The sequence below is a fragment of the Tauraco erythrolophus genome, chromosome 4, assembly GCF_009769465.1.
Source record: "Tauraco erythrolophus isolate bTauEry1 chromosome 4, bTauEry1.pri, whole genome shotgun sequence".
Taxonomy (NCBI): domain Eukaryota; kingdom Metazoa; phylum Chordata; class Aves; order Musophagiformes; family Musophagidae; genus Tauraco; species Tauraco erythrolophus.
In genome coordinates, this window is record NC_141468.1 from 88,031,316 (window position 1) to 88,155,758 (window position 124,443).

Here is a 124,443-nt window from a genome sequence, read left to right on the forward strand (position 1 = left end):
AGCTCGGGCATCCTTTGCTTGGCCGGGGCGGGGGATCCCGGTGGAAACAGTGTGCTTGAAAACTGTTTTTTTTTTTCCCTGGAGAGAGAGGGAAAGGTGAGGGCATGCTTAGGGCACAGAGTGTAAGCTCTGCGGCTTGCCCGTGTGTGCCCATCGGGGTAAGTCGCACCGTTGGGTACCTCGGCCTGCTGCTGGAATATCTGGGGATGCATCGATAAAAATAGGTGCCCCCTCTGCATACGGAGAGCATTAGTGCAAGTGTAGAGGGATTAGCAGGCCAGGTTCTGGGCTCGCTGGGCGACTGTGCCAACCTCCTGGGCTATACGCTACTTTCGGCCAAATCATTTACAGCTTCCAATGATTTTGTAAAACCAGACCAGGACCTCGTCCATGCATCCTCGTTGTGCATCCTCTGGCATAAAAATCTAAAGGAAAAACGTTAAGCGCGTTCAACCTTCCACTGCAAGCGATGGATACCGGCTCCCCGGGCCGCCCCGCGCATCCCTGCGCGCTCCCCGCGCTGCCGGGCGGCGACTTCCCGCGGCGTTTTCCCGGCCCTGGAGCTTTCCCTTCTCCCTCCTCCCGCTTTCCCGGCGGGCCCCGGGCTGCCGCAGCGGCCCCTCCTGCTTTTTCCTGCCGCAGTCGCGGCCCCGCGCTCGGCGGATCCGGTGCTGCGCAGCCGGGCGCCCTCTTGTTGCGCGCCTTCTGCTTTTGGCATCTTCAGCCGTCGGTAACAAACTGGCCGCCGAAGGCAGAACGAAAAGCAGCTCGGAAGGCTGGTGCTGAGCGTTTTCCAGAGGTGCTTTTTCCAGCTGCGCGGCCATCTCAAGGCGCGGGGCTGTGCAGTGCAGATCGCTCGGTTTGGAAGGGATCCCTGGAAAAGCTGCAGAGGGTGGGAAATGGATCTGTGAGTGCGTGTGTTGCGTTTGTCCTGGCTGCGTGCAACCTGGAGTCGGTCTGTGCCGTCTGTGCAGAGCGCGCAGTGGCTCCAGCAGCCTTAGGGTGGCTCTGCCAACGCCAAAGGGAAGCAGTAGCAGAAGAGCCCAAATAAAGAACATGTAGTAACTTCAGCACGTGGCTGTAAACTGCAAAATCTACAGGTTTCCCCTGAAAAAGCATGTTTTTCAAGCCCGAGCAAACACACACTTCAGTGCATTTTCAAACTGACTAAGTAGGGGAAAGATGGAAAGAAACTTGTGATTTCTGAGTACAATTTGGTCTAGAAGCTTCTAGCCGCTGTCAATTTGCAGTTTAACCCGGGTGAGTTATTTGGTTGCAGATGAAATCTGTAGGAGGTACAGAGCGGGTTCTGTGCATAGACTCTAGACTGAGGAACAGAGAGAGAAGCATCTAAGCTGGTTCTGGTCATAGAATCGTAGAATCACAGAATCATAGAATGTTTTGGGTTGGAAGGGACCTCAAGGATCATCCAGTTCCAACCCCCCTGCCATGGGCAGGGACACCCTCCACTACACCAGGTTGCCTAAAGCCTCATCCAACCTGGCCTGGAACACTTCCAGGGATGGGGCAGCCACAGCTTCTCTGGGCAACCTGTTCCAGTGCCTCACCACCCTCAGAGTGAAGAATTTCTTCCTTAAATCTAATCTAAATCTCCCCTCTTTCAGTTTAAATCCATTGCCCCGTGTCCTGTCACTACATGTGTATACACAGATGTCTGAAAGTAGAGAGAGGAAACAAGATCTGAGCAAGGCACCTAATGTTTGCAGTCACCCAAACGGCGCAGAACAGAGGTGCAAAATTCGTGCTCTCAGGGAGCTTGCCTTAGATAGCAGTCCAGATGTGGAGGTGACACACAACGCACACCCAGTCATAGAATCCTAGAACGGTTTGGGTTGGAAGGGACATCAGAGATCATCCAGTTCCAACCCCCCTGCCATGGGCAGGGACACCCTCCACTACACCAGGTTGCCCAAAGCCTCATCCAGCCTGGCCTTGAACACTTCCAGGGATGGGACAGCTACAGCTTCTCTGGGTGACCTGTTCCAGTGCCTCACCACCCTCAGAGGGAAGAATTTCTTCCTTAGATCTAATCTAAATCTCCCCTCTTTCATTTTAAATCCATTGCCCCTTGTCCTATCACTAGAGGTCTTGTTAGAGGACGTGCAGCAAAAACGTGGGCGATGCTTTTTCATCTGTCCCCTGAGTAATGAGTCTGCATGGTGCTGAATTTACGCTCTCCAGTCAGCACTAACATACAAGTTCTCTGCACTCCCAGTTCATCAGATCTGATCTCTCTTTTCACCTGGATTTACACTTAGATTCAATTACACATTGGTTTAAAATAAGTTTTTGCTGGTCATCTGCCACGTGTTTGGTAATAACATTTCTGTTTGGGACTAGCACTTTTCCAGCTCTATGTTGTACACTTCATAATCCAGCCTTTAAAAATTGCAGCATGTAGAAATGGTGCCAAACCAGCTAGAGCTGCCAAGCATGCTAGAACCAAGTTTAGGAAAGTGATAAACAGTAAAAAGGAAAGGAGATCATGAAGTTCAACAAGGCCAAGTGCAGGGTCCTGCACGTGAGTAGGGGCAATCCCAAGCACAAATACAGACTGGGCGGAGAATGCGCAAGGATCTATTGGAGCGGGTCCAGAGGAGGGCTGTGAAGATGATCCGAGGGCTGGAGCACCTCTGCTCTGGAGGCAGGCTGAGAGAGTTGGGGCTGTTCAGCCTGGAGAAGAGAAGGCTCCGGGGAGACCTTCCAGCAGCCTTCCAGTACATAAAGGGAGCCTACAAAAAAGCGGGAGGGTGACTTTTTGCAAGGGCGTGTAGTGATAGGACAAGGGGCAATGGCTTTAAACTGAAAGAGGGGAGATTTAGATGAGATACAGGGAAGAAATTCTTGCCTCTGAGGATGGTGAGGCACTGGCACAGGTTGCCCAGAGAAGCTGTGGCTGCCCCATCCCTGGAAGTGTTCAAGGCCAGGTTGGATGGGGCTTTGAGCAACCTGGTGTAGCGAAGGGTGTCCCTGCCCGTGGAGGGGTTGGAACTGGATGATCTTTGAGGTCCCTTCCAACCCAAACCCTTCTAAGGTTCTATGATTCTGTGGTCTTTTAGTGGAGATTACTTATGGATATGCATCCAGCTGGTAAAAGTTTGTAATTATGGATATGTCTCCAGCTGGTATGAGTTTGTAATTATGTAATTAATTAAGGTTTATGCCCTTCCTATAAAAGGCGGGCCATTTCCTCTTGCCTGTGGAAGGTGTAACAACCTGTGTTAGATCTGCAGTCTGTTTTGGTGAGGAACATCTGGTGACCCTCATGTCATTGAAGAATAAAGAGGCCCTGGTAGAATAAGGAGACTGTGACTCCCTTGCCTGAGCCAGAAGAGCTGGAGCCAGAGCAAGAATTTCTTTGACAAAGAAGGTAAAGCTGTTACTCTGATAGAAAGAGGGAAGTGAGAATTTATGGAGTCACAATGAAATAAATCTTAGAAACTATTTATCTGGGTCTCTGCTCACCATTAACTTCTAAAAACTTGTAAGCAAAAAGTGGGAATTATGGATATGTATCCAGCTGGTATGAATTTGTAGTTATGTAATTAATTAAGGTTTAGGTCCCTCCTACAAAAGGCAGGTCATTTCTTCCTGGCTGTGGAAGATGCAACAACCTAATGTGGAGCTGCAGTCTATGTTGGTGAGCAACAATTACTGGTCTAGCATATCTCTGATTTTTTCAGCCATTCCTGTTTTTGGCATAGTGGTGCAAACTATTATGTAAGTAATTTAAACCCAGTGCTGCAGGCTGTTCCTTAGGAACTTTTCCAGGACTACTTAGGTATTGTTTAAGGGTCTCCCTTGGGATGCAAGTAGATGGAAGTTGGAAGTGGGTAACTTGTGGATGGTTTTATGGAAAAGAGGATAGAGATGGTAGAAAAAAAGGCAGTGAGCTTTTTAGGTGATGTCAATGCAAAAATGCTTTTGTTATGCTGTGTGTGGGTGGAAGGCAGGTCAGAAGAGTCTCCTCTGTCTTTTAAGCTTCTTTTATGGCATTTTCATAGTACTACAGCACTAGGAAGGAGCCTTCATGTCATGTCAGTCCTATTTTCAGAAGATACACAGTAGAGGCAATTTTGAAACTAAAGACAGTACCTGAGCAAGGTGGGGAGAACACAAAGAAAAAATGGCAGAACTTAATGGGTATACTTAAGAGAGGTAAAAATGAAGATTTTGGCAATAGAGTGAAGGACGAGTGAAATGATTGCCCAAAATAACAGAGTAGCCTGGACAGCAGAATGTCCTGAAAAACAGCTAACTCCAGCAAGGGTCTGGAGCAGCCTCCCAGGACATAAAGCCTGTCTAAAGCTGGTCTGCAATGTGCTGGATTTATGAATAAGTTTATATCAAGACTTGCTAGAGGTAATAAGATTTGGACATGAAAAGGCTCATTATCTGCAGTTATTGGAGATTTCAGAGCTGCTCTTCTCTTTGTTCACCAGTAGATGTCAACACTTTTCTAAATAGGCCGTAGGACTTGAGTTTAGGCAAGTTCTTTTTTTTAAATTATTTTCTAGAAAGGTTGTGATTCCTTCTCCTGTGCTTCTGCACATTACTTTCTATCGTTTAGTAATTTCATTTATTTGATATGTACTGTCCTTTTTAGATCACAGATGTAGATTTTTAGAAAGACTAAACAGCACTTTTTTTATAGAGATGTTTCTCCTGATTTGGTGTATCTCTGTGCTGATCACAGCTCATCAGCCTGCTTTCAGTTCATAGGAATTTAATAAGATTCATTTTAATCAAGATGTTAATTGCCTTTCTGAAAAAAACTTTGAAATACCTGGACAGCTGTTTTCATTTTATTTTTTCCTTGCCTTACCTTCAAAAGCAATTTAGATTGCTAGACAGGTAGATGTTTAAATATTCAGGTTTTCTATATTTATTTGCTTCCAGTGAGTATACCCTGATGTGTGCATGTTAACACCACCAGAAAGGATGGGCAATTCCTGTTTTTTTTCCTTAAAACACATCTGTGTTTTACTAGGCTTGAAAATTGTAGTGGTTTGTAATTAACTGCCCTGAAGTGCCATATGAAAATAACACCAATAACAGTAATTGCAGATGGTAATTGCCTGATAGATTCTGCTGCACTTTTACTAAAAATGATGTTTTTTTCAGTTTCTGTTGATTTTCAAGCTGTTTTCTAATAACCCTTAACATTGTAATTGTAAAAAAAAAACATGTAAATACAGTAACTTCTGTTGGTAATTGCTCTTTTGGCCTAAGATGGCTTTGAAAATCTGATTCTGTCAATCTCTGTGGATTATATTTTTTTCCCACCTGACTTTTATTGACAACCACCTTTGGAAGGTGTATGCTATTGGAGCTTTTTGTGATGTTGCTCTTGGTGGATCTAGCTTTTATTTGTAATTTTAGAATTGTCATTAATTTTACAACTTAATCTCCTTCTTCTCTAGCTCTATTTCCCATTAATATATTTAGCTTTGATCTTTAGCTTTGTTTCTTTGACTTTTGTTAAGTAACATTAAAAAGGGTTTTTTAAATGTATTTTTTCCAACTTTCATCTTTCCCATGCAACCTTTCTTGCTTGCCTGCCTCCTGTTTCTCCATCCTACTTCTCCAGCTATGTCAGGGGAAGTTCAGGTTGGACATTTAGGAAAAGGCTCTTCACTGAGAGGGTGGTCAGTAGTCACTGGAAGAGCCTCCGCAGGGTGGTGGTCACAGCACTAAGCCTACTGGAGTTCAAAGAGCATTTGGATGACTCTTAGTCACACGGTTTAGTTTTAGGTAGTCCTGCGAGGACCAGGGAGTTGGACTTGATGGTCCTTGCAGGTCCCTTCCTACTTGAGCTATTTTGTGTTTCTGTGATCTCTACAAGGTGCCCCCTTTTGCCATAGTTTTGAGCAATTCTTTGAAGAAGGCTGTTGCCCAAGTTAATAACTGTTGTGTTCTGTCTTGCTACATCCATTACACCTGAATTTATTGCTGCGTCTCACCACCCTCCTTGCACATTGCTTGATCTTTGAATTTCATGGGTGCCCGCTTTATCCTGCGCCACTGGTGGCTTCATGGTGCTTGTGCTTTCTCAAGTGTTGAAAAGGGTGGGGAAGTAAGCAGAACATAGCTGAGATGTTCAGTCCTGAGAGTCATCTCCATCTTCAGGTTAACACAAATTCAAGTCCATTCTTCAGTGCTAGTTGCTGTTTCCTCCTAATTGACATGACAGACATACAGCTCAGTCTTCTGCAGCTTCCTGCAGTTCTTGTTGGACATCGGTGTTCTCTGTCCCTGCTATATATCCTTCCTTCTCTCTCTAGAAAGAGGAGTTTGCGTGTAGTTGTCTGCTCTGAGTACACTTCTTTCCTTCTCTTCAAACTGAAGTGGTTAATGGAAGGGTAAAGAAGTTGTCATCAAATAAAAATTGGGAATTCTGTTATATGGTGACAATTGCATTCAGTTAAGAGACAGTTAAAATCCTTCCCAGCACAGCCAGGGAGCACCCATCCTTTTATGGGACCAGAGTCTAGGATGTTAGCTTTCAAATATTGTGATAAGTAAAAAAAGTGGGGTCTTAAGGATTGTTTTTTACTGAATTTACTTCAAGCCTAGTCCTCAGGCAGAGTGCAGGTTGCTGAAAGCAGCCACCTGATTCTCCTCTCCCCTGCTCCATGGCTGATGTACCAGTACAGGTAGGTTAGTATCAAATCCACAGAAGCCACTAGGAAAAAGCTTTTGTGTTTTCCCAAGCTGTGTTACTGCTTTGTTGCATGATTCCTGGCAAACGACCTGCCACAGACCAGAGCGTGGTGGTTGTTCATATTCTCAGGAACAGAGTTAGGACTCAAACTGGAGTCAAGCACCAAGCAACTTGGTTAGAGAGACAGAAAGGAAAACGCTGAGAGAGAAAAAGAAAGGAAGGAAGAGTTGGAGGAGAGCCACCACCATGGAGTTGCAGTGGACTTGTCCAGCGGGGGGAAGAGTTCTGTCTACAGCCATGAGGTTCTGATGATGTTGTAGGTGAACACAATATCTTGAGATGTTCCTTCTCCTCCCTCTTCTTCCCCCCTTGATGTTGGTTGCTCCTTTTCTTTTATTGGGGTTATTTATTGTGTGTTCATTCTTCTTCGGAGAAACATTTGTCATATTCCAAGAACACCTTTGCTTAACCCCACGCACCACCCGGCATGGTGTGCTTGCCCAGGACGGTTGCTTGGGGGTCTCTGGGGGTCTTTGGTGGTCTCCAAGCCCCTCTGTTTTTTAGACCCCAGGTCTAGGTGCATGCGTGGGGGTTAGGTTTCTTAGAACCTGTTCCACTCCCAAGTTGATAAGAAGACAGGGAATCTTTAGCTTAGTTGGTGGTTCTTTGTCCTGGCAATGTTCAGACAGGCATCCACAGTTGGTGTTTTTTGTGTTGAGACAGGCATTCAACGTGGTCCCTTACACCACCTAAACCACTCGATCTTATATTTGCCTTTAAATGTAGGGCTTGTTCAGACCCAGGGAAACAAAGCTGGGATTCAGACTAAGCCAGCAAACAAGCACTAAATGACTGGGCAATGCAGTTTTTATCCTGTGTTAATCAGCAGCTTCAACTTAGAAATCGTGTGTCAAACAGCAGTGGAGGCTCAAGAGAGTTTGGGTGAAAAGCAGGAGCCTCCAGGCATGTCCAGACAACAAGCAATGGGAATGATGCTGTTCTTGATCAGGTTGCTGTTTCTGAGCACCACAGGGCTTGTGAAAAAAATCTATATCAAGGATGCTGCTTCTCTGGGATTTCTCGATTTTCCTGTTTGCATGCCAAGGATTTCCCTTCAGGGTGTCCAAATACAAAATGCATCTTAAGACTAGAGAAGGTGGCTGCTGTGTTGGCATGGGGCGCTGCCAGGGAAAGGGCCAGGCCCGCCCTGGAGCAGCTCTTTCCCTTGCCATAGGCGTTGTGTTCCAGGTCAGCGCTGTAAATCCGGAATGACAGGAACTGGGTGGGACTGGGTCGTACTTTCTGCCTCAGAACCTTCCTGTTGGCACTGTCACAGCAGCCCGAGCTCAGCAGAAGATTATTTTGCCAAACTTTCAAGCTGGGGGAGCCTGAGTAGACCACGTCTAAGCGCCGGAGCTCCGAGGGCTTGGCAGTTGAGGTCAGTACCGCTCTCCTTGCTTCATAGGTGGGAAAGTAGGTGAGATGAAGCTACAGAAAAGGGAAATTATTTCCTTGAGATCACGCAGCAGTTTGGATCAGGGAACTAGGAGGTGAATCTTGTGTGCCCAGACCTGATCCCCCAGGTGCTCTGACTTAAACACTCAGTTATTTTAGAGAAGCTGGTTGTCTTCATTATTTCTGCTGGCTCCCCTCCCTCTTGCAGCACCTCCTGATACTAAGCCAGGGCTTAGAGTGCCTAAACAGAAGTAGGAAAGTACAACTTTGGAATATCATCTTACAGCAACTGTGTGTAGTTCTGTACGTATCCAGTTCAGAAGGCAATTGTGACCTGCATGTTTGAATGATGCCATGTGTTGTGTTGATAAGGTCTTTCCATTTTCTGGCTATTTCCACGTAAACCATCTCTACCAGGTGAGTTCTGAGCAGCTTTCCTGGAGCCTCTGGCACTCTCCCTCTCCAAATAAATTGTTAATGGGAAAGTGGCTACTTTTATTTCCCTGTTCTCCTCCATTATCATAGAATCGTTAGGGCTGAAAGGGACCTTCAAAGGTCATCTAGTCCAACCCCCTTGATGTTGAATTTGTTGAAACAGTCATTTCCTTTTCCTCCATCATCTCAATGTATTTGTCATATCTGTTAAATGGTAAATAGGGTGATAACAAAGCCACACAAGCAAACAAAAATCCCAAATCACTGAAAAAGTTGTGTCCACAAAGCTACTTCTAGTAAATGTTTCCTGTTTGTCTGAAGATCCTACTAGACAAGTCAGAAATGACCCCACAGAGCTGTTGTGCTTTTATTGCTGAGCTATGGTGAATGTTGGTCATCTTTCCACCAGATAAGAGCAATCTGAAGATGAAACCCTCTGCCACCTATGAGCTGCTGGTGGACGGCGTTGGGCCATGGGACTTCACTGGTGGTTTTGTGCCTTGTGAGCTGCTGCTTGTTGGAGAGGATGCCTACCCTGTGCTTGTGAGCCCTAAGAAGCAGGTCCTGATCGCCGTTTCACACTATGGGAAGGGCCGGATGGTGGTTGTTTCCCATGAGGGAATCTTGAAGGGCTCCAAGTTTTCTCAGTTCCTCAGAAACGCTGTGGAGTGGCTCAAGCCTTCCCCCGAGGCCCTGGTTGGGGTCCATCCTCACTTGAATTCCCTCTCCCAGCTGCTGCTTGGGGCTGGCACCAAAGTACAGACTGGGGCAGAGCTCAGCCCCTCCCTGGGGGTCTACTGTATGGACGCCTACGACAGCACACGGGCACGAGAGCTGGTTTGCTTTGTCAAAGGTGGTGGAGGGCTGCTCGTTGGTGGCCAGGCCTGGCACTGGGCTAGTCGACATGGCAAGGAGAAGGTGCTGTTTGAATTCCCTGGGAACCAGGTGACCAGTGTGGCTGGCGTGTACTTCACAGGAAACGCCGTGGAGAAAGGTGTCTTCAAAGTTGCCAAGAAAATTTCCAAGATCCCCTTACTTGTCCCGTGAGTATCTGAACTGCTCTCCGTTTAAACAACTGATGGGGTTATGTAGGGGAAATATTTCCAGAAGATTCTGGAGGTGAGAGACAAGGATGACAGCAAATGCTGATCCTTTGATAGCCAGGATGGGATGCAATTGTTGTCTTCTCATTTAAGGAGGACCTTCCTGCTGTTTGCAGTTGGAAAGAAATGGTGTCTTTGCTTCCAGGACAGCCGGGCCAGGCTCAGGGAGCTGGTTGAAGGGGAAGGAAGTGAGAGGAGCCATCTTTTAGAGGAATCTGTGTGAGCAGGTGTGCCTGGGTGCAATACAGCAGCACGGGGACAGGGACAGGAGGAGTAACTCCTCTCCGCAGTTGTGTGCATGTTCAGGGCAACTTTCCCACAGTTCAAAACCAAGTTGGAGGTGGAGTACCAGCCCTGGGGCAGGCTCTGGATGGCAGCTGCTAAACCTGCTTAGCCTGTTACTTGCAGAAATTCGCCTTCTGCAGGTGAAACCCAGGGGCTGGCACAGAGCTGATGGGGCAAGCTGGGTGCCACCTCCCTCTCAGCTTCTGACACAGGCTGTGGACTGGAAATCGCCATGTTCCTGGTTCATTTGGGATTCCAGCCTGGCTCCTTGGGTTCAGGAGCAGCAGGTGTAAAACTCGGGTGTTGTGACTTGTATTGCACAGCAGACCAGGCAGCAAAGTCCTGGGCATTGCTCTGCCATCTTCCTCCACATCTCCTTGCCAGTGGGTGTGCCAGGCTGCACCTCGCACCACTTTCTGCTGAGTTACACAAGGCACAGCAGGTTCTCCAAGGAGCATGAGTGCTCCTGCACCTCCTTTGTGTGGCAGCTTCATTTCGCTGCAGTGGGAGCTGCAACAATTACAGTGAAATTCCCTGCAAGTCTTTGCTTCACAGCCTTTTCCTTGTGGATATATAACATGATTTCTATTATTTTCAAACAAATAATTGGATTTGATACTCTCGGGATGCTCAATTTGTTTCCTAATAAAGGCAGCAGAAAGCTCTGCTGTTGAGTTCAGTGAAGGGCTTAGGACATAGCTGGCAAACAAAGTTACTTAATTAAAATTTGCTAATTGATTCTTGTTCCCCCCTGCAGTGCATGGGCATGTTCCCACTGGTGAATGGAAGAGGGAGGGAGGTGGAGAATTCAGCAGAGAAAAATGACTTGGCAATTAACAATCCTCTAATTGTTACCTAAGGATGAGTTACACCTTGTTTAGGGTGCTTTTGGTTGGATCCAGAGCCACAGAGAAATTTGGGTACCTAATTTCCATGCGACACAGCTTTCTGCATCTGGGCTTTGCTTAACTTGCGGAGAACCCAGCTGGACTCCAAGGCTGTGCCACACACTTGGGCACGTAGTCTGTGTGCCCAAGGGTCTCTGTGAAGTAATAACCAAAGGAGAGCTGCAGATGTAATTCCTGTCCTGTGGGTACGCAGAAGGGCAGCAACATTTATTGTTCCTGAGTTGGCTGCAATGGCTACGTACCAAAAGATTCTTTCCAGGTGTTTGGAGAAAACTCTGCTTGGCAGAAGTAGGAGTAAGTGTAGACGAAGCAAATGAGTGATTCAACAGGTCCTTCTCCACAGTGGCATGTTGAAGTTGTGTGGAAATAGAGATAAGAGGGCCCTGTAATAATGGTATGGTTTCTATATTGTGGAGAGCAACTAGTGTCATGTGAGGACTGTGTGTTAGGGCCCTGATTCAGCTTCTAGTCACTTGCTGGTTGTCTGGCTGTGTCTGCCTGTCCATCCAGCTTGTCTGGCCTGGCTGTTCCTTCTTCAGCTCTCACCAGTGGCAGAGGCTGGGAGAAGACAAATCTTTTGGGCTTGCCTCATTGATGAGGCACTAGAACAGGTTGCCCAGAGAAGTTGGGGATGCCCCATCCCTGGAATTGTTCAAGACCAGGTTGGATGAGGCTCTGGGCAACCTGGTGGTTGGATGGATACCACTCCTCCAGAGTGGAGGATTTCTCTGCCCATGGCAGGGGGGCTGGAACTAGATCACCTTTAAGGTCCCTTCCAACCCAAACCATTCTATGAAAGTTTCTGTTACAGGAGATGTGTTAATTCCCACATAGTTTGTGGTTAAACCTGAGGTTTAAAAAATATGACAGGTCTGATTCTTGAGTTTATGCAATGCATTTAGATTTTTCAAGCTGCTCTTCAAAGTCAGAGGTCTAGAAACTTTCTTTGGACCTTTTCTTGCTCTTCTGTTTTTCAGATGAGTTCTGAGATTCTTAATGGTTTTCTTGGCTGCAAAAGATGAGGCTTTAAAAGGAGAAAAATAAGGTGTTGATGGATTTGTTTTCTTTTAAATGCAAGAACTGGCAACACGATTTACTAGGATGAGGGAGGAAGAAGAGGCAGAGATGGACAAGGTGGTCTCTTGTGGGAGGGATGCCAGGATGAACGCTAACCTGGGGCTCTCTTGGTTTCTGCAGACACCATGCCGACCTTGGCCTTGATGCCGAGCTCCTCCTGCGCGGCGTGCCAGAGCTGGATTTGGCAACGGGGGGCACACCCTCCTCCCTGCTGGTGCACGGCACACTCTCCTTCCCTCTCTGCCTGGACGGCTCGCACCGCTGTCTCTTGGCTGCTGCGCGCTACGGCCGGGGCCGCGTGGTGGTGGCCACCCACGAGAGCCAGCTGTTCTCCCCGCAGCTGGCCACCTTCCTGCTCAATGCTGTGCACTGGCTGGACGCTGGCAAGAAGGGGCTGGTGGCTGTGGATGCCAGCCTGAAGAAGCTGTGCAGCCTCCTCCCTCGGGAAGAGGTGACATGGCAGGTGTCGCAGCTGACGGACGCCGTCAGCGTGTACTGCTGCTCCTCCTACAGCGACAGGGAGGCCGAGAGGCTCCACACTTTCGTGGCGGAGGGCGGCGGGCTGCTGGTGGGAGGCCAGGCGTGGTACTGGGCTTCCCAGAACCGCGGCAAAGCCGCCGTGGCACAATATCCCGGCAACAAAATCCTCAACCGCTTCGGGCTGAGCATCCTGGGGCAGAGCGTCCGGGCGGCCAAGCACCCGGCCGTGGGGCGCGGGGAGCACTACCACTTCCGCAGGGCGCTCGCGCTTTTCAGCCGGCACGTGGAGGAGCGCCAGGAGCCCACGGCGCCCCTGAAGGACTGGCTCCGGCGGCTGGCACAGGACTGCGCCGCCTTCCTGCACATCCCAGCCCACGACCGCCCTGCCTACGCCTCGCTCCACCGCCTCCTCACCAAAGTTCTCCGGAGGAACGGGGTCCCGTGCGTCAGCGGGCACTGCCCTGTCAAGAGTGACTCCAAGGAGGCTGTTCTGCTCTGCCTGGCGACGGAGCTGGCCCTCACCATGACGGATGGCGCGGTCCTGGTGCAGAAACCTGCTGCTGAGGTCTGCACCCTGCCCGTCACCGTGGAAATCGATGGCACCAACCCAGGTGAGGAGTCTGTTTCCTGTTGCTGGGATGAGTGGGGCACCTGCCCTTGGCATGCTGGTGTCTGTATTTGGACAGATGTGTGACAGATGTGCGGTTTGACTGGGGGCTTGTGCTGAGGCTGACCTCCAGGTGGTGGCAAACAGCCCCCTTTTGTGGCCAGCCCTGATCCCAGCTCTCTGAAATACCCAAGTGCAAGTCCTGCTGTGTGTAGCCGGGCTTTTGGGGAGCAAACCCACCCAAGAGGGGCACCTCAGGGCGCTCGCACAGCACGATGGCTTTGGCAGGAAAGCCTCCCTGAGAAACTCCAGCTTATCCCCGTAGTTGTGCCGATGGAGCGGCTGTGAGGTGTCCTGTCAAGAAGTAGGAGTTAGGAACAGAAGGTTTATTTTCATATCTAGATAATTTCAGACAGAGTTATAGCACAGTTTCACGAGTTGTTGTGTCCATGCACTTGATGGAGCGGAAGTCTGGGTTTGGAGGTGAAAACAAGAGGCTAGAAGCATCATGGGAACTCCTTGGGCTGACACCATCACTGAAGATCAAGTATTTGGTAGTTAGACCCTGAATGATTTCTCCAAGATTAGGCCTTGTAACTATACAACCTCGCAGAGATTCCTGCTCACAACTGATAAGTTTAAACTCGAGGTTGAATTCCACTAGTGAGGTGTTATACCCTGGACAGATTAATCTTTTTTTGAAGATTGGATGTGGTTGACAGGAGTTGTTTGCTAACTTTTCTGATGAGATGAAGGAAACTGTCCTGGAGTGGCAGTGTCCAATAGTAGTAGTAGAGGATATACACAGAGAAAACTTATGGAATAACTGGTTTTAATGCTAATAAGTCAGGACAAAAGGGGGAAAATTGTTAGGGTTGGCTGAACTGGATACAGAAACAGTCTTTTGTTCAACCAGAAATATTCAGAATTTGTCATTTCACATCAACAAAAAAATGCCAGCCCTGAACACCTTTTCAAAACTGCCTTTGATGCGGGTTCAGCAAAACTGAAATGAGTTGGTAAAGTGTTGCTATATGATCTAATTTGCATTTTTCCTTGTATTAGGTATTGCTTGACAAAACTGGTCCTGCTTTCTTGGAGGACAAAATATGCTCGAGTAAACTTTGTCAGAACTAGGGAGTGGATTTTTGCTTGATCAGTGCAGTAAAAGATGGATCAGTTTTGCACTACGTATTGCAAGTGTGCACTACGTGTTGCACTCCTCCTACTCCTAGGTAGAGGAGACTTGCATTTCCATGGGAAGACTGTCCAGGAACATGCAGAATTGTAGTGGTACGGTGGGGTACCCATCTTGCAGTTACACCTAGCGTGGGACAGTCCTTTTTGGCTTTCTCATGACTTCAGTCAGAAATGGGAATTCATGTGGGCCCCAGCTTGTTCTGGACCAGTCTGTAAGGAAAAATGTCATGTCACTTTTAAGTCTTTTATTTAAGAAATGTTTATGGGCATTACAACTTCAGCCATGTTTGATACCACCACAGTATGCACCTCTTACGAGGGCTTTAGGGTAAGAGGATCTGAGTGGAGGAGGTGCTGGGGTTTTAGTTTCTTGGGTTTTTTCCTTTCTTATTTTTAAAAGATACTAGTAAGATACATTTAAGCTTGGAATTTCCAGAAATTCAAATTTGGGTGGGCTTGCCTGCTAATGGTGTCATGATCTTGTTCACGCTGCTACCCTATTGCTTTAAAACTATATTCGTGACAGGTTGGGTAAAACGTGAGACAATTCTGTGACTGTAGAGCAAAGGAAAATAAAAGGATGGAATATTCTTGTATTGCAGCTTGAAATCTCCAGAATTCATAAGGTCAGGTGAAAGAAGTGCTTGACTGTTAAGGACTTTTCTCTGCCCTTTTAGGTAAGGCAGCCTGGAGGAGTACAGGACTCTACCTCCCTGAAGGGCACACAGCAGTTATAACATTTCCTTGCCTGGTGGTCGGTGCTGGTCTGAAGGTAAGCTGTCTATAGTCTGGCTTCTGTTTATACCGGTGTATTTGCCAGCTGAGCACTCAAAAATAGCTTGCAGGCAGCTTTTCTCCTTGGTTCTGCTGCCTTTTCAGTCTGTTCCTACTGCTGCCGCCCTGTGGCACTTCAACTTCATAATTTTTCACCTTGTTTTCCACTCTTTTCTGTTGCATTCCTCTTTTTGCAGTGTGCTGGCAGGATAATTGAGTATGGCTGGTGCCTGAAGGCAGCTCCATTTGGTTTGTTATTGTGCAAAGAGAACTGATCAAGATGATTCTCAGGCCAAATTCTTGGGCATTTCCGTGCCCCAAACTTAGTTCTGTCTCTCCAGATCTCTCATGAAATGGTATTCACAGTGCTGTCACTATTGCTTGTGTAGATGTGCCCAGATCAGATATCAACTAGTTACGTGGGATCCTGTTGTCTGCCAAGTACAAAGCAGATAAGTCCTTACCTGCTGGGATACTTTTTGCAGTGAGCTCTCTGCAGCTGAAATGGAAATGTCACTCCATTTTCTGTCTGATCCTGCAGCCACATGCTGTCTGTTTTACTGTATGAGGACCAAGGAAGAGACGTAATAAAAGAAGCCAGCAGTGAATCACATGTCTCCAACTCATATATTACAGGATGTGACTTTGATGCTGGTGAAGGAGTGATCGATGCAAGTTCAGTGCAGTGGAAGAAGTCACTGCAGTACTGCGAACTGCTGGAGAGGGATGTGGTTGACCCACTAATAACAGGAGCATAGCTGTAAGACTGTCTGAGACAGGGACAGCACTCAACTTCACCAGCTTTTTTCACTGTTTTTGCTGCTTCTGGTCACCACAGTCTGAAAGCTTGAACTAGGCTGGAGTCAGAATGCTGCTTGTGTGTGTGCCCTGGCAGGAGTGCTGCAGCAGATGACTCAGTGTTGTGGTCAGTCTGCCAGGTGACATTTGGAGGTATCTGACCAGCTGTTCCTACCCTTCTCTTTGCCAGGTGCAGATTGGATGTCACACAGATAACCTATCTCATGCTGCAGAGCTGAAACGGGCCCCGGTGGTGATCCGCACCTGCGATATTGCCTGCCAGAAACAGTCTGTTTCCTGCCTCTGGGGTGGCCTCATCTACATTGTAGTACCAGCGAAGAGCGTCCTGGGGAAAGTGCCCATCACAGTTGAAGGGGCAGTCAGAGCTCCTTTCTTCAAGCTTGGTAGGTTTGCTTACCTTGGTGCCTTTCTCCTTAGTGCCGCTCACAGATACTGCTTTTTCTGTGACTGAAGGGAAGGATGATCTTGTGTTTCAGGATGTCTTAGAAATGCTCAGGTTTAGGAATACCCAGATTTAGTTCCCTTGCTTTCTTGTGCCCTAGGATTCTGAGTAAGTCAGTTAGTCACTCTGTGCCTGCTACATGGTGGAAGGTAGGTGAGGGAGCTGTCACAAAATGGGCAGGATTTTTCCAAACTGATATTTCTTGGAGGCTGGAATTGTCATTTCTAATGGAAACGGTCGTGTTGGGGAGAGACTGATTGAATTCTGCCACAACAACACTTGCCTTATGCTCTGCCTGCCTTACTGTGCCCCATACAGCCATCTCCACTCCCTACAGTAAACCTCTCTGTGGCATTTCCCCTGTTTTCCATCAGTTTCTCTTTTCTTCCTGTATGCAATTTCTTCTTGCTCTCCTGTTGAACTCAATAAAACCAGGGTTGTTATATGAAACAGCAAATCTCTGCTGGAGGAGAAGAAATGAGATCATCAAGGGACGCTGGAGAAACCTGGTGTTCCTCCTTCTCAGATGGAAAAGAGAGATCCGTTCTTGGTATGTTACTACTCTGATACATGCCAGTCCTCTTCTGTCTGTCTCCCATCCGTAAAATAACCTGAGGAGACTTCCCAAGCACAGGATGGGGATTAACTAGTTAACAGCCACCACCCCCAGTCGCACAGCTACCACATATTGTTTTCTAAGATAATTTCCTGACTGTGGGCTCTTTCTCCAGCTTGACATCTAGGAGCACCCTCAAAAGTCAGAGCTGTGCTTAACTGATGTTCTGTTGTCAATGTAGGGGAGACCTGTGAAAGCCAGTGGAAGGCCTGTATCCGGCACTACCCTGCTCCCTGGGCAGAACTCGCCGTTGAGAATCTCATCCTGACGGTGCCATCTGACAGCATCCGCCACATGGAGAGCCCGCAGCCGCTGCTGACCCTGTGGAATGAGATCATGGTGGCCATAAGCAAATTGGCGGCTATACCAACGAAATTCCCAAGGCCAGAGAGGATTGTAACTGATGTCCAGATCTCCTGTGGTAGGTACATTGCCACATGGCCTTCTCAAGGGGCTGAGACAAGTGCCCTCTAGCCAGCAACATCTGTTCCTTCAAGGTTATTTTGCTGAAACCAGACTGGGAACGGATGCAAGGTGTCAAATGAGTGCGACCCTGGCATAATTGTGAGCTAATCCATCAGGATGGAAGCATGGAAACCATATTGACTCTTTCAGATGCCTCTCTGCGCTCGAAACTGGTGGTGTCTGGCTTAGCTGTTCTGCTGCCTGGGTGTGTTAAGCAGCAGAGCTGCTGACTTGGTGGCTTTCGCTCATGTCAAGTTACTCATTCTCCTGAATGCTCCTGCAGCCAGGTCAGCTGGGAGACAGCAACTTGTGTTCTGTTTTGCCCCTGCCTCAGCCACAGGACTGTTCTCATGCCTTCAGTGACAGTCATTAAGCCTTTGTGTGCTCCTGCTGGAGACAGGCTGCGCAAAGGTTCCTGTGGGCAGAGCTTAACCTGAAAAGAGATGTTCCTGAGGTGATGGCAATGGAGAAGCAGAGCCAATATCACTGTCAAAGCCCATGATTTTGTAGTTTTGTAGCTGATGCTCCTCTGCCCCAGCTTTTCAAGTTGTGAACTGAGTGCATTTGATCTAGAGTCAAATTAGATGGTAAACGTGGAACTTGGCAATACAAGTTTTGTTCTGTTGTTTTTCCAACTAGGCTGGTTAAATTCATAATCCCACAATGAGACAAGGGCTTGGCTTGATCCCTGATGTCCTAACCCTTTGCTAAGCCACAAGAAAAGAATTTGTTGCACATCTTGGAAGTGTTAAGTTCTGCTGTACTGAGCAAATGACAGTTAGAAAGATCATAGTCTACAGACATGAAATTCCCTTTTGTTTTGGGTGTACTAAATGTTTTCACTCACATTTCTGGGCCTGAACTTTTTGGGTGCCAGTGGCTGCTGAATGCATGCATCCCTCTTATTATTAACCAAAGAGGGAGCTGAAGATCTTAACCAGTTCCTGCAGGAGGTGGGTTGCCATTTGTGTTCTCCAGCTTGCGTAGTCTACAAGCTTAGTGTTCAGTCAAAGCCAGCAGTGTAGCTCTCTGGATCCCCTCCTACAATAGATGTTTGAGTTGAGGGAAGTGTGCCTCTTGTATGAAGCGTTGGGAATCAAGCCAAAGGACAAATCAGGGATGAAGACACCAAGGAGACATGAATAAAATCCCTTGCAGTGCAAGATTCTTGCCTGGTGTGATGCTGCCAAGTTGTTGGTAATGTAGCTGTCCTGTGAGGTTAAGTGCAGCCCTTAAATGTGACAAACTGACTTCCATGTGTGCCATCTACGCTGCTGACTGCTGGGCAGACCTGCCGTGTCCACACTCTGTGTAGGAAGACTCAACCTCTGCCAGGATGCTGAATGACATGGTTGGGTGGTTGGGTTGGTGTCAACTGTGCTGAGTTTGTAAGAGTTCATGTGTGTTCAGGGCAATGGTCAGGCTTTTTCCCTCATCCTAAATTGTCAACTTCATGTATGCTTGTATATAAAAAGGGAAAGTGAGTGAAACTGTGCTTAACTGACAGCTCAGTACTACTTTTATGTTGCTTATTTGACTATTTGTTAGGGTCCAACTTGGACTGCTTCCTTATCTCACAAAGGGAAAAAACTGTCATTCATGGTCATACAGGGTGCTTTGTGAGATGGAGGAAAGGCACTAGAGAAATGAAAAAAAACCACAAAAAACAATTTTTTACATCTAAGACCCTGGGATGAGTACTTATGACATGTGTTGGTACCTGTCTTTCCTGCAGGCTGGATGCATGCTGGCTACCCCATCATGGGCCACCTAGATTCAGTGAAGGAGATGTTAGATGTGAAGCACATGCGAACGACTGGTCTCTGGGGTCCTGTCCATGAGCTGGGACATAATCAACAGCAGCAAGCGTGGGAGTTTCCCCCTCACACCACAGAGGCCACCTGCAACCTCTGGTCTGTCTATGTTCATGAGGAGGTGCTGGGGATTCCCAGGCATCAGGCCCATCAGGCACTTCGGCCACAGTGTCGGCAGGAAAGGATAAGAGCATACCTGAAGAAAGGTGCTCAACTAAAGGACTGGCAGGTGTGGACTGCTCTGGAAACATACCTGCAGGTAACGGGGGAAAAGTGGGTATATTCTTAGTGCAGTCAGTGAAGCCTGTGTCAGGAGGATTTCATAGATTTCTAGGTTGGAAAAGACCTGCTGGCTGTAGCTGTTGTGCCTTGTGTTTGCTTACAGTCTGGGTTCCTCTTGTGTCCAGAAGGCACCTGAGAGGTGTATGGACAGTGTGTCTAATGCTGATGTCTCCTGAAAGCCTTCCTTTGCCAGCCTTGGGCTTAGCTGCTCATGGAGAGCTTAGCACAATATACTGATCTCTTTCCCAAGGAGACAAACAAGAACGGCTGCTGGTTACACAGCTTGGGAAAAAGAGGATGAAATTTGGGCACAGCTCTTTAAGCTGCTGCAGGTTTCCTGTGGGACATCGGGCAAGTTGGCAAAAAACCCTTTGGCATTGTTAAGTGTCTAGAAGAGCCAGGCTTCTGGTGGTATTGTGGGGAGTTCCATGGCTGGGCTGCTCTTTGCACAAGAGAGCAAAGAGCAGGGTGCTGGTGTCAGCCAGTGCACTGCCTGGAACCAGTGTACTCTGGCAAGTGGTGAGGGGACGGGCTCGGCTTATCCTGCTGCACGTGTAGCTGGATCCCTCACTGCGGTGGAGACTCTAAATCATGAACCCTCTCCCAGATTAAAGTGCATGGGGAAGCATGCAAGAGAGATGTTTCCCTTGCCCCTTTCCCTTAATCTCTGTAGCATTTGTAGTCTAATGGAGAGAGAGCACTCAACGGGATTTGAACTGGGGGCTTCAAGGCAAATATTTGTTATGATGGCTTAAGCTACTGAGTGAGTATCCCTCTGCCCCCTTGTCTGGGAGCTCTCACATCTTAAACAACAAAATACTTATAGAAGGAGTATTGATGCTGATTTTCCCATGTCCCATAGGAGTGCCTGAATCATCAAGCTGAAGAGTCCACCTCTGTTTTCTCTAGTTGGTGCAATGACTATCAAAATAGCTTGGTGTGGTTTAGCCCCAGCTGGCAGCTGAGCTACCAGGCAGGCATTGACTCCCTCCCCATTGGTGGGATGGGGAGGAGAATCAAAAGAAAAACTAAAACTTGTGGGTTGGGGTAAGGACAGTTGAACAGAACAGCACGAAAAGAGGGAAGGGACAATACCAACAATAATACTAAGAAAAGAACACCACAAAGTGAGTGATGCATGGTGCATTGTGGAATGCAATTTAACATCTATCTATGTAGTGTCAGAAGGTGAGATGTAGGTTGTGGCTTGGTGAGGAGCTATGGACATTGAGTAGATGTTCTGCATCCTGTCATGCTGTTGTACCATGTCAGCTCTTCATCTTAACCTCATCTTGAGCGATGACGTAGGTTTCCCCTACCTCTTTACTTTAAACTCTTGCAACATCAGTTGTTCTATCTGAATCCCTTTTGTTCTTATTCCTAGCCAAAGTGTGACCTGCTTGAAGTCTCTCCTTCCTGTTTTCTGATCATGCCTTCATCTCCTGTGCTCCTTCCTTCCAGGTGCTGTTAGTGTCCTCTTTGATGCTTTTTCACTGCACAAGAAGCTTTCTTCTGCCCAAATCAGCAGCTTGTATAGTTGGTTGCTGACATTTCTGGCTGCTCCTGATGGATCTTTAACCTCTTTGTTTTGGCAGGCCAGTGTAATGGGAAGGTGTATTTTTCTGTGCTCTAGTGCTGTAAGTTATGCTCTGAAGCCTGAAAATTGGATGCCTTCATCTAAATTTACATTCTTTCTAAAAGACACTGAAGAAACCTGTGGAATTTTCTACTGCTTGTAACTCAGGAATAATGCCAGTGCAAGTTCATTGTTTTTACACTGTATTCTTCTCCATCAGTTACAGGAAGGGTTTGGTTGGGACCCCTTCACCCACCTCTTCTCTGACTACCAGAAAATGTCCACCATCCCAAAAGACAACTCTTCCAAGATGAACTTGTGGGCACGGAAGTTTTCTCAGCAGGTCAATAAGAACCTGGCTCCTTTTTTTACAGCCTGGGGTTGGCCTATCAAGAAAGAGCTGTCTGTGGAACTGTCCTCTTTACCCAGCTGGGAACAGGACCCAATGAGATCCTATAGACTGTGAAGGAAAAATATCTAAACCTTGATTCACAGACCAGCTATGGCCCATCTTCTTGTGTGCTGCACAGTAGCTCACTGGACACTTAGCTTTACACTAAATTCTTTAGCTTCTTGCTGTCAATGGAGGCCAACGCCAACAAAAATTCAGCAGAAACTCGTGTGTGGCTCAGCTACCATCTAAGCCATCTTCCAAAGGGTTAAATAACATGAGCTTTGCTGTAGGTTCTTCACCTCAGGAGGAATGTGATTCTGAGTAGATTTAGTTTCTGCAGAACCTTGTTCTGAAATGGAAATTTTTGGGGTGGAACCATCCCTGGAGCAGTCTCAAGGATAATAACAACAGAATAGGGGTCTGTAAAGCAAATAGTAGCCTCCACAATGTTGTTATCTTCAGTTATAATCTCAGTAACATGAGATTTTCACTGTAGTTTTGATTACCCTAAAATCTCTAATTTTCAATTGCTCTAAGTACGTTGAACTTCTATGCCTACTATCATGGAAGTGACCTTATAATGCTTATATACAGCTTAAATAATACATAGCTGACACTGAAATGCTGTAGCTTTCTTCTCACATTGTATGACTGTGTGACATCCAGCTTTATGTAAGTCAATTATATGTTGTAGCTGTCACTCTTACCGTAGCCTGACAGCAAGACACATGCCATGCAAGGTTGGAGGGTGGAAACAAAGAAGAGGTGACTTTATTGTACTCAGCAATGGTTTAATTCACGGGCTCATCAAAGATTAAACAGATAGGGACTGACATGACAGCACAAGGGAGCAGAGAGGAGGAAGGCAGCAGTTTGCCAGGCCAGAGGGACCAGCCTTTTCCAAGGAGCAACAGAAGATAATCTTTCTCCCACCTCATTCATAATTGCTTGGCTAGCACGCTGCAGGGCTGGCCAGTGTGTTCATGCTTAGCCTGATAGCATCCCAGTGCCAGCCTCTTCCTTGTGTATCACCAACAAATAAAACACTTGTTGTGGACTGGCAGGTTGTGTGTGTGTGGTCCTACTTTCATGTTGCTATGGCCAGTAAAAAATGCCTAAATAGAAGGGACCCAATTATTTGTTACAGTGACTTTTCATTTTTGTTCCTGTCTCAGATATGGTTCTGATTGCCCTGTGATTCATTGGCCTAATATTTTGCTCTGTCTTGCAAATTCTTTCCATTCTTATGCACTACTAGTCTGAGTTGTTCTTCCAATAAAATAAAGGCTGAGGCTAACTGTAGCTTAGGGTTTCAGTACTGGTTTGGTCCTGGTTTGGAGATTCAGAAGAAAATGTAGATGGTATAAAGACATAGACCTGACCTACAGAAACAGATTTCACCCCTAGTGAGTTGAGGACTAAAAGTTGAGTTCATGTATGTTTAAAAAATGCTCAAAATATTCTCAGATCTGTTACCTAAGTATGGCAGGATCTGCTCCTTTTTCATGAATGGTAAAACAAAATGAGTCTTGAAGTATTTAAGAGAAAAAAAGACAAAGGTGATGAGTTAGCTTCTGAGCTAGGATGGATTAGTCTACCCATAAAGATTCCTGTGGAGAAGGAAGCTGCAATTTATTTACACCAGCTCTAAGTGCAGCCTGAAATATTTAGGTGTACATAGTGAAGAAATTCAAAATTGGACTAACTCAAATTAATGTCACCTTCAGAATGATGTCTGTTCTCCTCCATAAAATAAAAAAAAGGCAAGGTAGCTTAAATCAGAGAATCCATGCTCCCAGTATGAGGATGTCAGACATTTTTTAAAGTGGCTTGATATTAAAAAGTGACTATCATCAACTCTGTAGTAGCAACAGCAGATGTGGGGTCACCAAAGATGACTGGACTCCTCACCAGGATCTCTGCCTGATTCCATAAAACCCAGTTACATGTGGATGCACTTCCTGTTTCTGAGGCTGTGCTGTGGGGTTTAGCTATGGTGATTGGTCTTTCTCTCCACACTTCCAACTTATTTTTTAAACTGGTTACCTTTTTTCACCTGAATGCTGAACTAGGGGAAACTCCCATCTCTGCCTGGCAGTCAACCACCCACCAGCACACAGCCCCCCAGGCTGAGCTGGCCCTGGAGAACATCATCCTGATGGTACCAGCTGCTGGTACATGGACAGCACAGTCTGCTTTCCATCTGGGACAAGATGATAAATGCAGTGGCCAGACTGGCAGCCACCCCAGCCAGAGAGCATGGTGGCAGATGTCCAGATATCTCCTGGCAAGTATAACAACTAGAACATTTTATCTTTATCCGTGATGATGGATATTTGTAAGGGAAGTACACAAGGCAGTAACATTATCACAAGACCATGCAGGTCCTCAGATCAGTGGATTAATCCCACCAAATTCAAGGAGACTGCTTGTGAGAGTAAGAATCTTCTGTGAATGTCAAAGGCTTGTGCAGAAAAGTGACATGTTCTGCTGCCAGGTCTGAGGCAATCCCAGAGTAAAGCACAGGAGGGAGACAGGGTGGCCAGCAAATGACATGGGTGCTGTGTCATGTTGCTCTTATTGCTGTTGGAGTGAGTTTCTGCTAATTGCAACAGAAAGAAGGGAAACAGAGCTGGCTGGTTGGGGCAGGACAAATGAGATGTTAAAACTTCAGCAGGCATTTACAACTTGTCTGGTAGGTACACTTATAAAAAAGAAAAATACTCTGTAAAAAGATCAGTAAATTTAGTAAAACACTTTGTAAAGAATACAGGTAGAGTAATTCTCAACTTCCATATGTGTATTTTGTACTGTTTCTCTTCTGATCCATAGTTGCAAGAGCCTGTGGATGGGAAGCCTTCACTGAAATCTCTTCTGAATACTAAAATGTATCTGAGCTCTCAGATAACAATGACTCAAAAATGAATCTGTGGGCAGAAACCTTTTCTTGATTGGTAAAGGAGAATTTGACTCCTTTCTTCAAGGCCTGGGGATGGCCAATCAAGGAGAGCCTTTCCCAGCAGCTGGCTGTTTGTTTCCCCAGTTGATCAGATGATCCAATGAAGCAATATATCTCCTAAGCCTGTTTTTGGTGATGTAAATGTGATTGTCTGTGATAAATCTAGTTCTCCACAATAGTTTTAAAGGGTTTCTGAATGGTGTGGAATTAGGATGAATCTGAGAAGCAGCTCTACTTTGTACATGTGATAGAAGAGTTCATTCTTTGGATCCCTCCCAAGACTGCCTTTGTGTGTTAGGGTACCACTGCTTCCTTTCCCAATAAAGTCTTTTTAACCACAGAAGGGGAAACATTTACTGTCTTAATACAAAACAACCACTTCCTTTTTTTTTTTTTCCTCTATTCCCTTATCTCTTAAAGGTTCTCTGTGCCAGACTTACTCTTGTTACAGAAGTGCAAAGTTTGTTAAGATCGTTAGAAGAAGAGTAGGAACAGGGGAAAAAAGTCTTTTTAATGAGGCTGCAAAGATGATCGGAGGGCTGGAGCACCTCTTCTACAGAGACAGGCTGAGAGAGTTGGGGCTGTTCAGCCTGGAGAAGAGAAGGCTCCAGGGTGATCTTATAGCAGCTTTCCAGTACCTAAAGGGGCTACAAGAAAGCTGGAGAGGGTCTTTGGACAAGGGTGTGTAGTGACAGGACAAGGGGCAATGGATTTAAACTGAACGGGGAGATTTAGATTAGATCTAAGGAAGAAATTCTTCACTCTGAGGGTGGTGAGGCACTGGCACAGGTTGCCCAGAGAAGCTGTGGCTGCCCCATCCCTGGAAGTGTTCAAGGCCAGGTTGGATGGGGCTTTGAGCAACTTGGTGTAGTGGAGGGTGTCCCTGCCCATGGCAGGGGGGTTGGAACTGGATGATCTTTAAGGTCCCTTCCAACCCAAACCCTTCTGTGATTCACCATTCCTTTTCCAGGAACCAGACCAATAGATGCAATATTAAGACTGCAGATGGTAAAACTCACCAAACGTGCACAAGCAGTGCATGACAGGGCTGATGTCCAATCTCTTTCCTCTTCTTATGAGAACGCTGCTGCACTAAGTTCATGACAAAGTTCATGCTTTTAAGTGTAAGATCCAGCAGAGCACATCTCCTTGTCAGCTCCTCAGTAACCTGTGTCAGGAAGTCATCACCAAGGCACTCCAGAAACCTCCTGGACTGCTTGTGCCTGCTGTGATGTCCCTCCACCAAATATCATTGTGGTTCAACTCCCTCACAAAGACCAGGGCCTGTGAACATCAGGCTTCCTTCAATTATCTATAGCAGGTGTCATCTACTTGATCTTAATCAGGCACCCACTACCATGTCACTCATGGTGGTCTGTCCCCACATTCTGACCCGTCAGCTCTCAGCTGGCTCACCTCCTCTTGCCAGGCAGAGCTCCGTGCATCCCTGCTGCTGTCCCACATGAAGGTGTTCTTCACTCTCCTTGCCCTCCCACCTTGTCCTTCCCAAAGAGCCTGCAGCTGCTCATTTCAGTGTTTCAATTGCGTGAGCTGTCCCACCACGTCTCTGTGACCCCAATGAGACCGTAGCCTCCTAACTGCACACAGCTCTGTGGTTGCCTCACTGCCCAAAAGTTGCAGGAGAGCCAAAACTACACAGGCTGCCTTGTTGAAGCAACATATACCATGTCCTTCCGCCTACGTCCTGCCGGAACCTCCCCAACCGTGTGCCCGTTTCACAGATGCGGGCAGGCGTCGGAACAGAACGGGGTTGTACTCGTTTGGAACGGGCAGAGCCTTCTTCACGAGCTTACCTTTGGTTCGTTACATGGCACGGGAAAGTTCTTGCAGGAAGCATGGATGCTTTTTCTCACGTGGACACGAGCAGCCAACAGCTCTGTTGTTTGGAAGCACCCCGAGCAGGGAAGGCACGCTCCCATGAGCAGTGTGATAGTGCTCGTCACTCGGGCAGTTTTCATCCACTGCTTTCGTTTGCTTGAGTAACTCTGTGGTGGGTTCTGCAGCTGCGGAGGGAAGGCCAGAAACCTCAGCACTCCAGGAGCAAAACCCGCAGCGCTCTGCACACAGGAAGCCCCTACCTCTGGCTTTTCAGTCTCACCATTTCAGAAATGACTCGTAATGTTTTGGCTCTGGGGTTGCAGCCACGCTACGTGGCCTCCACATCAGCCACTCTTCAGGCAGGAGGAAAGGACACCGTTAATCTGTCCCACAGCTCGCTCAGCCCAACCCGACGCGTTGGGAGGGTGGAGTAAGGTGGGATTCCATCCTGAGATTGATGTGGAAGGATGGAGGAAAGGGCAGTAGAAGTGCAACTCAGTACTAGTTGTGTGTGTAAGAGAGAAACCGTAGCTGTGAGAAATTGTAGAGATGTACATTGATAACAGAGGTGCTGATTAATTTATTGTTAATTTAATTGATTTATTAATTTCTTAGTACTATATACTTGTGCTATGACATCTGCTGCCTGCTGAACCAAGATGGACTTGAAACATAACGCCTGTTTCTCATCTGCTGGAGAAAGGTGCCTGTTTCAGATAAATGTGTATCAAAAAGGAATGCACTAAGGGGAAGGCGTTTGCATTATTCCACATCTGTACAAACTCCAGCTGTGTACAGAGTCAATCCCTGCCAAACCCCTGAGTGCTGCTCTCGGGGTGGGCACCTGTCCTTCAACAGTGGCTGCACAAAGCAGGGACAGGGACCAACTCCTCTGTCTACCTCCTTTTGCTGAATTGTACCACTAAGGTAGAAGAAGGAGTTTGTGCTCATGTAAGCATTTGTGTGTGGGTTTGCAGGGACGTGGGAGCAGGAACTTCCCTTCAGTGATTCTGCAGGCAAACCAAGTATCATCTCCCAAGATCCCTCTTTTGTCAGGGATGTCCTGACAAAATTTTCCCAATTTGAGGCATGGAGACTTTCTAGCAAGTTACATTTTCTTGCAAACCGGGCTTCTGGTGTGAGTTTTGCTCTGCCCCATACCATCTCCCAGCAGCCAGAACTGCAGCTGCCTCTTAAAGCTCCTGCAAAACATTGGTCGCCCTCTGTGTGTTTTATCTGCCTCTTCTTCTTCCTCAAAACTGTGCTTTCCTGACCTGAGTTGGGGGAAATCAAAAAGAGAAGTTCATCACAATGTTTTTGTTTGCTGTCACGTCCTGTCGGACAGCAAAGTTTTCTCCATTGTGAAAATATCCCAGCAACTTTAGAAAATAGGAGGCAAAGACCTTACAACAGCCAAGTGTTTGGTCCCGTGACTAAACCAGAAACCCAGCAAAGACATTGCTTCGGGTGGAAATGATGCAAAATTGTGCTCAGATTTTTGATGAATTTTTTTAAAAAAAAACAACACCCAGAACTGATTTTTCAGGGTGTATTTTTAGTCCCAAACTGGAAACTCCCAGCTCTTCAGGGAGTATGAACATGATTGATGAAAGGGGAGGAGTATATAGACAGAGGTTTGGGGAATTTGGGGGAAGCAGAGCACTTGCACAAGATTTCTGCGTGTCCAATTTGCAGTGATGCTTCTGGTAGGAGTCTTCTACCCTTTTCTCACATTAGAAATCTCTCCTGAGGAGACTCTGGCTTTTATCCTTCCTGTGATACTTGATTGCTTTGTCTCCCCTTCACTGCCCTGCTCAATCCTGCCACGTATCTCAGCAGGGTCTCCAAAATCCATCTCCTTTCTGCTACATCCTGGGCAAACAGCTGTTGGCATTGACTACTACACAGCCCGCCCTGTTGCTTCCCTCACACGGGATTCTCCAAAAGTGTTCACCACCTTTCTCACGTGCTCTGCAGGTGAACACTGGCTTGTTCCTGCTCCCGGCCAGTCCAGCACATCCAGTAATATTCCCACCAGCAGGTGCCAAACACACTGAGAAGTTAACTTCCTTCATGTGGGGAGGTTGAGTTGGAGAGGGGCTGGGTGGAACTTGGCACTCAGAAGACTGCCTCACACCAAGAGCAGAACTAACGTTTATTGATATGGTTTTTTTTAACTTATCAACACAGAATATGCTGAAGGAAGAAGGAAACATTAAAGATAAGCCATGAGTAATTGTTGCGTTCAGGGGTGGGCCAAGCACGCTCCACTGAATGCTCTTCTTTCAAATTCTGCTCCAGTGGTTTGTAGGACTGGTGTCCTTTCATGAAACAGAGAGAGGGCCTTTTCTAGGTCACTGAGATGTTGGCTGGACAAGGAGTTAAGGAAAGCACTGGATGCTCAGGCCATCCAGCTACCAAGGAGGAGAGCGAAAAGAGGCACAGTAGGTCCTTGACACCAGCCTAAGCAATTTCATCCAGGACTGCTCTTCAGCTCGGAAAGAGATGCAGGGGCACAGGTTGGGAACTGAGGTCCTTCAGAGCTGGGATTCTGTCGCAAGTGTGACAGTTTGATGTGGGGGGGGGTGTTCTGGTGGCAGGGGAGGGGATTTGCTCCCTGTGCCGCCAGATCTGAGTCCCATCCCCCTCGGGGGGGGGGGTTGAGCCAAATTGGCGCCTCTGCGAATGGCCCCATTTAAGTTGGGACAAAGGGGCGGGAGGCGCGGTGTTTTGGCGCGGTCTTTTGCTCAGGAGTGAGGAGAGGGGCGGGGGGCGCTGCCCTTGCTCCCGGCTCCCGGCCGGGCGGCCGCTCGGGCCCGGGCCGGCGCCATGTGCTCAAAATGGCGCGGGGGGAGCTGCATGGGGGACTCGGGAAACACCCCGCTCCCGGGGGGCCCGCCGGGCCAGCAGTGTGCCCAGGTGGCCAAAAAGGCCAATGGGATACTGGCGTGTATCAAGAATAGTGTGACCAGCAGGAGCAGGGAAGTGATCCTGCCCCTGTACTCGGCACTGGTGAGGCCGCACCTGGAATATTGTGCCCAGTTTTGGGCCCCTCGCTTTAAGAGAGATATTGAGCTCCTGGAGCGAGTCCAAAGAAGGGCAACTAAACTGGTCAAGGGGCTGGAAAATAAAACTTATGAGGAGCGGCTGAGGGAGTTGGGGCTGTTTAGCCTGGAGAAGAGGAGGCTGAGGGGAGACCTGATTACAGCCTACAAATACTTGAGAAAAGATGGTGGGGAGGTAGGGGAAGGGCTCTTTACATTAGTGATGGGAGATAGAACAAGAGGAAATGGGCATAAGCTTAGTCAGGGGAGATTCAGGTTGGATGTTAGGAAGTATTTCTTCTCTGAAAGGGTTGTCAGCCACTGGAATAGGCTGCCCAGGGAGGTGGTTGAGTCCCCATCCCTGGATGTGTTTAAGAATAGGGTGGATGAGCTACTTGAGGATATGGTTTAATGGGGATTAGGGATGGTTGGACTCGATGATCTCTAAGGTCTTTTCCAACCTAGAAATCTATGAATCTATGAATCTATGAATCTAAGAGAAAACAACCACAGCGACCGGGTCAGTCAGGATGGAGCAGGAGGAGGTGTGCTGGAGCTGAGGTTTCCCTTGCAAATCGGTGTGAAGATGGCGGGCAGCCCCCTGCAGCCAGGGTGTACTTGGCGGAGCAGAGACCCACTCGCAGCCTGTGGAGAAACCCATGTTGGGAAAGAGATGCCTGAGCCCAGGAGAGGTCGTGGAGCGGGGGATGCACGACGAGGTGCTGTTAATAATGGGCATGGAATGCACGACGAGGTCGTGGAGGCATCTGGAGTCCGTGGGACGGCCCACGCCAGAGCGAGTGGCAGCAGCTCCCTAAGGGGCCAAGACTGGTAAAGCCCGAACTGGTGCGATCCATGGGGAAGGATTGCAATCCTGCGGGCAGGACTCAACGCTGGAAAAGTTTGGGGACTTTTTCTTTGTGAGTAGGGGATCCACCGAAGCAAGGGAAAAATGGTGTAAGGACTCCTCCTCCTTTAAGAAAGGAGCGGCAGTTAACAACATGGATGGACTGACCTGCACTCCTCATTCTCTGTCCCCCTGCGCCACCGGAGGGGAGGTAGAGCCAGGAACGAGAGGAAATAGGGGGTGGGGAGGTGTTGTTTTAAGATCTGGCCTTGTTTTCTCTTTCACCTCTCAAGTAACCGGTTTCATTCCCTTGTGTCTCTTGTTAAGTAACTGTTAATAAATTGTTTTGTTTTAAGAAGAAAGCCTGAGTCATGTTTTGCCCGGGACCATGGTTGGTGGGTGCTCCCTCTCGGTTCTTGTCTCGACCCTCAGTCCAAAAAACCACGACAGCAAGCTTCCTCGTCCTATATTGCATTTGTGTGGGTTCAGCCCAGCTTTTCATTAGCTCTTTCATGAGTTACCCTTTCTCAAGGATACTCCTTCAGGACCTTCATCTCAAGTAGAGTTTCCTTCCTCAGACAAATTTGACTGCCAGTTCACAAATTCGATAGCAGCTCGTGAAGCAGCGGACGTTATTCCAGTTGCTGTAAGTGTTGGAGTCTCTGTTCCCCTTGACGTGAATTGCAGCACATTTTTCTGCAAAGAGTAAATTGGGTTCCCCAGGTTTCCAGAACCTGTGAGAGAAAGTTTCTCTATTGGGAATGCACTGGCATGCATGACAGTGAGAGGGATGTCACCCCAGGCAGTTGTGGAAGGACAGGAGCTCTGCAAGGCGAAGACCAGTCATGTTTTTGACTAGAAAACCGGTCAAGTTGTCAGACTTACAGTGCCGTTAGGGACAGAAACCCCTCTCTGACCCAGACCTGCCTTCTACAGTGTGTTGGTCACTTGAACCAAGGGGGGTGCATTACGAGACCTTCCTCGCTCCCCGAGGATACTCACGTGGCCGCCTTCTCGTACGGAGTCTGATCAACCCACTGCCAGTGCCCGTTTTTGGAAGCACTCAAACCGATGTAGTATTTCGTTTCGTAGGCGTTAGCAAACACTCCTTTCGCCCAGTTGAAGAGGAACTCCTGGAAAAAAGCACGATGCCCGTGAGGTGCAGGGAGGGAGGGCAGGAGTCCCTGGGCAGGAGTCCCTGCAGGATGGGGCTGTGGCAGAGGGCAGCCGGTGCCGAAAGGATGCAGGATGGACGTGTCCCCCTCGGCAGGAGCACGGGGAGCTGCGATCCCCCGCGGTGCCCGGCGCTGTGCCTGCGGCTGCCGGCCCCTCTCTCAGCCCCGCACGTACCTGCTCCGCCGTGCTGTTGATCACCACCAGCTGGGAGCCCATCCCGGTGCAGTTCTGCTTGCTCTTCAGCCAGGACATCGAATCATTCGACAGATAATAGCACTTTTCTTGGAAGTGCCTCCAGCCCTTCGGGCAGCACATCCAGTCCTCATCTGCGGGGGGGGAAAAAATCCTGCTTTTGAACAAGATGTGCCACCCTTCATCTCAGTGATCCCAGTGGAGGGTCTCTGGTGTCAGGGGAGGGGTTTGAAATACGCCTTTAACACAGACAGAGGGAAACTCTCTCTTCCATGCTCCACAGTAGAGCCATCACCAGCCGGACAGGCTCCTGTTCCTCTGGGAACACTTCCATCAGACAACCGTTGTCCAAGTGTTTAGCAGACTGGCAGACATGTACAATAAACTGCTCTGACAGCCTTGCTACCACTGCAGGCCTTACACTGGCCGGGTTCTCCTAGAGATCTCTGACCCAAGTCACACAATGGGTTAGAAAACCACGGATATATCCTCCCAAAGCATGAGGCTACGTGCTGTGAGGCTATATAGATGAGCTGTATATAGTGTACTCTGTATATATCTCTGTATAGACTTATGTCAGGCTGAAAAGTTCATCCAATAAAGCCAACAAACAAATGCCCAGCTCTCCAGCTACCCCAAACTGCGTAACAACACCCTCCTACCACTCCTACCTCTGTCCCTCACGCTGACCATGATGCTTGCGTGAACAGGCAGCGAGTCACCACGAGGAGTGGAGCTGGGTTGAAGCAGCCCTTACGAAAGGATGAAGCACTTTCAGCTAGAGCAGTGAACTGCAACTAGCAGCTGAAGGGTTGCGTGAGGGCCAGGGAGAGGGGAAGAGTAGGAAGGGTGGTCAAAGGTAGGTCTGGAACAACCCAACCTCTTCCACTGGCCCCTTCCTTCCGTAAAACAATACAGATATGGCTGGCAATCACGTTCCCAGTCTCAAAGGCTAATTAACAGGGTAAATTTTGGTGAGTAATTTGTCATGAAGCTCTCAGCATCACTCACTTTTGTCTGCAAATACGTTGGGGACGCAGTGCCACTCGGTAGCGTTCTGGAGCAGAGTCTTGTACTGGCCATAGCTTCCATGAAAGAAAACAACTGGGAAGAGAGGAAAGAGAAGGAAAGTGCTACTGTCATCCTTTCCCCCTCATTTATGCACAGCCTGTCCTACGCTCCTTGTTCTGGCCACGAGACCCCACCGGGACCGTTACGTTAACAAGCTCTGAAATCTGTATGGAGGAGATGAGAAACAGCAGACCATTTCTCCACTACCGGTCACTCTTTCCTTTGAACAGGCCTTAATCAGACCTCCCCTCACCTCTGCTGGCTGAGACACTCATTTTCCCAGCTGACACAACCATCTTAAACTTCCTTTGAGGACGGGGTAAGGAAAGGGTCAAAGAAATCACGGGACAAGATTAATAAAGGTGGACTATTAATGTGCATTCCCTCGCAACCTTCCCGGGCGTTGCAGCTTTAGAGCACCACTTTCAGCTTTATAAGAAGGTGTAGAACTGTTGAGTGTCGAGGCCTCACCCAAGGGAGTTAAGAAAAAGCACCGAAGAGTCATCACAGAGCAATAGGATACTCCAGAACAGTACCAGCAAAGGTTGGTTGGTCCAGGTAGCGTGGGTGGGATGTGGCTGGAGCATTTTGATGGATTCACCCCCACCCTGCTAAAATATGGACAGCCTGGTACTAGTATTTCCAAAGAGATCCCACCCACTCCTCGGCTGCAACGTTGTCACAGGAAGCTCTGAGAGAGAGACCAGGTCAGGAGAACCAACATCCAACAGCCAGCATTCAGGGAACCTACTCAGATGTCCTCTGACACTAAAGTGACTTCTCAGCTCTTGGTGAGAGAGGAGAAACTGTCTGGTTTCATCCAGGACTGGCTTTATTCAGGCAGGTGGGAAAGTCAGAGGAGCAGTGGGAAAGCCCTGCCAGGGAATGGACATTCCCTGTGGAAGGAATCCTACTCCCAGACTGAGAAGGCAGAGGTGGGAGAGGGGCAGCAGAACCGGCTGTTTGGGCGAAGGGTGTTTGCCCGCTGGCAGAGAGACCAGAATATTGTTTTTCCATCTGACAAAAGGCACTCAACTGCTCCCTTCATCCCGGGGGAATTAACGAGACCCTGGAACCCACCAAGGCAGACGGTTATGAAGGCACTTTTGATGGCGAGGACAGAAACAAAGAAGACCCAGGGGTTCAGCCAGGAGCAGCTTGTCCCTTCTGCCGAGGCTGAAAAACACAAGGCAAGGGTGGGAATGCCCCAGCCCAGAGTCAGCAGCAGGATAACCCAGGTGGTTCTGCACCCCAACAACCTGCCAGCACCCTTGTTCCAAGGACTGCGGAGCCCCACAGGTGTTGTGACCAGGTCCTGCTGCCCATCGTTAGCAGTGGGTCAGACCCACAGAGCAGGGCAACATGGGGGCTGCCCTGAAGCTGCTCTTTTATTTCACTTTTTATCACAAGCCCTGCCTGTACTTTCCCCAAACTGCACTCCTCCTTTCTCCCCAACACACCTTCCATGTTGCCCTCCGTTACTCCTGCCTTTCACTGAACGCTCCTTCGTACCTCCCTCTTCTTCATCTCTCTTTTGAGCCTCTTTCTCTCAGCTGCCTTTATTTTGGTGCTGTCCCCCAAACCCTTTTATGCAATAGCATATAGTCACTTGAAGGAGTGACTGTCCCATGTTTGCAGAGGCAGACACATGGAAGAGATTGCTTTCCTTCACTTTGAAGCTTTACTTGGTTGTTCTTAGAGACACCAGAGATGGAAGCAGTGACTTGTGCTTAGCTTGAAGCAGATAGTTTTACCTGGGTGATGATAGTAGGATAGCACTCTTCAGTCCCATTATTTACAGAAAAAAAAACACTGAAAGGAATGGCAGACTAGAGTCTGCCCAGACTTTCATTACCCCAGCTCTGGACAAAAAGGTCATTCTCCCAACCCAGGCACTCCCCAGTACCCTCATCTGTTGCTTTGCTCTTGACCTAAGCCCCTTCTCCCAGTAGGAGGCCAGTCCCTGTACCATGCCCATTATCCATCCCAGCCCTCTGTTTTCCCCCACCTCCTTCTCGTTCTCCAGGAGGACAGAAAGGAAGGCTTTGTGGTTACCTGCAGTTCCAGGACTGACTCTCCCTCGGCGATTCATTATTTCTACCACAGTATCACTCTTCTCCACCAAAAGTCAACGTTACCAATATGGCCATAAATATAGCCTTCCTCCCACACAGAAGACTGCACTAGGGCAGCTTCCACACGGGTGAGGAGCCTTTGCAGCCTCTAATCTGGTGTGCAGAAACATCTGCACCCTGGGTGTTCCCCACAGCACATGGAGACGGGGGGAATTTTCATCATTTCTCTGGAAGGACGTCTCACAAGATGCTCGTTGCAACACAGAGACTCACAGAGTCAGATGAAGATTAGCAGCAATCCAGTGCAAACCACCTCCTTTTGCACGTATTCGAGCAGTTTCACAGGACATACTACTGCCTTTAACTCTTTGGTGTTTGTTCTGTAGTGAGTACGCGTGTGCAAATGCCTACACTGTTGGTACTTGCGAGCAAAGAGCAAAACCCACTCACAACTTCCTGCAAAAAGGAATTAGGAAAGTCTGTCTGTGACTCAGTCTGGGCAAGTCCCCGTGTGAAGCCTGAGCCCAGTATCCCAGAACACAACAAAGAACTTGCCAACATTCTTTTTAACTAACTGCTCAGAAAAGAGGATGGAGCTTTGAGTGGGGCGATTGCATGTGACTTGTCATTCCGGAGCTGGAGGTCACAAGGGATCACTAGACAGTGCCAGAGTCCCTGTGCATTACGGATAATGAAGATTTTCTTGGTCTCAACTACAAAAGGCACAGCCCTACGTGGTGCTTCTAACACTGCCCGAGGCGATGATTCAAAACCCTGCAGGTTAAAGTGTCCCTAAGGATAAATAATCTCTGCAGGATCTCGTTGTACTCTGAATGGACTGCGGTAGGTCCGCAGCCTTTGCTCTTCCATGTTCCACCAGCTGGTTTCTTCCTGTGCAGAGGCACACATGGATGCACTGAGGGAGGAATGGAATAGCCAGCGCAATAGCATAAGCACATCAACTGAAGACTCAAAAGAGCAGGGCACAAAGCTGGTTACAAATGAGGAAAAACCTAAATTATGCGTAGAAAATACCATCTAAGGATGTCTTGTCTTGTATTAGAGGCTGCAGGCAGGGTCAAACCCTCCAACATTGGATTCCAGCATTGGAAAGATGGTCCGTACATGTGCTTGCTGGTATTGTTGTAGAAGGTATGAGCTACTAGAAGGCACTAGCTCTTGGATTCACAGTGCAGTGAGAGATTCTCAAGTGACATTTTGAAAAGTTCCCAGCCCTCATGCTGGAGAAGAGAACTGAATGTCACTGACTGTGTCACTTCCACTCACGTATTCCCACCCTGCAGAGTGAGGGCGCAGGCTCCAGCACTCACACCCATTCCAAAAAATCCTCTGTGTTCTCCTCAGGTCACTGCTGGTCTCTCAGTTTTACTCAGGATGAGGTTTGCTCCATCAGCTTCAGAAATGTGAAGACAATGGCTCTTCTTCGTGTGGAAGGTTGTGCCAGCTCTGGTGTACTTCTGCCTTTCCAGTGGATTGCAACACACATTTGTGTTTACGTCAGCGCTTCCTATCTGTTGTTGATCTGTGTGGCTGCTTATGAGTACTTACTCTTCTTCTCCTCTGTGTACCTGCATCAGTTGATGCACACCTTGTACGTACACGCTCGGTCTCACTGCTGGCTGGAGCTGGCGCCGCGGCGCTGCAGCAGCCTTGCCTCTGCTGGGCTCTGGGCTTGAGCAGCTCCTGCCACCACCCATCACCCTTCACAGAGCTGCTCCCATTGACTGGTTCAGGGAGCCGAATCTCCTGATCACCGTGTCCCTAGTACAAATTCTCCCTCTCGTTGGGACACAGAGGGAGAGTCTCCTCCTACTTGTTCAACCACGTGCAGGTCAGACCGCTGACACAAGTTGCTGTTACTCTCCCAGGCATGACTTTCAGCCATGGAAATAAATAGCCATAACACCCCCAGAGCTGGTTTGCTGTGCCCAGTCCCCTCCAGAGCTCTGCACGCGTGTGACGGGGCGGTGTAGCCACCTACTCGCACTGGGTGGACCAATGCACACGCAGTAGTTGTGTAAGGCTCTGTCCTGGCAGAGCAACAGCTTTGGATCCTGCTGATACAGAACACCTGCAGCTTAGAGAGGGAAAGAGAAAAAGACAGAGAGAAAGAGGGAGAGAGATCACACCAAGACTTTTTCATTGGTCCAACATTGTATTTTCCCTTGTATATGAAACCAGTATTTATTCAGCAAAACCAATGCAACTAGAGGACATTCTCTGCGTGCCTCGAGAAAAAGCTGGCCCATCTGTTCAAGAAGACCAAGGAAAGCACAGCTCTGAACATCTGCATTCCATTCTTCTGTGTCGCCTTCCTGGAGAATTCAACCTCTTCTCAGCCAGTGGCTGCCGGACCCACTCAGAAAGAAGAGGCCACAAGAGCCCAGGACCTGCTTTGATGACCCAGAGCCTTTGTGTGTTCCCTGAGCCGGTACGTGCACTGGGGGTGCTGGACACAGGGTAATATTCCGCTCACATCGTCCCAGAGTGAAGATGCAGGATCCAGGGTCCCCCATCCCTCTCAGCACAGCCTGAGCTGTTCCCAGCTCACTGCTCATCCCTCAGTTTTACTTGGGATGGGGGTCGCTCCATCACACAGTCACTGCTGCAGCTTCACAAATTCGATAATGGTTAGTGCATGGGACATCATTCCAGTTGGGAGTTCCTAAAAGCTTATAGATGACAACGCACGGCTCGTCAGTCACATTGCTTGGTTCCCCCCTCCGCCAGAACCTGAGACAGAGACAGACATGTTACTCCCCAGCGCACCTTGTAGAGTACAGCTGGAAAAGGCCCCAGCAGGATGTAGGCTTGGAGGGGAGAGAGGGAAATTCCAGATGTTGATCACAGACAGAAGCAGCACTCCTCCTCCCGCTCCGCTATCCCACTGGCACCAGTCTTCCTAGGAAACCGGCCTTCTTCCTACCGCCAACACAATGGGGACCTGCTCAGTCCTGGTGGGGGGAGCTGCTCCCCACTGCTCACCCCAGGCACTTCACACCCAGCCTGCCTCCAGGGCACATTCCTCCTCCAGAAGGAGAGCAGCAAGGACAGCCCTGGTGGCCTCTCGTGCCTCATCCCTCCCACAGCATCCCAGCACTGGCCCTGCCCGTGCCTATATGTGCATATGTGCACGGTGGGGGCTGTGTGGAGGTCAGGCAAGGCTGCTCATCTCTGAAGGGTTCTTCCTGCTGGCCAGACGCAGCTTCTTCTGTGCCTACAGCATTGGTGGCCATGTCCCGGGCAGATGACAAGAAACCATTAACCAGCATGGATGGGGCTGCGGGAACCCAGTGTCCTACACAGCCCTCTCCTGCTCCATCATTGTCCTGTGCCAGGGAGCCGTCCCCCGTCCCTCTCATGCACCAACAGCTCTTGAGCTACCAGGAGCCACACCAAACGCTCTCCACCCGGAGATACTCACGCTGCCGTCTCGTTTAAGGGAGTCTGGTCCACCCACCGCCACTGGCCCACCTTCTGTGCCACCAGACCAATGTAGTAGTTCTGTCCTTTTGAGGATTTTTGTAGATCCTTAGAGAGGAACTCCTGGAAAAATCACAATGCTCGTGAGGTGCAGGGCTGAGCGGAGGGCAGGAGTCCCTGGGCAGGAGTCCCTGCGGGATGGGGCTGTGGCAGAGGGCAGCCGGTGCCGAAGGGATGCAGGATGGACGTGTCCCCCTCGGCAGGAGCAGGGGGAGCTGCGATCCCCGCGGTGCCCGGCGCTGTGCCTGCGGCTGCCGGCCCCTCTCTCGGCCCCGCACGTACCTGCTCCGCCATGCTGTTGATCACCACCAGCTGGGAACCCATCCCGGTGCAGTTCTGCTTGCTCTCCTGCCAGGACATGGAATCATTCGACACGTAATAGCAGCTTTGCTGAAACCGCCTCCAGCCCTTCGGGCAGCACATCCAGTCCTTCCCTGCGGGGAGAGAGGGCAGATACGGACGGTGACAGCGAGAGGGATGGTGGCTGCCAGGAGCCCCATTCTCCAGGGATGGTCCTTCTGCTGACACAAAGGGCTTGGCAAAACAAAGACAGGACAGACATTCCTTCCAATGGCTCTGGGGCATGACCAGGGAGCTCTGTGTACGCAAATGCACAGCAATCCTGGGAAGGGGATCTCAGCTCTTGACTTGACACAGACACAGTTGGTTTGGTCATGTGGTTTGGCTTCTCCTGCACAGTCTCCTTTAGGCCTTCAGCCCTGGGAACGAGGAGTATTGCTTCTTTCCCTGACCAGAGCTGCACTTCCATTGCTGTTCCGTTGCTGACCTTTCCCGTGCTGCTGTGCGCCATTCCATTTGTTCCATCGGCGTTCGCACCACCTGCCCTCCAGAACCTCCTTCATGTGGCCCTCTGCTCCCCGAGCTGAGCAGCAAACGCTCTTTCTTCCCACCTCTCCCCCCCTGGAGTCTGCTTCTCCAGAGTCTGCTCCCACTGATGCTCGTGGTCAGAGCAGATCCCAGCGTTCCTCGTTCCCATCCCAAAGCCTTCCCGCACCCCTCCGGCACTACTGACCTCTGCCTTGCGGCACCGCCGAGACGCACCGCCACTCCGTGAATTTCTGCTGCAGGGCTGTGGGTTGGTCATCGCTGTGGGAGGCGGGAGTGACTGGAAAGGGAGAGGAACAGCTTTTTCCCCTCTGCTGAATGTAATGAAGTTCTTTTTCTGTGGTATTTGGGTAGAGGGTTGTTCCATGGTCCCAAAGAGGTCGTGTAAGATGGTAATGTACAATCTGGGAACACTGGAAAGGCCTCAGGGTAAACAGTGGAAGATTTGAGGGATGTATGCAGACAGGTACAAGGTCAGGGCAGAAAAGCCTAAGTCCTTAAAGAAAGCCCAAGCAATCCTGAAATTCTAAAGACGGTCATGCTTCAAGTAGGGCATTAGACTGGAGACCTCCAGAGGTCCCTTCCCATCTAACTCCTTCCATCTTTCTAAGAAAGAGAATGTGTACAACAGAACTATCTGGAATAATGCTGTGGTAGTCCTAGCTCCAATACCAGTTGGCCAAAACATCTGCTTTGAATGGCCTGCAAGAGAGAAGTTTGTGTTATGTCACAACTGTACCCTTGAATCCCCAATGTTTAAGTAGTCAGGAAAGATTTTTCTCCTAAACATATCTTTCAAAGACTCAACACTCAGGTTTTCTGAGCACAAACACTGGCACTTGCCTCCTTTTTTCAGGACAAAACGGTTCCTGAGTAAAAGTTCCCTTCTGTTTGGAAGGTTTTCCCCTCTGGGCTCTGATTTCTCTGCTTTTCTCCCAGCGCTTCCCCCAGACCTCTCTCCTGTAACCAAACTGCACATACTCACCAAAAAGAGCAGCAACAAGGGCAATGCACACCAAGAGGAGCAGCAGTGAGATCAGCCACGGGAGCCAAGGCGGGTATTTCTGGGAACGGTGCTCATGCTTCTTGGTCTCAGGAGGCACTAAAAGTGGAGGAATACACCAAACACAGTGGCACAATCAACTATGCTTCAGTCAACCCACATACCAAGGATGTACAACCCAAGGGAGAGCTGCTCAAAAAAAATGCAATTTCAGTTCTGGTGTGGAAGTTACACACCAGGAGAGTAAAGAGAGAGTAGCACTCACTGCAGGACGGGAGTAGAGAAGGTTGGGGAGGGACTGATATCAATGGCAAGCTTTAGAGAGCCCCATTTATGGTTCAGCATGAAACTCCCAAGTCTGCCAGCAGCCACATGTGCCTGTCAGCCAGACCTAGTGAGCAAGACTTCCAGAAACCTGCTGTTTGGGGAAGCCCTCTGACTGCTTCCCAAAGGCTTGGGAGAGGCTGATGCAGCAGCAAAAGCATCATCTTTCGTCATCAGAAGAGAAAACATCCATAGACAGACAAGATCCAGATTTCCCCGGTCAAATCATGTTTATCTAGCCAGACCTTTTGTCTGTAGTGAAGACAAGGACCTAGTCACATGCAGCAAGCGCTGGGCAGCGCAGATGCCTATGTTGCTACCTGGGAAATCCTGGCTGAAAATGCAGGAGCCCTAACTGCGCTGTGGTGTGAAATCTACTCCAGGATAGTCTCTGACATTCCCGCCACAGATTATACACTGTTTGACTAGCTGATGCCTTCTCCTCTCTATCTCCCAATGTCTGCCAATTTTGTTATCTCTAGAGCCCAACTAGAAGATGCTACAGAATGGGAAAAGCCAGGGGAGCTTGGCCATTACCAACACGGAGTCTGCATGGCCACCATAACCACTCAGAAGGACAACAAAGCCACAACACTCCCTCAATCTGTCAGCAATTTTCAATCATAACTCGCCCTGTGAGCATACCGTGAGGCTGTGAGAGACGTTACCACTGTGTGCAATGGTACTACTGGGCACTTCCCTGAATTCCAAGTGTAAGCTACAACCAGTATGTGATCACCTGGATGGGCACGCTCAAAGACAGACCCTGTTCACACACCCAAACCTATGGCATGAGCTCGGCATCAGCAGCTCAAATCAAACACGGCTGGACCAGGCACCTTTGGAATAGGTCGTTGGGAACACAGTGGGGAACTTCCACCAGTCCCACCTCGCTGTGACGGAAATGCTAGCTGTAACCAGAACCAGCTAATCTTGGTATGGCGAAAACAGTGAGATTTCAAGTCAGTTAGGAGAATGGACGTTCTTTATTTCCATGACTCATGCCTCACAGCAGGCAAGGGATAACCTGGAGCTGATGCCTAATCTGTTTGGGATTGCAAAACTGAAGTAAAGTTGTAAATAGGCAAATCATCATCCTCAGCAGCAATAATAATAATTTCTTTATTTACACACACATACTTCCACCTCTCTGGAACCTGCTGTTGCGTCGGGCCCTGTGTCTAAGGGTGGAAGCGATGAGTCGTACACAGAAGATCTGTACGAGTTCCTAGTCGTGGCATAATAACTACAGAACACATACTGATCAGAACATGTCTTAAATTTACACAAAGCCTAGTAAGGGCACCCTTTTACAACACTGATTTTAATAGCAATAAAAATGTGCTTCTTTAGTGTGTTCATTATTTTTCAGGAGTGGTAGACATCGATCACAGAATTGGACCTTCCTCCAGATCTTAGGTAATCCTTCCTCTGTGTATTTTAGGGTGTTTTGTTCAAGCCCATTCTTTCTTTTGACTTTCGAGTCTCTCTTCTCCAAGGACCATTCCTCAATCAACCAAGGACAACAGAGCTGTAAGTTTCTGCAGCCAGTGCCACCTCTCACAAAGCTGCAGAGGGCAATGACTGCACTACTGCAAGGAGGCACGGTGGTTCTCTACTCCTTCCCTCTCCATAAGCAGGAATCTCTCAGCCTCACTCTCTTGGAAGCAAGAGCAGTAGCAGCCAGGGCTTACTGCCCTGGGAGCCCCTTCACCTTGGTGATGGATCAGATTGTAATAAACCATAGTCTCTATCGGTGGTGCTCAGTATTTACCCAAAAATGGCTCTCTCGACCAAGACTAGGTAACATACAGAGAGGCAGCCACTGCCTGCGTCGTACCAGGGCTAAGCACCCATCCTGGACCCTCTACCATTCGCCACTGTCGGTGTTGCCACCAGGGGACTAAGGGAGCACAAACACGTTCCTTAGTGAAGGCTCGCTTGAAACCTACTGTTTGTGTTCCCAGTTTGTTCATGTTGCAAGTCCAACAACCCAAAGATTCCACCTCTCCTCTTGCAGACTTTCCTTGACCCTCTCACTTCAAAACTCCTCCAGTCTCCTGCACACGTAGTGGTAGACAACTCCTTTTCCTCACCGATTCGTCAAGACCAGGTAGGAAGCAGAGCCACAGAAGGAAAAGTCTCCATTCCCTATTTTTCAGCCCCCCTCCCTCCAGGTCCCCTTCCCCTGAGTAACTCACCCCATTCCTTACCTTTGACCACTGCAGCTGGTGGTGCGTTCTTGAACTTCACCTCCGCGTAGGTGATTTCCGATGCCATTTAATCACAGCGTGGTCACTGAGCCTTCTCCTTAGTTTTGCTATGTGAAAGGGGGACCGTTTGTTCTCCTGGTTCCAGAGGTAGACACCAATAAGTCACTGGCCCCTTCCCATCTACTCGTTCACCCTCTGCCTGTCAAAAGAAGGCTGTGCTGAACACTGGAAGCACTGGTGATAACCCGAGAATTCCTGGGAGCTCAGAAACGCTCCGAACAGATCTTGGGTTTCTTAGCACAGGAAATCAGCCCTGGCACTACAGAAACTTCTGAGAGAGGAAAGAAAAATGGGAACCTAACAACTGGAAAGTAAGTTGCACTCCTTCCCCATATCAGATTCTCAGTCGATACGTTTCCTTTCTAAAATCTCTTGGTTTTTTTTCTTTTTTCACCCTTCTTTTTTTACTTTCCCTCCTTCCCTTATCTTCATGCCTTTCTTTGGCTGTTAGCAATCCTGCCGTTGCTCTTAGGTTTGCAGCTACCATGGGCCTTAGCCCAGTTTAACCAGCAGCACAGGCCAATACAAAACTCCTCCTGCCCTCGCTCTTGTCCTTAAGCTGTGTTTGCTACATCAAGTATGGCACGCTATGTCTCACCCTGGGAAGTCAGCTCCAGTTGGCAGCTAGCACTGGAACACATCTCGGACAAGGAACTGTTCCTGTAGAAGTGAGACTGGGGAGTTGCAGCCTTAGGAAGAGGAAGAGAAATAATCACAAGTTTGATATATCCAAGGAGAAATAGAGGATGAGGTCAGGGAGGAGAACAAGCAAAGTGGAATTAAAAAAAAAAAAATTAAAAAAGTGTTGATGGTTTGAGAAGTTATTGGGAAGAGCACACGCAGACACGTCTCTATCACCACCTGATTTACAGCCTGTGGAAGCTCAGAGCAGTGCTTGCTTCAAGGAGTCAGGCTCCATTTCCCAGGCTGAAAAGGGCTGGTTTATATGCTGAGATACGTGCTGAATCAGAAAGATTTCTGAGAAGAAATGCCAATGAGTCAAGATACTTGGAGAAAAAGGGTGAGACAGGTTCAATCAGCAGGTGAGACTCAGGAATCACAGAATGGGTTGGGTTGGGAAGGACCTTTAAAGATCATCTAGACCAACACCCCTGCCACGGTGCTCAAAGCCCCATCCAACCTGGCCTTGAACACTTCCAGGGATGAGGCAGCTACAGCTTCTCTGGGCAACCTGCTCCAGTGTCTCACCACTCTCATCATACAGAATTTCTTCCTTCTATCTAATCTAGATCAAGCTGCTTTCAGTTTAAAACCTTTGCCTCTTGCCCTGTCACTACAGGTGCTGGTAAAAAAAAATCTCTCTCCATCTTTCTTATAAGCCCTCTCTAAGTATTGAAAAGCCGCAATAAGGTCTTCAAAACAACCAGAAGGAAGAAGGAGGAAGCTTTGCTTGGTTAGTTGGGCTAGCTGGAACTTCCTCAAGGCAGACCCAACTGATGTGCTAGCAAGACATCCAGGGAGCTGGCACAGAGGGCACACAGGGCAGAGGTGGAGGTGAGTAGGACAGTGCAAGGAAGAACACACATCAGACAACAGAGGAGAACAATGTGGCAGAAGGTAAAGGGCAAGGGAAGAATGTAGTAGACATCTGAACACAGATTATGGAGAAGAACGTGGTTTGATTTCTTTACCAAGGAGCCTCCTCATGTCTCGTGTGCACTGAGAAGGTGACTTATACGAGAAGAGCAGCTGCAGGACAGAAGCCTGGTCCCTTGCGAAGATGGATACTGCCTGCTTTTCTTTCCAACATCTTTCCAGCACTTTCCTTTGTCCTCAGGTTTGACCCTCTCACTGGCATCAAGCCTCCCAAAGTGTTTGCTGAAACCCGGTTATGCCCTCAAATTCCATGCTGAGACTGCAGTCAGAATAATCCTCCCCATGTTCCTCCCCCCTCCCCGAGCCACAACAGACTCACAGTCTCATGGGGAAAAGGTTCCCCCCCGGCAGGGCTTCAAACTTTCCACCGTGAAGAAACGGGAAATAAAATCAGCAGGCAGAGAAGGAAGTGGCAGCGTACCCTCCGGGGGTTTTTGAGGCACATCTCCAAGCACAGCTGAGGCATTTCAAATGCAAATTCAGGATCCAGCTGCCGGCTTTATTAGAGCACGCTAGACATCAGGAGACAGCTCCAACATCAGGAGACAGCTCAGTTCTGCCTTATCAGCCACCGGAGTCGTTGCTTGCTGTCCGATTCAACCCGGGACCACCCTTCCATGGGATCCAATGCTGGGCTCTCGCGCAACAACGGGGAGGTGATGATATTCCGGAGGGTAAAATTTGTGCTTTGAATTTCCTGTGCACTGATGGTGTGTAAATGGGTGGGAGACAGGGAGACTCGAGCCTAGCGATTAGTTGTGGGGCTGAAAATAGAAAAAAAAAAAGAAAACCTTAAAAAAAACCCAAACAAACAAAAAAACCCCACAAAACTCACACTTTGTTTCCTTGCATTCCTGCTGCTGTTCCTCATTCCAGGGGATAAGAAGGCAGACCTTCTCATGGTAAGCAGGCAGGAGAGGTGGGTAGGTATCGATGGTCAGTTCCCTCAGTGGACAGAAAGCACCTATAGAACTCCCACCGCATCTGTAAGAGGACCTTTGCTGCCAGCTGGCAGGACAGTCCTGCCAACCCCTGCCCTGATGGCACCTCTACCTAGTGCTGTCCCCCAGGTCACGCAGATGGAGACAGCTTAAACCCAGTCCTGCCTTTTGTCCCTGCACCTGCGTAAGGAGACCATCAGAAGTGAATGCACACCACTTCTTGGTCTTCCCTCTCCACATCCCCTTGCTCCTCTCCTAGGGATTAAGGCAGAATCTGCCATGGAGGTAATAAAGGGAGAGCAGAGCCCTTGCAGCCAAGGGAAGAGCATCAAAAGGCACTGAAACACGGGGAATGGAGCCCGAGAGCATGGCACTGAGCAGCTAATAAGGGATGGCAGATACCTAATCCAAGGGATTCAGGCAGCCAGAGCTCCTTGAGAGCTCCTGAGGGATTTGGCTGGCTAGAGGGGATCCAGCAGTAAGTGATCCCACTGCGTGCCCTGCTGCAAGGCACTGGTTAGGGCAGGAGGGGCGGGATGCTGCAGTTCTCACTGCAGGAGCCGAGTTCCCCCAGCTCTAGGGAACAGGGTGGGAGCACTGCAGCCTGCTGGGACCTGCTGGAAAAGCGTCACACACCCTTCTCATGCATGGCTGACACCACTGGCCAGAGCTGCAGGGAGAAGAGTCCACTCCTGGAAGGCAGTCACCCCTGCTGATGACAGGAGACCCAAGGCACCCTACAGATATTTTGGGAGACCTAAGGACAAATGGGTTATATGGAGCTGTGGAAACTCAGAGGAAAGGACATTCGAGCATCCAGGGTTGAAGAGGATACAGAGAAGAACTGAACGGAGAGTGAGAAAGGGAGGTGAGAGCAGAGAGTGGGACGGATAAAACAGAAGGTAGCGCTGCAGAGCCACACGAATTTCTGGCAGGTGGCAACACTTCACCACAGGCAGGCCTGAGTCAGCAGCAACGTGTCGTGTCCTGAGCAAAATCACCTGGAGAGACACTCCAGCACTTAGACAGAGCCCAGCAGCTCCCCAAAGTGCTACGGTTGCAGCACCATGCAGAACACGGTGGAAGGAAAGAAAAGTAGGCGAGATGAGAAAGAAACGTTCCTCCCCAGATGGGTTTGTGTGTTCCTGCCCCGTACACACCTCTGCTGAGTTTTGGCAAGAGCTGAGGGTCTCAAGCAGAGCAGACCACGTCCCAAAGCTGTCCGAGCTAAGGGAGCCCAAACCAGGCAGCTTCAGAACGGGAAAGATGTGTGCTCGCCTGTGATGATAGACTCCCAAAATCCCTCAGGTATAAGGGAAGGAATAAAAGGAGGACGAACAGCATCCAGAGAACCTTCAAACAGACAAGAAGCCCCAACCTGCCTCTTTACATACACCATTAACCCAGGGCTGTTTCTTCAGAAGAGAAAAGATAAGTTTCATTTATTTCCTCTGATTAACAAATTATCCAGCCAGAGCTAAGAGGTGCATTATCTCGCAGCTTTGTTTTCTGCCATCACTGGGAACATCACACCTTCACCTCCTTCCTCTTTGGCACCTGAGCCACAAGTCTCAAGGCCAGAAATCGTGGAAAATCAGATCCAGCTCCTGCAGCTGCTTGCCACAGCTGCACATCTGCTTGCCACAGCTGCACGTCTGCCTCCAAACCTGGGCTAGATCTGAGTCCTGGTCAGACCCAGTGGCCTGGTTCAGAGGCAGGGCTGTGAAGTTTAGCTTCTGAGACCGGGCACACCTGATGTGCATGGTCGAGCTATGGCCACACGACACCTCCCCACAGCAGCAATCCTTCGTGCTCCATCATCAGTTCTGTCTGAGCACCACACAGATCTCGACGGCCTTGAATTCAGTTCGGCTGCACCTCTGCCCAGGGAGGTGAACGCGCCTCATCTGGGCGTCAGGGGGGTGGAAAGAAAAGCACGAACACAGAAAACAGCCCCAGTCACCCAGCATGCGTGGGGGCTACCAGGGCAGGTCACCCAGACCCATGCCGTAACCTTAGGGCCACTCTTATTTGATCTCAAAGCCATTTCCTCCCACATCCTCTCCACGCACGAGGGGAACGCAGTAAAAACCAGAGGAAGGTTTTGGGCAGAGCTGCGCTGGTCGGGCTGTCCCACCAGATGGCACTGGAAGAGCAGCACAAACCTCCCCGGCCCTGCGGAGCTTCCCTCAGCGCTGGCATCGCTGGGCTTCCCTCCGCCTGCTCCTACCCTCGAGGGCAGATTTATTGGGAAGACGGCAGATGGCCTGTACTGGCCATGCCCTGCACCCTATAGCCAAGAAGGTCTCTATGCCCATCGCACACTACGCTCTTGCCGGGGTGAGGGACACCACCCGCCTCTGCTGAAATACGCCGGGGAAGTTCTGATGCCAGGCAGCTCTAGCCTTGGGGTTCAACCACACAGGAGCCTCCTCACGACCCAGACATCTGCACAGTCCCATGAGGAAGGCCACGTTCTCTAGGTGGGCACCGGAGTCAGCATAGGCACAGTGAAACGAAGGGCGGGCAAACGGCACTCCCGGGTGCCAACCTCCGGAGCTGGTGTTGACTCAGAGGGCGAAGGGCTGCTGCTGCTGCTGGCTCCAGGCAGGCTGCGGAGCTGCCAGCTGGGCCTGACGCAGAGGACAAAGTGCCCCTCGCTGACTCACGCTGCCCTGCAGCGCCCGCATCTCTTGGGCTGCCTCCAACTCACGGTTATTTGTGTATTTGGGATAATAAGACTGGGCAGGCGCAGCATGCCATGCTGGTCCTTGCACAGCCCCTGCCCTTCCTGAGCTGAAGGATCACTGTCAGACTTCAGCAGTGCCAGGCAGGTCCCGGGTGACGTCTGCCTGCATCCCTCCCTCCCAGATGCTGGTCCCTGGCGACGGTGGCCAAGCCCGGGGATGGCCAGAAGCCCCGCAACAAGGGCATTCAGCAGCAGGCGGCAGCACATTGTCACAGGTGAGACTGAATCTGGGAGCCCTGGTGACAGGTGCCACCAACCCAGGCCAGGCTGGCAGGGCAAGGGGAGCACCACGTCTCCTTATCATAGAATCATAGAATGGTTAGAGTTGGAAGGGACCTCAGAGATCATCTAGTTCCAACCCCCCTGCCATGGGCAGGGACACCCTCCACTACACCAGGTTGCCCAAAGCCTCATCCAACCTGGCCTTGGACACTTCCAGGGATGGGGCAGCCACAGCTTCTCTGGGCAACCTGTGCCAGTGCCTCACCACCCTCAGAGGGAAGAATTTCTTCCTTAGATCTAATCTAAATCTCCCCTCTTTCATTTTAAAGCCATTGCCCAGTGTCCTGTCACTCCACACCCTTGTCCAAAGCCCCTCTCCAGCTTTCCTGTAGCCCCTTCAGGTACTGGAAGGCTGCTATAAGATCACCCCGGAGCCTGCTCTTCTCCAGGCTGAACAGCCCCAACTCTCTCAGCCTGTCTCCAGAGCAGAGGTGCTCCAGCCCTCAGATCATCTCCGTGGCCTCCTCTGGACCTGCTCCAACAGCTCCATGTCCTTCTGATATTGGGGACCGCAGAGCTGAATGCAGCACTGCAGGGGGGTCTCACCCTCTATCCCTGCCAGAGCTAGTGCAGCCATGCCCATGCCTGGCCTGATCTCAATCCTCATCCTGACCTGCTCTGATCTTCCTGGGACTGTTCCACTGCCCCTGCCACCTTGCTGGAACTCCACGTCCTCCCCCTTTCCTGGCAGCCTGCCCGTGCCTCTGCCCGACACAGGGCACACTCAGCTCACCTCGCTCACCTCTGCAGGCAGCAGAGACACTGCTTTCCATTTACAAGCACGGCAAGAATCAGTTCTGAAAACACCTGCAGGGCATAGAAGCCTCCCACGTCTGGAATGCTGAATGGTAGGGCAAGTTAAGTTTTCTCCCTGGCTAGTTTTCTCCACATTCTTATCAAGAATCCACACACAGCTACAGTCAGGCTTGTTTCCATGTTGATTTTTTTTTTTTTTTTTACCCCATCTTGGGGTAAATGAGCCACAGGTCATTTTTGTGTCCTTCCTCCACGCTCCTACTTCTTCACCCAGACAGAGCTCGAGTCCGTTCACTCCTGAAGTTGCTCTCGTCCAGTCTGCAGGCCGTAACACACCTGCAGAGGGTGAGTAGGCTACTAAGATCTTGCTGGAGACACAGAGACCTTCAATCTGCAGGGCTTCCAAAGCAGTAACAATTTGACAACTCAGACTCAGGACATTCTTCTCCCCAATATTACTTGTTTAATTACCATTTGCACCAGTACATCTTATGCTTTATATACATATATCTTTAATTTTTGCTTCTTCAGCTTTTCAAATACATAATATATTATCTCCAGAATACTAAGACAATACAGAAGAGGCTCCTAGTTAGTTGTTAATTGGTGCCAGGAACTTCCTTGGTTTGGGGAACTGATACATAGTTGAAATGACAGGACCTCACAATGGTTTGAGCAAAAAAAAAAAAAAAAAAAAGAAAAAGAAAACAAAAAGCCAACCAGCAGAGTCCATGACTTTGCTAGGAGATTACGGCCACCCACAAATTCAGAGGTGGCAGGGAGTTTAAGTACAATGAGACTGCAGGAGTGACTGTGAAGGCGTGGGAAGGGTGGCAGTGGGAACACCGAGACAGCCAGGGGATCAGGATTCAATGCCTACTTAAAATACATCCAAGAGCAGTCTGGTCCCCACTTCCCCAAGCGGAAATGCAGCAGCTTTACAGCAATTTTCACCAGTTTTGCTTCCCAGAGGGATGGTGTAAGTGAAACTCTGTCTCCCAAATGCCCTCAGTGTAGTAAGAACAAGCACACGGTGCGTACAGCTAACTACTCTTTTACAAGGAAATCTCTGCCCCAGGGGAAAAATTTACCTGCACAGGTGCTAGCAGAGCATATCCCAGTTACAAAAGTGTTGCTGCTGGCTGAGTGTTCCAAACAGGAAGAAGCCTTCCAGTGAAGTCCCAACAACCCTGGTGTTCTAGAAGCTGTAGAAGTCACCGAGATCCCGGTTAGTTTTGGCTTACCAGGTAGCACGGAGGGGAGCCGGCATTGTGAGGCTTCCAGCCTGCCTGGGGGCTTCACCCAGAGTAACCAGCAGACTGGCACCCCAGATCACATCCGTAGCTGCTGAAGATGGAATAGTGTCGAGATCAAAGGGCTTTAGGAAACTCTCCCAGAGAGAACAGAAGAGAGTAAGGGCATTCTACCTCTTTCTAACCCCCTAAACCACACAGGAAATACAGAGGGTTTGGGGTATGTTAAAAATAAAAAAAATAAAAAAAAAAAATCCCAGTTACAATAACCAGCTCACATCCCTCGAAAGTTCGCCTCAGAGAAAAAGCCACAAGAAGGAACAAAGGTGGGAGAATTTCACTGCCACAGTTGTCGAGATTGTGTATTTCTTGCCCAAATGGCAAGTGTGAGGTGAGAAGGGGAAGGAGACTGTCCCTTCATCAGAGAACCATCTCCTGTCCCACCATAGCTCTTACTGTGGCATGGACACGAAATACTTGTAACAAACACAGTGCCAAGTCACCACGCAAGGCCAGGGCTCAGGATAGTGACGCAGGAACACGAAATTCTGAGAGGTGGGATTACCTGGTTGTCATCTAGTGCAAGTAACTTAAAAAAAAAAAAAAAAGCCTGTTTTTATAATTTGGTAAACTATTTCCAGTTAAAACAGCTCAATGACGAGAGGCCTTTGCATGGGGTAAGAGGAAGAAAGGAGTGAAAATGAGAGAAGTCCCTCCAGTGAACCTGCGAGCCAGACAAGGTGCCTCCAAACGGGGTGCCCACCAGGAGCTACGGCACAGTGGCAGCAGGTCTACTCGAGGGCTTGCACGACTCTCCTCTCACGAGAGCACAGGAACATCCAGCACGATCAAGAGTTGCACCAAAGAGAGGAAGAGTAGTGTGTGCGTAGGGAGGCTCACTCCTCACCACAGATGTAACTAATCAAAGTGGGTTTTGTGTTGAGATAAGACCCATCTCCTACAGCTTCCATCTACAAGGTGCGGCCAAACGCAGCGGCCCTCAGCACTGCAGAGACTTGAATCACTACTGACAGCAGCCAAAAAAAGGAACAGTCTAACCAGAGAAAATTTAAAGAATAAAGAACCCACAGGCACCTACCCAGCCTCCTCCTGTACCCACCTTCTTCAGGATTCTTGCTTTTCCTGTACAGAAAGACAGGGAAAACGAGCTAGGATGTACCATGTAATGGCCAAGCAGGTGGAAGAGATTAGGCTAACTCTCTCCTGCTTGCCCATCTCGGGAGGAGTCAGTATGTTCTCTCTAGGTTCAGTGGTTTCACTGTGGGATCAAAAACAGTAGGCTTTGACTGAAGTGAAGATCCGGTTTAAAAAGCAAGGATTGTCCCGATTTGTTTTTGATTGAAGACTAGAGAGGTCTGCCCCCTCTGATCCCATTTGGTGCCTCTAGAGCCTCTTGGTCATCAGTTTGTTCCATTCCACTGCTTTGACCATTCAGAATTGGACCCAGTTGGACTGCTGAGGAGCCTGATTGGGAACAGTGCTGAAATAAAGAAAGGAGAATCAAAGGAGCAGATCTAGCAAGACTTCTTAACTTAGAGCTCTTCCAGCGCCCGTCAGGACACCACCCTTGTGTGCAGTTCCCTTCACCACAGTTTACCTGGATGCAGTGCTGAAGTCTCCCCAGAGGTCTGTGGCAGCTGATGCTGGTGCCTTGGATGTGGATGCAGGAGCATCTAAGTCTAATAGAATATCTAAGGCAGAAGAAAACAAACAAACAAAATCAAGCTAATCAGGAAGAAAACCCCATTTAAACTCACCTTACACAAACTGCTGGATGCAGGGGCAGAGAATCTTTGAAAGCACTCCAGCTCTCCCTCCAGAAGGAGGTTAGACTTTTTAAGGATTCTGTCGTAACAGCAGTTTCGTTTGCTGAACATGCACTGAGCCTCCAGGTCCTACCACAAGGGTCCATCGTCTTCAAGAACTGTTCGGCCTCCACCCAGCCAACCGACAGGTTTGTGACATATTACCTCCCTCAGGAGAAACAGGGCTCAGCCCAGGCTCAGCAATCCTAACAGCTGCCAGGCAGGCATCACTTTCACACTACAAATCACGCACTGGGGCCCAGTCCTGTTCACGTGGCTTCTTCTCACTCCGATCTGTGCACAGCACTGCGAAAGTCCATGCCTTCACAGGAGTATCATCAGCTTTCCAGGCACCTCTGCCTGGTCGTACTAAGAGTGTGCACAGCATCCGGAAGACTGCAGCAACCTCTCTGTTACAGAATCACAGAATGGGTTGGGTTGGAAGGGGCTTCCAAAGATGATCTAGTCCAACCCCGCTGCCATGGGCAAGGACATCTTTCACTAGATCAGGTTGCTCAAAGCCTCATCTAATTCGGCCTTGAATACTTGCAGTGACACGGCATCCACAACTTCTCTGGGCCACCTGTTCTGGGGTTTAATTGCCCTCATTGGAAACCATCTCCCCTGTCCTATTCGCTACGGGCCCAAGTAAAGCATCTTTCTCCATCTTGCTTACAAGCCCCTTTCTATACTGAAAGGCAATCAGGTCTCCCTGGAGCCTTGCCTTCTCTTCTCCAGGCTGAACAATCCCACTCTTTCTTCACAGGAGAGGTGTTCCATCCCTCAGATCATTTTTGTGGCCTTCCTCAGGACCTGCTATAACAAGTCCATGTCTTTCTCCTACTGGGGACCTCAGAGCTGGATGCAGTACTGCAGGTGGGGTCTCACAAGAGTAGAGTAGAGGTAGAGAACTACCTCCCTCGACCTGCTGCAGGCCACGCCGCTTTTGGTGCGGCCCAGGATACAATCCTTCTGGGCTGTGAGCACACGTTGCTGGCTCATATCCAATTTTTCAACCCCCCATATCCCTAAGTCCTTGTCTGCAGGGTCGCTCTCAATCCATTCACCCCTCAGTCTGTATTGATGCTGGTGATTGCCCCACCACAGGGGGCCCTTGTTGAACTTCATACATCAATGTACAAAGTTCAACGTATATATTTTGATATATCTTATTATTTTATATAAAAATAATTAGATTATATAAACTCAAATACATATTTTTCAAATAACCCACTACACCCACAGTGCCACTACACTTTGCACCTCTTTCTGCTGCTCATACTAAATCCTCCTCTCTTCCTCAAAGCCACTCAAGAAGTGCTTTTCCTGCGTCTTCAACAACAACCACAAGTCTATTTATATTTGTCTGTGGAAAAGAAGTGACTGTTCAGTACTTTTCTGGACACCCTACACAGCTCTGCCAGTGCCCCTAAGGCACGTACGAGTTCAGAAAAATCCAACTACTTCAATTCCCCGCTCCCCCAGATGGTTTTGACCAAGTCACCTGGTTTTTCCTTTCGCAAGGACGGAAGCTACAACACTGTTCTCCTTGCAAGGAGAACAAGCAGGTGTTATTAAATAAGCACGGAGAGCCTCGGGTCCAAGAGAGCAAAGCCCTCAGGACACATCACGTCTCAAGAGGGCACTGTTGACACTGGATGGAACACCAGTTCCTTGAAGCAGGCCTCAGTCCTCTCCATACCCCTACTGGTGTCTGATCAGGGTTTGCTTTGTGCTCGTGTTTACCTGCACTGCTCACATTACTGGATTTCAGCACGGGTGGTGGTGTGACATGGTTGGCAATGGCTGTAGAAGAAGGGGGAGGTATAGGAGGGACCGCAATTTTGCCTCCTGGTGGGGGTGGCAGCAGGCTTAGGCCTCCTGATCCAGCCACACGGGGCTTGGCTGCTCCTCCTTTCTTTGTCGTCATGTTCTGTATAAAGAGAAAGGACAAGTGAGGAAGAGTCTCCATTGGTATATCCAAAAAAGAAGCGGGGTAAACTAGGCTGCTTACCCCAATGTTCAGTTTGATGGTCTGCCCTTCCTTAAACCCCAAGTCTAATTTGGGACGTGTGTCAGCTTCCTGAGACTCCTTGGAGATCTCAGTCTCCTGCTTCACCCACCTAAAAAGAAGAGCGGAAGATACAAGACCCTGTGGCAAAGGGGCACAGGGTTTCAGAAAAACACACAGTTCCTCTCCCCACCCCACCAAAGAACCACCTCACCTTGGCAAACCAGCTGCCTCCTACTCCCAGCATAGCACAGCAAAAAACTGGGATCACATAAACCCAAGAGTCTAACGCTGCACCTGCAGCATCACAGGACATGAGCTGAAGACTCACAGATCTGACCCTGCAGGACTCTCAGCTTGCGTGGCAGTTGGCAGCACACTCAAGAGTCCCTGACGGAGCCAGAGCAAGGATTCCCGACCCTCCCAAGGAAGTCTGCACTAGAACACGCGCCACCACCCGCCACGTTCTACAAGCCAGAGGAAAACCAGCATTCCAGAAAAGCACAACTCACTTGAAGTGATCCTGCAAAGAGACGTTGAAGTCAAAGGCGTCACCACGATCCGTGAAGCCAATGCCTATGAAAGCACTTCGCCCTAGCAAGGAGACAAGGAGGAGTCACTGGAGGAGCCACTGCAAACAGGCCCTTGTTTTCATTCACTCCGAGAGCCTTCTGCTTCTCCTAAATCACTCTGTGCTACCTCCCTCTGACACACCTGCAGGTGGAAACCAGCAGCTCACAGCAGTTCATCGCTCCTAGCCTTCAGGATGCACCCTTCTTCCCATGTGGCACTCTCAGAAACTGAGTGTTCCCTCCCAGCCCCTGGCCTCTGTGCAACGTAGAGAACCCCCCACTGTTAACCTCACCCTCCTGCCCCTCCGGGCACACTTCCCGGCCTTTCCAGCACTCCCACCGCTCTTTCAATCCACCTGGCAAGCACCCAGCTCCAGCACGCTAAGACTCCTCCACCCCCAGCGCGTGGCACATCGGTGACCCTCTCAACTCACCAGTCCCATCCTGGATTCGAATGACGAAATAGCGGCTGGAATCGGTCACAGTCTCCACTGCGATGCCAGGGTACTGATCTATGGGAGCCTGGGCAAAGAGTTCTCCTGTAGACAAAGAGCTGGGTGTCAAGGAGAGCAACTTCTTGCACGGCCAGGGCTGCCACGAGCAGCTATCGTTCTGGTCAAGCTCTTGCCAAGCCACGGCCTTTCCCTTACCCGAAACCTTATCCTCCAGTTTTATGTACGCAGTTTTGCCTTTGGAGGTGACACGAAGCCGCCCTGTCCAGTCAGGATGGTCCAGTTTCCAGTCAGATGCCCTGAAAAGAAAAGCAGCTGTTCACTGACCGCACCTCAGCCCCTCCGCTCCTGCCCAACCATCTCAGCAGAAGTCCCTGCTCCCAGACCTTCCCCACGCGCAGCTGCCTCATTCCACTTCTCTCCCCAAGCAACGCACGAGGTCCCAGCTCCTCCCCGTTGCGGCCAGTTGGCACACACGGCGCCGACCAGCCTTTCTTTCCTCTGGATGGAGGGAAATGGACACAGCCCAGCAAACACCAACTCTGCCTTCACCTTTGCAGCACTGCAGAAGAGGCGAGACCCAATCCCAGAAACTCCCTTGGAAAAGGGAACCCAAAAGCGACTAATAACGGACTTGTGATCATCAGGAGGATCCTCAAAATTAATTACAGCGCGCGGAAATGCCACTCCATTATTGCGTCCTACTGACGTGAAATAACAGCAAGTGCGGACCTGGAGGCACCTGGCTCACCCTGGGGAACACACCACACGCAGCCGAGTCCACCGGCCCGCCAAACCGCTACAGAATGTTGTGAAGGGGGGAAAAAAGGGAAAAAAATCCCAAACCCAACAGGATCCCACGCGTGGAAACAAACACCCGTGGCCAGGCACAGCACCCCCAGCAGCGAGCACCACCGACACCCACCAGTGCTTCCCAGCACCAACCCACCGGTGCTTCCCAGCGCCACCAACACCCACCAGTGCTTCCCAGCACCAACCCACCAGCACTTCCCAGTGTCACGGACACCCACTGGTGGTTCCTAGCACCACCGACACCCACTGGTGCTTCCCGGCGCCACCGACACCCACAGGCGCTTCCCAGCACAAACCCACTGGCGCTTCCCAGCGCCACCGACACCCACCAGCGCTTCCCAGCACAAACCCACTGGCGCTTCCCAGCGCCACCGACACCCACTGGTGCTTCCCAGCACAAACCTCTGTCTCCAGCGAGCCCGCGGGCGCAGCGTGCAAAGCCACACTCGGCGCTCGGGCTCAGCAGGATGCAGTTATTCCCGACTCCCGCTCTGCAATCCCTTCCTCGGAATCACGCGGCGCCCCTCCTGCCTTCCTCGCCGCCGCCGCGCGACCCGACGGGCCAGAACCCCACCACGCCATTACACCACGTCGGACGCGCGCCCCGGGGAACTGGCCAAACTGGGAGCGGAGCTGAGCCGGGCCGCCCCCCCACTCCGGCGCACGACGAGCGGAGCAGCGCCCGGGGATGCGGCCGCCGCGGGCAGGGCAGGCAGGGGCCGGGCCCTTCCCCTCACCTGTACCCGCGGTTGGAAGCCCGCGGCGGGATGCGGTAGACGTTAACATCGGGCTTCACGCAGAGGACGGACTCGTACTCCAGCTCAGCCGCCGCCATCTCGGCCGCGAACGCCAACGAGCAGCGGGAGCCTAAGGGCCGGCAGCGCTTCCCACCGCCATCTTTGGTGAGGGCAGACGCCGCCCAGGGGCGCGGAGGCGGCCGGGCAGGAAGCGAGCGAGCCGCGTCGGAAAGGCGGTGAGTGGAAGACATCTTGGATCCTGGCAAGCTAAAGCGCGGTGGGAGGGGAGGTGGCCATCTTGGAGCCGGTTCTGACACAGCAGCGGGGTGGGGGGGGTCGGTGCCATCTTGGATGCTGGCGGCTCGCCAGCAGGCGTGGCCATGTTTGGGTCGGGCTGTGAAGTGGGGCCGGGCGCCATCTTAGAAGCGGGCGCTGCCAGAGGAGGCGCTCTGGGTGGAAAACGTGGCCAAAAGCAACGTGAAGCTGCTGGTTTATCAAATATGTGGAGATAAAGGCTAGAGGCGCTTAAACTGCTGTTTTCTTAACAGTCGGTGACTTCCCAGTGAGGACTGGTGTAGCAGTACCCTCTGACTGAGTCTCTAAAAGTACTAAATGCCAAGTACTGAGGTGAAAAACTCTGAAAACTGGAAGAAAAGGCACAAGAAAAGTTATAAACAAAGTTATATTTGTCCCCAGAGCCAGGGGTGGCCACAGCATGGGCTCGTCGTGCTCGGGAGTGCTGTAAACTCTCCATGGAAGGCTGAGGGAGCACAGTGTCCTGCTGAGGGGAAAGCAAAAAGGGAATGAAACTGCCCCATTTTGAGGGAGTTAACTTTTTTCCAGCGTGGAATAGCATAGATTAACGCGGCGAGAGCTGGAACGGTACCTGGAGATGTGTTTCTGGCTGTTTGCAGAGACAAGTGGAAGGGGATCGGGATGGACCTGAACCGTGGCAGCCAAACGAGCCGTCCTGGCAGGTCCGACATCGCCAGCCCGGCGCTGTACGTCTGACGGTGCCCAGGGCGGGCAAGCTTTGGAACGCAGAAAGGGAATCTACTGCTGGCTCCATGGATCTGGTAAGTGAAACTCTTCTGAAGCCAAGGACAGAAATAGTCCTGGGTCAGTGAGACTAACAAAGTAGGTTGCTAGTAATTTAACTAGTCTAAATGTAACCAGCGTAGTTTTCCCCAGAAATGATATTGACAGCTGTATACACAGGAAAGAGACATGACTGGTACCTGAACAGGTATGGAATGACTGTATGGAATGACTTCAAGGTGCACCTTCCTTTTCTCTTCCCCTCTGCAAGCTTGCTGTCTCCCTGCAGCGGGAGGACAGGGCTGGCACGCTCTGCGTTGTGCAGACCTTGGTGCCCCCGGGGAGCAGAGACCCACACCTTGCTAGGTGGGTGCCCTGCCAGGCTGCGTGCTGGGGCAGACATACCTGCCTGGGAAGATGCCCCATCCCTGGAAGTGTTCAAGGCCAGGTTGGATGGGGCTTTGAGCAACCTGATGTAGTGGAGGGTGTCCCTGCCAAATACAAAAATACCTTGGGGTCATTCAGTGGATTTTCTGAAGAAAATCACCTGCAGAGAAGTGAATGGGAGATCTGAGACAGGCTGCAAAGCTTTGTAGGACTGCAGAAAGTAGTAGAAACATGAAATACAATGGAATTCTCAGTTCTTGCCGAAGTGTTTTGGAGACAACCTGCGTACTCCTGCAGGAGGGAGGCTGTTGTAAACATACTGATGACGTTTTTAGATTTGTATGTGGGTGTAACTGATAGACTGGTGCAGTTTTGCGATAACAAACCTGAAACAGCAATTCAGCCAGCCTGTGGTGGTGGCCAGTTGAGTCTATACATCAATAAACTGTTCAATACAAACATCCTCATAGACAAGCTGATGGAGTAGGGGCCAGTGAGGTGGACTGAATAGTGGCTGAACTGCTGGGCTCAGAGGGTGGTGATCGGAAGAACTAAGTCCAGCTGGAGACCAGTCAGTGGTGGTGTCCGGCTGTGGTTGACACTGGTTCCAGTACTCTTTAACTCTTTGTTAATGACCTGGATGATGAAGCAATGTACACTGTCGACAATTTTGCAGATGATGCAAAACTGGTAGGAGCAGCTGATGCACCAGTTGTCTCTGCTACCATTCAGAGGAACCTGGAGATGCTGGAGAACTGGGCAGACGGGAAGCTCATGAAGTTCAACAAGAAGTGCAAAGTCTTGCACCTGGGGAGGAACAACCCCATCCACGGGTACATGCTTGGGGCTGAGCACCTGGAAAGCAGCTTTGCAGAGAATGAGGATGCTGTGGTCCCGATGGACAAAAAGCTGAACAGAAGCCAGCAATGCACCCTCACAGCAAAGAATACCAAGAGCTGCCAGGGCTAAACTGGGAGAACTGTTGCCAGCAAGTCAAGGGAAGTGATCCTTCCCCTCTCCTCAGCACTAGTGAGGCCACGTCTAGGGTGTTGGGTCCAGTTCTGGGCTCCCCTGTACCAGAGAGACGTGAACACAGTGGAGTGAAATTTGGTGGAGAGCTAGTAAGGTAAATGAGGGACTGGGACACCTCTCGTGCAAAGAGAGGCTGAGAGAGCTGGGACTGTTCAGCCTGGAGAAGACAAGGCTCAGGAGCATCTTAGCATCTACCTGATGGGAGCGTTTAATGGAGAGGGAGCCGGGCTGCTGGCAGGGCAGGAGGCAATGGGCACAAACTGAAACACAGGAAGTTCCATCTGAACACAACGAAGCAGTTTTTTGCTGCGAGGGTGGCTGAGCACTGGAACAGGTTGCCTGGAGAGTTTGCTCAGTCTCTTTCTGAGATACTCAGACCCGACTGGACGCAGCTCTGGACAATCTTCTCCAGCTGACCCTGCTTTGAGCAGTGGGCTTGGGCTAGGCGGTCTCCAGGCAGACTTCCAGTTTCAGCTATTCAGAGATTCTGTGGATTAGAGCCTTTCTCAGATAACTCAATCTGTTTATCAGGAGGGAAAAGGAGAGATCCAGAAGAGAATAAAAGAATGCAGCGTGGTGATTTGGGATTACCATCAAAGCTGCAAGTCAAAGGTCTGGTCTGATCTAAGTAACTATTTAGTGAAAGTCACAAAATGTCTTTTTTTTTTCCTCCCTGCACCACCTGCTTTGAGTGTCTATATCACATCTCATCACTGTCCAGGGCGAGCCAGCTGGACTAGAGATAAAGTGCTTGCTGTGACAAGGTGGGCTGCAGGGGAGAGGTTTTAAATGGGAGGACTAGAGCTGGCAACCTGGTGGAGAAGGACCTCTTGCAAAGGAGAGTTTGACTGGAGCTAGCGACCTGTGTGGTGGTGAAAAGGCTGCACGTCCCTTGGCCAACAGTAGCCCGTAGCAGTACCCTGCAGTCCGTCTGGGTCGGAGGAGTCTCCCCAAAATACCGAGGCCAATTCTTGTATGTCTGGGCTTTGTCATTTCTGCCAGCAGTCTCCATTTCCCAAATTGGAAGGGGTGAGGGGAAACCTTTCGTTGCACATTTGAAATGCCTTGCTCTGGATGTCTTTTCTTTTTATAGTCTTGCCCCATTTTGTGCTGTCAGCATTTCAGTTAACCACTTCTAACTTCTCGTCAGTCAAGTTCCCTCTTTAAAAAAAACCTAAACAAACCAACAACAAAACAACCTTAAATATACCCTGACAGGTTAAAAACCAGATTAAAATCCATTCAACGTGACCAATTATCGTTTGCTGAGTACAATATTCTGTATTTGGTGACCTAAGCTCCCTGAAGCTGGGACAGCAGCTAATCTGGATCACTAAGAATCTCAGAAATGGGATGAGCTAAGTGAATGTGCGGATCAGATGAAATATGGAAGTAGCTACAAGACAAGAGATCAGACACCTGACAGTGGCATGGCAGGGTTTGGAATCATGAAGTACATCAAGCAAAGGTCAGTGTCGTGCCAATAGGCAAGATAGTGGATTCGATCATCTCATGGAAACTACAGTGAAGTACATGTCTGTTCCTGTCATTCCTTTGCTTTCTGTTATTCTTTGGCTCAGGGCACTATATTACTTTGATGGTGCTGGGACAGTTTCTTTTGGTTTGACTTTATTTTATTAGCAGACTGTATCTAAAACTTCGACTATAAGTCACTCCAAGCCTTTCCGTAAGGGTGAAAGAACCTACTTGGCTCTTTCATGCGCGCAGAGGAAAAAAAAGCAGTTCCTACAACGTCATGTGAGTTTCTTCTTTCAGTTACTCCAGGAACAGGACTGATGCTTCTTGCTCCCTGACACACCGAAACATCTGCTTCGCTCGGGTAGGTTTAATAAGCTGCAGAATTCTGCGTTCCTTTTCACCTTGCGGTTTCTTATTCTTCACTCCTGAAAATCTCTCTCTCCCCTCCAGTTCCCCCTTCCATCTTCATAACCACATAGCAGCACCCTTGAAAACATAAGTGTGGGCAGCATCTTCTTAGTGGTTCATCCCCCAGTTTGCTTTGGAGCAGGACTTGTGTTACTGTCTTTACAGCGTTCCTTGATTCCCTATCCTCTTCATCCCATCTTCCGGAGCAGCAAGAGACAGCTCTTGCAGCACGAGTTGGCTCTTGCAACACTGTTCTCCAGTCGTCCCTGGAAAAGCCGCTTCTGTGTGTATCAGCAGGACTACAGGAAATGGAACAAACTTGTTAGAATTTGGTTAAAACCCCCAGCTGCCTTTTCGGGACTTCTTTTCTCATCTAAAAGCCTCCTGCAGTTCTTCCCAAAAGTGGTGAATTAGTTACAATTAAATTAGTTACAAGTAAATGAGCGGTAAAGTTTGTTCCAACTGTTTATCTCATTTTCCGCGTGGTGAAGCGGTTCTAACATCCACGCATCGCTCCATATTTAGACTATATGCTGTGCAAGAAAGAGATTGATGATTGGGATTATTTTTTTTTTAATAATATTGATATTTAGTCCTGCACACAACAGTCCCTGACTGGCATTTCAACGCTGGCATAGTAGAGGTTAAAATAGAGTCAGGCTGGGTTGTCTTATTTGTGTCCCTTCAGTTCCTGCTGTGGGCTTCATTCCGTTCTTACCCGTGCAGTTTCCTTGTGTTCTGGTAACGGGACCTTTCAGCAGCGCCACTCGGTTCAGCAAGGATGCAGTTAACAGGGATTTCATAAACAATCCTGTTAATGCCTAAAGGATGAATATCAGGCTTTTTTTTCTCCGAATTGCTTACCGATTCACTTCCTGTTTCCAAGCTACAGAATGCCTCGGCTCCCGGGTAACAGCAGTTCACACGAACAGGCTGCTGTGTCTTATGCGTCGGAATCCATTGTCTCCATCGCCATCTTCATCATCGTTTTCATCATAGGCATCCCAGGCAATGGACTGGTGATCTGGGTGGCTGGTCTGAAAATGAAAAGGTCTGTGAACATTGTGTGGTTCCTCAACCTCGCTGTGGCTGACCTTATGTGCTGCCTGTCCTTGCCGTTTTCCATCGCTCACCTGGCGCTCCACGAACACTGGCCGTACGGTTGGTTCCTCTGCAAAGTCATTCCATCCGTGATAATCTTCACCATGTTTGCTAGCGTCTTCCTCCTTGTGGCTGTCAGCATCGACCGGTGCCTCCTTGTGATGAAACCTGTCTGGTGTCAAAATCATCGAACGGTGAAATTCGTGTCACTAATATGCGGTGGCGTTTGGGTCCTGGCCTTCATCTTCTGCTGTCCCGTCTTCCACTACCGTGAGACTAGCGCTCACGACGGCAAAACCGAGTGCGGGTACGATTTCGGAGATGATGAAGTGCTGGATTATCAGGATGGGTCTGTCAGTGAGTTCTTGGAAGAATACTCCCCTGTAGCCTACAACGGCAGCGACTTATGGGGAGCTTTCTATGAAGACGATTACTCTGTACCCCCTGCCCTGGTGGTGATAAACATTTCCAGGGCTGTCTGTGGCTTTGTGCTCCCCTTCGGCACCATGGCGGTTTGCTACGCCCTGATCACTGCCAGAACACGCGCAAACCAGCTTCACAGGCCGCGCAACAGGATGCTGCGAACCATCGTGCTCGTGGTGGCTGCGTTCTTCGTCTGCTGGGCTCCATACCACGTCGTTGGGATTCTGTCCCTTGTACCTGGTCTCACAACAGGGCTGCGGGAGTCGTTGGTCCTCTGGGATCACCTCTCTACAGCACTGGCATATGCCAACAGCTGCATCAACCCCCTGCTCTATGTTTTCGTGGGGCGGGACTTCAGGGCAAAGGCATGGCAATCAGTGCAGGGAATCCTGGAAGGTGCCTTTACTGAGGAACCAACGCATTCGACCCCTTGCTCCCTGGACAGAAGCAAGACCTCCACAGAGAAGGACGCGAGCAGCGCAGTGTGACGCAGGACTTGTGCCCGCCGCTGTGGCAGGAGCGAGGGGTGGCCCTGCACGTCAGTCACTCGCCACTTAACAGCTTTGTTTTGCTCCAACACATTTGGTTAATCTGCAGATCTACGCACGAGGCACTGAGATGGTCCAGATCAGAACGGCCAACACTCTTTATTTCCTACTCTAGCGTGCTGGTTCTGGCTGGGATAGTGTTAATTTTCTTCACAGTAGCTGGTACGGGCTGTGTTTTGGATTTGTGCTGGAAACAGCATTGATAACACAGGGATGTTTTAGCCACTGCTGAGCAGTGCTCACCCAGAGCCAGGGCTTTGCTGCTCCTCAGCCCACCCCACAGCGAGGAGCTGAGGGTGCACGAGGAGCTGGGAGGGGACACAGCTGGGACAGCTGAGCCCGACCGACCCAAGGGATATTCCGGACCGTGTGATGTCAGGCTCAGTGTATAAAGCTGAGGAAGAAGAGGGATGGGGGGGGCGTTCAGAGTGATGGCATCTGCCTTCCCAAGTCACCTTAGGTGTGGTGGAGCCCTGGGGATGGCTGAACACCTGCCTGTCCATGGGAAGGGGTGAATGAATTCCTTGTTCTGTTTGCTTGTGCGCAGCTCTTGCTTTACCTATTAAACTGTTTTTATCTCAACCCATGACTTTTCCCACTTTTACTCTGCTGATTCTCTCCCCCATCCCACTGGGGCTTAGGGACCAGATGGAGTTAAACCACAACACCTAGAGAGACTGGAAGTTGGAAGTACTAAGAGTAACAATGTGAGGGAAGACTCTCATGAAGCAGGACGTAGGGAGTACTTGAACCTTTAGAAAGCAGTCTTGCAGAATGATTTGTGGTGGTATCACGTAGTTTAACCTCTGAATTGCTAGATGAGAGTGTCATTAGAGTTATTTGCATATGTCCATGTTCTACACCTCCTGTCTGATAAACTGCAGATGAAACTAACTTTGATGTCTCTCCTTGGGATCTGTCATCCCATCTTTCCCCTCCTTTGCCTATACTTGGGGACTGAGGTGGTTTTTTTTTCTCCTGAAGCTTTCCTTCAAGGGTAGTGCTGCATTTTCTTACAGCAGTGCATTACAACAGAACTGACTTTCATGCCCTGGTAGATACCAAAGATGTTCCTTTGTCCTGGCAAACGCATCACTGTACAGCAGTAACTGCTCCAATGCACACACATGCGCTCCCTCCCTGTCTCCCCAGCACTCCCTCCACCACCACAGTCCCAAATCTTCCTTTTAGGAAGCAACCTGAGATTATCCAGATGTACCTACTGCATTTTAAGATTGCTCACGAGCAGAATTTGAGCAACGGCAGTCACTGTGGGCTGGTAATCCAGCAACGTCTACACCCAAATCCTGTTCCTAAGGTGGGAGTAGGTGGGAACCAAGCCCACCAGACAGGCGCTGCTGAAAAAAAAAAAAAAAAAATGGGATACTGGCACCAAAAGAGTTAAACCATAAACATTCACTTTTTCTTTTTATTAAGAAAGCATGCACAAAAATAAACTCGTGAGACCGCGCCCCTCTCTCCCTGACCACCGACACAAAGCGTGGGGGGCCGCGCCGGAGCCCCTCGGAACGCCGGCTGCCATCCCGCTCCGGCCGAGCTCCGTGCCCACCCCACGCCTTCCCACGCACTAACACCACGAGTGAGGAACGAGGCTAATTTGCACACTGACCGGCATGTATTTACATATGCAAACGAGGCGCAACTTAATACGCAAATGAGGCAAATATGCAAATGAGGAGCACTTGGATACGCAGAAGGAGCCATCTTGGTTTGGTTTTCTCCCGGTGATGTTTTCGGGCGTCCGCAGGGCCGGTGCTCAGTAACACCCTCTGCCAAGCGCTACCTGGCACCTACCATCTCTCCCGGTTGTCTCTGGTGCCACGTTCCGCGGAAACTCATCGCACGTGCTTCCAAGCTGTATCGTTCCCATCCCGAGGCAGCGGAGACAACACGCTGAAGTCGTCTGGGATTCCTCATGTCTCTTGGAAACACTCAATGACGAACTCCCCCCCCCCCCCAAAAAACACACACTTAAAAAAGAAAAAAAAAAAAAAAAAAAGAAACAAAAATGCCCCCACCCCCCCCATTACAATGAGACTCTGTCCACTTCCCTGACAAAGATCCAACTGGTTTATCCCTACAGCAAATTGAAAAAGCAATGCTAGTTCCCCGCCTTCCTGCACAGTAGAGGTTACTACTTCCCCTGCCCCGGGTCTGCCGAGCGGCCGTGGTGGTTTATTCCCGTCCTGGTTCCCTTTGCCAGGGAGAGGCGTTCCAAAACATGAGGAAACAAAAGAAGTTGGACCGAACAGAGCTCTACCAGAAAAAAGGGGAACGCAGGACACAGCTTTGGGGAGGAGGCATCGCCACGCTCACTCCTGCTCCCGCACCTCTTCCACCTTCCTGATTTGCAAGGGCTGACAAAACTTATCCTTTGGGATTTACTCCAGACTCCATCACCTCCCCAGCTGAACTGCAACGGGTCTGACCCACCTTCCTCCCTTTTACACTCAAACTCGGTTTAAAAATCCGCCCCACTTCATCCTCTCTCTTGTAATGCACCTCTTACAAAAACCACTGGGGAGGGCCTCCCAGTTACTCGACCAGAGGGTCCAGCCCCTTGACCAGGAGCCCCCCAGTCCACCTCCACTCGGAGCAGCAGCTCCCTCTTCCCACCATCGGCCCCGTTCACACGGCGGGACCCCACTGACCGAGAATTTGCACCTACACAACCACAGTCCTGCTGCCGGCACTCTCAAACCACAGGCAAGGAGTCTCCCAGGAAATCCGAGGGGCGGAGGGCCGAGTAACCAGTACTGATGGGAGAAAACTTCCCCATTTGCGTATGCAAGCGAGAGCCTCACCACGTATTTTGGAGAAGGGCTTGAAGGGGCGGGGGGTGAAAGTAAAAGCTGTGGGGAGCAGCATTTGCTGGATCACACGGACACCCCGGACTGCTGCTGCGACGTGACGAGCACACAGGCTTCACCCGGAGACTGCGACGGGAGCGCGGGATCAGGATTCCCTGGAAATCTCCCTCAGCCCTCACAGATGGCACCGCGGCCCGAAACCCGCTGCTGGAATAACTATCTCCTGTCTCCAGACCCGGGTCCACCCTCCCAGCTCGGCTCGGCTCTCCCCACCTCGGGGATTTCCCTCTCTTTGTACTTGGGAACTCGACTTCTTTTCCCGCTTTTCCTGCTGGCGCAACAAAGTTCACAGAGCTCAGATCACCCCTTGGGCGTCGCTTTAGCCCCCCGACCTTTACGACATTTACAAAACAACATAACTACAGGCTCCCAGGGTCCACTAGGCTCTCTCACTCCAGTAGCCAATACGACAGATTCACCGGCCACCTTGAAGGGAAAGAGGGATTGTTAAACGCAAAATGACGGAGGCAGAGAAAGATGCACTCGAGGATTCGGCCTTCCGAGGTCTTTTCATGGCACCGAGGACCCGTCTTCCCGCCCTCCGCAGGGCGCCACGCGACACGCGTCGGAGGCCACCAGAGGAGGGGGAGGGCTGTGCTCAATTATCGGTAATAATAATAATAATAATAACAATAATAATAATAAACAAAAGAAGAAAAAAAGGTAAAACAGGACGCAAGGAAGGATTATCTTCGGCAGCATCTTGCGGTGGCTTCTCTGGCGGAGATAGAGAATATATATCTATATACAGGCAAGGCAGGGAGGCTGGGGAGGGTGGTGCTGGCACCGTGCGCCCCACGTCCCCTCCCCTCCCGCGTCCCTCACAAAGGACGGGCTGTCGAGTCTGTTACTCGCTAAGTGATCAAGTCCCAGTCGAAATCATCGGGGATTTCCTCGTTGGCGCCTGGAGGAGGCCCTGGAGGCCGAGGGACCAGGTGGTGAGCTGAGCCGAGAACAAGAAAAAAAGAGAAAGGGAAGAGAACGGTTAGAACAAAACACCTCATGCTTTTCCACAGCGGGCCCTCGGGCAAAAAGAGGCATAAGGGGTTCGGGCCTTCTCCTTTCCAACAGTGGGACAAGCGAGAACACTACTGGCTTGACGTTCTCCCTGTTGGACAGCACCTACCAACGTCTGCTGTGAAATCCCACACAGCAGCTTCTGCAGAGGTTAAGTTCCAGCCTCCTTAACTTTCCTTACGGCTGACTGCCGACAGCGCGGAAAACGACTACATCAACAGAAGCTCCTCACGGAAAGTTGCCTTCAAACAACCAACGGTGAGGCTGAGCTAGAAGACTATTCATGTGAAGTGAACGAAATCAGGCCACTGAAATCCTAAACCTTGCCAGAGCTACGGCAGAGCCCTAAACGGAGGGTCCCTTGCACTCCAGGCTCCCTCTCTACTCTCAGTGCTCCATTTGATTAGTAGGTGCTTTGGGAGGAATGCACACAGGGCTCGGGAACCAGTTCTTTAATGTTCCTTGACATAATACGCCTTAATGTCACCCCTTACCTGGGCGATTATACCCTGGAGAGTCCTGGGTGGAAATCTGGTACATAGGAGATGGCCCGGAGAAAAGATGGGGAGGCTGGGGCTGACCATAGGAGTTCACTGTGAAAGGAAAGGAATAAAAAACAAAACAAAACAAAAAAAAACCACCTGTTAATGTTCTGGTCAGCTGTCTTGGCCCTGACTGGGTGGCAGCTGAGCCACACAGCAACTCACTCAGACCCACGGGATACTGAGGAGATGTTCAGCGGTTGGGTCCTAACTGCAAGCTATAGCTTGGTCAGGGATCTTGTTCTGGGAACCAGCAGGAGTTTCTCTACTATTGTAAAAGGAGAAAGTTTTCATCCAGAAACACCACAAGCTGGCTCAGTACCATCCACCTAGTTCAGTACTAGATGATACACACCATCACAGTCGTATCAAGACCATGATATCCTCTGTGCTCTCCTCAGAGCACATCCTCCTACTCCTTGTCCAGTCAGCACTGAGCATCTCTCCAACATGGGTGCAAGAGCTTTCTTCTCTACAGCTCCTGCCATCTGGAACAGCAACCCCTCTACCTTGCCAGTCCTTTCTGCTGGTCACCTACAAAAACCACCACCCCTTTCTCCTTTTTTGGGTTCACCTTTTAAATGTATTTCTGCCTGGAGAGGTTCCCTGTGAATGCTACACATCGCATAGTAACGGTCCATCTGGGCCACAGACACAGGACATCCTAACTCTCTGCAGCCAGAGGAAGCCGAGTTGCTACCAACAGCTCTGACAGCCCAGCCCTGAGTTGCTCGGTGCTATGTTTCCTGGCAAGGACCAAGTGGTTCAGGATATCATGGAACTGGGCCTTCATTTACACGTCATTTTAGTCTCCTTCCTTATTACCTTGGTTCATGGACTGCTCCTGTTTGCCACTGTTCAGGGCACACGAATCAGAGATTCGGGGGGGCTGCTGTGGGCCAACCAGATGAGGGAGCTGACCAGTCTGGGTGAGGAAGTGATTAAGGGAGTCACAGAGGTTGGCAATATGGTGTTGATCCAGCGTCCAGTTCTTCCGCTCAGCCTGGCGCAGACTCTCCATCAGCTCTGCGGGGGACAAAGGATAACGTCAAAGACAGCACTTCCACAGTGGTCTTCCCTGCAAATCGTTTGTCTTCTACTGCCAAATCCTGCCTTCTCCCCACAAACCCAACCTCATTGCTTCAAACCTGTCACCAAAATCCTGGAGAGCTCCATATCTAGGATACTGTCTCACTGACTCAGGCAGGGGAGGGAAGAGTAGGTGGGAAAATTCTCAGTTAGCTTTCTGACATCCTTTTAGGAATTAATTCCCCCTGCCCCGAATTCTTGCCGAGTTCAAGTGGTTTAGGCTCTTTGACAGAGCCCATGAAGCAGGATGCTTCATTTTACCAACAGGAGAGTTGAGTCACTGAGAAACCCACGGACTTGACGTGGTTACAGTGAAAAAGAGATCCCGGCACAGCGCTCACGTATTCCAGAGTACAGCCCCCGTCACGGAGTCACTACACCTGGTCACTGGGCCAGCACTGACCTGAGAATTGGGAGTGCTCAATGCTAGACCAGTTCAGCCGGTTTACCATCTTGAAGCTTTCCTTCAGGGAATCAATGTTGGAGCACCAATCAGGGGGAAATGCTGGAATGAAATGGGGACAAGATTATTCCAGTACAGACCACCCTTTCCCTCCATTCCTCAATATAAAGTCATTGCCCCTCTTCACCAAATATCCTGATGCTACAGTGGCCAGAAATCCTTTCTGCCTTGGAAGACCAGCGATGGCGCCTGCTTGTTCACTTAGCCCCGACTTTATCCTGCATCCTAAACAGAATCCCAAACCCACCATGGATGTATCCTCCTTTCCTTCATTAAGAAAGCAATTTCCCTCTCAGATTTCAATCATAACTGGCTTTTGCCCTATTTCCACACACAACGTAGGCACTACTTAGGGAAAGCTGGCGCGTGGAATTTCTGTCCGGAGGCTCCTCTCTGCTCCCTTTTCCCCAGCTGTTCTTTCCATCAGCTCTGGCTCACCAAAGCCAGCACTGTTGATTGAAGCCTGCGACTGCTGCTGCTGCTGCTGGTGCTGATGTGGCTGCTGCTGCGGGTGGGAGTGCGGGTGGTGTTGCTGGTGCTGGTGGTAGCCTCCATGCTGCATCGGCGGGGGGTGCATGGACATCACCGGTGGAGGGCCATAGCCTTCACCACCCTGCTGCTTTCCCCCTTGGGATGGGCAACCGTCTGGGGTTGGAGTGTGGAGTGGGGGAGCAGCACCCACTGATGAGGGGCCTTGCTGCTGCTGCTGCTGGTACATGTAGTAGTTGTGGTTGGAGGGCTGCATGTCACCAAGGAGAGAAGAGAAACCTGCCGAGTAAGAGAAAGAGAAGGGGGCTCTAAGAGCTGCCTGGATCAGACCTCTGCTTAACTCTTCCAGCTCCAAGTTCACACTGCCAGTTCTGCTATTTAGGAAGCTTTTGGAGTGCCCTCTGCAGGCTGCCAACAACTCACCTGCACAGTCATGCCCCTGCTGTGCTCCAAATCCTGTTCGAGGCTCTACAACAAAGCCCCAGCAGGATTTCAACTCCTAGTACAGAGTCAGGCACTTGAATTCCTCCCTGGATTTTTCCCATATTTACCAAAGTAACCCACACTCTCCTGAAATTTCACGCACGTGTAGTTCTCCTAGAAACAACCATTAAGCAAACTTCAAACAAAATACTTAGGAAACAGATAACTTGATAAATGTGACTTGCTTCTTCCAAAAGCTCTCTTCAGTTCCTGTCTCACAAGCAGCCCGGTCGGGAACCTTCACAATTTTTCTCACACAGATCATTAGAGGTCACACGTTCTACTGCTTTTTTTACACCGAGCACATCACACTCCTTTGTTACTGTCATTCCTCCTGACTCATCAAGAGTGTTTCTATCCTCTTGTATTTCAGGCATCCCCTACGTGCAAAAGCATCAGGTGTTTTCCATTCTTCCCCACAGCAGGAGCTCAGCACATCTCTTACGGCTGCATCCCCAGTTCATTCTCCCCTTACATAGTAGAACCTCTGGAAAAAATCACCGTGAAGGGCATCCCATGGACTAACTTGAGCTTCCCATTTCTTACTTTCAGTGCCCTTCCTGACCACCCGCAAGCAAGCCTCAGTTCTTCACTAGATCCAAAGTCAATCCTTAGAACATCCTACTACTGCGACGGAGCAAAAGGATGAATGCTGCCACCCTGACTCAAAAGTGTCCCACAAAATTTTCTCAGAAACTGCAAGTTTTCCTACACTACTTCACAGCTGAAGACTTGGGGAGAAAAAAAAACAGACCGCTGCTAACCTTGTACAGAGGCACAGACCGAGTCGAGGTTCTTGTCTACCTTTTTGTAGCTTGTTCATTCTACATCACCTCACGCAACAGGCTCCCACCAGCAATCTCAAGTGCCAGCACGATGAAAGCAGTAAAAGTAAGAAATTTTTATTCCACTGAAGCTACAAGTCAAGAGCCTCCTCCTGGAGTAGCAAACTTTGCCCGCACTGTGCGGTGGCTGACAGCAGAGGTGAGAGGCTCATCCAATAATATATTTCTTATATTTTGAAGAGCGTTTAAAGGCAGGAACGACAGCTGAAGGGTCTCCGTGGACACCCCACCTCCTCCCTACAGCGGTTCTGCCCTCTGGTGGCTGCTTCCCCAGTCCCAGATGTGCCACCTATGAACGGGGTCGCAGGTTCTCTCCTCTGTCCTCTCAATCCACAACTCTCCAAGGCCTTGTACAATCCTAGTTTTAACAGACCTGAGCAACGGAGACTTTCCACTCTCCTTTCAGAGAAACTCCACATGCCACAACGGTTTCTAGCCTGACAGATTGTAAATACTTCTCCGGCACGCTTTTCTTCAGGACTTCGTTTCTCTAAGCTTCTACCATTTTAGTATTCGCTTCTGTACCAACACAAGGTATTTTTAAATCGTTATCCTCTTTATTCTAAGAAAACTAGGGGGAGCAAGAGATAAAGGACATGCAGATTTCTTATCTGCTCCTGGCAGGACTAATTACAGCATGCCAAAGAAGGAAAGTCTGTTTGTACAGGCTCCTAAACGAGGAAAGATGGGAGAGATACCAAGGATAGATCAGTGGACAAGACTGTGTGGGCAGACACCTGCCCACCCCACATGACGCACACAGTTACTCACCGTGCTGAGAGGAAGATGATTTCTCCAGCATGGATTTGTAGAGGTTTCGGAAGGACCAGCTAAGGTCCTGGAAGTTGATCTCGGAGTAGGAGAACTTGAAGTCATGGTTGGCACTGTACAGCGGGGGTGGCACATCTGCCCCATCACGGCCCTGCCCCCCTGCCACGGTAGAGGTCACATCCACGGGCCCTGCACCCTGCTGAGAGAGGCAGAAGTAAGGTCTTCAGCTTGTGCTAGGCTTTGTACCTTGAGACAGGGATCCAGAGACTGGATACAGGTAGGACATGCGCTGATATCCCATATCTCATCTCCCACCAAATCTTCCCAAATGCCATTTTCCTTCAGGAAAATCAAGCACCACCCTCCCTCTGCAGCACACTGCCCCCGGCCTTTTCTTCAGCTATCTAACAGCATTATGCCTTTATCCTACCCAACCCTTCGTTAAAATTCACTTCCTCCTTTTTTTCCATCTCCCAAATTCCAGCTTCTTCCATTCTTTTTATTTTTGCCTCTCTATCACTGTTTTCACAATTCCCTCTCTTCTCATCACTTTGCTTTTCCATTCACACGCTCCCCCCTCTCCTTTTCCCCCCCACCGTAAGGCTTCCACCCTTCATCCTGCTGCTCACCTGGCTGTAGTTGGCAATGGGAGTGGTGCTCTGGAGCGACAGCTGGGGGGTGGCCTCAGGTGGCAGAGAGGCTTCTGTGCTGACTGGCACAGCCCCTCGGGGGCTTTTACTTGCCTCTTGCTCTGGGGAGTCTTGTGGTATCTGCGGATGGGGAAGAAAGGGAAAAGGAAAGGAGCAGAAATCAAAAACAGATGGAGAAGTGAAACTGCAGATGGGAAGCCAGCCCCCCCGCTGCAGAAGCTCACGGCTTAGAAGAGAGGAGGACTGGGCCTCAGCCACTGGGGAGGCAGGAGAAAGGACTTCCAACACGATCGACTTGGCTACCGAACAGCAGCACCGACGACAAGCGGCAGGACATCCATGCCAGTGCGCTCAGTCCCAGCCTTTGGCTCCCCAGTTGTACAGCCCACCCCCAAAACGATACCACAGTCTGGTGCTGGAAGGACTCCTTGGAACAAGAAGGGAATTCCCCCTCCTGCTCCACACTGTCTGGAACGAACGACACTCACATCATCATCTGGAGGATGCCGTCTCTTGCGAGATATATCTGGACACGTATCTATTGTCCAATAAGAGCCCTGGAAAGAAGAGCCACTGGTCAATGCATGGTTAAATCAGAGCTTCCTGAAACAGGAGGTCACTGGCACCAACTCAACACTGGGACCACAAGGACTACCCTCCAGAACATCGGACAACCGCGTCCCAGGTGTTGGAAAGAGATTCCTCTCTTCCATCGGGTTGTACTGAACAATGAGGTGCTGTGCTACTGGTGGAAGGCAGAACGCTCCACGTTTCCATCACTCCGAGACAGGACACCAAGAAAAGCAGAGGATGTTGTGATCCAAGCTAGGCCAACTCTTCTGGGCCTGCACACCCCCTTCGGTACCCTCCTCACAACGTGAATTTGTTACTGACTGATGAGAACCAACTCAATGTTCAGACTGGGCACAGAGTGCTAGAAGGATCGCTCTTTTTCCACGCTTGGGAGACTCCAGTTTGAGTACTGTGCCCGTTTGGGGGGTTCCCAGTGCAAGACAGACACTGAAATGCTGGAGTGCACCCAAAGAGGGGCCACCATGATGGTTAGGAACTAAACCACACGATGTACAAGCAGTTCACCCAGAGGGATCTGTCTAGCCTGGGCAAAAGAAGGCTCAGGGGATCTAACCACTGTCTTCAACTGTGTAAGGAGATGATAAAGAAGACAGAATCAAACTCTTCTCAAAAACGCAAGAATAAGAAGCAACAAACACAAGTTACAGCAAGGGAAATTACAATCAGATACAAAGAAAAATTTCTGCACAATGACGGTGGTGCAGCACTGGAAAAAGTGCCCAGTTGTGGTATCTCCATCCTTGGAGATACTCAAAACTTAACGAAGACCTCAAAAACCCAGTCTAACGGTCCCTGTCTGGGAGAGGGGCAAGGGTGTGTGTTGACCTCCAGAGGTCCCTTCCGACGTGAAACAGTCTGTAATTCTGTCTGTTGTTTTCTGAACGAGTACAAAGAGAACTCGAGAGTGTGATTTAGCTCATTTTAACCTCCAAATCTGAATAATCAGTGACAAGCACGGGACAGGTTTTCATTACCAACCCAGCCCGACATGCCAATGAACACTGGCAAACATATACACCGAAGTCAGCCAGGATTTCCTGGAATAAGCCATAGAATCAATGGTATTTTGGAGCAGCCATCTTCAAAGATATACTACTTCCATTTATAGATGCCAACTGAGCACCACTTAGTCCTTTAAATATAACCTGAAATAAAAGGCCTGAGCAAGTGGCCCTTTCTGGCAACTTTGGGATGGCGGGGAGGAAGAGACAATGTTTCTGTCTAAATACAGAGCTCCTTGTGCCCACCATCTCCTTCTGCTTGTTTCTTTGGGGTTTTTTAACAGCAATACCACCTGCATGCCAAGATGCCAAGTCTCAGTTTTGCTAGCAAGTCCCCTTTACAATCTGTATATACTAACGGAGCTTTATCAGCCCTTACTGAGCCAACAAATTCCTAAATCCTGGAGTTTTACTTGTAAATGATTTCTACAGATTTGAATTGTCTGATGGTGACTTTTTTCCCCTGTCTGAACAGGTAGTGGTTCGGCTCTCACTTCCACGGACCTTGCCTCCACGATACCCACGCTGTCCCATCCCAGTCCTGCCGTTCACCAGCAGCCACTCCCACCTCTCAGAACAGACCAGGCTGGACTAGACCCACGTTTCACACAGAAAGAAGAAAAAGAAACAAAACTAATAAAGTACATTCAACCCCATTTTTCCTTCTTCCAGTATCTTTGAAGCCAACTAAAAATCACAGGTAAGAAAAATAATTGCTAAAACCATGAAAGCCCCTTTACAGGTTCCCTTTAAGCAAGTGCTTCAGCCAAAGCACTGCAGTAAATCTTACTACTGCTTCCATTTTTGCCCACACTTTAGGTTTCAAATTCCAGCCCTGAGTTAGAAAGGGAAACCCCGGCTTATTCCCTGCAGTTTTAAATTGCTTGCCCAGGAGCGTGCAGATCTCTTACCTTCCCCGGATCATCTCTCGGCCGAGGCACCTTCCGAAAACACTTATTCAGGGAGAGGTTGTGACGAATGGAGTTCTGACGAGAGAGGAAGAGGTACAGGTAAGTGCTACCACAAAAACACACAGCCTTCCCAGCGTGCCCAGGAGCGGGTACAGAAAATAGGAGGATGGGGAGTACTCCAAAGCCAAAGCTTACTACATGTACCCAAAACGGAGCAGAACAGCAGCTGTGGAAAGTAGAGGGATAGACTGGGATTAATAATATGGGGCTGAACCACCTATGTGTCTACAGAAGGTGCAAGGAAAACAGCATCAGCGTGACACAAAGGTTGGCAGGGATGTGGGTTTTGTGGGAGTGTTTTGGTTTGTTTTTCCTGCTTGGTGGTGGGTTTTTTGCATGCTCCTTCTTAAGGGGCCACCAAACGCATACAAAATTCTCAGAGACAACGGGACCTCTGGCTCTGCATTTTCTGCAGTTGGTCAACTTAGTTTCACATCTGTCTTTTTATTTTGCTCAGTGAGGCTATTTTGCACAGAATTAAGAAAATAAGTCCTGTAATTAGACAAAAAGGGTACTTTAGTGATGCCAGACCTCACCTTCCAACCAATGCCAGCATTTTTGTAGTAGGGAAAGTTGTCGCAGATCCAGCGGTAGATCTCACTAAGCGTCATCTTCTTGGCAGGTGACGAGTTGATGGCGTATGTGATCAGAGTGGCGTAGCTGTAACGTGGCTTCCCGTCCTGGTGCACTGCAGCCTCATCCTTACTCAGCGTGGCGTTGGGATCTGTCGGGGAGCCTGGGGGACACTTTCGGGCAGCCCCTGGAGGTCCTGCTTGGGAGGAACCCCCTAATTTTTCAATAGTTGCCCTTAAGGTAAGTTGTGGGAGCCAGTCTATCGAAGTGAGGCTGCTTTCCAGGTCTGAGGCCATGATGCTGGAAGCAGAAGTATCTGTGAGGATAAAGGAGCAGAAAGGGAACTCCTGAGATTGAGTCATAGAATCACAGAATGGTTTGGGTTGGAAGGGACCTCAAAGATCATCCAGTTCCAAACCCCCTGCCATGGGCAGGGAAACCCTCCACTACACCAGGTTGCCCAAAGCCTCATCCAACCCGGCCCTGAACACTTCCAGGGATAGGGCAGCCACAACTTCTCTAGACAACCTGTCCCAGTGCCTCACCACCCTCAGAGGGAAGAATTTCTTCCTTAGATCTTATCTAAATCTCCCCTCTTTCAGTTTAAAGCTATTACTCCTTGTCCTATGACTACATGCCCTTGTAAAGTCCCTCTCCAAGTCCCTCCAGTCCCTCTGCAAATCCTCTCCAGTCCCTGTGGAGAACAGAACCCTGAGAACAGAAACAACCATTTGGATTCCTCCTCCGCCTCTCCCCGTCACAAATCCCTGCAGGAACATCATCCTGCTTCACACACCTTATGCACGGCTGGACAGAACCATCCAAGAAGGCCTACGACTGTCTCTGGGGGACCATCCCTGCTGATGGCAGCTGGGACAGTGCTGATGGCAACATTGCCGGGAGAGTCTTACCCAGAGCATCCCATCTGTTCCCAGGTAAAGAACTGAGATCTGCTCCAAGGAAGCAAAGCCTTTTCAGCAGCTGTATCACATTGACTCCTTCACTCCGTAAGCGATGTGACCTTGGGACCCTTCACCAGGACTACCTGTGACCCAGTAGGGTTACTGCATCAGGTAAGAGGAAAATCATAGCTAAAGGGGAATGCTCCTTCATGCCATACACAAACCACAGTTTAACTAGATCATCTGGAAAAGTCAGGACTGTGACTCTCTTAATTTGGGGGGAAATTAATTTCTCTCTAAGGCCTCGCCTCTCTTTTTGCATCAGGTGACATTATAATGAATCCTATCGCTTAGAGCTAGGATTACATATCTCATTTTAAAACACCAAGATCATGCATAATACTATATATAGATAATTACAGCTACCATGTCGAGGTGGAACAGACTATATTAAGCTCATAATAGTTAAAGCTTTGCCTACCGTAACCCATTTCTCATAAATATACATATCGCTTTATTGAATTAAATCTTGCTTAATTCACAATACACCAGGCAAGTACTTTCCCCAAATCGGAGACACAAGAAAAAAAGTTACTTGTCCAAACTTACACAACAAGTTTGCCACAGGGTGGAAACAGACTCGAGATCTTTCCTCTCGTAAATATTATATGTTTCCCCTCATAAAAATAAAACACACCTGCCCAACATGGCGAGCACTTGGAGCCAGGGCTTTCTACTTGACAATTATTTTATATGAAGAAAGTATTTAGCAGCACGAACTCGTACGGATTTGCACACTTGGCACACAAACTTGGACGCTGCTTTTTGTAGTAGTCGAGGCAGCACAAAGTTCATCCTTCTCCTTCCTAACTGGCTGCATGGCTACACCCGGAGCAGCCTGGACGGAGGCGGCTGAGTTTCCATGGCCACAGCCTGCCCTGCTCCGCACTTACTCTTTGCATGAAGAGAAGGATCGATGCCTCCAAGGGCTGCAGCTTCTGCATCTTCCGTTTGAAATCCATCTTTCCAGAGGATTTGACGCTGCTGCCTTTGAGCACGCTACGAAACGCACGAACGTCCAGGCACGTATTTTCTGAGCACGCTCGTGTGACAAATTAACCACGCGCACACGCGGTCAGGGAGAGCAGCCCGGCACCAACATGCTGCTCAGGAAGGACTCACCGGCAGCCACCTCCCAGCACACCCATCACTCGGCTGCGTGGCTCGGCTGAGGCAGGGAGACCCCCATTTTAGGTTACACACTCCTAAAAACGGGTGTTGGACAATAGCACCGTGTGGCTGCGCAGACCCGGAGGCGGATGCCCCGGCGCTCCGCCGCAGCCTCTCCCTTCACAACAGCGGCCGGGAATCCGCGCTCCGACGCCGCGTTGCCATGCAGGAAAAGGAAGGGTTCCGTGCGTGTGCTCATCACACCTCGCAGGACCCAAACGCCTACACCGCCCCCGACACAACCCATCCCCAAGCACCGGGAGGGCGGCTCGGAAGGCTCGGAAAACCCCTCCTCATCGCCGTCAACACCACGGCTCGCGTGCACGCGCGGGCCGAGAAGTGACGCTGCGGCACTGCGGCGTCCGTAGCGAATGGAAACGTTTTTTCTGCCTGTGGAGGAAAGGGAAAGCCCAACGGCTACCGACTTGCCTGCGGCGACGCGGCTAACCAGGCGATCGGAGCGGCTTCCATCTCCCACTCTCCTCCAGCTGCTGTTTAGTGAACTCCTACAGCTCTTTTTGGCTGAACCGACCTCATCTCAAACATTTCTGATTTTTTAAAAAGCAGCGCTATCCCTTCCTGAATCATACAAAGGAAAAGCAACAATATATTTTTATCCAGACCACGGAGGTATCCATTTGCACGGTAACTTTACAGGTACAGCCCTCCCTAAAAGTAGCATTCAAAACTAACATGAGCTCAATAATCACTTGAATGCATAATTTTGCCAGCGTGCCTCATATAAATTTTCATTTCCACTGTGCAATCAGAGAACAAATTACTGCTGCTTATCATATGCATGTTAAACCATTATGAAATATCGGTTGTGCGAACAATACAAATCCAAAGTAAAATAAATACAAATTTCCCGGCCGCCCCCACCTTTTTTTAAAAAAAAAAAAAAAAAAAAAAGACAAGCACAGAAATCAAGAAAATGTTACAAAAGCCTACGGCAGAGTAAGATACCAATCTGAAACACCAGAAGCAGAGGAAAACACTACAGTTTTCGCAGAGCTCCAGGTTTACTGGGATATGTCAGTGGAGTATTTGGGATGAACAGAGAGATGTTTTAGCCACTGCTGAGCAGTGCTCACCCAGAGCCAGGGCTTTGCTGCTCCTCAGCCCACCCCACCCCACAGCGAGGAGCTGAGGGTGCACGAGGAGCTGGGAGGGGACACAGCTGGGACAGCTGAGCCCGACCGACCCAAGGGATATTCCAGACCGTGTGATGTCAGGCTCAGTGTATAAAGCTGAGGAAGAAGAGGGATGGGGGGGCCTTCAGAGTGATGGCATCTGCCTTCCCAAGTCACCTTAGGTGTGGTGGAGCCCTGGGGATGGCTGAACACCTGCCTGTCCATGGGAAGGGGTGAATGAATTCCTTGTTTTGTTTGCTTGTGCGCAGCTCTTGCTTTACCTATTTAAACTGTTTTTATCTCAACCCACGACTTTTCTCACTTTCACTCTGCTGATTCTCTCCCCCATCCCCACAGTGGGGATTAGTTGTCAGCCAGGGTCAAACCACACAACAAGCTTTTGTGTGTTTGTGTAAAACACACTTGTCAGGGAGACAAGCAAGGTTAGAATTGGGGCATGTCACGCTCACACTAAGAATCTGAGCATTTTAATTCCCTGGTTTATAAAAATCTTTGACAAGAAAACAAAATCCCAAAACTTAAAATAAAAAGGTTCTGTGTATACATATGTACTCATCACCCAGGGCTGAAAGAACGACTTTTCAGTAAAATACAGCAGCTCTGTAAGAACCTATGTGCTAGTCAGTAATTTAGGACAGAAAGCAAAGACTCAGACCCACTAGCGATCACATGGGAAATCTCAAAGCAGTGGAATAAGATTTTTTTTCTTCCAAGTTTGAACTTGATCATGTTACTGGATTTATAAACCTGTATCCTCGTAATATGGGATCTGCAATAAGCAGGCGTAGTCAAACCTCAGGTAAGGTGGCAATTCCAGATCACCGTCAGTGCAAAATAATTTGATGTAATTGACTACTAAATCATTTGAAATAATACTTACTCTGACAGTAATACTTGCTATAATTTGTGCTGCATATCTCATTCACCTGATCCAAACAGCACACCAGCTTGACACTGCTTAATGGTATGATAAAATGAGACTGCAGCCAAACCAGAGCAGCTGATGACTCTTCCAACTTTCCCTTCCCAGTTTATTGCCTGGCAAATCTTCTTTCAAACTCTTCTCTTTTGATCCCACTCAAACAATGCAAAAAAAATACCAATGACTAACAAACACATTGAACTGAAATAAAGGGTGTTAAAAAAAAAAATCCTACCACGTTAACAAGCCAGAATTAACCTTGAAGAAGCAAACAGAAAGTCAAAGACCAGACTTCATAATCTCCCATTTTACATGGTGAATGGTATCTGTATTTGGCTGACTTTAAAAACCAGGAGTAAGGTAGCCAAGTCACAGCCACCACCACCAGCTGGAAATTGACTGCAGAGGCTTCATTTCTCAAGCACCAACTAGTTCCAGTACAACCCGAAGTCAACACAGGTCAGAGAGACACAACAATGACAGCCCTGATCCAAAACTACAATTAAACAGATGAGAATCTGTCCAGTTCGTAAGAAAAAAATGCATTAATCATTAGAGAAAAGCCTAGCATTGAATCCCTTGTAATAACCACTAATTCCCTTGAGACCAGTAACACTTCACTACAGCTTTCCAGGAAAGCTACTGCCTTACTTTGAATATTTGCAAACAGCAAATCGACCCTCAGGCTAAAAATTCAAGCCAACCTTCTGTCTGTCCAACAGTACCATCCCCACCGCACGACTGAGGACCCACTATTTTACAAAAGCTTGCTCTCAGCCAAGATGACTGCTACGTACATACCAGGACTGGAAAACAGATGTTGCTGTAGGACACCTACCAAAATAAGGCCATCCCTACTGAGGTGCCCAAAACACAGATCCAGAGAGCTAACTAACAATCCTCAGCTACTACACCGAGATACACACCTAGCTTCTAAGGTGTGTAGCAAACAACAAACTGGGGAAAAAAGCACCCTTTCACTGCAACTCTTCTGGAACAGAAAGGTGAGTGCGATGTCAGTTAAAGGAAACTGCCTCAAATAGTAAGGAAGAACAGTAACACATAAGAATACCAGATGGATGGAGGAACAGAGTGCTTCTACTTTGATGGAAAAAGGCTATTTTGACACACTTGTGTAAATTACACATGCAAGAAACCCGTATTCTTACACCAATACAGAAAGGGGAAAAGAATCAATTTTGCTAACTCTGGCAGGAAGAGAAATTTGCCATTTTAGGACATGTGCTTTCCCTCAAAAATAAGGGGGTGTGAACTAAGAGGGCAGGAACAAAACACTTCAAAATCTTACCTTCTCTGAGCAAGCACTCTCATGGAGAGATGTTTGTTTCATGTAAGAAATTAGAAAAAAAGGATACTGATTACCTGCATGGTCTGAAATGGTTATCCATCATTTCAGTAACTACTTGTGAGAAGCCTTCAGGAAACGTTTATGTTTCTGGAATCAAATCCAGAAGGAAGAGAGAGGCTTCTCGGGATCATTCATAAAATGAGACTTTACCTGAAAGGTCACATTAGCGGATCAGCGAACCAAAAGAAAAGCACTGCAGTTTGGAAGTCCACTTCCATCTGCAGTGCCACAGGGAAGGAGGAAAACCAGTCCCTGGGGCAAAGGAAAAAGGAATTTGACCAAAGGAAAAAGGAATTCGACCAAAGGAAGCTCCTGTCACCTATGAGCCCACAGCGTGGTATCACCTACAGGAACATGGATCGTCACCGCCTGCGCCCGTCCATGTCACGCTGCTCCGGCTCCATTCTCCCACTTGGAACTGCTCCGTGTGCGAGACGGAGAGGCTTTGGATGTTCCTCTGGATGTTCCTTTGGATGCTACTTTGTGTGAAAGAACACAGGTGGAATAGGAATTATGGCATCCCGAACTGGAAATTTGCTAAAAGTTACAACACAACACGCTAAGACGGCACTGAAAAACCAAAGTGAGAGGCAGCTGAAAACTTTCAGACCATGTATAGCTTAATACAAATCACTGGACTAATTGTTTCGTTATAATTAATTTTATATGCAGATACGGTTTTCCTTTAGCAAACGGAAATCTCAACAACATAAGGTTCATATTAAGTCTTGAGGAAAAATAAACACAAATTTGTTTTCATAATAGTTACTAATTACACAAATATCATAATAGCACATTCCAACACAGGACCTTTCAACTCCTCCATTTTGTGAAAGGCGCACAAGCGGGATATAATTTTGCATTTTTAATTTAGTGAATGAACAGCCCCAACCACACGTGCACTCTTCGTACTAACGGAGCACCAAGTCTCGGGGGAACTATAAAGTCACCAAAACCCTCCTGTTGGAAGCCCATCAGGATCCAATTCCAAAAGCAATTACGGACTAATTTCGTACAAAACTGACAAAATGGCATAGTTTACAAAACCTGCCTGCTTATTTAAACTTATCAACAGATGGCATTACAGCCAAAGTCTGAAACATTCTCACGCCAAGGGAGACAGTATCTTTACAGGCATAAAAGGACAGGATCAGGCACAGCTAATGCCTTGCTGGATTTTAATAAGACCAACTAATCAAACATTCTTCTTGCCTGCTGTACAAACGTGCAGCAAAAATACGACACGAACATTGCAGAGCCCCCTCAGACAGTCTGAAAATACGCGTTCAAAGTTAAGATTAGTTTGCTTATACACGGTGCTGCTAAGTGCAAGTGGGGAACACGTAACACCCGTCAAAACCAGCAAATGACACTGAGAATACTGGTGAGCCTAAAATACTTTTGAGCCGAAAATTATTTTCTTTGTACTAAGACTACTACAAGAGATTTATTCTAATAATAAGCCAAATGTCCCATGACACCCCTCTCGAGAACAGATCTGAAGTCAAAAGTAAACCAAGCACTTTGAAGAAGCACAAGGAAAATACATCATCAGCAGGGCAGAAATGTCTCTACAGCATCCCTCCACCCGCGGCACCGCCACGCGATATTTTACCATGGCAAGGAGGAACTGTAATTCTAAACACATGCCAAGGCAGGCAAGAGAAATCTTTGGCATTTGCTTCAGGAATATTAACAGAACAACTACTCTTACACTGAGAAAGGTATCGGGTATTGTTTTTGGAATAATTCAAATTTACGAGCACGTATCTGGAAGGAAATTTTCCCTTGGAAACCATGAAGTCTGTGGTAGAGAAACTGCATCTAAGAGCAGGTACCTCCCACAGCCTTGCAGGAGCACCCGGGTTGAAAAGAAGGGCTTCAATTGTAGCTCCCTATCCAAATCACATCCAGTGGCACACCTTCCGTACGGGATACGCAACACTGCTATGACACTCGGATTGTCTCCAAAACGAGAGACACCACCACAAGCAGATCAGCATGCAGAGTAGGTGGCTCAGAAGATCTCCGCGTCGTTGCAAAGACAGGTACAGAAACCCAGGTTAAAAGAATGCAACGTGCACTTACGAATGAAAACTGTATTCTTATTCCAATTAAAAAAAAAATGGGTCTGTCAGTGAAAAATGACTGTCAACCTTGCAGTTTAATAACAGCAACACGACAAAGCTTCTATGTGAGAGAGCTCCCAGGGCTAAAGGAATACCAGCCCGTTTACAGGGAAAACGAAAATCTGACTGCAAGTGGTCAGAACCTGTTCACCCGAGGCTGAACCACTGAAAACAGATTAGTCAATACGAAGGCTGCAGTAGCTGCTGAAACAAGCCACAACCCATTCCGTCCCGCCTGTGGAAATGGGTATCAAGCACTAGCAAGAACGACGTACTGAACCCACAGAAAATAAGGAAATGGGTCAGATACCTCATGGCACATGCTCCTGGAGTTAACATTACCAAAGGGCTGCAGAAAAGCCTGTTAAAGAAGAGTTTGGAAGCAAAATGCAGCTGAAATTGAAGTTGGAGAACGATCAGAAGAATCCAGTAATAGTGTGTGAAGCTCATAAATTAGGTCTCAACCACTGTTTTAACATAATTCCTTTTCACCATTCTGTTAGCTGTTATTCTGAACTAAACTGGCTGAACTGTCTTCCAGGAGGCAAAACACCTGACAATCCCTAGCCAGGCTCACCACTTGGAGAGATTTGTACCAAGCTTGAAGTTTAAGAGTGTTCAGAACCACACCAGCGAGGAACACGCACCCATTAACCAGTTTCTTCTGTCTTAAAACACCAGTATTGCTACTTGGCTTTCTTCATCCTACTCATCAAATGCTCCATTTTGTGTGTCATCCACAAACTACATCTCCTGTTCATTTCCTTACAGATACTGGCAGAAGCTCCTTTCTTCCACGCACACACACTGGCCAAAGGTGCCACCTTGCAACTGCGAGCAAATATCATTCTGCTCCAACCTTGACCTTCCTAGCCTTTGAGATGTTGTGTCTTGGCTTTATTTACTTTTGTAACCATCCTTCATTACCAAAGAAGCCAGAGAGAGGAGGGTATGTGTCATAAGAGAACTACCTGTGAGCATCAGTCTTTTGAATAATTTTCAAATATGCAAATAAGTAGTTTCTAGTATGTCTGGCCTCTACTGGCTAGCAATTTTCCGGTGTGCATCAAGGTATGAGTCAGCTGAGGAAGAACGTGAAGAGATGCTCACGCAAGAAACGGAAAAGCACAATGTCACACTCGTGTTGCTGGCAGAGCAGAGGACAGTGACAGATAAGGGAGAAGCATAAATGTGAAGGCCCCTCCGAGTGAGCACAAGGAGCTGGAACCTTACGTGGTGGCTGACAGCCAACGAACAGTCTTGTCAAGGAGGAGATGGCAACACGTTGAGAACACACGCCAGGAGGATGGCTTCAGTAATTGTGTTTTTAACAAGACGAGAAAGTAACACAATTGTCAGAGGCCGGCAAGAGCAACCAGCAGTAATCAAGGTGGGAAACGAAGGAGAAAGCATAAGGGTCACCCAAGGAGATATTAAGAAAGAAGCAGGAGATTCAGGCCATGAAACTGAAGATGAACCCCTGCCCTGGATGACTAGAGCAATAAGAGTGTGAGAAAATCCATGTTACAAGCCCAACTGTGGAGGCTCGCAACAGGGGAAAGCAGGAAACAAAGGGAAATCTCAAAGGAGCTTTCTGGAGTTCTATCTTGGCCTCAGCAGTCTTAAACTTGAAGCGAATCGTTCAAAAAAGATGCTATGGTAGTATGCCAAGTTGCATAATTTAATATCCCTGGCACGAAGGAGGTAAAGAAAAGCAAAGAGAGGACACCAGAGGTGGGTCTTTGTGTCTAACCCATGAAAAAAATCAGAGGAGGAAGGTAAACAGCTTTGTGCAGAAGCTAGTGAATGAATGGCTAGAACGGTAGGAGGGAAACCAGGAAAATACTGACACAAAAGTCAAGGGAGGACAAGATTTCAAGAGCGGGCATGATCAAGTGTCAAAAACAGCAGGGAAGCCAAGAAGGATGAAGATGGAATAGAGACCCTGAGACCTGGCCAAGAAAAGGTCATTAGAGATCTCAGGAGAAGCTTCAAGGGAGTCAGAATATCTGTACTTGAGTTAACTTAAAAAACAGTTCTAGGCTGCAGACATGGTGCAGGATCTCTCCGTTCTGGAGCCACGGGTCCTTCCATGAAATAAAAATTAACTGGGGCATCACGCTCTCACTGCTTCTCAACGCCACAAAAAGTGGCACGTAGAGGTTTCGAGTTCAATATCGCGTCGTAATTCAGGTGATCAACAGGAAGAAGAACAGCCAGCCTTTGTAAAGTGTTGGTCATCCTTTGGAACCCTTACCAAGGATCAATAACCTATTCCAGGACAAACGGAGGAGCAGAACCACACAGAGAACACGGGTCTCCCAGTTCTCTGCTTTCCAAGTCTGCCTGCTTTGTTCAGGTAGAGATAAAGGGAATTCCAGAGGTAACTATTTTAGCAGCTTGTTTATTTTTCTCTGCAAGTTCCTGATGGGGAGGGAAATTTGTTTGGGTTTTACTTAACAAAGAGTTTTTTGGGGGGAAACTGAGAATTCAGAAACTTTGCTCCTTTAATTTGCGACCACAAAAAGTTCAGATTCCTTCCCAATTATTCAGATTTGAACTTTAAGCAGTAATTACATATTTCTGCTATAATCAGCCACAGTCTTTATATGGCAGAGAGCATAAACAAAATTTGAATTGCTAATTGTAAAAAACAAAAAAGCAAATATTTTTTTTCCTCGAGGTATAAAAGCTCTCACTCATCATCTCCCCCTCTCCCTCATTACTCAGTCTCTCTTATACATAAAAAAGGGCCAAAAAAGAACACACGTTCCCTTATTTCTTGACTTCACGTCAAGCAAACTGACCAGCTTAGAGAGACGAGGCACGAGGTCCTGAGCCTTGCAGAAACTGCTCATCCCACCTCTCAATTCCAAGATCCTGAAGGGCTGGAAGGAACCAGAGAATGTAATAAAGGGCTTTTGACTCTAACGAACTAAAATCCAGCTGCTCCTAAGGAAGAGAAGGGGGCAGGGGAGAGGGAAGGGTGGGAGAATGAATGAGTTGGATGACGGAGACGAGGCGCCATTCCCCAACCCAGCAGAACTGGCTATTTTCAGAGGAACAACACTGGATTTATTACATAGTGGTAAAAAAGAACAAGTTTTTGACATAACCTCGGACAAAACAGGCGGTGTGTCCACAAGCACGTAATCTAATGAAAGCCAGACCAAGAGCAGGTCAAGATGCAGGTGTGGAAGCAAGAGCGGAGCCTGGGAGACACAGTAAGAAGGATTACTGCCAGCAAACGGTCCTGGAGAGGAAGAGGAGGGGAGGGATGCCTGCTTGATGCGGAGAGCAGCGGCGGTTGTAGGACCACAGGACAGAAGGCCAAAGGGGCAGCATGGAAAACGAGCTGCAAAGAGCAGTGTAGAGCGAACTGGGAGGAGGAGTGGGGTGTAGGAGGAAATGAGAGTCAAGAAGGAGGTGGGGTGGAAACATGCTGGGCCTTAAAGGTGCAGGAGAGGAACCTGACTGTGGCACCGTGCTGGGAAGCCCGGGGCGGGATTTGGGAAAAGCTTCCCAAAGGTCGGGAACCAGCAAAATCCGTGCCTCGTCTACCTTGGAGACATGATAGGGTGGGGCAGAGGATGGGGCAGGTCAAAGACAGAAGGATAAAAGACAGTCTGGTCCAAATCTTGGCAGAGCACCTCAGGAGACAACATTAAATCACTCCTAAACCCTGCTGTGAGTTCTCCGGATTTGGAAACATTCCCAACATTTGCATTTTCATTTCAAACTTAGAATGAAAATTTGCCACTAATTAATTGTGAAAACATACTGCAGCGTGCTTGCTCTCAGCGATACGCAGAGGGCCTTGAAAGGTGGAAAACATGAGTACAAGGCAGAAACACAGCACAGATTTTTAAGTTCACTACACATCCCGGAGAAGGAAGAAGGAAACAGCAGCAGAATAGATAGCAAGTTGCAATACTGACTCCTACCAAGATGATGAGCATTTGGAGGTTGAACGCGTCAACTGGATATTCTTGCTAAAATAACACGATGTGAAACAGCCAGCAATGCACAGATTTAAACGTTTTCTTTAGGCTTCAGAGTTAACACAACTGGAGAGGTCGAACATTTCAGAGGTAGCGTTTCAGGCTGTTCATCGATCTGGGCACTACTCGTATTTTCAAAGTTGTCTTCCAGACCGAAAAATGCTAGAAACAACATTTTTTTTTAAAGTTTCAATTCTGAAGCATTGCTCATCAACAGATTCTGCAAAACGGAGCACGACGAAACACAGAGGGTGCGGTGTGAAAGTCACTGGTTACAATTCTACCCGAGGTTGGGAGAAGCAAATGGAAAAACGAGCCCAAAAGCAGTGCATCTTTCAGTTACTAACGACCAAGATGTGACTCCTGTCTGACAGCTGCGTAAGATGAGATGATCACTCGGTCCTGCTCTTGAGGGACAGCTGTCCGTATCCCAGTTGCTATTATCCATACCTCCTTTCTGACACTTGCCAAGGGCCAAAGATCCACGCCGCGATGCAGACTGCATCTCCCACTGTATGAAGGTCAGCCGGAGTTTAGAGGAGGTAGGAAGCAAAGACACCTGTACCTCTGGGCTAAGGAAAAACTTCTCCAGAGACACTGGCATTCAGCTGCATTTTCACAGGGGTGAGGGAAGTTCTACAGTAGTCACAACCCTGGCTTGGACTGGGAAGTTATATCCAAACCCATCGAACTGCTTATTCTATTTCTTTCCGACTTTTCTGACTCCTTATTGTATCCTAGAAACTTGCTGCAGAACCAGATTTCAAGATAAAACCCAAGAACTTACAGAACTTACACATTAATATAACCTCCTGAGCTTTCCCCAACGTAATCCTTTTCCCGTAACTCTCTAGACCTTCTCATTTCATTTTACTTAAGGATTGACCTGAGAAATGCCACACACACATTTCTGGGATGGGAGCAGGGCTCACACAGGACTGGATCAGACGGCTTCGACTTTAAAAGTCAACTCTTGGAAGCACCAATGTCCAAATTTAAATTTACAAACACCTACACGCATAACTAAGTGTCTCTTACTCAAACGGTGAAGACTTTGTTGCTTCTGTTGGAGTCGACTCTACGCTCCTGGGCACTTAACGAGATTTAAGCTATTTACTTTGGTACCGAAATGTGGTTTTTAAAGTCTAATTTAGGCGTTCAGGTCTAACACTCTTAATGTAAACTCTTAAAGACACAGCACTTGAATTTAAATGTGTCTATAAGGTACCTTGCACTTTTATAAAGATAAAAAAACCTCTCCCTTTTTCTTTTATGGATACTTTTGTATAAAATAAATGATGCAGAACAGCTGCAGCATTTTACCTCAGAGGAAGCTGCATTTTAGCCTGTGACAAACATTCCATGTAAATACCTTTGGTGTGATGATCACGCTGAAAAGCTATGCTCTCCAAAAACTACTCCCTCCCTTAATTTATCCGTATGCCCTAGCTTTTGGATAGCTGTGGTTTAGACTACCAGATCTTCGGAGCAGAGATTGCCTTAATTTTATGCGTCCAAGTCAGCACCCAATGACCTGCCAGCAATTAACAAATAAATAACAATCCCTCTACAGCACACGACTTTCAGCCTCGTGTGTCTGTCACGAATATTTAAAGCTCAGGCAGCAAATAAAAAATCTTAATCTTTATCATTAACGACGAAGGGAAAAAAAAAAAAAAAAAAACCCACGCGTTTCATATCCAGAAAGGTAATCGTTGCAGAGCAACAATTCTGTCAGGGTGGCTGTAAAGTGCCCTGGCATCCATCAGAGCCATGAGCACTTGAAAAATGTCAAGTCATGACTGCGAGGAAGGGGGCAGCGTGAGGGGAACCAGCTTGGAGAGCACGAAAAGTCAGTTGCCCCCTGGAACGTCCAAAGGCCGGAATGCCTCTGTTATCTCTTCCCTTGTGCTAGATAACACCGCTGGGCTCGAACCAGGCTGATTGCATAACTGCAGGGCAACAGGTAGGAGGGCATCTCGCAGTACCCCCAGAACATCTGCACGCTTGGTGGGTCAGCCCTCCTGCAGACAGAGGCACCTTCTGAGCCTATGGGTAACTGTCAAAATCCTCTGCCAAAACGGGGCTTTGGAGGGACCTGGCATCTTCTGTCTGATCTTGCTAGCAAATTACACCAAGGAGTTCCTTCTCCTGTTAACCACTGTGCTCCCAAATGGATTCCAGAGGGGTCCCCGTCCTGGCCACGGACCCTTTGATCTTCATTTCCTTACTCTTATCTCACTGGAGAACAGGAATATCTCAGGTGAGATATCCTTAGGCACGATTCTTCCACGATAGGAATCTGCTTCGGCTTTATTTGAGATGAAGTCTCCCTCGGACTTGATTTTCTCAGGAAATCACTAGGTTAGTGTCAGAACACTGATTTGTGACTGGAAATGAACGGCCTCGTTCACAAAAAGCAGCCAGCTTGGCTCACCACAGCACCTGCAGTAGGATTCCCAGTCCCTGAACACGGCAGAAAACACAGATGAAGACTAGTGGCAACGGAATGGCTTCTTTTGGCTCTCAGAGCAGGTTCCACCAGCACTGTCACGACTTTCATTCCCAGCTCCCTGAGGACCACAGAACTCACTGTCAAGGGCACTCTTTCCAGAACCCATCCCACGGCCCCTGGGTACCTTAGGGGACACATCTCCAAGTACTCGTACTGGGATCCGTGCGTTCAGCTCCCAAGCACAGCGAGGTCTGCATCACACAATGATTTTATTCCCACGGTTACCAGCACAGTAGGGCCCACATGGAGAACTGACACTCCAACCCCACGGACAAGAGCACTACAAATCACTGCTCCTGTCTCCTCACCACTTTTTGGCCAGTATTATCCTTCTCAATGACCCCTAAATGACAGAAATTAATTTCCCACCAGTGATGATAAGGGCTGAGCTGAGGATGAATACCCCAGCGAAAGGAAGTAAAAGGGAAAGGGCAGAGAGGTTTTTTTACAATTAAATATGGGTTAAGGTCTCCCATAAGCCAAACAGCGAGGGAAAGAATCGGGTAAATTCCATATGGCATATACGGGAGCTAAACGAGAGAGATGGAGGAAGACATACAGAAGAAGAAGGCTGGGCAGAGGTTCAGAAACAGAAAAGATGAAAAGGAAAGCAGACACAGTGAGAGACATGAAAAACAAGGACAGAAGGCGAAAGAGAAGGACAGCTAGGAATAGCGAGGCGATATAATGTGGTCACTCACTCCGTCCGGAAGATTTTCTGGAGGGAGGTGGGTTATCTTCAGTGCTGCTTTCCGGGGTGCTGCCCTTCACACTGCTTCTCTGAGACCCATCCTCAGAGCGTTGCTGTCAGCTACTCCAAGAGCTTCTTCAAGAAGGGCGAAGGGACCGTGGATGAAATCAGGATCTTGAGTATCAAAACAATCTATTTGGGATCATCAGTCCCCTAAAACTGCTGGGTTTATCCCACGATGGGGATCCTCTCTCCCCTTTGGCAGCTAACTGCTGAAGGGGTGTTCCCCAGGGAGACGGCTTTTTCACTGATTGTCAGATTATTTCAGGGATCAATCTCCCCAATCTCCCCACCCGTAAATCCCTCTTCTCTTTCCTCTAGGTGCACCTTATATCCTTAAGGGTGGGCAAATCTCCTTCTCTGACAAAATTCTTGCTATCTCTGTGGATACTACCAGCAAAACCTTCCTTTCTGTTCCCTGTAACTGGGAGGTGTGTCCTCTCGCCTTGCACAGGATATCCGAAGAAAACCCTCTCGGGATTAGGGGACGAGGGAATCTTCCTTGGGATGAAAGAGGATGAGGCCAATATTGGAAATTACCTTTATCTCCAGCGGTTCACAGCAACTGGAAAAGGGAAGAACAGTCTCTAAATCCGCCTCTGCCTTCTCTCCCTTGTTCTGCTCTCCCTGCTGCCGGCGGAGCAGTAAATAATTAAAATCCCTAGGTGGGTATTTGGGGCTGCCGCTTATTTCTGTCCTGGGCACTGCCCCTCTCGGGCACGGGGCGGGGGGGTTCTCGCTATCCGGTCGGGAAAGAGCCGTCTCCTGTGCCCGGGGGAGGAATTTCCTCGGCAGCAGAGGGGGGGCCGGTGGCAAAGGTTATTCCCAGAGCCCCCAGAAACTGGGATCTGAGGACGCCTCTCCCCCGCACGGGCGCTGACGGAGCTCCCGAAGGCCCTATTCCCCCTCGAGGAGCGGCACACCCGCGGCTCGACGGTCACCGGGGCTCGCCGCGGGGCTCTGCCCGCCCGCGGCCGGCTAGCGGGGCAGGGACGAGCCCTGCGCCCCGGCCCGCCAGCGAGCGGCCGCCGGGGCGTCCCCCCCCGCTCCCGGGGCCGCCCAACGCGGGGTCCCCTCGCCGCGGACGGGGCGGCGGGCGGCGGGCAGGGGCTCTCCCCCCCCGCCCCGGCTGCCCGGAGGCCGCCCCTGGCTTCCCCCCAGGCCCCAGCGCCTCTTGCCCGGGCCCGGCTACCACGGGAGGCCGCGGCGGCTCACGGGCCTGCGCGGGGCTGAGCGGCCGCCTCCGCCGCCTTCCGCCGGGCCTCGGCTTCGCCCCCGGGGGGCTCCCCGGGCTCCGGTGCGGGGGGCGCCGGCCGGGCGGCGCTGGGTCTCTCCAGGCCCCGCCGCTCCCGCGGCTGCTGCTCCGGCTGCTCCGGGCTGCGGCTTCCACTGCAGGCCCCGGCTCCGCCCCGGCCTCCGCTCCGCCTCCCCCGGCTCCCCCCGGCCGCGGCCGCCCCCGCCTCCCCGGGTTAAGGAGGCGCCGGTCGGGGGAGCCGCGGCTGCGCGGCGGGGGCCGCGCCGGCTCTGCCCGACGGACGGAGCGGGGGGACCGGCGGGGGCCGCGGCTCCCCCGGCAGCGCCGCCCGGGCCCGGGGGCGCGGCTCACCCCGGAGATGGCCGCCGGCCGCGGGGCCTTCACCCCTCGGGCCCGGCGCTCATCGTCACCCGCGCCCCGTCCCCCCGCGGGCACCGCTCCCCGGTGGCCGCCCGCGCCCGGCAGCCCCCACCGCCGTCGGGCTCGCCGCCCCGGTGCCCCGTGTTGGCTGCTGCTCCAGCCCGCCTTGCCCAGAGTCTTCTCCCACCTCCAAAAAATTACGCTCTGGATCCCCGGTGGTCTCTCCTCACGCCCGGTATCCATCGGGATGCAGCAGTGGCGTGGCCGAATCTCAAAGGGCATTTCTGCCACGGCCTCGTCAAAAGTCCCATCGTTGCCTCCCCAACCAGTTAAAACCATATGGAGGACCCCATGAGTGACACACAGCGTTGTCTCTACTTTCACCCAGTTGCCCGCAAACTGGGTCTGGTGCTGGTGCGTTGCAGGGCTGGTACTGGGGTGGGGACGCAAGCAAAGGCAACTGTCCGTTATTCCACGCCATTAAAGGAGATTACGCCGTGAAGTAAACTAAATGGATCGACTATTCCAATGGATCGACTATTCCAATGGATCGACTATTCCAACGTGTGTGTGTGTGAGAAGGAGCAGCCACTGCAGGGGATCCTCCTCCAGGCAGGCCACTTCCACAGGGAATTCTGAAATGCACAGCCATGGAACAGCCTCTCTGGGGGTCCCTACCCCAGTTTCCTGAAAGACCCCCCCATGTTTGAGATCTTCCTTCTGCAGGGCGTTTCACGTTTGCATCCCTCCAAATGGTAACACTGCTTGAAGTAGAGGATAGGACACATGCTGGGAGAAAACGGCATTTTCCAAGAAATTTTTTTTTTTTTTTCCCTTCTGGAAACTGCACTATGGAAATCGTTCTGAGAGCAGAGGGGATGTTGTAAGACTTGCTGCTTTTGCAGGGCTTAGTTTATCACGGCACCTGCGACGACTCCTTGCATTCCTTCCACAGGTCGAAAGCCGTGCCAAAGTCCCAGGCCTTCCCTTCAGGAAGTCACAAGGATGGACGCTCGACCTTGGTGCTCTCAGGATGCTCTCTGTCCTCTTCTCCCCACACCAAACCTTTCTTCTGTTGCTGTGCCAGCAGCTCTGGCCACAGCTCTCCTCCGTGTGCTACCTGTTCTCCTCTCTGTCAGGAAGTGTTTCCTGCCCCTTTCCCATATTATTCGTGTTACCTCATTACAGATCCCGTCAGTGAGCCGAAACGTTACCAAAGACCACGGCTGTCTCCTTCCCTCTCACCTCCACAGCAGAGCTCTGTTCTGTTCCGTCCTTCCCCCTGGCCTCATTCTAGTCCTGGGTAAGCATCTTAGCCCTGGTCCCTTGGCCTTCTGCATCTCCTTGGACCTCAGACTAGGTGTTCTTCGGGTCTGCCCTGGTTTCAGCTGGCACAGAGTTCGTTTTTCTTTTTAGCAGCTAGAAGAGCTCTGTGTTTTGGATTTAGTCTGGGATTTGTTATGAGAAGAACGTTGATAGCGCACCGATGTTTGTAGCTGGCACTGAGACAGCAAGGACCTTTCAGCTTCCCGTGTTCTTGCCAGCGTGCAGGAGCACAACAGGCTGGGGGGAGCACGGCTGGGACAAAGGGCCCACAACTCCCCTTGTGATTAGAATTTAGGCTTAGGATCGAGGACCAAACTGGTCAATGGAGTATTCCATATCATGCAGCGTCATGCCCAGTATATGGATGAGGTCTGACCAGGAAGAAGCTCTCTGGCTTTCCCAAGGGCTCTCTCAGACTTTCGGTCTCTCGAAATTCTCTCTCTCACTCTCCCTTTTGGCCCCTCACTTGTCCAGGATTGCGGCGTTGGGACTTACGTGTTTTGGGATCACTTGCCAGGACGGGACAGGTGCTGGTCACCAGGCGGTGAGCAGTTACACTGCGCGTCTCTTGTTTGTAGATATTAGGATACATGTTCATATATTATTATTTTATCACGATTACCTTTAATTTTATATTAAATCGTTCTTACCTCAACCCACAAGCCTCCTTCCCTTTTCCCCTTTACTTCTCTTCCCCTGCCAGGCTAAACCACCACAGGGTCTCCCTGCCATTCCTACACCAGTTCCCTTCTGGCTGGGATTTGTGCCCGCACTGTGCACAGGCTCCTCGTAACTCCACTGGGAGACAAGGCAGAGGCATCACTGGGCTGGGAGGCACTGATGGGTGCCATCTGGGAGGTGTCTGATCTACAGCCAACTGCAGAGGTGCTACAAAACCACAGTGGGACTCGATACGTGCCAGGCATCCCATTTATTTGTCCTTTTGGTTTTCAGGCTCCTGTCTCCCAAATATTGCCTGCATTTTATAGACAAAAAAAAAAAAAAAAAAAGTATGATGTAACTAACTTATTCCACTACTTGAAAAAAACACAAAAATGCCATTCAACACAAAAAAAGCCCTTGGGAGGCAGGCCAAGGAATCAGCGTTGTGAAAAAACGCACGTAATTGAATGGATCGTGATCCATTATCACATCCAGCGTTTGGAGAACAAAAAGACTCATCCCGAAGCCTTCGCAAGCTACGCAGAAGATGGAGGATGGCAGATGGAGGCATGGGGGAAAAAAGTAAACTAGTCACCACGTAACTTATTTTTACATCACAGTCGATGTGTTTCATCCTTCTCTCGAGTTTTCAGGATGCCAGTGGCTTTGTGCATGACTGAATTGTTAGTATTTGCCTAGGGAAAAGCTAGAAATTTTGACAGATGGGTGGCGGGCAGTCGGGGCTTCTGGTATCCAGGAAGGTGTAGGAGGTGGCTTTGTTTTTTGGCAGTTTGGACATTGAAAGTGATGGTGTTCGGGAAGGAATTCTCTTCCTCATCCTGTCGGGAACGCTAGTCCTTCAGTAACGAACAGGCACCTCAGCAATACACCGTAACGTACAGGTATCCTGAGATGTTTTTCTCTGAGTAGGTGGTTGCTTTGTAGGTTTTTTCAAAGCCTCCTTACCCAGGAAGATCTTTTCTTTTATATATAGTTGTGTGTAAATGTATAAAGTTGCTTTAGTCGCTAGTTTATGCCCCCTGAACCATTTCTCAGGGCACTGTACGGAAATCACCCGTCTGCTCCCTTTCCAGGGCAGCCTCACACAACCCAGTGGCTAAAACTGGGCGCCTTAAACGCGTCTCTGGGGTCTTCACAAGAAAAGGGCAGCGCCCGACATGTCTGCCAGTGCCCACCGGGCACACCGGGAGCTCGGGAGCCGAACGATCGCCGAGGGGCGCGCTGGCCGCCGCAGCCCCGGGCACCTGCGACGGCAGACGAGGCTCCGGCGGCCGTTCCCTCGGTGGGACGGCGCTGTCCTCGCAGCGGGACGGGCCCCGCTCTCCCGGTACACAGAGGCGGAGCGGCCCCCTCGCCCTCCCGGCACAGCGGGCCGGCTCTTCCCGCGGAGGGAGGGTCACCGCCCGGCACGGTGTGAGCCGCCGGCACCGCGCCTGTCCCCGCGGCGGGTTCGGCCCCGCCGCCGCCGCCCCGCGGCGGCTCCGCGCTCCCGCCGCGCCACCTTAAGAGCGCGCGGAGCCCCCGCGCGCAGCGGCCCGGCGGCTCCTCCCCGCCCCGTGTCGCGTCCCGCCCGGGAACGTGTGGCGGGACGCGCTGCCGGGGCTGCCCCGGCGGCGGGAGGGGGTGACCGGAGGGAGGGGGACGGGGACACGGGACGGGGGGAGCTCCCCCCGGTGGCGGCGCGCGGCGCCCCCGGTCCCGCGAGCGCCTTCACGCCACAGCGCCCATTGGCGAGAGGCGGGGGCAGGGCCAGCCCGCAGGCCAGTGCCTGGTTGGCTTCTGCGCCCGTCCATCAAAGGGCGACGGCAACAGAGACCAATTCGCCTTTCCGATTGGCTGCGACCCGAGAAAAGGCGGGCCGGAAGGGAAGGGAGAAGCAGCTCCCGTTGGTCACCCCGGGTGTCAGTCAAACGAGTGACGCAGGGCCGCGCGGCCGCAGGGAGCTGAGCTTCCAGTCCGCGGCTGACAGCTTCCGGTTAACCCCGCGGCGGGCGGCGTCACGTGACGGCGCGGACGGTGGCCGGGACGGGCCGCGTCCCGCACGGAGCCTCCGGCGGCCGCGGGGGGACCTGAGGGGCGGGAGGGAGCCCGGGGGGGGCCGCGCTCCGCCCCGGCGGCCCCGCGGGGACCTGCGGCGCCGGCGCCGCGCGGGACACCCCGGCGGAGGAGGCGCCTCCCCATCTCCAGCCGCTCCTCCGCGCGAAATGGCGGGAGGAGGCTCCATGTTGTCTCAGGGCAGCGCCGTTGGCGGGCGCAGCGGGGCCGTGGCCGCCCGTCTTGGCGCTCACGGGGCTCCTGGGGCCCCGTGATGGAGTCGGGCGGGGACATGGGCGGGCGGCGGTGGCACACGGGGCAGCGCAGCGCGTCTCTTGCCGTCACGGAGGTGCTCACGCCGCTGCGGGTGGGAGGAGAAGCCATTAAATGTCGTTCAGCCGCCCGTGCAGCGGCGCGGTTGGGGTTCCCGGGGTGAAGCCCGCCCTTTTCCCGCCTAAACTCCGCCGAGGCTCTCCTCAGCGCAGTGTTTTAGTCAGCTAAAGCGGTGTGCCAGCGTAAACCTGCCGGGTACATTAAAAACGGCCCTGCTCCAGAGGTGCGTCACTGGAAAAAGGAACATTCCTGGTAGGCAGGAGCCCTCCTGCCTCTCGCCACCCACAGAAGCACAGTTTCTCCATGAACTGCCCACCCGCTGCTTTCCAGTCAGCCCCGCAGCAGTGGGACCCCTTCCCTGAAACCCTCAGGTGCCTGAGATGGGGCCGTGAGCTGCGCCTTCAGGACAGAAAGTCTTTTTTTTGGAAGAAGGAAAGTGCCATCCCTCGTTTCTGTGTGGCGGGCAGCTGGCTCTGCCGTTTCCCCCACGCCTGGCTCTGCACAGGCTCCGTGCCATTGCACGAGGTTGGTGTAGCCATTTTTCAGGCTACAGCTGCCCTTTAATATGCTTTGAAGCTGGTAGTTCTGGGAATTGCAGAGCTAAAAAAGCCCCATTCCTTATCAGTTTTGGTCTCTTAATTGGATTCTTTGACATCTTGTCAGGCACGAGTTGGAACTGAAGCTTTTTCCCCTCACAGTGCAAGGTCCCCTCACTCTCATTCTTCCCGTAGCTTTATAGCAAAGACTCAAACCCGGGTCACCTGCTTTCGCCTTGATCTTTCAGATGGGCAACAGAGCAGAGCAGGGCTCATTCCCGAGGATTGTGAGAGGAAGGAGACTGCTCATTCCCAAGGATCATGACAGCAGATCTCCAGAGAACGCTCCTACTACCCAACTGGTGGTGGCTGGAGGCAGTTGCGTTTTTAAGGCTTTTTCTCTTGAAGCTCTATCTCTGTGTCCATGATTAAATATTCACGGAGACAAAACCTGATGGATCGTAAACCCCCATCTCCAGGACATTCTGTCAGCACACGGGAGATCCCAGGGAGGTACAAAATGGCAAATGCTTACTGCAAAGTACCTGTTTGCCTGTTCAGACTGTGATGTTTCTAACAGAAAGCAAGGCAGAGAGGCGAGGGTCAGGATGCAGATCTCCTGCCAGCTGGGGACAATGTTTTAATGTTTGGTGCCATGTTTGGTCTGCACCAGCCGTTCCCACATGTTCCCTGTGATCACGGTGTGCTCCAAATGGGCCTCTGGGACATCATCTTCTGGATAGACTGGCAGGGGGGAGTCGTGCACAGGAGTCTTGTTCTGGAGCTCCCACCCAAGCTGAAAATCTTGGAGGGTGAAGTCAGAGCTGACAGAATCAGCAAGTGCTTACGTGAGGATGAGTAGTACTCCAGTGCAGGCTCCTGCGTGGTCTCAGTGCTCTGAGGCTGGAGGGCACGGACTCCTGGGGATGAGGGTCCTGGCTGCCATGGTCTGGCACACGGGGTGTCTTCCAAAGGTTTTTCAAGGTTGCCCAAAACATTTTCAGTTGCCTGGGGTCTGCTGTGCTCTGTTCTGGGAGGGCTGGATGAGGCAAAGGAGCTTTCTTGGGAATGAGAATGGAACGTTGGCGAGTGAAGTGTGCTGCTCACCAGCCTGGGCTGCAGCTCCACAGATGCCATTGCATCTTCCACAGCCAGGAGGAAATGGCCCACCTTTTGTAGGCAGGGTCTCAACCTTAGTTAATTAGTTAATTACATTCAGTTTCAATTCAAGCCAGCTGGGTAATAATAATTGGATGCCACAAAAGTGGGTTTGTTCTACCTACCTTTTCAATTCGTGCTGGTTTGAACTCAGTGTAAAACATCTGAAACGTAGCGCTACTACGTTAAAGATTGTGAAGACCTGACAAGTGAGACACTTCAGCAGTCAGACAGACAGACAAACTGGTGGGGAATATCGGATTCCAGGGCCCCAAAGCTCACGGGCAGCCATGCAATGCAAAGCACGCTGCAGCAAAGTTACAAAGTGATTCCCTGCTAAAAAGCTGGACGTGAAAGGTACCTTCTTATTCGGCAGTTAAGATGCTTTGGTGCATTTTGACTGATCTTCTGACTTGGTCGTCTGAAATAATTTTCACTGTTTTCCTTGCTTGTTAGCCCTGCGGAATTAAAACAGCTCTGAGAGGGCAAGTTGGATACTGCTCCTTCCTGTACGGATGGACAAAATTGCATTCCAAGCTTCAGATAGTTGTAGTGAACAAACCCACAGATTAATCAGTAGCTATCCCTAAAGGAAAAACCCTGGTTTGTGACTCAGAGTTTGGGTCTCCACGTTAGGTAACAGTGCCGGGAGAGGCTGTTACCTTCCCAGGTAACATCCCAGGGCTGGCAGCTGGGAGAGCTCTGCCTGCTTCTCCCTGCGGAAACAGAAAATGTAGAACCACTTGGAGTCACTGAAGGCAGAGTCAACAGTAAAAGGTTAAAATCCTCAGAAGAGCTACGAATCCCTGTGATATCAGCAGCAATAACAGCCTTGGATGACAGCAGCCCTGTGGATTAAAAGGAAAACAGGATACCTGTGCGACGTAAGTTAGAATTTCTGAGAAACTGGGAGTCAGGCGAGAGGAGGTTTTTCAAAATTTACAGTAGGGAGAAGCTGGAATTTGCAGCATGTAATAATTAGGAGGGAAGGCAGAACAGAGAGTTGCAGAGCAAACAATGGAATTGAAAGTATAAACGAGAGTCTTCCAGGCTGAGAGAAGCAGGAAGCCTGTGAAAGAATTAGTGGATGCGTTGAATCAAGGAGGTTAAAGAAAACAACCAGGAAAAGCCTTGCTTTTCCACATCCTCCTTCAGTTTTGAGGATATAGGAGGCTTTTTGATTTTTGCCCTGTGTCCGTTCTGTTTTTTACAATGAAGCAGCTTTTGGAGATTGAGATTCCATAAGGAGAAATGTTGGACCAAAGTCATAATTTTAAAACATAATATGGCATACCTCCAAGAATTCCAGAGAACTTCGACTGAGGAGTAGTTGGGCACCTTGGCTTAGGGAAATACGTGTGTCTCGTAGAAAGCAGCCGTGGTACCAGGGCATCAAGGGGAGACGATACAGACTGTACCTGCAATTTAAAAAAAGGTGCTAGGGATGAGGCAGGGAAGTAGAATAGTGAAACTTTTATCTGCTTCCTGAAAGCTGGTCAGAACGGTAATTAAAAATGTGTCAAAACACCTGGAAGACTGTGATAACAGAGGTGAGTTCTTTAAGCAAAGAGTGTCTCATAAATCCCCTTCTCAGCTTTCTGGATGTGCCAATAAAGAAGTTAATAAAGGAGAAACATTTGATCTGATATATTTAGATTTTTAAAAGGCCTTTGAGGCAGCTACACAAAGACAGGATCTTGACAGGGAAAAGGGATCACTAATGTAGGTCACTTTGGGGCCTTATCTTGTTTCGTATTTGAATTCGTGGCCTTGGCATAAATAAAAAGAACATTTGGATGAAATTTGCTGATGGCACAAGGACAGCATGATCAGGATGTTATAAAGGAATACTGACAGACCTCTGAGATCTGGATGAAATGAAACCTTGGATGAGATTCAGGTATGCAAAGTTTATTGCCACTAATATAGGGACTAATAACCTTTTTTTTTTTTTTTCTTGAGGACTCACCAGTTGGAAAGGAGAGAGAAGGAGGAAAAGGATCTTTGAGTATTAGCTGATCACACACCATGTGCTGCTAAAAGGTAAACAAGGATCCAGGAAAGCATCAAGAGAATTTTCTATTTAAATAATCTCATATTAGAAAAACTGAGGTTGCTCTTTTGGAAAGGAGAGAGATAAAAGTGGGCAGATAGTTGATAAAATAATTGCTGGAGTAGGAATGGCGGACTTGAGAGCTTCTGTTCTTCGTGCAGCGTAACACGAGAACAAAGGGACCGTTCAGTGAAACTGGGGAGTCAAAATGGGGAAACACTTTTCCATGTCATGAGATTACACTGGTGGATTCATTGCTGAAGGAAGTGGTTGATCCAAATACTTCACTAGCTTTCAGAAAGAACTGGACGTGTCTGTAGCTCTCGCCAGCGTCTAGCACTGTCCTCAGGGACAATGCACTTGGCACAGGGGGGATTTGTCTGGGTGATGTCCCCACGAGCTGCTGAGAGGTTGTGTCCTGGCTGAGGATGCTGGATGATCTGGTAGGTGTGTGAGTCCCACTGAGGCATAACTGCATTTAAAATGAAGATATGGAGCTCGAGAAGGAGGCTGAGTAACGTTTCCTTCCACGGACAGGCATCTGCTGTCCTGCTCTTCCACTCAGCCCGAGGTGGTAGAGTGGAAACAGGAAAAGGAAACAGCCATTTAACTTGAACTTAATTCAGTTTCTTCTCTGAGCTACTAGAGCTTTCTAATCAGTCTACATTTGAAAGCACAACATACTCCTTCAAGTGGTGTTACCATTGGCCAGTCACGGTTCTAATTCCTTGCAGGATTTTTTGACTATCGCTAATGACGTTCTGAAGTTGGTGGTTTATAGAAGATGCCCTTCTGTCCAACGAACAAGGAACTGGGAGAACTGTGTTCCTGTGCATAATCAGAAGATTTTTGTCTCAAACATTGGAGGAGACACAGGATGAAAAGAAGGAGTACAGGCCAGCAGTTCTGCTCCGGGTTGCTTAGCACGGCATTGCTGCAGGTATGACATGCGTTTCGGTGATGATGCAAACCATTCAGAGCTACGTTAGCCTGCAGCCTCTGAAGGAATTACTGTCAGCAAGAAGAGTAACCATGTACTCAAAAGGACCAGTTCTGGCTTGGAAGCCTTAATTTACCTTTTTTTTCCTATTGGATTAAGAACTTCTATGCTTCCCCAACTCCAGCTTGGTAGTGAGTTTTGCCACATGCAAGCCAGTAGCTCAGGGGTGCGATGAAAGAGGTCCTTGTATTTCCCAGCGTTCCCCTTCAGTTCCTGATAGGCAGCACGGGATTTAAGGAAGCTCTCCTTTCCAGCTCAGGAAGAATACGGAGATCTGTAGATGAAACTCTGGGACCACATAGACTCTGTGTTAAGTGTTCAGGGGAACCTGGCTTTGTTTCAAAGCAGCATTGGCTTTGGCTCTGAGAGGGAGCCTTCCTGTCTGGGGTCAAATCAATGGGAGGCGTGTGGTAGCACGACTCTGTGGTAGAGAAATGCAAGGCCTTGAACACTTCCAGGGATGGGGCATCCACAACTTCGCTGGGCAACCTGGTCCAGTGCCTCACCACCCTCAATGTAAAGAATTTCTTCCTTAGATCTAATCTAAGCCTCCCTTCTTCCAGTTTAAAGCCATTTCCCCGTGTCCTGTCACTACACACCCTTGTCCAAAGCCCCTCTCCAGTTTTCTTGTAGCCCCTTTAGGTACTGGAAGGTGCTGGAAGGTCTCTCTGGAGCCTTCTCCAGGCTGAACAGCCCCAACTCTCTCAGCCTGTCTCCACAGCAGAGGTGCTCCAGCCCTCGGATCATCTCCATGGCCTCCTCTGGACTCGCTCCAACAGCTCCATGTCCTTAACTTCCACTGGTAGTTTCACACGGGGCAGAAGCTGGTGCTGGAGCACCAACATCTGCACGGAGCTGGAGTGTGGCTGGCTGCTCTGGGGATTTCATTAGCTGAGTTACTGGAGTGACAAGATGTTGTGAGTCATCTCTTTCTCTGGGAACACTGGAGTGGGAAATTCACAGGGGACTCTGTGCCTGACCGGTAAAGTCAGTTTGTTGGAGTTTAGGCAAAATGGTCACAAATGAGGTCGAGTGGTTCCTGCAGGCAGATACGGCTCAGCCGGAGCAGGGAACAGGGGCAAGAGCAAGGTTGGCACAGAGGGAGGCACAAAGGTGGAGCTAAGCATAGGTGGGAGCAAAAACTGAAGGAGGACGGCTGTCAAATGCCGTCAGGATGCCCTGCTGCTGAATTGTCCTTGCAGTCTTTTGGTTTGGTGCCCTCCTTTAGTGGGAAGGGAATTATTCCCTATCAGGGAACAATGAGATGACAAGAGGGTGAATCTGTGGCTACCTGCAGAAACTCTTGTGCTGCAGTTTACCCCAAGCTCCAGCAGAAGCTGCAAAAGTGCCCACGAAAGGAACGTGTCAGGGTAAACCATCTGACATGAGACCTCTGCCTTCCAGGGGGCCTCTGCCCCTACGCCAGCGATGGGGCTCTGGGCTGGATGAAGAGGGAGCCTGAGGGACCCTGGCTGGTGGTTCCTTGGCAAGCAGGGCTGCCATCCTGCCGGGAGATTTCTGCAGCAGGCGGATGGGGCTGGTGATTTTAGTCCATGAACTGAAATCCACGCTGTGGATGACTCATTCAGCAACTCTCGGGGCTAGAGCGAGGATTTCTAATTTAGGGTGAGCTAAACCACAAGCTTCAGGGCTTGGGAGAGAGTCTTGACTACGACGCGCGGAGTAGTCGGGAAAATTGCCAGTGTTGGATTAGGCACGGTGGAGAAGGCTTATAGCATAGATATTTAATATAAATATCTATTATCTATAACCTGGAATCTAATAACATGAGGTCAAATAATAAATAAGGAAATCAATAACCTGATAGCATTGACATTCACCCCCTCTCCCCTCGAAAGTGAGGAAATGGGGATGTGGCTGTGGAATAAACGGAGGAGAAGGAGCCTTGTCTGGGGGAAGGGGGGGGGTCGGGATGGAGCTCGGGATTTGAGTATTTATTCCGCGTTTCCAGGTTCCCCGCAGTTGCCACCAGATGGCAACAAAAAGCCGCGTCCCGGCTGGCGGGTTTGCGGGAGATGCGCGAAGGCTGCTTGCCAACAACAAAAAAAACCACCCCAAAAATAACAAAAACCCACCCAAACCAACCCAAAACCCCAACGAGAAAAAGAAAGCGACAAGCCGAGGTGATTGTATCGTCACCGGGCGGTATGGAGCCGGGTGCTTGAGGGCGGCGGGGCGGGGGTGCCGGGCGGGCCGAGCCCCCGGGGGTCGGCGGGGGCCCCGGGCCGCCCCGCGCTGCCGCTGGCCCCCGCTGGCTGTGCCGGTGTGTCCTCGGTGACCGAGGAACGAAAATAGCCGGGGGTGAGCTCGGGACAGGCGCTGGGGCGGGGGATGAGCGCCGGGAGAGCCCCGAGGATGCGGAGGGGAGGGGTAAGGGGGGGGGGGGGGAAGGATTTAGCCGCGCAGCCAAATTCGTTGTCTCCGGCAGCCTCAGTCGTCATTCTGACCTCAGATGACTTGTGCGCCGTTGCCATGGGAACCGGTTTGCTCCGCTTTCCATCCCTTAAGCAACTACCCGCCGCTCGCACGTTGCGGTCGATGAGCCGTCCCCCCCGCCTCGGCCGGTGCCCCTGCCGGGACGGTGCCCCCGCGGGGACGGTGCCCCTGCCCGAGTCTGTCCTTCCCGCTGGCCATGGGCCGCTCCCGCGGGAAAGCAGCCGGCGGCATCGCTTGGCAGCCGGGAGAGCCGGTTTCCCGGGGCAACCGCCCGGTTATTTCATCACGAATAACGGTTCGGGTACCTCGCGGGGCACCTGGGCGCAGACACACGCGCAGAGCAGCGGCAGACACACCGCGGGGACCGCAGGGAGCTAAAATTCCCTAAAAATGGCCCTCCCTTGTCCGGGGTTGGCAGAGGTGAGCTGGCGAAGGAGGGTTTCCCTGAAACCACGCAGCTAATGAAGCTATTACAGCTCATTTAGCTAATTTGGAGGCGGGGGGGTGGCTCATCTGCCAAGTCCTGGCAGCGTTACAGTCATTCAGAGAAAGCGGAGAGGAAGAGGAAGGAAGGAAGGAAGGAAGAGGGAAACAGGGAAAGAAAAATAGAGAGTGGGTGGGAGAGCTGGGGTGAGGAGAGGCAGTGGGTGGAATGATGGAGGCAGCCGGGAAGCTGCGTGATGGGCGCCGGAGAGGAGAGTGGGCCGTGGGTGCAGGTGGGAGGTGTGGGGAGTGAAATGAACGCTCACCAGGACTGAAGTACCCCCCAAACCCAGCTAAGATGAAAGGAATTTTGAGTTGCAAGAAGGCCTCGAGCTGGGAACCTTGGGGAAAAACGGGACTTGGCTGTCAGGCTGCAATCCCGTGGCACGGGAGGGAAATCCGGAAACTCTTCAATACGCATGCAACAGGCATGACGTACGTGGCAGAGCCCCGCCACCAAACAGCAGGAGCTCTGCTGGAGCCAAATCGCAGCGCCTGCTGTATCCCACTGCCAGCAGAAAAGCTGTAGGACACGTTACAGATGTGTGCACATCTGGAGCGCAGGCCAAGAAGCTCTTTATGCCCGTTAAACCAAGACCAGGCATCTTTCTCTAAGTCCAAAGGGTGCAGCAAAACAGATAACTCTTTGTCATGCTGTTTAACGTTATCCACGATACGCTGCGGATACGTGCGCCTACGTGTTGTTTGGCAAATTATCCGGCCTTTTAGGGTTTCCTGTTTAGCTTCTCGTCGCTTCTGCTCCCTTTTAACAGCAGCGAGGAAGGAAAATCCAGGCTGCTGGAGGAAATGATTAGGTGCCATAAGGAGACAAGGGCGTTGCAGTGTATTATTGTGCGTTCAAAGCCGTACCAGACCTACTGTTTGACCTTCAAGTTGAACGAGTAACACGAAATAAATAGCTAAAGTTCCCCCAACAGTTCAGCCGTCCTCAGCCTCGCACGAGAAGGCTGTGGTTCAGCTAACAGAGAGGGGTTTGGTGCTCACTGGGGACCCCTTGTCTCGCAGGCAGGGCAAAGGGGGGTGACCCCGAGCAGCCCAGCCCGGTGCCCCCGGGCACTGGCCAGCAAAGGGGAGTGTTGGAGCAGGTGGGTGCCCCTTACACTGTCCGGTTTTTGCTACCACCTGCCCTCCCCTGGGTACCAGAGGCACCACTGGGAGGGTGGAATCGTGCCTCCTCCCTGTTCTTGGTGTTCGCTGTTGCTCAGCCCTATCTGTAACCTTTTGCCTTCATACTTTCACTCCAGCCTTGTTTTCTTGTCTCTCTTTTTTTTCCCTCTCTGCCTCCCTGTACGATTAGCGACGGTCTTCCCGGATCCTGGCCTCACCTTATCCATATCTAAGTTGGAAAATAAGTTCTTTGTTCTTAAAAAAAAAAAAAAAAAAAAAGTCATCTTTGACTTTGAGGCAGGAGCGATAAACTTGGAACGAGAAGCAAGCACATATTAACATATGCAAAGGGGAAGTAGCTAAATGAGAAAAGTCACGCCGTTTGCCTGAGAGCTGAGAGTGGGTTAAAAACCACCTGTGGGTAGCTGAGTCTGCAGGGGAAAAACAAGACTTGCACCCTGCTTAGGGTGATGTCTTCAGTTGTGTGAAGGAGCCTCTTTGGGGTAGAAAGGGAGGAAAAAGAGACAGGTTCCAAAAGACGATGACCAGAACAAAAGCAAGGAGAGACTCTTGGAAAGGATGTCAGAAACTGATAAAAACTGAGAGGTGTGCAAAGAAACACTGGTTTCTTGCCTCAATTAGGATTTAAAGTACACATCTTAGGTTCTGACTTGACCTGGTTAACGTGACTTAAAGCCAGTCTGCTGTGAACATATTAGACTGGTTAAATGACTGGATTATCCTAACATCGTACCTTAAACTCAGTCTAGATTAAGCCTGAGAAAGAGAGGAGGAGGTAGATGTTGGAAAAAATGAGGCTGGAGAGGAGAAAGATGATGGAGAAGAAATGATGCAGATGATAACTGTTGCAAAGGCCAGGGGAGTGCGTACTGTGCAACAGGGGGGATGCAGGAGATGGGCAGTGCTGGGTACAGAGCACAGCACAGGAGCTTGGGGGTGAAAGAGACCTGTCCTAGAGAGCAAGTATGGGGCAGATGCATGAGTGTGAGGTGAGAAGGGGAGGCTGGAGCATCCAGTTGCACATTCCCATCACGTTACCCATCTCGGAGCTTTCACTGCAGAGATGCTAAGGTGGAAGAGAACAGAAGAAAGGCCAGGAATTCCAGTTGCTGTGGAGGTGTGGCACAGGGGATAATGGGATTACAAAATTAGAAGACTTGAAGTCTATTTCCAGGTCTGGCATGACTGACCCTTGTCATATGGCAAGGGCATTAAATAACTCTGACTTTCCTAAACTATTGGGAATATTAGTTGCTGCTCTTGCGTTAGTTGCTCTGCGCGGTCCTTAACATGACGTTCCAAGAAAAGGACTTCAAGGCAAATCAAGGCTGACTTTGTCTGGAGAGATCCTAATGTGCTCTAGAAGATCCCCTTGTTCCAAGGCCTGACTGGCTAAAGTGGCTCGTGTCGTCATTGAATCTAGCCACGCTTATTTGTAAAGGGAAACAAACTGGGGTTTATCTGCGTGGGATAATTATTCTTCTATGGCGATCCCTACCTCTGTTTTTACAGAAAAAAAGAATTACCTCAATCAGTAATAAGTATTCTGCTTCCAAAGCCATTTTCAGTCTGGAAGACTTTGAAACAAACATGCACATAAGAAACAGATGGGGTAACTCTTGGAATAACCATTTGTTGCAAAAGAGGCTGATAAGAGATTTTTATAACAGATCTAAGACAAGATGACTCACACAAAAAACTAGAGGAATGTGTTTACACTTCTCAAAAGCTGCCCGTTTGTGACCTACACTTTAACAAATGCCTAAAATGATCCAACGCGCAACAGAAGAATCACAAACATTTTCTGTGCTTATTTGGCCTGAGATGGGGTCAAAGGAAGTATCCTTGGGAGAACTCGGCATGCTCTAGCGTGGTCACAGATATCGACCCTCCTTGTCTGAAAGAAGGAAAACTGTCAGCCTTTTATGAAATTTTTGAGCCAGAGTAACTCTGAAGTGGTCGTGTTGTATGCCTAAAGGCAGAGCCCTTGTCCCAGGTGGAGCAAGTGAGGACACCCGGTTGCTTCAGCTGTGAACAGAAGACAACTGGCAGGCTTTAAAGGGGAGCAAGCGGCCTGAGGTGCTTCCAGGTTTTCCTAGAAACAGATGGGCTGGTGAGGTGGGATGGATTGGACCATGCCCTGTGGCCAGCCCAGAGGTGCCAGGGAACCGCTGTAGCCTGTTCTTGCATCAAGAGCCAGCCTGGTCCCACAGAGCCTGTGTCTTTGTCGCTCCAGCCCCTCTCCGGTAGTAGGGAAGGGACAGCAAAGCCAAGGAACCTTGCAGAGCTTGCAGACCCTGCAGGTCACTGGTCTCGGGTCAGCACCAGCACGCTGGCTCTGTCGCTGTGACAGTGAGACCCCCTCGGCAGCACCTCTACCCTGGCCTTTGGAGGTGAGAGGGGAGGAGGAGAGCGTACGTGAGGGGAGAAGTAAGGAACAAGTGAAAGGGCTAAAGGAGAGGAGGTCCTAAAGGTCCGATCTTGGACTGGATCTGAGACCCAGCAGTGCTGGAGTCTGGTTTACTGTCTCCAGTGCAGCCATATCTCAGTTCCCATGGCCTTTTGTTCATCGGGACAAGCAGTCCTGTTTGGTTGGTGCTTGTGGCTGGGCAGCAAACAGTGGCTTTCCCAGGGGACGAGTATAAAGAGAGCAGCTCCTCTCTTCTTCAGGATGGGAGGAGATCTCCTGGAAGCAGAGGGCTGCGAAGTCCTGCAGATGGCACAGCTGATGTGGTGACCCAGATATAGCTCCTCCTTTTGCTGTGCTGTCTTTCACCTTCATGTTTTCCTTTGTGAATGGAAACGAAGATCATGCCGGGTCAGCTGAGGCTGGAAGCCTGGGAGGACACCAGCATCACAGCCTCCAGAGCAGGAGGTGTTGCCCTGAGGAAAGTTCTTAGAAAGCAGGAGGGAAATTGCGTGTCAGGGAATTAGGAAGGCAGCTGAGCAAAATGTCACAGGGCAGGTGGTAAGGGCAGAGATTTCCAATGGTAGCAGAGCTCCTCCATGAGGATGGGTTGGCTATGTGGCAGGGGGATGCTGCAGGCAGAGGCGAAAGGGGCTGGTGGGAGAGGTGGTGTAAGGTGGGAATGACAGGGGTGGTACCTGGGGTGAGCAGACGCAGGCTTGTCTCTGTCAGATCGCTGTGTTCCGTCTCCATCCAGTTTTTCAGGTTGCAGTAACTTCTGCTCACGCGATTTGTGCAGGGGGTGGGACAGCTGGCCCACGTTCTCCTGCTCTCGTTGAAAGGGAGTTAAATTTATTGTCACTTCAGCTGCTGTGGGTCCATCTTAATTTCACATTGGTGGAGGCTGACAGATTCCCAGTGGTAGGTCACAAAGCGAGGAAGCTCTGATGGGGCTCCAAAGCTGCGGGCAAGGTGGGGATACAGGGAACACGGAGTTCGGGGAACACAGTACTTGAACACCATTGATTGCTGCCAGATGTGGCAGCATCTTTCCAGCTGGAGAAGAGCCACAGTGAAGTCGGGGCAATTTTAAGATTCTGCCTGTAGAGTCACCCCACTGAGATATCTCGGACACTGTCTTTGGTGTCTGAGCATGGGGTAGGGGAGGAAAGCGGAGTGGAACCGGAAAGGTTGGTGTCTGCCGGGGAACGTGGGCACGATTTCTTGCCTGGGGGCCCTGCGTGCTTGTCAAGCCATCTCTCTCCGGGTCTCTGTAATGTTTTTTGCACTAGAAAACAGAGGACCCAAACTGACCTCCCTGCTCTCTTCTGGGCGCCTCGAAAATGGACCCACGGAAGGGGCTGGGCAGGTTCAATGTCCGCACCTGCTGCCACACAACCAGTTGGGCCTGGCAGGGGGAGACAGCTGATCTCTGCAGAGTGTGCTGAACTGGTATAAACCTGCTTCAGCACAGCAGTTTACATCAGGTCTAGGGAGCCAAAATCAGAGACAGGAGAAGATGTACAGTATTTGAGCGCGTCACGTCAGTTCTCCGTGATGGGGGTCAAGGCAGGTCTTTACTGCACTACAGCCCACCAAGGTTTTGTTCAGCCTTTGGAAGGTCCCAGCCCTAGGGCTGCAAGAGTAGGTTGCATTTTTGGTGTGTTCTTCAGTGTTAGTTTGGTCCTCTCCTTGACCAGGCTGTCTCCTGCCAACAACAGTCCAGGAGCAATGTCACAGTACTGAGCCGCTCTTGTTCCTCCCAGTAAAAGGGATGAACATGGTTGGGCTCGCATAGGTGGTCACACAGTGATTTCTTGTTCTGGCAGCAATATCCCAAGGGCTGGACCTCGGCTTCTTTTGGTACATAACACAAATCAGTGAGTGACTTTGGTTTTCTTCCTGGTTTAGAAAAGAGTGTCATACTGGAACATCAGTTTCTCGGTCCTCTAAGCACAAAAATTTGGAGTGTGACTCTAAAGGTCATTTTTGTTTCTGGTCTGGGCTAGATGGACAGAATCTGACATGTGTAGGTTCCCCTGATAGCATCAGCTGTGCGCATTCCCAGCAGGCAAGTGAGGGTTTATGATCCATAACTACGCTTTCTTGCTTCCCAGCAAATTATTCTTTGGTGCCAGAGGCTTCAAGTAAGTAAAGGAGCATGAAATGTAGGGTGAACACAAAACACACCAAAAATACAGCGTTTGTAGGGGCTCTCTTTAGCAGACCTAGCACCCCCCTGTGTCAGGGTGTCCACTTTTACTCCAGAGGAAGATGGTGGAGTAGCTGGTGAAGCACTGGTCTGAGTCTCTGGATGTTGGGGTTTGATTTACAGCTCCGTCACAGATTTTCTCTTGGGCCAAACGATGTAATCGCCACACACCTGGTTCCCATGTTAGCAAAACAGAGTTAATCCTAAGTCTTTTCCCCATGTATCTAGGTCTTGAGATAGATCTTCAGGACGTGTCTCGTACTGTGCTTTCTACAGTGTCATCCTGATTTAAGCTAGACCCTTTAAGGAGAACTAATTAGTCCTATTAATAATCCATCCCTAGCTGGCTCCAGGCTCTGAAGATCATGTCACCAGTAGTTTCGTTCATTGGTTTCTGCAATATTAGGAGCTCTGTGGGGTAAACTCTGGAAGAATTGGGGGAGTGGCTGCCATGGGGAAATAATTCCAGATCTTACACTGAGCGTGGCGCAGAACGGGATGGGATTCAGGGAGGCTTGGGTCTGCTGTATGAACAGCCGTTTGTCTCAGATAATGGCAACAGTTGTCAGATGTGTAATTTACTACTAAATTTCACCCCACAATTTGAGGTGTTCCCAGAAATCTTGCATCAGCACTTGATTAGGAATCAGTAGCAGATAAATGTGTTATTTGCGGAGTTTTGAGCTTCGCTGCATTTTTAGGTCAGTTCAGGATTTAGGGTCTCATGTGACTAACACATTGTCCTCCCTGTCTCTGATCCAGTGATTCTTCTGAAAGGCTGAAGAATGTGTTATCTGATAAGTCTTTGGACCTGTTAAAGGTGGTTTGGCTCAGGGTCCCAAATTCCCAGGGAAACCTGAACTCTTGGCATAAGTTAGGCTGAATGGTTGTGGTGCCCTGAGCCTTTGTGACAGGAAGAGCTGCACAGAGCCTGCACTTGTCCTCAGGGATAGTGCAGGAGATATTTCTTGACCAAGAGAGACTTTGGAGACCTGAAAACTACTAAGTCGCTGAAGTAGTGGGTTTTCAACCGAAAAGAAAATCCTTCTGTGGGCGGTGGAGGAATCCTGCACATGGTCTGTCCCCCTTTGCTCGGTGCTGCACTAATTGCTTCTCTTTGCACAAAAATGCTGCAAAAACAACCTTCCCTTATGCTGTCGTGCAACTTGTTGCCGGTCACTTTCTGAAAGTCGGAAGAATGTCACCCACTAGAAAGAGATCAGTTTCTGTATCAGCTGTCTCTGTTTCTATTTCTCCTTTTCTTCATTTTTATTACGTTCTTGTCCTTTCTTTCACAAATATATTTCTTTTACACAGCTATTCCTTTCTTACATTATCTTAACCTGTATCTTGTTTTTCTCTCTTTTTTTCCTGTCCTTCCTTCCTTTTCTGTAAGACAGCTATTTCCTTCCCGTATTTTCTGCTTCGGTTCTTCATCCCTTTTTCTCTTTCTCTGTCTCAGTCACTGTGCTGCCACGAGAAGATCTAGAAAAACAGATGAGAGTTAAAGTTGGAGAAAAGGAGTGAGACCGCTGCCATAGGTCACCCACTCTGGAGGCAAATTTCTGTCCTTGCTTTATTTCTGAAAATACTGTTTGCATGCCTGCTAGCTCAGACACGACACGAAATGCAGTGGTGATCAGTGGTTTTTTACCAAAAAATGCCTCCTTGGGAAGCCCTGCTCACCACTGCAGACATCTGGAGTGGTGGAGGCCCTAAGATTCTGCAAATTCTGGGTAAGGCAGTGGAACACATCCCCATGCAAAGAACAATCAAGAATACATTGGGTATGAGGCATGAAGCAGCCCGATTCCTACCTTACCTGGCATAGGTACAGAGAGCAGGTGACCTTGGCTTCTGGTCTTTGCTCCAGTCATTTTTGCACCATGAGCATGTTTGAATTTATTAGGCAGAGCATATGTACATATTAAGGACTACCACAGGTAGTTACAAGATCTAACCAGGCATTCAGAGCAGAATGATGAGTGGGTTTGTCCTCCGATAGCCACCCGTGGATCCATGAACACCCTACCTAGGAATGTAGAAAAAGAGTCCTTTAACGGAGAAGCTGAACACGGGTCTTGTGTTCTGGGGTATCACACTAACCATAGAGCTACTCTGACAACGGAGAGAGAGCAGGTTCTTTAGCAGCTGCTTTTTTAGGAGAAAAGAGAGCGGTGAGCACAGGTTCAGAAAGGCACAGGTTGCAGGGACACCTCCCCGCTGTGCTGAGTACAGCAACGTAGCCTGGAGAGTTCTGGGCTTTACTGTTTTCCTCTGCTCCTGCAGAGAAATATTTTGCATTATAGGCTCCCCTGGGTGCTGGCTTTTTGACTCCATAGTAGCAATATTCATCTCGCCTTCCCGGCTTTTGGTTTCCATTTAAGGGACTGAGAAGGAGCTTACGCTGCAGTGCTCAGCATTGTGGCATCTAAGTCTGGGATCTACTTTCAGTCTCTCTTTGCCCCAGTTCCGCATCTGAAAAAGGCTCTTTCCTCCTTTCAGCGGGGTGCTGTGGAAAACGGAGGCTCTGAGGTGCCCAGGAGGCTCTGAGGTACCCGGGTCCCACCGGAGGCTCTGAGGTACCCAGGAGGCTCTGAGGTACCCAGGTCCCACCGGAGGCTCTGAGATACCCAGGTCCCACCGGAGGCTCTGAGGTGCCCAGGAGGCTCTGAGGTACCCAGGTCCCACCGGAGGCTCTGAGGTGCCCAGAAGGCTCTGAGATACCCAGGAGGCTCTGAGGTACCCAGGTCCCACCGGAGGCTCTGAGATACCCAGGTCCCACCGGAGGCTCTGAGGTGCCCAGGAGGCTCTGAGGTACCCGGGTCCCACCGGAGGCTCTGAGGTACCCAGGAGGCTCTGAGGTACCCAGGTCCCACCGGAGGCTCTGAGGTGCCCAGGTCCCACCGCGCTGCGGAAGCGGTGCACATACATACACATACATACCATGCACATCCTCATGGATAGGCACTGGGATGTGTGCAGTCAGCTACGTATTTTGAAGCACTTGACATGCTGTTCTGCGATCCCCTGAAGACTCAGGAGCTGGCAAGGTACTGCTCTATTCTACATCTGGTTCCAACTGGCTGTGCCAGAAGCAGGAATAACCAGCAGTCCTTCAGCCGGGACGTTTGGCTCACAGGCGCAGACCCTGGCATCACACCTGGATTCCTGTGCTCGGTTTCACTCAGCTGGGTCCTCCTGGCTTTCCCTATTTCTTTTATTTCCACCCCCTAAACTTCTCCTGTTGTGTTTCTGAGCAGAGGGTGTGTGGATGTCTCTGTGGGAGACATCTGCTCCTTGCTCTTACTTCGGAAAAATCTCATTCTGTCACATCTGCCCCTTCGCTCTCTCCATTGCCAAGGAGATTCGGTTTCCTGGGAAGGCTGTCAGACTGGCTGCTGCCAGACAGTCACTTCTTTAGAAATTCCAGCTGCTGGAGGGTGGCAGGGGGGATGAGATATGCACATATGTATGTGTGAGTGTGCTCCTGCGAGGGTGGGGGGACCAGAAGTGGGGATTACTGAGAGGGACTCCGGATACACTGTGGGAAGGCAAAGATGAGGATGCGCATCGCATCCCAGAGGGACCATGAGCTGCGTGCTGGAGCGAGGGGCTGAGCAGGACCACGGCACCGAATACGCCCTGGCTGTCTACAACAAGCAGCGGTTGCTCGTCACCATATCGATCCCCTTCTATCCTCATGTTTCTGAGGCTCCCACCTGTGGCACAAGGTGTGTCTGCCAAAAAGCCCTCTTCCCCTGGCCTGCCTCCCTCCCTCCAGCCCAGCGCTGGCACAGCTGGTAGCCAGACGCCTGTCGCCGCGATAGCCGGACGCCGCGATAGCCGGGGGCCCCCCTGCCCAGCGCTGCGGACGTGAGAGACCCCACGCATGAGGATGCAGCCCAGCTCCCTCCGGCCACCTCCTGTCTCCCAAAAGGCTGAATGCAGGGATCAAGGACAGAGGAGGGCAGCTCCCCACCCCCACTCATGCTTTTAACCCCGTGGTGACCATAGCGTTCTTTCCCAAGGGACTTTGGGATGGAAGTGAGGGATGACAGCTGCAGAGGAACAGGGAGACACTGGCAGTGGAAAACGGTGAGGGAAGGAGCGGTGAGAAGGAGCACAGCAGGGGGAAGGGAGGAGCTGCTGATGAGTAGAAGGGCGAAGAAGCGATACCGAAAGCGTACGGAAAGACGTACATTGCTCGGGAACGGATGTGGCAATAGGGAAAAGGACAGACGGAGAAACCACAAAGGGGACGGAAGGAGACTTGAAGAAAGAGAAAGAAGGGAAAAAGGAGAGAGATGGCCTGACAAGGAGAAGGATGAATGCAGGAGGTGTCAAGGGCTGGCTAGAGGAGGGCTATGTGACATGCAGAAACCGGGGCAGCCGGCCAGTGGCCACGAACGTGGCCTGCGGCCCTGTCTAGGGCACAGTTTTGTAGAAGGAGAGCTACAGATGTTTAAAAATGCTGCTCAGAGGGGAGAAGACCACTGGCTGAGTGGTCCAAACTGAAGGGACCAGGTTTAAAGACTGGATGGGTCCCTCGGGCTTTCCCTGTATGTGGTTTCCCTTCTGTGCGTCCCCTCATTAGCAGCCCAGTAGCTCTGTCAGTAGCCAGGGCTAATGGCCTGGCCAGCGTGTAGTCCCTGCACTGCGGCTCCTTGCAACCCTAGACCTGCCATCTCATTGCTTTAGTTTAATTTCTGAGCTGGGGAATGGCCAGCTCTACTTATCTGTGTCATCAAGAGAGGAATCTACGCTCTTCCTCATGCATCCAGTCTCTGCTTTCCCAGGTCCATTTATTTCCCCATACTCACATTGTTTGCAGAGCGATAACAGACTTGGCAGGAGAGCTAATTCAGAATTATAATCTCTTTCAAACAAAGTGCACCCTGTTCCCACCTGGTCAATTAAACTGGAACAAATCTGTGCAGAAGCACTGACCTGAGGCCAAGCGCTTTCCCTCCTGGAAAGATGGGTGATGGCTTTGCCTGTGAACACCATCTCAGCCCTCCCTGAAGCTGTGGACAGACAGCTCATCCCCACTGTCCCCTGCCTGTCCGCTCAGGCAGCCCACAGCAGGGTGGGAGCCAACTGGGATGGTGTTTTCTGTACAATCCACCCCAGTCCCATGAAGGAATGAATCCGAGAGCGAAGCCCCTGTAGGAACAGGTGGCGTAGATGCTTCATGAAGCTGTTGCTGTCATGGACCAAAAGCCACAGAGCAGTGCTGAGCCTGTTTCCTCCCAGCTGTCCCACAATTTGTGTGATCTCGGAGGAACTCGGATCCGAAGCATCTCCGTATGGAAGATATTTAAACCGTTTTTGCCTCCAAGCCTATTCTTGAAGGAGTCCCTGACCTTTCAGCAGCTAGTCTGTGCCTTACTGAGAAACAGGGCCACAGTCAGAGCTGTTTGGGAGCAAACAAAGTATTTTGGGAGGAGGACTCTTGCTGAAGTCATGTGGATTGGAAGGAGGGAGCCGTGCAGGCAGGACTGTGGCCTCTCCAGTTTCCAAAGCTTACTCTGGGAGAGGCCTTGGCCAGAGCAGCCACGGCTCCTGTGCGATTCCCACAGAGCTGCCACTGGGGAGTACCAAGGACCTCCCTTACACTTCGGTGTAAAGCAAAGGGAAGCTGTGCAGAGCAGCAGGTGTGGCCCACCCTGTTGCATCTTGTCAGAAAAGTATGGATTTCTTTTGAGTATTTGGTCAATAGCGTTGAGTTTCTTGATGCTTCCAGCAAAACTCTTATCTCTACTGGTCAAGCTTTCTCTTTTTCCAGGTTTTGAGGCCTTATCACTACAAAGAGTGGTATTTTTTGCACAACAAAGTAAAAAAAAAACCAAACCTCCTTCATTGCCTACAGAAGTTTCCGTGTAGAATTTTATTTTTGTTAATGTGAGTGTGAAAGCTAATGTTTGGTTTTAGATAAACCGTGTCCAGTAGAAATAAACAATACAAACACAGGCTTTCAAACGGGGAACACGTGAATACTGGTGCACAGAAATGCGTACGTGTGAACAAATATAGGAGGCACCTGAATGGAAGCGAGCACAGATACGCAAACACAAACCCAGCTACATATTGTGTGTGCTCTCATATGAACACTTGCATATGTACATGCCTTTGTATGGACAAAGAAGCATGTGAGCAAATACCTTTAGATATGTAAATGTATGAAATAAAAGCACATGCATAAATATATATATATATGGAGGTGAAGTAATACACATGTACATATTCTAACAGTATGAATTCATGCACTGGTAATCTCAGACATGCCAGTATTTGTACAGGCATGCAGCAGCACACATTACAGCTCTGTTTATGTACCAGAGCATAAAGTTATTCAGATATGAACATATTATATAGAAATGCAAGTGTAACACAGGCCCCAGAGAATCCCCCACCTGCCCACAGCAGCACAGCTGGGCATGCACAGCATCCTCGCACAGCTGGGCTAGCAGAACACGACCACCCTAGTTCCCAAAAAGACGAGGAAGGCCACGGGCAAGCAGACACAGGTGTGCGTAGGAGTGGAAGTGAGCTGTGAAAAGGTGCAGGAATGATCCTGGGGGAGGGCGAGGGGGGTGTGGAGCACCCAGAGGGGGCAACGCAAGAGCCAGATGGGTTTGCGTGAGCAGGGCGGCATCCCTGGAGAGTGAGGAAGGAGACTGGGGAGGAGGCAGGGAGCGTGAATCAGGAGCTGCGTGCTCCTCCCCGGAAAAGAGGCTGTATAAAATGAGGAGGCGTTTAGGGGAGATGCCCACCCTGGCATGCTGGCACCCCATTTCCTAGGCGCAGCAGGGCAGAACTGCTGGGATGGGATGATGAGGGTGCATGCTGGGACCCTCCTGCCCGCGTTCGGGTGACTGACCCTGCTGGCAATGCAGAGCAGGACCGGTTGCACAAGGCAGCTCTTCCTAAAGATGGGTGTCATCTCGTCTTTCCTTGGGTGTAATCTCGTCTTTCCTTGTTTGCTTTGCCTGGATCTCAGCCCAGGAGTGGCGTGCAGTGTTTCGGAGCACTCTTCACGTCGCCTTCTTTCTCATCCTGCACGGGCTGGTCCTTGTGCTCCTCGCTCCTGCGCAGCAATTGTGGGGTGCTGGACTTGGGGGGCAGAGGGAAGCGCTGCCACGGGGCAGCTTGGAGCATCTCCTGCTGGGAGAGGAGTGATAAATCCCTGAGTGCCAGACTGGCTTAGCCATCGTTGGCCCACGAGGTGAAACAAGCCCGGGTAGGGAGAGGTTCAGATCCTGCTTCCGGAGCGTTTCCAGCTCAACAGCAGCTAATTTTAGATTACAACAGCGAGGGGAGCAGGGAAGGGTCAGCCAGGGGCTTTGTTTCTTTCCTGTGAATCCTGCTGCTGTCATCACATGTGATTTCAGTGAGTCATTTTCAGAACCTCTGCTCCCCATCCCCGCCAGCCCCAGGCTACCGCCCTTCATGCCACTGCTGGAAAAGGCGGCGTGAGCCAGGCTGGGCATCTGGGAGCAGAACGTGGTCGGATGAGGGATGCCTCCAGGAGTGGTGGTTGTGAATCCGCAGAGCTCTGCCTGTGCCCGGTTACGTGTCGGCGTGTTGCTGTGCCTGAGCCGCCGTGTCCATACGTGCACGTCGGGCGTGCGTGTTTGCTGGGGAGTGTGTATGGATAATGGGTGGATTCGGCTCTGCACGCTCCGTGGGCATGCGCTGGCTGCGCCTGGAGTTTTGTCCCACCGGTGCTGGGGTGTGAGAAGCATGCCTAAATCAGGACACGAGATAAGGTGGCTCACACTGCCCAAACACCTCTGCCCCGTGCCATGGGGCGCAGGACCAGGCTGGCTTCGTGTGCCAACCGGCAGCGTGACCTGGCACCTCTTCCACGGGTGCTGGATCATCCGTGAGGAAGCCGGCGCTTTCCGATCAGTATCTGTGGGACCGGAGCACTGCAGCTGGTTAAGCAGTGAATTCATCGTCTGGCTGGATTTGTCAGACTTCCCATCACCCTTCCGTCAGGCTGGCGCTGCGCCCTGCACGTACCAGAGGGATTCTGTTTTTGTCTTGCTGAAGAAAAAAACTTTTTATTTCCATTGGAATGTAGTAGTTTCTTGAGAAACATGAAGTAAATACTAGTTTCGTGAAGGGTTGTCAAAACTGACCCAGTCCGTATGCACGTGCTGGTCAGCCCTCGGGAGCAAGAGGGAAGGGTCATGGGAGGCTCAACGGAACGGCAGCCCAACTCTGTCCCATCCCATCCCATCCCATCTCCTCTGGAACTGACCCCCAGCCCAACCGCGCTCCGCAACCAGGTGTATTTTCCTACTGCTGTGCTGCTGGCTCAGGACTTTGCTAGGAAACTCTCTTTGTAATTTTACTCCTCGGTACAATCTTTTTCCTCTGCTTATGCTGGTGGTTTTTAGTTGGGCTTCGTTAGCCAGGTTGTTTTCTTACATTTGCTTTCGAATTCAGTTTCTTGCTCAAGGTGGAGGAAACCACGGTGAGATGCAGTGGCTGATACATAAAAAAACCTCACCACAGACGTTTCAGCCGAAGCATCTCACTCCCACCCCGCCGCCTCCTGCCAGCTCCCCCCTGATCTCCCACCTCTGCTGGTGCCTTTACCTCCTCTGCCGCCGCAGCATCCCAGTCCAGGACTGGGATGTGGACTTGGTTTCAGACGTAGTTCACCTGTTGCCTGTACATTCCAGAGAAAAGGAGGCAGAAACTGAGAGAGATCATAAGAAGAGCGGTTGCTTATGGAAACGGTGCATTTCCAGCCTTCTCTGAGTCACGTGCATGTACTTCATTATTGCTATTATTAAATAAAACGAGATAAATAGTACAAGGAAAGGGCAGATGCACAGATATGTAACTCCACTCTTTGCTGGAAAGCCTGGGAGCCCGGGCGACGTCCATCAGAACAAAGTAGGTTTGTGGCCTAGATGCTGGGCACCAGCCTTTTTCCGACTAGATCAAAAGAAGAGGAGGTGGCCTGAAGCACTACAGGAAGCGGGACCAGGACACCTCAGATGACTTTTTGGGGGTTGTCACGTCTCTCGCGTAGCACCGACATAGGTACAGGAAACAGAATTTTCAGTATGACGCTGCTGCTCACGGTTTACTCTCCCGAATATAGATTTCTTCAGAACTATTCTGTTTGTTTTTTTTTTTTTTTTACAAAGGTCACTTCCCCTTTGCAAGAGATTGCTAAAATATTAAAAACGTTTTGCTTCAGTGATTTGATTGATCGACTAAGTTAATTAGGAAAGTTTTCAGAGACATTAGCTCCAACCTACATTTCACTGCGGCAGAGGTTAAAGGGGGCTTTGGTTTGATGCCATGATCTCTCCAGTGCTTTGTCTGTGCTCTCCTAGTTGGGCGATTCTGCAGTTTCCTCCTGTACCTCTGTCTGTGTTCATCTTTTCTATTTATTCACCTGTTATTGCTTTTCCTCTGATACTTTGCGGCTGCCTTTTCCTTCTTTTTCTCTTTTGTTCCTCTGCCTTGCCCTTCTAATCTGCTTGAGTGTTTTCTCTCCTCACCTCATTGTGCCTTTTCCTTTCTTTTTGTTCCTGCCTCTGTCTCCATCAGTTCTCTTCTCACTCTCTTAACCTTTTGTTGTCTAGGGCCAACCTACTCCCCACCCATCATCCTGTTTCTCTCTTTTATCTTTCCTCCTTTTTCACACTCCTTCTCAGCTCCTCTGGACAACAAAAGTTACTCATGGCTCGCAGGGGAAGCATCTGGCCCCTGCTGGCTCTCATTCTCCCTTCCTTGTTCTGAATGCTCTTTTGTTGTAAACACAACAAACAGAAAAGCACAAAATCATCTCTCAAGGCAAACACTGCATAATAATTCTCCTTGTCCCTGCTCCTCTTATCTCTGAAGAATTTGTTCTCCAGGCAAAATAATAAGAAAGGATTCACCAAACTTGGAGAGGAAAGAGAGAGTATGGAAAGAGCTTCATCATACTGAGCTGAAAGTTGGGCAGATGTGAGAAAGCAGCTAGTGTAAGGTGAAATATAGCTTGCCAGGAGCTTGGGCAGCAGAGTGATGACCCCTGTGGTTGATCCATCCCCGTTGACCAGTCTCTGTTCCCATGAGGTTGTGGACATATGGACAGGCTCAAAAATTTATTTATTTTTTTTAGCGCCCAATTTCTTGTGCCTTCTCCCCAGTTGTCTCCTGAGCCAAGGCCTGGTGTATAGGAAATGTGTTTGTCAGAGAACTGTACCTGCTGGAGCTCCACCAACATTCTCAAAAAGCCGTTCTCTCCAAAGATGTTTCTGTGGGGTCACTTGCCACCTCCAGCCTCTGGCGTAAATTGAGATAAGAACAGGCTTGCCCATTGTGGGAGCTCTTGCTTAATGCTAAATAGATATTCTCTAATTAAAACATCTTTCCTCAGAAAATGTAAGTTCCCTGGAAATGAAGAAGTAGTTGGCATGCACTAGTTTAGACATGCAAGTGTTCTCAAAGCCAAAAAGAAAAAAGCTTGTTAAGCAAAAGGCTTGTTAAGCCTTTCCCTGTCCCCGCAGCTCCGTGGTTACGATACTCGTGTTTAATGTGGGGCAGCCAGCATCAAGTTCTACCTGGGGCTGGTTCTGCCTGGCCCTTGCCTTAGAAATCTCATGTCCAGCTGGCCACTGGTTACCTGCAGTGGGCCTCCATCCGCACCCAGTTAGAGCACTTGGCATGATACAAGAGGCTTATGTTGACAGAAAAGACTGGGTGGATAGTTTTAGTTGGTGCAGTATCAGGTAGCTCTGCTAAGGAGCTGTTAAGGTACTTCCCCCAGCAACTGATCTTCAGAAGAATTATCTGTGATGTGGGAGGTAGGTGTGTGTCCTAGGACAGAAACAAAAACTGATATTTAGGAGGACCAGGCTGCGATGCAAACTTCAGGTCTAAATAATTGAGCACTGGTAGATGAATTCAGACTGGAGCAAAACTCACTGGAACGGGGAGGTGGGGTATTTTCCCCACATTCATTAGGGAAATTTGGGCTTTGGTGATCCGTACTGAGCTTGTGTCTCTTTCTTACTGCTGTTTTCTCCACCAGCTCTGTAAAGATAAGGAAGCACCACCCACTGCATTCTGCATCATGTGCTAGAGACTTAATTTTCAGCGAAACTCTTATTGCGTCTGAATCGGACTGGTAGCTACGTATGTATTTAATCTAATCTTCAAGTTTGCATTGCTCAGCACTTACAACAGAGTCACGTGGGTCGAGAACGAACTAGGAACGAGACCATTTCAGAAGAATGCTTTTCGCAGTCCGGAGATTGCCTCTGGAATATGGATATGCTTAGAGCTTCCCCAAGTATGGCAGCTTCTCACACTCACTAGTAAATGGATATTTCCGGAGCTATTGCCAGAGTTCAAGACAGCTGGGGCATCAGATTCAAGGTGGAGTCAGCTGTGTTTGCAAACAAATGGAAAATAAGCTAGGAAAAGGAAAAACAAATGTGAGCAAAGACTAGTCAAACAAAGAGCATTAGGGAACCAGGGCCGGATCCGGCAGCCTGATAGAGGGAAAGCTGCCACAGCTCCTTATTCCCAGGTGCAACCAGTAGCAAGGCTGAGCACGTCTTCCCAGTAGGCACATGCACACAAACACACATCTACACCACGTACACACGTGCCCGCCACACGCATCCACACAGACACACAGAGCATTTCACAGAATCATGGAATAGCAGGTGGGAAAGAACAAGGATCATCTGGTCCAAACTTTCTTGGCAAAGGCACAGTCTCGACAAGGTGTCCCAGCACCCTGTCCAGCTGAACCTCAAAAGTTCCTCAATATTCCAATATAGGGGAATCCCCCACTTCCCTGGGGAGGTTATTCCAATGGTTGATTGTTCTCATTGTGAAAAATTTTCCTCTCGTGTCCAATCAGAATCTCCCCAGCAGTAACTTGTACCCAGTACCCCTCATCTTGTCCATGGGACTCCACATAAAAAGGGAGTCTCCATCTTCTTTGTAGCCACCCTGTGAATACTGGAACGCAGTGAAAAGGTCTCCCCTCAGCCTTCTTTCCTCAAGGCTGAACAAACCCAGTTCTCCCAGCCTTTCCTCACACAGCAGCCTTCCCGGTCCTTGGATCATCTTTGTGGCCCTTCTCTGGACCCTCTCCAGCCTGTCCACAGCTTTTTTGTCCAGTGAGGACCAAAACTGAACACAGCATTCCAGATGTGGCCTGACAAGTGCTGAGTAGAGTGGGACAGTGACTTCTTTATCCCTGCTGCTGATGCCCTTGTTGATGCAACCCAGCATCCTGCTGGCTGCCTTTGCCGCAGCAGCACGCTGTTCCCTCGTATGGAGCTTGTATCCACCAGCACTTTCAGGTCCCTTTCCACAGAGCTGCTTCATAGCCAGGTAGATCCCAGCCTCAGTTGCACTGCTGGATTGTGTTTTCCCAGGTGTAAGACCTTACACTTGTCCATGTCGAACCTCATAAGGTTCTTGTTATCCCACTCTTCCAGCCTATCCAGCTCTTCCTGCAGGGCAGCTCTCCCTTCCGAAGTGTCCACTTCCCCTCTTGGTTTAGAATCATCAGCAAACTTCATCAGGATTCAAGGTGGAGTCAGCTGTGTTTGCAAACTGATATTGCACCCAATATCGATCCCTGGGGGACCCCACTTGTGACAGGTTGCCCTCAGACACACCGCATCACCCCACACCCAAATAGGGAGTGTCTCACCCAGGAAAAGAATTAGAAATAGAATGTTAAGGTATACTAGAATCCTAGTGAATTCTGATGTAGTGACAGGACACGGGAGGACAATGGCTTTAAATTGAAAGAGGGAAGATTTAGATTAGATCTAAGGAAGAATTTTTTTACATTGAGGGTGGTGAGGCACTGGAGCAGGTTGCCCAGAGAAGCTGTGGCTGCCCCATCCCTGGAAGTGTTCCAGGCCGGGTTAGATGAGGCTTTTGAGCAACCTGGTGTAGTGGAGGGTGTCCCTGCCCATGGCAGGGGGGTTGGAACTGGATGAGCTTTGAGGTCCCTTCCAACCCAAACCATTCTGTGATTCTATGAATTTAATAACAAGATAGGGCAGACTGGGCTGATAAAGCGCAGGGCAAGGCTGGACACGCGTGGTGGCCAGCCAACAGTTTACATGCAACTGGCTCTTTTTTCTCCTTATCCCTTCCTCCACATGCCCCCCCGCCGGTTTGATTCCTCCCCTAAACATCCCATAGTAAGTCCCGTGCAATCCCAAAAATGCTCTTCCCCTGCACCCTGAGTGGGTCCGGTGCCTGTGTAAGCAGCACCTTCCCTCTCCCGCAGCCTGGAAGGTGCTCCAGCGGTTGGCTCTTTGTGATGGGTTTCACACCTGGACAATGGGGCTGATGGCTCTCCTGGGGGGAGGAGGCGGGGGTGTCCCGTCCTCTCAGCCCTTTCTTTGCTTTGCCACCCGACATTGTGCCCCTGGGCTCTTCCCAGTGTGCGAAAATAGGGCCTTTGATGTGCTGATGGATGCTGTGATGGGCCTGGGAAGAGCTGGGGCTGGGTGTTCTTTGGGGTCCTCCTCCTGCCATTGTCTCTTTGTGCTCCTTTGTGGGCGTGCTGAGGAGCTTTTATCACGTAGCCTAAGAAAGAGGGATGTGCAGGCTCCCCTTGCCCTCCTACACAACTGTTTTTCTGTTGGAATAATATTCTAACACCACCACATCAACACGCGTGAAGGGAGTGAGGGAAAGCGTCACCCCATTTGACCTGTTAGTTTCCGGTTACGTGTGCTCAGATGACCAAGCAGAGCTAAAATTAAAACGTGATCCTTCCAGCTCCCCGGAATCTGGCGAGGAAAGTGATGGCTGGTCCCAAGATAATTTTCCTAAGAACGAAAAAACGGCGTAATCAGCTTTCTCCCCGCCCGCCGCCCTTGCCCCCAGCTGTTGCCATTTCCTGGAGCCAAAACGCTCAGCAGGTTCTTAATTAAGTGAAGTTCTCGAGTGTTTGACGGCGGTTTTGTCAAAAATTCGAAGCACAGCTCTTCCTTGCTCTCTTGGAAGACTTTGGCAGTGGTTTTGACCTGAAGGATGGACAAGGAATAAATGCGAAGCACGGTGGCGCAGTGTGGTTGAAAGGGCACGCGGCTGCAAGGTCACAGTGCAAGCTTTGCGCCTGGAGCTTCTGGCTTTGTAGGAAAAACATATTAAAAACCCCCCAAACCCGATGATGCAGAACTGTCCCTCACCCACAGCTTTGGGAGGTGGGGAAGGGCCTCCCCAGAGCACAAGCCTTTGGCTTCGGGCGCCTGCCGGCATCCATCGTGTCTAAGCCAGAGATGGGAAACGGCTTCATGCCCTGCGGCTCCTGTCGTGGAAACCACGGATATGCTGCCATTAGCTGCCATGTGACATGGCGACACGGGCAGTGGGATCAGTGCACCCTTAGCACGTTTGCTGTGAGAATGGGCAGAGAATGGATGGAGAGCAGCCCTGAGGAGAAGGACTTGGGAGTGCTGGTGGATGAGAAGCTCACCATGAGCCGGCACTGTGCGCTGGCAGCCCAGAAAGCCAACTGTGTCCTGGGCTGCATCCAAAGCAGCGTGGGCAGCAGGGCGAGGGAGGGGATTCTGCCCCTCTGCTCTGCTCTCGGGAGACCCCCCTGCAGTGCTGCGTTCAGCTCTGGGGTCCCCAACATCAGAA

The 124,443-nt window shown here is 50.0% G+C and overlaps 6 protein-coding genes across 19 annotated transcripts; 2 read left to right on the forward strand and 4 right to left on the reverse strand.

The window, feature by feature from the left end:
• Positions 1-8,962: 8,962 nt before the first annotated feature.
• LOC104384059 (TRPM8 channel-associated factor 2) lies at positions 8,963-21,489 on the forward strand. The gene is made up of 7 exons (XM_086610781.1): positions 8,963-9,618; positions 12,069-13,039; positions 14,913-15,007; positions 15,998-16,211; positions 17,068-17,307; positions 19,087-19,424; positions 21,244-21,489. The coding sequence occupies exons 1-7, from the start codon at positions 8,963-8,965 to the stop codon at positions 21,487-21,489; spliced, it is 2,760 nt and encodes a 919-aa protein (XP_086466907.1).
• Positions 21,490-30,680: 9,191 nt separating this feature from the next.
• LOC147528940 (C-type lectin domain family 4 member E-like) lies at positions 30,681-34,637 on the reverse strand. The gene is made up of 6 exons (XM_086610807.1): positions 34,601-34,637; positions 33,626-33,721; positions 32,486-32,578; positions 31,457-31,608; positions 31,109-31,239; positions 30,681-30,840 (listed from the first exon to the last, which is right to left on the reverse strand). Exons 1-6 carry the CDS (start codon positions 34,635-34,637, stop codon positions 30,681-30,683), a joined length of 669 nt encoding a protein of 222 aa, XP_086466933.1.
• A 2,157-nt stretch (positions 34,638-36,794) lies between these two features.
• On the reverse strand, positions 36,795-49,120 carry LOC104376428 (C-type lectin domain family 4 member A). 4 transcript variants are annotated; one of them, XM_086609680.1, is made up of 8 exons: positions 48,902-49,120; positions 44,507-44,951; positions 42,511-42,709; positions 39,956-40,072; positions 39,158-39,250; positions 38,407-38,558; positions 38,066-38,187; positions 36,795-37,374 (listed from the first exon to the last, which is right to left on the reverse strand). In XM_086609680.1, the coding sequence occupies exons 3-8, from the start codon at positions 42,575-42,577 to the stop codon at positions 37,233-37,235; spliced, it is 693 nt and encodes a 230-aa protein (XP_086465806.1). In that variant the 5' UTR covers positions 42,578-42,709; positions 44,507-44,951; positions 48,902-49,120; the 3' UTR covers positions 36,795-37,232. The 4 variants fall into 4 exon arrangements, with proteins under 4 accessions (XP_086465806.1, XP_086465807.1, XP_086465805.1 ...); XM_086609681.1 differs by having other exon boundaries at positions 44,609-44,951; positions 48,893-49,120; XM_086609679.1 differs by having other exon boundaries at positions 48,893-49,120.
• Positions 49,121-49,151: 31 nt separating this feature from the next.
• NECAP1 (NECAP endocytosis associated 1) lies at positions 49,152-56,744 on the reverse strand. Of its 5 annotated transcripts, none has more exons than XR_015222101.1 (9): positions 56,580-56,744; positions 55,228-55,328; positions 55,012-55,116; positions 54,518-54,599; positions 54,009-54,117; positions 53,741-53,927; positions 51,787-51,880; positions 50,007-51,669; positions 49,152-49,251 (listed from the first exon to the last, which is right to left on the reverse strand). XR_015222101.1 is itself a non-coding variant. In XM_086609684.1 (8 exons), exons 1-8 carry the CDS (start codon positions 56,675-56,677, stop codon positions 51,621-51,623), a joined length of 825 nt encoding a protein of 274 aa, XP_086465810.1. In that variant the 5' UTR covers positions 56,678-56,744; the 3' UTR covers positions 49,442-51,620. The 5 variants fall into 5 exon arrangements, 2 of the variants coding, with proteins under 2 accessions (XP_086465810.1, XP_086465811.1); XR_015222102.1 differs by lacking the exon at positions 49,152-49,251 and adding an exon at positions 49,300-49,314; XR_015222103.1 differs by lacking the exon at positions 49,152-49,251 and having other exon boundaries at positions 49,442-50,120; positions 51,289-51,669.
• A 392-nt stretch (positions 56,745-57,136) lies between these two features.
• On the forward strand, positions 57,137-63,964 carry LOC104373784 (C3a anaphylatoxin chemotactic receptor-like). Of its 3 annotated transcripts, XM_086609690.1 has the most exons (3): positions 57,137-57,655; positions 60,813-60,876; positions 61,810-63,964. In XM_086609690.1, exon 3 carries the CDS (start codon positions 61,817-61,819, stop codon positions 62,933-62,935), a length of 1,119 nt encoding a protein of 372 aa, XP_086465816.1. In that variant the 5' UTR covers positions 57,137-57,655; positions 60,813-60,876; positions 61,810-61,816; the 3' UTR covers positions 62,936-63,964. The 3 variants fall into 3 exon arrangements, with proteins under 3 accessions (XP_086465816.1, XP_086465817.1, XP_009978055.2); XM_086609691.1 differs by lacking the exon at positions 60,813-60,876; XM_009979753.2 differs by lacking the exon at positions 57,137-57,655 and having other exon boundaries at positions 59,264-60,876.
• A 1,079-nt stretch (positions 63,965-65,043) lies between these two features.
• On the reverse strand, positions 65,044-91,253 carry FOXJ2 (forkhead box J2). Of its 5 annotated transcripts, none has more exons than XM_086609688.1 (12): positions 90,888-91,253; positions 90,298-90,422; positions 75,338-75,690; positions 74,742-74,816; positions 72,724-72,792; positions 72,215-72,355; positions 71,586-71,784; positions 69,436-69,765; positions 68,938-69,039; positions 68,271-68,471; positions 67,398-67,496; positions 65,044-66,829 (listed from the first exon to the last, which is right to left on the reverse strand). In XM_086609688.1, the coding sequence occupies exons 3-12, from the start codon at positions 75,668-75,670 to the stop codon at positions 66,741-66,743; spliced, it is 1,638 nt and encodes a 545-aa protein (XP_086465814.1). In that variant the 5' UTR covers positions 75,671-75,690; positions 90,298-90,422; positions 90,888-91,253; the 3' UTR covers positions 65,044-66,740. The 5 variants fall into 5 exon arrangements, with proteins under 5 accessions (XP_086465814.1, XP_086465813.1, XP_009978054.2 ...); XM_086609687.1 differs by having other exon boundaries at positions 90,298-90,461; XM_009979752.2 differs by lacking the exon at positions 90,888-91,253 and having other exon boundaries at positions 71,586-71,781; positions 90,298-90,881.
• Between the last annotated feature and the right edge of the window lie 33,190 nt (positions 91,254-124,443).

What these genes read in the sequence shown, in the direction of transcription:
- NECAP1 (XM_086609684.1), bottom strand. Translation starts at nt 56,677, where the DNA reads ATGGCGGCGGCTGAGCTGGAGTACGAGTCCGTCCTCTGCGTGAAGCCC. An exon ending in GCTTCCAACCGCGGGTACAG is followed by an intron (nt 55,329 to 56,579) that starts GTGAGGGGAAGG and finishes TTTTCTTTTCAG; the next exon opens with GGCATCTGACTGGAAACTGG. An exon ending in TCTTTGCAGGATCACTTCAA is followed by an intron (nt 54,118 to 54,517) that starts GTGAGTTGTGCT and finishes TCTTCTTTTTAG; the next exon opens with GTGGGTGAAGCAGGAGACTG.
- LOC104376428 (XM_086609680.1), bottom strand. Translation starts at nt 42,577, where the DNA reads ATGGCATCGGAAATCACCTACGCGGAGGTGAAGTTCAAGAACGCACCA. An exon ending in GGCGGTGCCGCAAGGCAGAG is followed by an intron (nt 38,559 to 39,157) that starts GTCAGTAGTGCC and finishes CTCTCCCCGCAG; the next exon opens with GGAAGGACTGGATGTGCTGC. An exon ending in TCAACAGCATGGCGGAGCAG is followed by an intron (nt 38,188 to 38,406) that starts GTACGTGCGGGG and finishes TGATTTTTCCAG; the next exon opens with GAGTTCCTCTCTAAGGATCT.
- LOC147528940 (XM_086610807.1), bottom strand. Translation starts at nt 34,637, where the DNA reads ATGAATCGCCGAGGGAGAGTCAGTCCTGGAACTGCAG. An exon ending in AGTCAGTCCTGGAACTGCAG is followed by an intron (nt 33,722 to 34,600) that starts GTAACCACAAAG and finishes TGTGTTTTTCAG; the next exon opens with CCTCGGCAGAAGGGACAAGC. An exon ending in CCGTACGAGAAGGCGGCCAC is followed by an intron (nt 30,841 to 31,108) that starts GTGAGTATCCTC and finishes TTTCTCTCACAG; the next exon opens with GTTCTGGAAACCTGGGGAAC.
- LOC104373784 (XM_086609690.1), top strand. Translation starts at nt 61,817, where the DNA reads ATGCCTCGGCTCCCGGGTAACAGCAGTTCACACGAACAGGCTGCTGTG.
- FOXJ2 (XM_086609688.1), bottom strand. Translation starts at nt 75,670, where the DNA reads ATGGCCTCAGACCTGGAAAGCAGCCTCACTTCGATAGACTGGCTCCCA. An exon ending in ATGCTGGCATTGGTTGGAAG is followed by an intron (nt 74,817 to 75,337) that starts GTGAGGTCTGGC and finishes CTCTCTCGTCAG; the next exon opens with AACTCCATTCGTCACAACCT. An exon ending in CCATTGCCAACTACAGCCAG is followed by an intron (nt 71,785 to 72,214) that starts GTGAGCAGCAGG and finishes TGCCTCTCTCAG; the next exon opens with CAGGGTGCAGGGCCCGTGGA.
- LOC104384059 (XM_086610781.1), top strand. Translation starts at nt 8,963, where the DNA reads ATGTTGGTCATCTTTCCACCAGATAAGAGCAATCTGAAGATGAAACCC. An exon ending in AATCGATGGCACCAACCCAG is followed by an intron (nt 13,040 to 14,912) that starts GTGAGGAGTCTG and finishes CTGCCCTTTTAG; the next exon opens with GTAAGGCAGCCTGGAGGAGT. An exon ending in AGCTCCTTTCTTCAAGCTTG is followed by an intron (nt 16,212 to 17,067) that starts GTAGGTTTGCTT and finishes TTGTCAATGTAG; the next exon opens with GGGAGACCTGTGAAAGCCAG.